The sequence below is a fragment of the Lissotriton vulgaris genome, unplaced genomic scaffold (genome assembly GCF_964263255.1).
Source record: "Lissotriton vulgaris unplaced genomic scaffold, aLisVul1.2 SCAFFOLD_719, whole genome shotgun sequence".
Classification (NCBI taxonomy): Eukaryota; Metazoa; Chordata; class Amphibia; order Caudata; family Salamandridae; genus Lissotriton; species Lissotriton vulgaris.
In genome coordinates this window covers 652,705-796,883 of record NW_028243457.1, presented here as the reverse complement: position 1 = coordinate 796,883, position 144,179 = coordinate 652,705, and positions in this window count along the sequence as shown.

The window sequence follows — 144,179 nt, the reverse complement described above, 5'->3', positions numbered from 1 at the left end:
AAGTAATCCTCCTCCCCTCCTAAGCGCCTTGAAACCCTCTGGGTATGTAGTGCGCTATACAAATTTCTTGACTTGACTTGACTTGACTTGACTTGACTATATAAGTCGACTGGTAAAAGGCACTTTGATTACCTATTGGAGGCATTCCGGGCAAAAATCCCCCCAACTTTGCTTTATGGTATAGAGTTTATTGAATTAGCTGAATGGGGCTTCTTAGATACAGTTGAGGGATCCCTCTTGAGAAGCTTAATATCAGCTAATAATAGCTGTAGCACTGCAGCTCTTCGTCTGGAACTCGGGCTAAGAAGCAGCTGGGCACAGGCTCTGGCAGGAGTCATTCGCTGGGTAATATGTTTGATCAAGGGAAAGCCGGCATCATTAAGATCCCTAATTAAAAAAGAGTTGATGGGCCCATTAAAAGAGTACTCTTTGCTTATAAGGAATTATAGGAAGGCCCTCAAACTCTTGAATCTGGAGGAAGTTTCCCTCCTTGCCCTTTCTACTCAACAACTAAAGCTCACATTAAAGCATGCCACCTGGAAGTTGAGCTATGAAAGGGACCGTACCCTGACCTTACAAAAAAGGGGGACAAACCAAGCTGTTGATTCTTGTATGGTAAAACAAATACAACCTTACGTCACTTGGAATATGCCCCATGGCTTGCGCCGCTTCTGGCTACTCCTTAGGCATGATATACTTCCATTGAATAAGCTGCTAGCTAAATGGTACGGCACTACCAATATATGTAATTTTTGTAACAGTTCAGTCCAAGACTCCCTACACGTCTTGATAGTTTGCCCAGCTCTAATGGCGCAGCGTCGGCAGTGGGTAAAGCCCGTATGTATCCAATTTGGTATTTTAACTGCTAAATCTTTGATTAATGCAATCATCTGTCCCCCAAATGAAATTTTCTGTAATAGAATTTTTTAACTTTTTTAAATGTTTCTTAGAATTGTATTAGACGAATGGCAAATCACTGTTAAATAGGTTGACAACATGAGGCGTTATTTTATTATGTTTAATTTGTATTATTGTAATATGTGGATCTCCACGGAGTTCCAAAACCATATTCAAATAAAATTGTTGTTGTTGATACACAATCTAGTAGGTGCAGGTAAGTACCTACAACTAGTAATAACACTACAATCAAAAATTGGGTCCAGTCAAGCTCTCTATAAATTAATCCTTGCTCAACCCTTGGTAGTTTGGCAGCGAGCAGACGGGCTACACTTAGGAGACAGGTGTGTAAAGCATTTAAAAACAACAATACATTAAAATAAGACACAACACACAATAAAAATCCAACACCAATTTATATAAATAGGAAATATTTGTATGATTAAAATTACACCAAAACAATAAAATCCAACTTGGGACATCTGATGGCGCATGACCAGGACAAAGTCAATGTTTTAGGCCGATCGCAATGGAGATGCAATGAGTGGAGTCAAGTTTTTACCATCTGACTTAGTCACTTTTTTTTTTAGCTTTTTCTCTCAACGTCGAGCAGGTCTCCTTGTCAGGCCAGCTTGCAGTTCCAGGACGGCGGCTTGGCTCAGAACGATGCCTCATCAACTTTTGAAAGTCTCTTTGATGCTGAAAAAAAGCTCTACAACTTCAGTGGGGCAAACCTGGATCTCAGGCCAAGTCACGGTTGGACATCGTTGACTTGACTCTCGACAATGGGTCGTCAGTTATGGAGCTTTTTTGACCAAAATTCTCCAAATAACTCCAAACTTTTGGATCTTTTTTCCAGAAGGTCTATTTGTGCTCTTGAAGTGTCCAAATCACTAATCCAAGATTCCAGAATTTCTGAGTTGCTCCTTGGGAAGTTGGGACTACAAGACCCACAATGCACTGGACCAAATCCTTAAAAAGCCGTTGAAAACTGTCTAGCTGCATTCTTTTTGGTGGAGATGATGCCTCCGGAGCTCTTTTAACATGTTTCTTTCAGGTAGTCCACTTCCTTAACTTTCTAAGCAAGGCAAAGTCCTTCTTTTGGTGGAGCCCAAAGTGTAAAGCAGATGCAGTCCTTAAGAGTGCAGTCCTCTTGGTGCAAGCCAGGGGTTCAGCTGGACAGTCCTTCTTCTTCATGTTTTATTTGCAGGCAGGGATGTGAGTTGCTGGGCAGTTCTACCATATTTATCCAGGTTTCTGGGCTGGCAAGCAGGGTTGCACCCCACAATGATGACCACTTCCCCTGAAGTGTAGTATATTCTTGTTACAGAAAGCACTGTTCTTTAAAATCCAAAATGGAGAAAATCTCATTTTTCTGAGATATAGATTAAATCTAGCCAACGTCCTCCTACCATTCCCAGGTTAGTATATTAGCTTCTTCAAGTCACCACAGTGGCACTTAAAAAAAGTACACACTTAATATTGTCAATCATACATTCACCATTTTATCTTTTTCAGGTAAGGTATTTAAAAAAATCATATTTCACTAAGTTTTGATTGAAATGTTTGTACTCTAAGGAAGCTATATGAAGAAGTTCCATAAAAAGCATGGCGTTGATGCGATAGATACTTTCTCGATAATATCACGTTGAATCTAGAAAGTATGAAAACAGTTCACTAAGATGGTGCCTCGTGCTGAATTCAGGAACACACAACACAAACATAATATAGTAGAGTATAGTTTGACTTACTAAGTGAGCTGCTGAAAATTAAATGAGCTCCACAAAAAAACAGAAAGCTGTCGAAAAGACAACAAAGTGACCACTTCAAGGCAAATTAATTGGGTTAAATGCTGAGATCTAAGAGAAAGGATTTCCATCCACACTGTAGAGGTCACTGTTGTCAACAATGCATTTCGAGTGCCGTATCACCAACATGTCAACTTTAGATGAGCACGCAATCCTTATTGAAAGATTTCTTTGGATACCTTAGGTTAGCATTCAGCCTGACTTAAAAGAACCATATATGTATCATGCCAGAAGGTTGAACCAAAAAACGAGTGGATGACCTCCTACCATAGCCATCATGGAAAGGCGAGTTAGGAAAATAAAAAATAAACTACCAGCACAACAAAGAGACCTGCAAAAGTGCAAGCATAAACATATTATCCATCATACTCTTGAACACAGCGTCCTATAACACAATAACCAAACCTCAGTGGTTATTATGCTGAACATGGTCACTTGCCACACAGGCTCAAAGCAAAGACAACTGATTTCCAACCACAAACCAACATGGTGTAGCTTGCTACCCGCATGGACATGTCCTTCTTTGTTCTACATAGGGGGGGCGTGGCTTGGACGCCGATCGGGATGGCGGCGTGAGCTCGCAGCTCCGCGCGGAATCCCGCTAATTCTCCTGATTTCTGCACCCTGGGCGACCCGTGCTCGACACTCCTGCCCTACGAAGTGTAGGGGGGCCGCTGGGTGTCGGTAGGAAGTTGCTGGGGGACTGCTAGCCCCGAGGAGACCCTGATGAGCGACGGCTGAGGTGTCGCAGAGAGTGCGAAGAAAATGGCGGCGGGGCAGACGGGCGGCTCCGGGCATCGACATTGAGCGGCCTTGGCCCTGACTGGCGGAGGACTCTGCAGCCGAGAGAGCGAAGCAGTAGGGACTGTGGTGACAGTCCTGAAGATCAGGGGACGGGGACACCGGCTCCGCTCGAATTTTGAGACTATTAGCTGGCCGCTATCCCCCTCTTTTCCCCTCCTCCTCCTGGCTCACGAGGAGGTAGGTCAGACGGTGTATCCCCACTTGGCCCTGGGAGCTGGGGGCGTCGGCGGTGGCACTTGATCCTGCCCAATATTGGGAAGCTTGCACTGTCCCGCGAGTGCCGGGACCAGACGGGTTTCCTGGCCTGTGACGCAGTACCCTAAGATGGCGGCTTCAGGAGGGCTGGTGGCCGTGGAGCGCGGACAGGGGGACATGGCGGCGATGTCCCAGATGGGCGAGACCCCCCCGCCGGAGTTGGACCAGGAGCAGCGACTGAATAGACGCCTGGATGCCATACTGGACGCAATTACCTCGACTAAGGAGGCGTTGCAGCAGGACATTGCGCAAGTAGCCACAGGGCTGGGGCTATTGCGAGCGGACCATGCGAAGCTGGCGGATAAGGTCAAGGACCATGATCAGCTGCTGTTGGACCTGAAACCGTCGGTGGTGACAGCGGAGCATAAGATCACGGACATACTGGCCAGGTTGGACTCGCTGGAGCGACGTGCGGAGGATGCTGAAGGCCGCAATAGGAGGAATAACGTGCGGGTCGTAGGCCTGCCGGAAAGAATTGAGGGGGAGGATGCGATGGCCTACATGGAGGACTGGTTTCGAACTGTGGTGGCGCCGGAGGGGCTTACTCCTTTCTTTACCCTGGAAAGAGCCCACAGGGTGCTGGCTCGCCCGCCAGGACTTGGCCGCCCCCCCCGCCCGATGGTGGTGCGGCTTCTCCATTATAAGGACCGGGACCTCCTCATCCAGAGGGCCCGGACGTTGGGCCCGTTTGAGGTGGAGAACAGCAGGGTCACAATCTTCCCGGACTACACCCAGGCAGTCCAAAGGAACCGAGCATCGTTCCTGGCGGTGAAGAAGGAGCTGCGAGAGGAGGGCATTCAGTACTCCTTGCTCTTCCCGGCCAAGCTGCGGGTTATTCTGGACGAGACCACGCACTTCTTTCAGACTCCGGACGAGGCATGGCAGTGGCTGGAGTCGTACAGGGCGGGGACGGACAGGTCGCACAAAAGTAGGCGAGATCGGCCTAAACCGCCTCAGATCAGACAATCGCAACGCATCCGGTCCCGCAATAGGCGCCAGCGGGAGAAACGGGAGGCCCAAATGGCTGCGGAAAAGAGGGATGCGCTTGCAGCGACGGCGGCCATCACGGGGTCGCAGCAGGAGAGTGAACTGGTGGAGTCGGACTCTGGCGGTGAGGGCAGCAGGACAGGAGAGGACCTTTCGGAAGCGGAAAGCTCGAAGGGGCCGGTGGTGACCCCCCAGACCTCTGATGGGATATTTCACGGTTGAGGCTGTGTTGAGACTTGGACATGATCTGATGGTAGGGCGGTATCCTGCTGGTTATGGGTGGGTTGCCGGGTAGGGTGCCTCGCGGGCAGGACGGGATGGGAGTGCGGGGCGTGGGCTCCGCTAGCTGGGATCGGCGATAAATCACCCCCCTAAGGCCCTTAAGGCCTTCTGTGGTGGAGACCACAGGTTCGGAGAATGTGTGGTTGGTTTGAGGTTTGGATTGGGGCTGACACTGGGTTTGTAGGCTCTGTCCTGGGGAGTGGGGTTTGGGGTGTTTTTCTTTCTAGAGTTTCTTTTGGGGGGGGCAACTGCTTTGGTGGGGATGTGAACTGGTGTTGTTTGACCTGGACTGCTTGCTGCTGGTATGGGGACGTTACCTAATTTAAAATGCCTAACGTGGAATGTCCGGGGGTTACGAACCATGGTCAAGCGCCACAAGGTGCACGCATATCTGGTACGAAGGGGGTCCAGATTGCTATGCTACAAGAGACCCATCTGACAAAAAAGGAATGTGCTGCGTTGCAAAAAAGGTGGCGGGGCCAGGTGTTCGGCACCACTTACTCAGCCTATGCCAGAGGGGTACTGATTTGGGTGAGAGCGGGGATACCGTTTCAGGTGCTGAACCAAGTGGTGGATCCTGAGGGTAGGTTTGTGGCGGTGGAGGGGCGGTTGTATGGTAGGGATGTGGTGCTCTGTTGTGTGTATGCGCCGAATGCTGATCAGGCCCGGTTCTTCGATGGCCTTTCTGGGTCCTTGGCTTCTTTCCTAGCGGGCCCGGTGGTACTTGGGGGGATTTCAACTCGATCACGGAGGTGGTATTGGATAGGTCCCACCCCTCCCTTGTTGATTCCCCGGTGCGTAGGTTGGCCATGCATAGGAAGGACTGGCAGGACAGGTGGGGGTTGCGGGATGTGTGGCGGGAACAGCACAGGGACACCAGGGACTATTCTTTTTACTCAGCTCTCCATGCACTACATGTGAGGATAGATTCAGTGCTCTGTGGCGGATCCCTGGCCCCATTGATATCACACACAGAATACCTAGCTAGAACCATTTCGGATCATAATCCCCTATTGGTACATATCCAGTGGCAGCGGGAGCGCTCAGCAATCCCAACATGGCGGCTCCGGCCAGACACGCTAGAGGACTCAGTGTTTAGTGACGCTGTCCAACAGGGCATCGATAATTACTTCGGCGAGAATGAGGGTACAGCCATGTGCAGGTCCACTGAATGGGATGCGATGAAAGTGGTGGTGAGAGGGGTATGTCTGGGTCGGTTTTCGAATGCTCGTACGACTGTGTTGAATGCACTTGCAAAGGCGGAGGAGAATCTGAGAGACTTGGAGCGGCGTAGACCGGCTAGGCCAGATTTACAGGCCCGGTTGTTGGAAGCGAAGGAGGTGGTCGCCACCGAAACGGAACGGCTGAGGTGTTACGACTACAGGCAATACGCGATCAGAGCGCATGCTGAGCGGGACAAGGTGGGCACGCTCTTGGCCAGACTCGCTAACCCTGAAATTAGGGGCTGCCCGGTCCTTAGCATTAACAACGCAATGGGGGAGACGGTATATTCTCAAGCAGCGGTGTTGGAGTGCTTTCGAGTATATTACGAGCAATTGTACCAGAGTCAGTTGGGAGCGGAGGCCCCGGAAATTGCGGAATACCTAGAGGCGAGGCAGCTTCCGGTCCTTGATGGGGAGGACGCGAAAGAGTTGGGCGGCCCGATCACGCTTACTGAAATACGGGTGGCCATTAAAAATATGGCTCGGAATAAAACACCCGGGGTGGACGGGTTACCAGTGGAATTCTACCAACAGTTTGTGGACAGCTTGGCGCCCAGGCTGCTGGTGGTGTATACGAAGGCTTTTGAGTCAGGAGGTTTGCCTGAGTCCATGAGGGAGGCTTTGATTGTGCCGCTTCTAAAACCCGGCAGGGATGCGACAGATGTGAGGTCCTATCGCCCGTTGTCCATGCTGACGGTGGACTACAAAATCCTGAGCCGGATTCTGGCCACCCGGCTGGCCCCACACATGACGAGCTTGGTACACAGGGATCAGGCGGGGTTTATACCCACGAGGAGCACGGCGATGAATGTCCGCCGCCTGGTGGGGATAATGGACGCCATTTTGGACGAGGATGGGACCCAAGCGGTATTATCTGTGGACATAGAGAAGGCGTTCGATAGTTTGGAATGGGTCTTTCTGGATGGAGTGCTGGAGAGGTTTGGCATAGGTGATGGGTTCCGCCGGTGGACGAAGGTCCTGTACTCCTCAGCGAAGGCGCGGGTACGTCTGGGTGGTTTGGTGTCTGCGGCGTACCCGGTGGGTAGGGGCACGAGACAGGGGTGCTCCCTTTCCCCCCTCCTGTTCACTCTGGCGATGGAACCCTTGGCGGTCCATGCCAGGACAGGTGACAGATACGCAGGGATAGATAGCGGCGGGCGGCTACATCACATCTCGCTATATGCGGACGACCTGTTGCTGTACTTAGACGACACGGAGCAGGCCCTGGAAGGAGCGATGGACCTGTTGTCGGAATTTGGCCGGTTGTCGGGCCTTAAAGTCAACTGGGCGAAGACCTGTGTATTCCCGCTGAGAGCGGGGACGCCCGGCCCTGCTCGTGACCTAGGGGTAGTCTGGGAGCCATCTTGCTTTACTTATCTGGGAGTCCGTATCTACCATGCGACCACGGACCTATTAGACGGCAACATTGGTCGGTGCGTTCGGGCGCTGAGGGGCAGCATGTCCTTTTGGTCGACCCTTCCGCTGACGGTACTGGGTAGGATTGCTCTCTTGAAAATGGTGGCGCTCCCCCACCTCCTGTATTACTTCAGGACGTTGCCCATTTGGATTCCCCAGAGGATCTTTAGGGATCTGAGGACGATGATTATTGGTTTCCTGTGGGGACATGGCCGCCGAAGAGTGGCTCTGAGCACGTTGCTACGCCCCAAGATTGAGGGGGGGATGGCTGTTCCTGATTTTGAACTATATTACTTGGCGGCGCAGCTCCAGGTTCTCACGCAACATGTGGCCCGGGTGTTTAGGGGACCGGAGGGTGACCGAGAGCTGGGGATACAACGCCATGTGCTGTCTTATATCGTTATGCAGCAGAGGCTGGAGCTGCGGGGCCTCACAATGGAGGAACAGACGCTCAGGCAGTGCTGGCAGAGGAGTCTTAGGAGAGCGAGGGCGACTCGGCCTTATGCGCCAGAAATCCCGATTGGCATGTTGACGGCCCTACCACACGGGGGCGATTGGTCCTCATTGCTGGAATGGGAGGAAGCGGGTCTTCAGGTGGTGGGAGACCTGTATGTCGACGGGACCTTGGTGCCCTTTGGGGTGCTTCAGGAGCAGTTCGGGCTGTCTGACGGGGGGTTCCTCTTGCATGCGGCGGTGGTAGCGGCTATACAGAAGCACTGGAAAGGTGGGCTCATAGAACCAGACACGACTATGGCGTGCCAGTATGTGGTGATGGCGGCGGGCACCTTTAAGGCTGTGACCTGCCTCCATAATAGGATGTTACACGAGGGACTGGAACCGCTCCAGGGGCTCAAAGCTAAATGGGAGGAGAGTGTGGGCAGGCCCATCCCAGACACGGTGTGGAGCCACATTCTGCGGCACACATGGAAAGGCACGAGGAATGAGCGTTTCCAACAAGTTCATTTCTTTGTGCTACATAGGGCCTATCTGACCCCGGAAAAAATACGGCGGTACTTTCAGGTGCAGGACGCACGGTGTCCGAGGTGTTCGTCTCCGGAGGCGGACATGGACCATTTGTTTTGGGGTTGCCCGCATTTGGAGGCCTACTGGGCAGAGGTGGGGGACCTACTAAACGATGTGACCAACAGGGAGGTGGACTTCGACATGGCGGCGTGCCTGTTACTCTGGTTCCCGCACACCAAACATACTAAGGTGATGAGCAAATTTATTGACTTGGGCCTGATACTGGCACAAAGAGAGATCTCGTGGCATTGGAAGTCTAGGAGCGGGCCGTCAGTGAGGAGGTGGAAGAATGAATTGTTGCGGTGGTCTGAGTGTGAGAGCGTGCTTCGAATGAAACAGGCTGTCAAGCTTGGTAATGAGAAAGCTTTGGATGCAGCGCGTGCGTGGGAATTGGTGGTGCAAGCCTTGCGTGACTCTTTAGTGGAAGATGAGGACTGAGTGAATGGGACCTGTGGACACTGCGAGGCGTACTGACTCAGAGTTGTCATTGACACTGTAGCGGGATCCATACTACACTTCAGGATGGGACACACTCCATCAGCAGTTGCCGGGGTGGGGACACTGGGGGGTTGTTCAGTGGGAGTTCGGGGTGGGCCGGAAGCCAGGAGGTTGGGTGACCGCGATGGCGACACTGTGCTGGGAAGGGCCTGCGGGGCGTGGGTGATGCGCGGGAGGAGGCAAGGGGCGCGGGCCAGGTATGGAGGGCCCAACAGTGCGCGGGGCGGGTCAGGAAGCGGATGGTAGCAACGACCTGCATATGTGGGATGGCTGACGATGATATTTGTTGTGGGTGGGGGGGTAAAATGCGGATACGTAAAATGATCTTTCGACCATTGTCCCAATGGGACATTCACCGTGATGCCTTCCTACTATTTAAGGTACTACGCCGCCCGGCCTCCGGGATGCGGGCTGAATGGCTGTGTATGGTTTACGATTTAATGCTTGAACGGGGGGACATTACGAGTGGACTGGTTGAGCCATTGTATTCTGTGGTTTCTAATTCTGCAATAAAAACAAATTAAAAAAAAAATAAAAATAAAAAAAATAAAAAAAATAGGAGTCATAGGCACCAGGGGCGTAACACAGGTCCCCGCCTCCCCCGCTGTGCGGAGGGACCCAAGCTCCAGGGGGCCCCTTCAGCACAGCACTCTGGCTGCAGAGCTCCTGATTGAGCCCCGAGGTCCCACTGCACGTGCTTTGCAGGGAGGCCCCCTCAAGTTTCGCTACGCCAGTGGTAGGCACTATTCAAATACAATAATACAACACAATACAAAAGATAGTCCTTGTTGAGGGTCAATAAAGCTTTAAATAGAGCTGCGCTTGGCCTTTTACAAGTGAGTGCATCGGACCACGAGCTGTAGTGCAGCCCTATCTTGACTAGTCCAAAGATAGATAGTATTCAGCCCGGCACTTCAACTTTTCCATTGTCACTTTATGAAAATACAAGATCTCATCTGATGACTATAACGTGTACAGCTGTAACTGAAAACATATTACAATGGAAGGAGATCTTCACATCCCTCCATCCATACGTGAACTGCATCTTCACCTCTGCCATGTTAAGACATAGCCCATCAAAGCCGAATTAAAATAATACATCATCCTCTACTGGAGGGAGCACCTATACCTTCAAAAACATCAGGCCACCACTTGTCAGGTAACAGTGACCATTTTACTGCAAGATACAGAGAAGGAATGACATCTTGCCCCAGATCTGAAGGAGCTGATCCTGTAACCCTGATAGGTACCAATCCCTGATGAAGATGCCATCTTATGCAAGTGATGTCATGTTCTAAATGCTAAACTGGCAATGCATGAATTTACCAACTTCAGCTCGCTTTACCACCTCCAGAGACCCATATCTTCATTGACAATTATATCAATGAATTGCACATTCCCTGGCTGTAAATCATGTATCATATTCTGTAATGAGTATTGCCATATACCTGGTAGACATATTCTACCTTTTCCTAGATCTAAATATAAAACAAACCATTGTGAAATTCTTTTTCATCAGCGATCAAAGCCAGTGCGATATTTTAACAATAAAAATCAATGCATGTCACTACATTTCAAACAAACGCCAAGCAACGAAAACAAACTATTTCCCCTCCTGCACAAAAGCATTGGCAACTGCCTGCAACAGCTGTCATGGATATTCAGTGCTCTGCCAGAAGACTGCCGGCCTGTTTTGTTCACTTGGCAGGCGGAGCGGCACATTGCTGCAAAGAAGTCCTTGGAGAGACATCAATTTGTAAACACAACTTCACTTTGAACGCGCTGCGTGTCAGCTGGTCATAGAAAATGCATGTTTGAAGGGATAGAGCCTGCGGAAACTAGGCAAACTGAGGGTGGGTGCAGCAAGAGAGCAGAGGCAATATTGGAAAGGAAAGGAAAGTGCTTAGAAGTTGTCAGCACATTTAGGTGGCCAATTCCAAAGGCTAAATAGACTTCAAAGGATCAACGCTTCATTCATTACTTAGATCTACTTTAGGCGATGTAAGGAGCTGTAACTTTGGGCCAGATGTATGAAGCTCAAATGGGTTCGCAAACTCCGAAATTTGCATGTATGTAGCAAATTTCAGTGCAAAATAAGGAATCGCAAATTTGCGATTCCATATTTTGCGATTGCATGTAAGGAATCGCAAAATTTGAGATTCCTTAAATGCAATGCATGATGCAAAAAAAATTGCAAATTTCTTTACAAATGCCCATTTTTGCATTTTTCAAAGTGCCATGTGATGCACATAGATGCCCTTAGGGCATCTATGTGCACCACATGTGCACCCATGCTTATTTCAGGGGTGCAACAGGGTGTCCTTTGGACACCCTTGCACCCTTGAAATTGTTCTCAATTTGCGATTCGCAAATTGCGAATCGCAAATTGAGAATAATTTCACATTCCTTCCACTGGGCCTCCTGGCCCATAGAAATGAATGGGAAATTATTCCTTAATTGCAATTAGCAATTTGCTAATCCCAATTAAGGAAATTTAAGAAATCGCTACAAAATTGCGAATTTCTACATACATACCATTTTGCAAATCTCAAATAGCGATTCCTTAAAAATCGCTATTTGAGAATCGCAAAATTTTATCTTGATACATCTGGCCCTTAGTTACTTATGACTAGGACAATATGGTTATATATTCTAAAGGCAATACCTGAAAGCGCGCATAACATTTTAAACATTTTCTTAGTGGTGTGGGAGTATGGATGGTCTGACCCTACTTGACACTTACTAAAATACATGTTTTTCGGCAAAAGGAGGTGTGGCTGTACAGTTAACAGTTTTGCAGCACAGTTAGAATGTAAACATTTCCTCGTTGTTATATTCAACACACATATTGTGCTGGAAATATTCAAGTAGGCAGGCGCAACAATGGATACAATTTTTAGGCAAATAAGTATAACCAGCTGGCTTGGCCGGGGTGCCGTGGGCCCTAGTACAAATAAGGAAAATGGGCTCTCCAGTCACCAGGTTTATTAAGTAAAACCCTACCACCCATTACTGAGGTACAGTGGGCCCCTGATGCCCATAGAGTTCTGTGCCACTATGCGTGCTTCACTAGTGATAGATACGCCCAAGGTAACTGAAAAGACAGCACTCAACAATAGCATATACTTCTTTTGATATTACAAAGACTGTACAAAAGAAATAAATGTGGTATGCACAGATCAATCTACACATCAAATAAGCATTATTGGTTTATAGGTAAATTCATCTAGTGTCAGTAATTTATTGTCTTGTTTCCGGTAATTAGAAGCATAGGCTGATAAATATCATCCATGTCCATGTAGCCACAAAAGAGACTATTTTCCTAGCGAGTCCAGCCATCCCATAATTAAACCCCAAATGTAAGTATGGTGGTTCTGATCCTGGCTCTCTGTCAAAAAGGTAATTTAGGTCTGCAATAACCATTCCCTCATTGCCTAAAGTTAAAGGGTCTATTTCAAGCAACTTTTACTGTGAATATTCTGGCAATTAAGATAAAGAAAAACACTTTCTTGCTCCAGTTGTACCACAGAACAATTTATTTTCTAGATGGTATAGGACGTGCCACCAAAAACCATTAATTTCATGTGGAATTTGATTCCAGTAATTCTGAACCTTGCAGTATATGGAAAAGAAATAGACCAGGTCCTCATCTCCACTCCAACACCTAAAACAATTGGAGTGCAATCTGCAACCCCATCGATGGAGTTTATTTTGGTGTATAGTATAAGTCGGGTATTGATTTGCAGTGTGGAGGTTTGAGAATAGATGTATTATTAATACTAGGTCCTTGTTTAATAATATCTTTTATTCCATTAATGGTAATACTTTCTGACAATGTCTTGCTGTCTACCTTGGTCATACACTGTTTATAAAAAATACTGCATATTCTGTTGCTATTGATCCCACCAATAAATCAAAAAGGGGGGAGTGATCTGCATCTCAAAGAGACCCAGATGTGCAGCCATATATAAAATTCTGTATTGTTCCTTTAGTTCCTCAAACGAAGCATATTCTACCTACATAGTTGTCTAAATCATTGTGATGCTTCTGTTGTAGGACCTATGCCCCTGTGTCCCTGAAAACAGCAGAAAGAGAGGCATTATGCACTGGGAAGTATAACTGGTGATGTGAGGATGGACTAGCTCCTTTAAAAATAAGCAAAGTCTCTTTAGTCTTAAACCTGGGTATCCTGAAATAAAAGGCTACAAAGCAGGCTCTGAGTGCTGGGTCACCCTAAAATTCTAGAAGCTGACACCATAACTCGTTGAAGCCCATAAACAGAGAGATCCTACCACCCATTGAGGCTCACTAGTAATGATTTCCCCCACCCCGATTTGAGGGAATCTGTAAAAAATCGAAAAGCCTATCTGAGTTTCCATATTGCCAGATAATGAGATGGCAATACTTGGCAGGGAAGACTCACGGATTGCAGAGTCCAGGTGCAGATACAAGGTTGAGGGGTTGAAGAGTTGCAGGTCCAGTCCTTCTCACCCAGGCAAGAGGACAGCAGGTCAGCACAGCAGAGCATCAATTCCTTCAAAACCACAGTCCAGCAGAGTGGCAGTCCTTGTGGCAGCACAGCAGTCCTTCTACCTGGCACAATATCCAAATGTCCAGAAGTGTGCTGAAGTGGTGGTGTCTGAGGTCCTTCTTTTATACACAGTTGTGCCTTTGAAGTAGTGAGACGCTTCTAGAGGCATGCCTTTGAAGTGCACAGATGCCTTGCCTTCTCTGTCCTACAAGGGGTATTCAGCTCTTTGTGTGGAGACAGGACACAGCCTATTCAAGTGTAAGAGGAGCTGTGCCCAGGTCCTCCCTCCCACCCTGCCAGTGATGGCTCATTCAGTCATACCTAACCTCCCATTGTGTGTCGCTATCTAGGGGAAATGCCCAAATCCGAACTGCCAACTACATCCAGTCATGTGACCAGAGATCAGGTATATAAATCTTGACCAACTCAAGTGTTAGCAGCAATCAGTAGAAAACTGAGAGTGAGGATGTTGGCTAAATCAGGTAGATAGCTATTTGAAGGAGAACTCTAGTAAAACATTTTTAATAAGAGAAGGAGTAGGGCAGAATCCATTGAATGTACCACTAATATCCCACACAAGAGAGTGAGGACCTAATATTGTAAATGCACCTGAACAAAAAAAGCATTGGCAAAACCAAAGGGTCAGGCATGGTCTCCAGCCTATTGGCTTTGTCGATGTTTATTTTGCTTTGCCACACTTTTTGCAAAAACATTACTGGAGAAGGCCCTAGTCAATCTGAAATAAAAATTTGCTGAAACTACAAATAATTTTGATCTTAAAAAGAACATATTCCCTTAGTAGCCCCTAGCACTTAAGAGAATCAGGGCTATATTTATGAAATAGTAACTCAACGGAGCATAGTCACCTTGCTGCACTGTACTGCATTACAAGGATAGGGCAGGAATGTGCCATATTTATAACAATATGGCACATTCCTGCCCTCTCCCCAGCGCTGGCGCAGAATGGTCTGCCTAGCGCCAATGCAGGCATCATTGCACCATGGTGCAAGAGTGCCTGCATTGCATGCAGGATTGTTTTTGTGCAGGAAGGGGAACCTTCCCGCACAAAAACAATCCTGAGAGGCACATTCACCTTTCTACATGTGCCGCAGAATACAGAACACATAGAAAGAGGATGTAACGAGGAGAAAAAAAGATATTTCTCCCTACCCTGAGAAGGGGTATTTTGTTTGCGCATTCTCAGGTCTACCACTGTTGGTAAATCTGGAAGCTGAGTGGGAACACCCATGCAAAGCCCATTGAACACCTTCCCAGAGCAGAGTAACGCAATACAGCGATTTGTGCTTCATTGCGTTACTCCAGATCTATGAAGCCTCTCAGGGCCACCCACGGTGGACTTGCAAGAACACATGAATCACATGTTGGACTTGCGTCGCTCTTGCACCGTGTGGTGCAAGAGCAATGTAACTTCCCTCATAAATCTGCCCCCTCCTTTGTGTGTGGATGAGCTCCTTAATGCCATCACTCACTGTAAAGTCAGGCAATAGTTGAAGAGGGCTGACCCATTGCTCCATGCTGTCTGCCTTAGTGGACATAAGAAAAATGTGAATGACACAATAACAAACTACTTGTTGGGGGGGCGTGGCCTGGAGCTGCTGATGGTGGACGTGTAGTTTGCCAGCTCCGTCCTGTGCCCTGAACACTAGCTAATTTATCCTATGATCCCCTGCCTGAAATCCACCTGCTTCATGCCTAGATTGTCTCTGGTGTCGAGCGGCGTGTAACGGTGCCACGTTACCCGTCTGGAACCGCTCCTGAGGGAAGTCCGGCCGGCGGACCCTGCTACGGCCTGCTGCGCAAAGTGAAGCCCCGGACTTGCGTGCTCGAACTGGCCGGCCTACCCCCATACCCCTTCGTGGTCCAATCGGGACCCAGGATCGGGCTGCGGCCGCTTTGCCGACCAGGGACGCGGGGTGAGGCAAGGTGCCCACACCCCCTACTAAGGCTCTGTTGCCCCCCCTCCCTCGGCTTAGGATACACGGGCTGCCCGCGCTGCTGCGCAGCCCCACCGGAACGCAGGAGCGTCTTCGTGCAGTCCCCCGTAACCCGCCAAAGTGATCGGCGGGGCCCCGGCGCTGCCACCACTGGGTCCGAGAACTCGGGACGGGCGCAACACACGACATAGCCTGCGCCGCAAACCAGCATTGGCACGCACCGGATCCCGGGGTCGAGGAGAGGACCTGGCTGGCAACAACAACGCTCTGGCGCCATCTTGTCACCACGTTGGGGTAAGTGGTGCCTCATGAACCCCTAATCACTCAGGCCACGTGCAAACAGGGTGGCGGACACTGGAAACCGGCAGCACACGGAGGAGGGGGTCTGTGGAGAGGTGGTGTGCCTCGCGCTTTGGCGCCTTCATGCAGCGCTGCAGCCCAGACATCATTGCGCTCTCAGACACGATACATACACTTTGAAGCGCACTGGTTCCCATCACCCTTGCCATCTACGCGAACCTCACCAGGGCACAGGCGACGCACCGACTCCTCCTTGGTTGACGCCTCATCTGGGTATCATACATCACCCTTGCCAACACTGCATCTACCTCTTTGCAGCACGGGGTGGACAGGCCATAACAACTGCTGTACATTTAAAGGGGAAAAAGGCGGGCTGCTGCCTCTACTACAACGCCACCCTGCTGACAAGGTCTATGGGCAGGACGAAGAGCAAACGTCAGGACCAGAGCACCCGAACGGACATGCAGTCCACCGGTTCGGAAGACCCACTGGCCTCCTCCAGTATGGACATCATCCCGCCGACCGGTAAAGGAACTCAAGACGCCAAGCTAGATCTGATCCTAAATGAAATACGCGCGACACGCGAAGCACTCGAACTGCGCATGGACAATATGGCGACCGGCCTATCCTTACTTAAAGCGGACCACAACAAACTGGCGGATCGAGTGGCGGAGCAGAAAATAGCGCTAGACGACATTATCCCGCAGCAAACGGAACACTCCGCGAAACTGGAGAACGTGGAGAAGCAATTGAAGCAGCTGTGGGGAAGAGTGGATGAGGCGGAAGGACGGGCCCGCCGCAACAACGTCCGCATCCTGGGCATTCCGGAGAGAAGCGAGGGGAGAGACCCCACGCAGTTTGTGGAGGATTGGCTTAGAAAGCTGGTGGGCCAGAGAGAACTCACCGCTCTCTACAGTGTAGAGAGGGCGCATAGGATGCCATCACGGCCCCCACTATCTGGGGCACCCCCGCGCCCACTGATCGCTCGTCTCCTCCATTTCAAAGATCGTGACACTGTCCTTCGGGCGGCCAGGGAGGAAGCGCCGATACGCTTCGAGGACAAGACCATCTCGGTCTACCCTGATTTCACGCCCACTGTACAGCGAGCCAGGTCCACCTTCCTGGGGGTGAAGCGCAGACTGCGTGACAGGAACATGAAATATGCCCTTTTGTTCCCTGCCCGGCTAAAAATCCTGCATAACAACAAGTCCCTCTTCTTTGACTCGCCTGAGGAAGCGTCTGAATGGATGGAGATCGCCCTGACTCCGCCGACGTCGCAGGACCAGTTCACAGACCACCGCAGCAACGCCGATAGGGGCTCGCCGGACCGACGGAACGACGCTCACAGCCCTGGACATCACTCATCTCATGGAACATCGGGGGCGGCGCATACTCTCGGACAACAGGTTCCAGACCACACGTCATCATCCACACATCAGCGTCTCACTGAGGCGGCCCTGGCTGCCCACGACGCGGGAGCAACCGGAGACAGACTCACCGTTACCACTGACTCTCGTACTGAGGTGTCTGGTTCAGTTGACAGCCTGCAACTTTTCCCGAAGATCACGGCACAGATGGCAGCGGAGTTCTGAACCACGACACGATTACTCCTCTCCAAGTGGTAACGTATGTCACATCCCCTCCCTCACATATGGTGGGTTGAGTGTGCAGGGATCCATCATATTGTGGGCTCTCACGCCCACGCAGACAGTTCAGTGCCAACCGTCGGAGGTCCACCACCCCCCGGTATGCACACGTACTTGACTGTGTTGTGCCCACGTTGGACACCATGGTTTGGCTCCTGGGTACGTTGGCTCAGGGACCTTTTTGTTTGGGGGTTTGTTGTTTGCGAGACACTCTTCTATTTTAGCAAAGCAGAACATGTGGGGTCGTCCAGTTGTTACACCTTGCCACACCGCACAGATGGGAATGGGGCCTCTTAACAATTATCACTTGTGCACCTGGAATGTTCGTGGCCTGGGAGCAGTGCATAAACGTCATAGAATCCTTGCACAACTCAACCGGAGAGGGACACAAATTGCCTGTTTACAGGAGACACATTTGAACGCTGCTGAGGCGGTGAAATTGCGAAAGAAGTGGAGAGGTCAGCTCTATGCCACCTCATATTCCGCATTCTCAAGGGGGGCGGCAATTTGGATGCGTGGGTCTCTTCCTTTCCAGTTGTTGGAGCAACGGGTTGATAAGGAGGGTCGCTATGTGTTTGTGAGGGGTCTGTTGGATGGGGAGGAAGTTGTGGTGGGGTGCATGTACTCGCCTAATACGAACCAGTTGGAATTTCTGTCCAGTGTCAACGGGGTGCTTGCAGACTGGGCTGATCTTCGCTGGGTAATAGGGGGAGATTTTAATGCTGTACTTGATGTTCTACTGGATAGGTCACACCCCCCCTTACTGGCTACTGAGAGCAGGAAACAGGCTGCTGCGCTTGCGAGTTGGGCTGAGGGTTGGGACCTGGCAGATGTGTGGCGTAGCATTCACCCCATGGACAGGGAATACACCTTTTTCTCCCCTCCCCACCAGCTTCACACCAGAATAGATCATATTTTCTGCTCAAGGTCCCTTACTGCATTGATTGTCCAAACACAGCACATGGGGAAAACGTTCTCAGACCATAGCCCCGTGGAACTTACATGGCAGTGGGGTAGGAGGCTAGCCCCCATACCGACCTGGCGATTAAACCCTGACCTACTTGAGGACTCGGTTTTCCGGTCCTCCCTCTCCGACACTATCGATACCTACTTCTCCACGAATGCGGGCACGGCTAGCTCCCGGCAGATAGAATGGGACGCTTTCAAAATATGTCTGAGGGGGGCTGCTATGACTACTAGGGTGGGAAGGAAACGGGAGGTACTTGGCCAGCTTAAAGAGGTGGAGGGCTCACTTGCATCCTTAGAGAACGAGGCAGCGGGTACCAACGCTCCCTTTCCTCCACTGCAGGAGGCACGTATTAGACATGCAGAGCTGCTGGAGGAGCTGCGAGTTATTGACTATAGGGAGTACACGAATAGGCAGCACACACAGGCCGACCGGGCCGGCCCCCTACTTGCCCGCATCCTGCGGGACTCCCCGATCAGCCAACCCATTCTGCGGATCTTGGACCGCTCTGGCCAGCTGGCTACTACCCAAGTAGGGATTAATACAGCATTTAAGGACTACTATACTGCGCTATATGGCCCTCCACTACCCCTGTCCGAACCCGCATTAGTGACCTTCATGGCGGATCTGGTTCTCCCGCAGCTTACTGCAGATCAGAATAAAGACTTGAAGCGTGCCATAACATTGGCAGAAATCAAACAAGCAATCAAATCCCTCCCTAAGGGTAAGGCCCCTGGAACGGATGGCCTGCCAACCGACTTCTACGCCACTTACGCGGACCTCCTGGCCCCGCGACTACACATTGTCTATCAGGAAGCTCTACGCACAGCCTCTCTACCACAATCAACCATGCAAGCTCTGATTACGTCCCTCTTGAAACCGGCCAAAGAAGGTCTGCAGCTGGCCGATTACAGACCCCTGTCCCTTCTTAATACGGACTCAAAAATTCTGAGCAAGATACTGGCATCAAGGCTCGTACAATATGTGCCGCATTTGGTCCACCAGGATCAATGCGGCTTTGTCACAGGCCGTAATACGGCCATGAACCTTCGACGATTGGCCCAGCTCATGCTTGGGAACGATGCGGGCGTGGGCTCCGAGGGGTGCATCTCTCTGGATTTAAAACAGGCTTTTGATTCCCTGAGATGGGACTATATGTTTGCCACGTTATCAAAATATGGGATCCCGCCGGAATTCATCGCTTGGGTTAGATTATTATACACAATCCCCACGGCGAGGGTGCGCACTTCCAACCAAATCTCGGGCCCCGTGGCCATTGCCAGAGGCACCAGGCAGGGCTGCCCACTTTCCCCTCTCCTCTTCGTTCTTGCCCTTGAGCCATTGCTCTGCAGACTTAGGCTGTTAGCCCCCCATTACGGTATACGGCGGCATGGTACGGACCACATTGTCTCTGCATACGCGGACGATATCATATTATATCTCCGAGATTTGAGGGGTGAGCTGGGCCCAGTCTCCCAGGTTTTTGAGGATTTTCGGGAAATATCTCGCCTCACCATCAGCGAGTCTAAGTCCTACGGTTTCGCCTTCGTGGCTGCGGGTGATTCGACCCCCCTGTCTTTTGCCCCACATGAATTCCAGATGGCGGAAACCACCTTCCGTTACCTGGGAATACAGATATATAGAGAGGCGAGCATGATGATAGACGGCAACCTGGGGAGGGCCATTAGAGCACTGAAGTCTCAAGTTCAATTTTGGCTTACATTGCCGCTCTCCATACCCGGCAGAGTGGCAATTTCCAAGATGGTGATGTTGCCCCGGCTTATCTACTACTTTACCAACTTGCCGTTCCAGATCCCAGCAGTAACATTCAAGACCCTCGACTCCCTGCTCACAGAACTTGTGTGGGGACATGGCCGCAGGCGAATAGGACTGGCTAAGTTACAGCTTCCCTCCAACTCCGGAGGCATGGGCCTACCGGACTTTAGGGCTTATCATTATGCATGCCAGCTACAATGGTTGGCTTACTGGGTGGCGGGCCGCAATCTTCATGAGATTAGTCTGACCCAAGAGGACCATGCTAAGGGGAAGTTACATATCTTGCTCCTGCCTGGATCGGATCTGCCTAGAAACACTACGCCATTACTCAAACTGGCGATCACACTCTGGCGAAGGGCATTGAAATATACGTCCACAGGGACACCTTATGCCCCCACAATACCACTCTTGGGCATACCACTGGGCCCGGGCACACTCACAACGACTCTACTAGAGCCCTGGCATGACGCGGGTGTGACACATGTGGGTGACCTGTTTGCGGAGGGGCACTTGTTGTCCTTCGCAGACTTCAGAACCACGCAGGGCGTACCCGGCGGCTCCTTTCTCCTGCATGCTGGTCTCCGACACTATATCGTGCGCAGCTGGTCACCCGACGGACAGGAGCCTACTGCAAATCCCCTAGTCACAATGCTTTACCTCATGGGGGCGGGCGGCCATCTAACTAAGTGGCTCACTGTGAGCATTAAAGCGGGGAGGGCGCTTACACTAGCACCACTAAGGGCAACTTGGGAGGCGGATATTGGGAGGCCATTAAGGGATAAGGAGTGGGAGCGCATACTGCAATTCCCCAGAAAGGTAGCTAGGAATCCCAAATACAAGTTCATACAACTGATGTTGCTGCATAGAGCTTACCTAACACCACACCGCCTACATACGATGTTCCCTGCATCTAAGAGCAACTGCCCCCGATGTGATGCAGACAACGCATCTCTGATACATATGATGTGGCAATGCCCCAAATTGGGGTATTTCTGGACTACTGTCCATGGCTCGCTTGAGAAGGCTGGTACATTGACCCACTCACCTACGCTTGAACACATGCTCCTAGGGCTAGGTCCATCGACCCGCACCAGGACCGTGGCGGCGCGCTTTTCGGATCTGGCCCTGTTGCTGGCTAAGCGTGCCATCACGATACGGTGGAAGTCATCGAAACCGCCTAACCCTGACCTGTGGAGGGCGGAAGTTGTACGTTGGGGTAAGGCTGAGGGCGAGGCACTACAAAGGGAAGAGAGTAGGGGCCTCCGCAAGACACCTATCTCACTGGAATGGTTTGACACTCTGGGGGTGTTTGAGGCTGGCAATGACAGTGATGAAGAGGATATTAGTGAATAGCCAGTTGGGGTGCGGATTCGCCCATACTCATTCTCATATGCACTACCTCGAACAATACCTGTGGTGCACTATGAGGTAATACGGGTAGATCGAACCCGTCTGTCGCATTCCGCTAACTAACCAGACTCTATATTGACCTTAACTATGTGTAATGACTGGAGTATGACCCACATAGCGATATTTAGATCATATACCTGTTAAGAGAGTGAAGGGTGGGAACTCGCAGGGTGGAGGGTGGGATCGAGAATGAATGGGGTTTGTTGGCTGTAAAGTTTCATCGACAAAATGAAAAAATCGAATTTACCGAGCTTGTATATTTGCTATGAGCAACTGCATACATGTGCGATGGCGCTTAACATTAGCATTGTATAAACATCTCTATATTCTGTTGTTGCTCTACAACTTTGCTAATAAAAAGATTTTCAAAAAAAAACAAACTACTTGTTGGAAGATGGCTAACTGAAAGCCCCTATAATTTAGTATACTGGAGTGAGTTGGATTGGAATGGAGTGGGGTAGGGTAAATTGTAGTGGATTGGGGTGGAGTGGGTTCGATTGGATGGTGTAGAGGGGGGTTGATTTGAGTGGAGTGTGGTAGACTGAAGTAGGGTATATTGGAGAGAAGTGGAGTGGCATAGATTTGTGTAGAGTGGAGTGGAGTGTGATAGAGTAGAGTGGGGTAGTTTAGATTGTAGTGGAGTGGAGTAGATTGTACTGGGGTACATTATGGTAGATTGGAGTGGGGTAGCTTGAAGAGGAGAGGAGTTGGATAGATTCCAGTGGAGATTGGAGTGAAGTGGGGTACATTGGAAAAGAGTGGAGTAAATTGAACTGGGGTACATTGGAGTGGATTGGAGTGAAGTAGAATGGAGTGAGCTAGATTGGAGTGGAGTCAGGTAGATTGAAGAAGAGTGGGTTGGACTGGGGTACGATTGTGTGGGTGGATTGGGGTAGATTGGAGTGTGGTAGATATGAGTGGAGTGGGTTGGAAAGGGGTAGATTGAGGTGAAGTGGGGTGAGGTATATTGTAGTGGATTAGGGTGGAGTGGGTTTGATTGGAGTGGAATGGAGTGGAGTGGAGTATATTTGAGTGGGGTGTGGGAGAATCTAGTGGGTATATTGGAGTGAAGTGGAGGGGGATATATTTGGCTAGATTTGAGTGGAGTTTGGTAGAATGGAGTGGAGTAGATTGTAGAAGAGTGAGTGGGGTAGATTGGGGTAGATTGGAGTTCTGTAAATTGTGGTGAAGTGGAGTAGATTGGAATGGCAAAGGGTAGTTTGGAGTGAAGAGGAGTTGGATAGATTGCAGTGGAGTTTGAAGTGGAGTGGGGTAAACTAAAATGGAGTGGAGTAAATTGAACTGGGGTAGATTGGAGTGGAGTGACGTAGAGTGGAATAGGCTAGATTGGAGTGGAGTCCTGTATATTGGAGTGGGTTGGACTGCAGTACATTGGAGTGGGGTTGATTGGGGTAGTTTGTAGTGGGGTAGATTGGAGCAGAGTGGGCTAGATTTGAGTGGGGTGCGGTAGATTGAAGTGGAGTGGGGTTGATTAGATTAGATTGAGTGGAGTTCAGTAGATTGGAGTGGAGTGAGGTAGATTGAAGTGTGGTAGATTAGATCATAGTGGAGTGGATTGGGGTAAATTGGAGTGGAATGTCATAGATTGGCTTAGAGTGGGTTTGATTGAAGTAGGGTAGATTGGAGTTGGGTGGGGAAGATTAGGGTGGGGAAATTGGGATGGAGTAGATAGGTGTGGGACAGATTGGAGTGAAGTGGGGTAGAATGGGTGTATTGGGGTAGACTGGAGTAGAGTACCTTGTATCAAAGTGGGGTGTGGTGGATTGGAGTACATTGGAGTGGAGTTCAGTGGGGTAGATTGGAGTGGAGTGGGGTAGAGTGGAGTGCGGTAAGTAGTGTGGAGAGGCATAGAGTGGATTGACGTGTTTTGTCGGGGGAGCGAGTGGCGTAGATTACAGTGGCGTGGAGACATGTGGCATGTTGTAAAGTGTCTTAGATTGGAGTGGCATGTTGTAGAGGGGAGTGTCGTTGAATGGAGTATTGGGCACAGAGTGGAAGGCATAGAGTGGAGTGGCATAGTGTGACATATGCATGGTGTGGTAGCATACTGCCACTGCAGACAATACATTTTCCATTGAAATGACCATTACATTTGTACTGAAAAAAGATTTTACTGCACAAAAACAATAATGTGTAAAAATCTCATCACCTACGGTTTCGATGTGCTTTGATCAAATCAAATATTTGTTTCCACCACACTTCAGAATTACAAAAAAAATTGCTTCATTTGTACTAATTCTGATATATTCTGAAACATCAGCACAGTTCATTTTTAGGTTGTGTTCTAAAAAATAAAAGAAACTACACTTTCTCCTCTTACATGGATGCTCAGCATGATTGTCACATACATTCTCTCACTTTGAAGTCAGAGAAAGAAAAGTAAACACCAAGCTACCTAGGAAGAGAGAGCTTGATATTTGACCTCTGTCTTTGAATGCACACCAAATGTGATTAGATAACAACACGATTTAAAGGCCTGTTTACAGTAAGCAAGTTCATGGAAGAATAGTACTGTAAACAAGAATTGGGCAATGGGAGGGACAAACTCAAGCAGGACAGCCAAAAGCAAATAAAGCTAACAAAAAGAAAGCCAGAAATTATGAGTTACAATCCACAAAGTTAATGGTAAGCAACGGGCGGAATGCATTTCGAGGTCCGCTTTCTGAATGTCCCCAAGATGTCTTTAGCAAACCAGACAGCTGTGCTGTCTGGTAGGCTACATCCTATAAAAACAGCTTTGCTCAAAATGAAGGGCAGTTTTAATGAATAAAGGTGTTAAGTGTTGTGTTTCAAAGAGGTTTATAAGTAATGTCTTCTTCCTTTGAAGTATTAATTATCTCCTTTTCATCTTTCTTGCATGAAAAAAGCTGGAACTCAGGATATAAATGTGTGCACAGCGGCTTGGCAAGCACACGCTTAATGCTGTTAAGTCCTCCGTTGTTGGCGAGGGCCACTGAATCACGGTCCCATCGTTGCTCAGTGGGTGGCACACGTATTCAATATTAAAACAGGCTGGGGTATTGTCTTTAAATGAAGGGTATTAAAAAGTTCCTGCTGACCAATAAACAATAGGTGTGCCGGCTGGAGAAATCTGTAACCAGGGCAACTCCATCAAACTCTGTCTGAGGCACAGCATCACACTACAGTCGGTCCCAAGTAAAGATTTTGAACGTCTGAACAGCCTTAGCCCCAGACAAAACAGTAGATATACAATAGTTTTATATATCAAATTTTGGAGCGGCGTGCACTTGAGAAGAGGGCAATCTAGAATAAATCTGATTGATGTGCACCAATAACGTGGAAATGGCATCTGTACCAGACTTTATCCCTGGAGAGCTAACAGCCTGCTGTACTTCATGCTAAGGTGTTTTTCATCCCACTACTTGTCTGCCCTCCATGTCACTGTCTTCATTAGCTGAAAGCCATCAAAAGCTGTAAGAATCAATCTCTTTATCCACAAACATATCTTGACTTGGTCCAGCCTACCATAACTGTTGTACCCTTCATTCAAAGCGCTTAATGTGTCTTCTTCATAGGAGTCAACTTTTAAACATCATGCAAGGCTCCCACCTTACCGGCCCATGATTTCTGCAGCATAAAGGCATTTTACAGAGTTGTCTTGCCTCACTCTCCTGTAACTGGCGTCATCTCTTGCTGTTCCTACTCCATCTTCAACTTAAACCCTGTAAATTAGGAATGATTGCAAAAGTAGGGTACAGACAAGTAAAGCTGAACCCAAGTAGGGCTGCGGCATTGTGGGAAATGAGGGAGTACAAAGTACACTGGCCTGATGTTGTTTGTGTGCATTTATAGTTCACCCCTAGAGTAGCTGCCTTAATCCGCCATACGTCCCTCAGAATGAGATTATTAGCCTTACACAGAAAGACGAGTTCTAGGCTAATGAAAGCTTGATTGCTAATTTTAATAATTTAAGCACGACTTTCCTAACTGTATCCTTGGCAGTACATGAGGCCTAGCTTTAAGGCCAGACATTTAATTACATATTAGCAAAGTCCCTTTAATGTATGGGATCAATGCACTGTACCATACACAGCTATCAGGCTAATCCTAGCAGTCCATCCTAGCAACCTAGAATGTGAGCGTGTCTAATAAAGATATGCTGGGCCTTAAGTGGGGTGGGTCTTGCCAGTGTTGAACACTGGCAGTAATTACAAACTGGCATTGAAATGTTTTGGTTCATGTTGAATCGTATGTGTATGTGTCCCTCTAAAATATGAGTATTTTTCCCCCCAGGTCTGTTACAGTTGTTTTGATTTTCCTGCAACATATAATTATTACATAGCACATGCAAGTACTGAGTTGCCTCTTGGTGTCTGAGAGTTCAAGATTTGGATGGGTGTTCATGACGTGGCATGAATGAGAGCTTTGGAGTTGAGGCTGCAGTTAGTGTGAGTTTTTCATAGTGACTCGCACTTGGTCGTGAAAGTGTCCTCCAAACGACATGCGCGTCCAATCCTTGGCCTCCCTGCACAGCGCATAGCGCACACAGAGCAGTGGTCCCATATGTACTAATTGTAATTACAGTTGTAAGATGTAGGTGTTTCACAGCTTTCGAAATATTAAAAGCACCAAAAGAAAAGTAAATACAGCTGTGTGTGTGTGTGTATATATGAAAAAGAGAGTGGGTGAAGAAGTCTGTGAGATAACAGGAACAATGGGTCATATGTCCTGAAAATGTAACTGCAAATAGCATTCACAATTTGCTTACTAAATTTTGCGGCTATGAACAAACATTTGCAAACCAACCTATATACTAATAGGCCAGACTGAAAAATAGAGATTAGTCATGGTCAAAGGATGACCTGCCTAATTTTCACTAGGCGTGGTGCAAATTGCGACTCTCAACTGTCTACGCTGTATGGGATGGTGGCCTGCAAGGATCTGTAGATCACTATGCCTGTCTTTGCATTCCAAAATGGAAAACTTTTTTGTTAAAGCAGCCTACTTTCCTTAAAGTAAAACGAGGTTGCATTAACAACAACTAAATTGTTTATTTAAAAACTTCAGTGAGAGTTGGCTGTTGTCACCTGGAACACTGTCTACTCCCATGGAAGCTACCGCCGCAATTCGCAAAAGGGGTGGAATCCCAAAGGTATACCTTTCCTTTTGCGAATGAGTTACTAACCCAACTTGAGAGTTGGTAATTTATGAATAGTTTTTTTACCAAAATTGTGGTCGAGGATGATTGATACACAGTGTTCTGATACCAAATTGAAATTTTGGAAAGAAAGCCGACAGCAACACCTTCCAAATTGCAATTCAGTATCCATTTCTAAACCCAATTTTAGGAGACGGGAAAACTTTACTAACTCCTAAAATCTATTTACTACATATAAAATATTGTTTTAGCAGTCACTGACCATCTGATTTTGCAAATTGGCTGGTTTGCAACTTGTAAATAGTTTAATACATCTAGCCCTCGATGCTGAAGGAGTGAATCAAATGGTACTGATGGAGATAAGTATAAGAAATGCAGATGGACGGACTTCAGAAGGATATGGGATGAAAACGGGTGTGACAGAATGAGAGATTACAGAAGAAAGTGATGCGATGGAAAGAATAGGAGTTGCCACTCATTTATCAGATGCTGAGTAAAAATCAATGCTAAAGTGCATTGGTAAAGCCACAGAGCCTTGCTTCTCTCAGGTGCATGTGTTCATTGTTGTGTAATGTATTTGGATGACTAACAGAGGGCAACTATGGAGGCATCCTAATATTGTTCAGGTGGCATACCTAGGGCTTGATTCTTGCTGTACTTGTGGTGGTGGCCCGACCACTGCCACACTGCGGGTCCGCCCGCAGTATTTTGAGTGTGGCAGTCAGTCTGCCATGAGACCGCTAGCTCTGCCGGGACCATGGGTCCCATGCAGCAGAGGCAGTGCTGATAGGAGCAGCAATATGAAGGCAGTGGCACTGCACCACTGCGGAGCATATTACAAGTTGCCTGTCCACCCCCATTTCATGGCGGTGAGCCCACTATGAAAAGGGTAGCGGAAAGGCAACTGAGGGGGCCCTAGCAGGTCTCCTTGCAGTTCTCTGGCCTGGTGGGGCATGTAGAGGGGCACATGTAGTGCCCCCCTGGATTTACACCCCCAGTTTCTGCACAGTGTGGCATGCATGCTACGCTGTGCATTAAGGTGCAATCGGCACTCGCAGCAGTCTGACCGCCGCAGAACCATTTGCCAGACCGCCGACCAGACCAGGATTTAACTCCTAATCTGGTGCATGGTTGTACCACTTCTTTGGCGGTCCTACAGTGGAAGCTGTCTTGCCGACCCCACTGTAGGACCGCCAAAGTCGTAATCACGGCCTTGGTCAACCACAGGATTCTAGTTCACATGAGTTAGACAGGCCTTAATTACACAAGCCATGTCTCTTTTCAAGGATTTGCTTGCTTGTCCACTTTTAGGGAACGCTTCGTCCCCCACCTTTCTCTTCCCACTGCAATCACTGATAACCTGTTTACAAAATCACATGTTTTGCTTTTGTTCTATTTGGAAACATTCACCCAACTAACAGAGTATTTGTTCCTCAACTTTAAGTTATGAAATTGAAATTCGTTTTATTTATTTATTTGTTTACTTACCTCTGGTCAGCCGTATGCCGTAGTTTACTACCCTCCACCCTGCTCCTCTCCCGCCCCACCCGACCGTCCCACAGCACTCACACCACCGCCCGCTACTGACTGTAAACATACATTTATGACAGAATTTACCTCAGGTGCACCTGTCAGGAATTCACAAAAGTATTTGTGGCAGTCTTTAGACCTATTACTGTTGTGGCGATCTCCGCCACAAGCGTGGACATCTCCACACCCATAAATGCCACTCAAGAGATGGGATTGAGGGTGCTCCAGGACTTCCATGGAGTAGTTAGTCTTCGAAGTGTGTGAAGTATGTGGGCATTCACTAACTAACAACAAAGTAAGGTACGCAGTTCCCAGGGGGAGGAGTGCTCTGAGATAACGAACTAAATTAAAAGAACGCAGGTAACATACTAAGAAAGAACGATTGAAAGGGGGATGGGGATCCTCCCTTTCGGGACTTAAAACCCTCACAAACCCAGCAAGCTAGGTGTCATGCTTCATCATATGGGTTTTTGCTCCTCGTCAAGCTGGCGGTGCAATGCCTGACGGGCACCCAGATGGGGCTCTTTGTCGGAGATCTTTTGTCCCTGCCAATTGAGGGCCTTGTGCGAAAGGGTGTAGATGTGTGTGAGTGATAGTGGTGCAGAATTAAAAAAGGTTAGGCAATCCACCATGTAGTTTATTAGCGTGGTTCTCGCCCTTAGTAAAAGCAATATGGTGAGGTATACTTCCTGTTTCAATGATCCAGGGCAGTTTACTCTACCAAGTGGTCAATTAGTGGTTGGTCGACATGTTTCATGCAGTAGTTCTTAAGGATACAGTGCAATTCATCAGGACCTATAATGTTTCTAAAATGTACTATCTACACAGAGTGGACGGCGTTACATTTACCTACTCCACACGGGGTCAGTAGGCTGTGGGTCCTACCACTTCTTAGTGAAACCTGGGAAAGAAAATATAAAAATATACAGTTTGAGCATAAAGCTGTGAGTATAACAACCCATAATTTAGCAGTACACTCAGAGGAACATACCTAAGGGAGGGGGTGGTGATTAGTTCACTCTATTAAAATTGACGTGAAAAGATTGCTAGTCAGCATTGTTAGAGGGTGGCACAAAGGAGTATGCAACAGAATAAACAAGCTTAATCGCACAACATGCTGTGAGACATTCTGAGCAAGGAGCAACAAGGATAAGCGTTCTTACCCTAATGTTGGTTGTATGTAGCTTCAACAATCTCCTCCAGTCGTAACTTGCTAATACAGTAGTTATAGCCTGGTGGAGGAAATAATAACAACAACAGCGGAGACCTGTAAAGGCTGCGTTAACGTCCAAAGAAGTATGGGTGCGGTGAAGCGACAAAGACAAAGGTGTCTCCACATGCTAAAACCACCTGAGCCAATTGCCCACTCAGATGCGCTGTTCCTCACCAATAGTCGCATTACTGCGGCGCCACAAGGCTCGCTGGTTGCAGAGTTAGACTGGGAGCAGTGGGCCACCTGGGGGACACAGTGGGAGCCAGCCGCGGGTCCGCAAAAACGTAGTGACAACGGTGACCAGCCACGTATGCTCCAGTGATGTGGTTGCTACGGCAAATTCAGGGGGATGGCGGTATGTTGGACCCACTGTCGGGTCAACGATGGCTTCCCACCACTGTCCCATGAGATGGATTCAGACTACCCGGCCTCTACCATTGCAGAAGCGTAGCCCATGTTAGCCCAGATAAGTGCCCCACAAGGCTGGGAATTCACATAGGGGAGTAACCGGGTTGGCGGGCCGGCAAGGAGGAGCCTTGGCAATTGCCAAAGTGTTTCCATGACGGCGACTCAACTTACCTCGTCTCATCGTGGGTGCAACTGTCAACCTACCCGGACGTGTGGCGGACAGGAGGAGCTGGAGGATCTGTACCGCTCTCATAACCTCTTATATACTATGATTGTATAGAGGCTGCTGCTCGAGCCGCCGCTTCCGCGTTCGGGACGGAGTAACAGCGCATGCGTCGACCAGATGAAAAGGAGGCGCTCACGGGTCACGTGAGATGCTAATGTGTCTGGGGAGAGATGGCGGGGGCCATCTTGAAAAGGCTCACGCTATGTGGAAATGTCACTAATGAGAGGCTTGATAGAGTACTCAAGGTAGTGGCCAGTAAGACAAACTTTCAATAGGGGAATTATTTGATTTGTGTCTCAAGACAGATGCAAAGTAGTCGGGAATCAGATTACTAATTCGTGACCAGGAGATGTCCTGAAATTACGGGGGTGCCGTACAGGTCGGAATACTGTATTCAAGCTACTAGGTAGTGGTCTGTGGGGTGTCGGAGAGGCGGTAGCCCACATTAGTTATGCCTATGTCAAAGGTGGGTATACAGGAGGATATCAATGGCTAAGGATCTAGTGATATAGCCCTCGTTGTCATTACTGAGTGATTGGGGGGCCTATATTGCTGAAGCCCACAGGTAACAAATGTGAAAGTCACGGAGACCACGGGGAGGAACCAAATCAGTTGGATAGTGATACCCATGGGATGGCATCATTCAATCCTGTGACATCAGTTCCCAAACGGTGAACCCATCTCTGCTCAATCCTAAAGAGGGCCTGTTGTGTAATGTTGGGATGTGACTCTAAGACAAGCCAGGTGAGGCTTTCAGCTGAGTGTTGCATCTCTTTGTAATGACCACATAGTCTAGTGTGGGGCTTGGAGAACCTAGTGTTGCTCTTATTCTCCGTGATTCGTTGTTTAACCTGTCTCATGGTCATACCCACGTATCGTTTCCCACAGGGACACATGAGTAGGTAGATGCATCTTTGCGTATTGCAGTTAAGAGTGTCTTTTGATCTGCCAAGTGAAGGAGTCAAGCAATTTTATTTCTTTGTGTACCTTAGTCTGGTTACAGACTGCGCAACCACCACAAGGGTAGTGTCCGGTGACTTTTGGGATGTCCCACAGTGTTCTCTGGGTATTACTTTCTTTCTTTTTAGGTCTAGTGTGTACTAGTTTATCCTTAAGGTTTGCTGTGCGTTTGAATGTGAACCTTGGATGTGGGAGGGAAAGGTCACCTGAGTTGACTATACTCCAGTGTTTCATTATCGCTTGCTTAATCTGAGCTGAGTTTTTTGTGAATGTGGTAACACAGGTCAGTGTATTGGTAGATTCTTTGGTCTTGGGTTCTAGTAAGACGTCTCTGGGATTATTCATAGCCCTCTTATAGGAATTCCGGACATGTTTAGAGGGATAACGTCTGTCCAGAAGTTTATGTTGTAATCGCTGTCCATCTCTTTTGTAGTCCGAGAGGTCAGAACAGTTCCTTCGAATCCTAAGGAACTGTCCGAATGGCAGGTTGGCTCTGAGGGATTGTGGGTGGTGACTTCCATGGAGGAGAAGACTGTTCCTATCAGTTGTTTTTGTATGTAGGTTGGTACTAAGGCCAGTCTCGTCTAGCCTTATCAACGTTTTTGCGGAACCGCGGCTGGCTCCCACTGTGTCCCCCAGGTGGCCCACTGCTCCCAGTCTAACTCTGCAACCAACGAGCCTTGTGTCGCCGCAGTAATGCGACCATTGGTGAGGAACAGCGCATCTGAGTGGGCAATTGGCTCAGGTGGTTTTAGCTTGTGGAGACACCTTTGTCTTTGTCGCTCCACCGCACCCATACTTCTTTGGACGCTAACGCAGCCTTTACAGGTCACCGCTGTTGTTGTTATTATTTCCTCGACCAGGCTATAACTACTGTATTAGCAAGTTACGACTGGAGGAGACTGTTGAAGCTACATACAACCTACATTAGGGTAAGGACGCTTATCCTTGTTGCTCCTTGCTCAGAATGTCTCACAGCATGTTGTGCGATTAAGCCTGTTTATTCTGTTGCATATTCCTTTGTGCCACCCTCTAACAATGCTGACGAGCAATCTTTTAACGTCAATTTTAATAGAGTGAACTAATCACCACCCCCTCCCTTAGGTATGTTCCTCTAGGTGTACTGCTAAATTTTGGGTTGTTATACTCACAGCTTTATGCTCAAACTGTATATTTTTATATTTTCTTTCCCAGCTTTCACTACGAAGTGGTAGGACCCACAGCCTACCGACCCCGTGTGGAATAGGTGAATGTAACGCCGTCCACTCTGTGTAGATAGTACATTTTAGAAACATTATAGGTTCTGATGAATTGCACTGTATCCTTAAGAACTACTGCATGAAACATGTCGACCTACCACTAATTGACCACTTGGTAGAGCACACTGCCCTGGATCATTGAACCAGGAAGTATACCTCACCATATTGCTTTTACTAAGGTAGACAACTACGCTAATAAACTACATGGTGGATTGCCTAACCTTTTTTAATTCTGCACCACTATCACTCACAAACATCTACACCCTTTCGCACTAGGCCCTCATACCCACATGCACCAATTGGCAGGGACAAAAGATCTCCGACAAAGAGCCCCATCTGGGTGCCCGTCAGGCATTGCACCGCCAGCTTGACGAGGAGCAAAAACCCATATGATGAAGCATGATACCTAGCTTGCTGGGTGTGTGAGGGTTTTAAGTCCCGAAAGGGAGGATCCCCATCCCCCTTTCAACGTTCTTTCTTAGTATGTTACCTGGGTTCTTTTAATTTAGTTTGTTATCTCAGAGCACTCCTCCCCCTGGGATCTGCGTACCTTACTTTGTTGTGGCGTTCACTAACTACCATCATTCCTTTCCCTTACCAACCTGGAAAAGGTTGCATGTTTACTTCAACCAAGAGCTGGTGTTTGCACCCGGGAAATTGATCACTCCCAATGTTGACGATACTGTGGGGAGGAAAGTGTTTCTCCACAGGGAAAAATACTTTTCTCATTTAGAAAAAAATATTAAGAAATGTTCATTTGCACAGGCATTTGCTCAGTAAGAAGTTATTCTCCAGGTAGAACTCCATACAGAGGAAGTGCATTCCTGAAAAGTAAATCACACGATTTTTTAAGGAATCCCAAATGGAAATCTGCACCAGGTGCAGCTTTCCCTTTGGATTCCCCGAGGAATTTTTGAATTTCAAAAAGTAGCAAAATTGCACTCAGATGTACATCAAAACAAGAATTGGTAATGCATCGGTTTTGCCTATGTAATAAATAAGGAGCTATTTTCATCAATCATCGTCTGGGAGAACGAAAGAGCTCCCTGACAGATAACAAGGGAGTGCAGAGGATGTGGTGCAGCGGCCAAAGCTGTTGACTCAAGAGTTGGGGATCCCAGACCCATTCTAGGCGCGGCACATAACATCCTCTGATTCTATGCAAATCACTTCATCTCTCTGGTGATAAAATATTATATAGATATACTGCAATAGTAAAAGACAAAACTTCATGAAAATATAGTTCCACCCAAGCAGATGTTAACAGAATTTCGGCAGAGGAAAATAATAAGGGAAGCGGACAAGGAACACGTATTGGTAAATGCAGGAGAAAATGCTACAGCTAATAGAAATGGAGGAAAAGTAAGTGGCATGCACAGGAACCAATGAGAAACCAGGACAGAGAGAGGAGTCCCTTTTAAGTTTGTATTAAAAACAATAGATTTCTCAAGCACAGGGCAAGCACTGTGCAGGCGAAACCTAAAAATCCTACTGCAGTTCTACTACTTTTCTTGAGAAACGCGGCAAGATGTTTGTGCAGCACCTCTTCACTTAGGTTACAAATGGCGCTAAGGATAGCTGATCCCTTCCATCTAGGTCTTCAAGGGTCATCAAAGTCACTGTTTCCAGCCCTGGATTTCGTGTCCTAGCCCAATGCATTCTATCTATTGAAGTTATGTTTGCTTCACTCAACTAATTAAACTAACTCACTTGAAAACAGTGATTTATAGGTGAAAAGGTAAGGTCTGGAGACAGTGTCAGTAATGACCTTTAGCGAGATAGTCACCCTATCATAGATATATTTTCATTGCAGGTAATACATTGCATTGAAACTGATTATCCGAATGAATTAAACTTCAACAAATCACACATTTCCTGAACTTTCCTCTCCTCGTTTACATCTTTTAGTGGTGGCAAGCTAAAATAAAGTCTCCCTGCCCACTGGCGTTATGTTTGTTTGTCGTCTTGTATTTTTTACCTCCTGTGTAAATAGCGTGTGCTGTTTGTGGGCATCTTTCAGCCGCATCAACCATCTCTCTCTGTGCTCTTAAACTCTTGCAGCCTAGAAGTGTGCATCTCGGATCGACATGTCAGTGGCAGACACTAAAAGGAGTCTCATGGCGACAGACAGACTCCTGATTCAGACATCCTCAGCCGCTGGTTATTGATCGGCGCAGAATGTGTCCGCCTCTGGGGACAGACGGACTCAGAGAGTGAGATTCAAGCGCTTGTCTTGGCGTGTGCCGCTAAATTAGCTCAGGGCGCTGACTGACTGCCACCTGCAGCGGATCGAACTCGCATTTTGATTTTATTAATCTTTTGCTGCTGAGCTGCTAGTGGTCAAACTGTTTCACGTGGTAAAATGACAAAATATCGGTAGCAGCAGAACTTTCTCTTCCAAGTTCATTTTTATCTACAGCCTGCGCATGCTGTAAGTAAAAGATAAACATTTTATTTAAATTAAATATGACCGTGAAGCTATTTTGTCCAGTCAGGGCACTTTCACATAGTTTTTTGGTGCCTACACTGAGATTTTTATTTTATTTTGTGACACAACTGCATTTAAGAAAAATCTGCATCTCCTTGAGATAATATAAGCCTGTCACAAACAGAGCAGGACTTGAAGCCAAGAATAGATCAGCCCAGAGCAAATGTTCAGATCAGCACTGCACTGCAGGTGGTTTAGACCATGGGGGATGTCTGGGTAATAATTGCACGCTCAAAGCAGCCCCCTGGTACTGCAGCCCACCTGGAAAATACCAGAGGGGTAGAAAGGACAGTCCAGCCCCGGCCAGGATAGTTCATTAATGAATTTCCAGGACATTTTTAGGTGCAAGTCATATGTCAACATAAAACAAACAAACACACAACATACAGAAGCGGGCATGAAGTGCCTCTGTTCAGACCATGACTTGTTAGAGTGAACCCCACCCGGAGTTGGCTCGAGGGTCTGCGGTCACGTTTGAATGAATGAATGAATGAATGAATGAATGAATGAATGAATGAAAATTGCACTTGTATAGCGCTATCTACCCGGAGGCCTCGTAGCGCTTATGACTGAAAGCTTACTTAGCGCGGGCTCGGGGTGGATCAGCAGAATTTAGCATACAAATGGGTTTTCAGGGCTTTCCTGAAGGAAAGATGATTAGTAGTTCCTCGCAGGGGTAGAGGAAGGGTGTTCCAAAGCTTAGCCGCAGTGTGTGAAAAAGAGCGGCCTCCCCAGCGGGCTTTCCTGATTCTGATAGAGGTAGCCAGTTGGAGGGTACTGGATCGTAGGGCGCGGGATGGGGCATAGGGAGTGACCAAGGGCTGTAAGATTGCAGGGCCCAGGCGATAGAAAGCTTTGTGTAGAATACACATGGCCTTGAATTGAACTCTAGCCGCTATGGGGAGCCAGTGAAGCTCCCTTAGGGCATTCCTTGCTGACTGCCAGCGAGGAAGATTGTAGAGTAGACGGGGCGCACTGTTTTGGGTGACTTGGAGCTTCTGAGTGACAAAGGATGGGGCTCCCATATAGAGAGCGTTCCCGTAGTCCAGGCGAGATAGTATAAGGGCCTGGACCAGGATCCTCCTTGCCTGAAATGGAAGCAGAGGGAGCACCTTCCGCAGCATCCTCATCAATCCAAAACAGGTAGCTGCGGTTTTTGTGGCTTGGGCCGAGAAGTTCAAGGCTGTATCGAACCAGATCCCCAGCTTTTTATTTGGGGCTTGGGGACAGGGGGCGGGCCCAGACATGGTGGCCAGATGGATGCAAAGACAGAGGGAGAAGGATTACCCAATAAAATGACATCTGTCTTCTCCCCGTTAAGTTTTAAACAGGAAGATTGCATCCATCTGGCAACAGCCTCCAGACAGGGGCCTAAGGTGTTTGACGATCCCTCCGAGTGGTCTAAGGAGACCACCAGTTGGGTATCGTCTGCGTAGGTGACAATACGCACACCGAAGGGATGGACTATCCTGTCTAGGGGTTCCAGGTAAAGGGTATCAAGAAGTGATCCGTCCAAGGTAATGGAATAGGGGGCTCAACTATGAGAACATCAATATTGCTGTAAATATGGTCAAGCAAGTGGCCTCTGTTGTGGGTTACATGAAACCCCTTTTGATGTAAATCCAGCGCTTGAAGGTTGGAACAAAGAGTATTGGCTGCAGTATCGTGAGGATCATCTAGATGCAAGTTGAGATCCCCCAGCAAGGTGAAATTGGGTGAGGATAACACGATACTTGCAGTAAGATCCGTAATTTTCGTAATGAAATTGTTAAGAGCGCCAGGAGGGCGGTAAGCTAGGATGCCAGAGAAGGTGGTAGTGGGGGAGAATTCTAGCGAAAAGTGTAAACTTTCGCAGGTTGCTGAAGTGGTGGGGGTGATTCGGCATTTGTAGCTGTCACGATAAACAATGGCCACTCCGCCACCTCTCCCAGTCTGGCGATCCAGTCTCTTTAACGTAAATCCTTGTGGAATCGCCCAGACAATAGCTGGGTCATTGTCTGTATGAAGCCAGGTTTCCATTAGGAAAAGAGCGTGGGGGTTAAGCTCTTCAATCAATGAGTGTAGTTCGGTGTGATGTTTACAGACGGACCTACAATTTAGAAGAAACAATCTCCATTCAATCTCCATTCATGAATAGGAGGTAAAGGGCAGGAATGAAAGGGAGATGGGCTCCAGTTACAAGTTTTACAGACGTAATCAGTGTGGGATGGTAGGAACGTGTGATCACATGTCCGACTAATGGAGGGACGAAGAGCGAGAAGCGATGAAAAATCATAAGACAATGGAGGGCCTACCATGGTAAAACGAAACCTAAACACCAGTCAGCAGGAAGCGTCTGGACGCGGACTGGCGCAGACTGGCTTCTCTTTGACGCCTCTTCGGCGCGTCTACGGCGCTACCGCTGCGTGTCACCGCTGCGCGGGCAAGTGTGGGGCTAAATAGGTTAGGCGGAGTGGGAGACTAGCGCGTCAACCCACCGAAGATGGCCGCCTCCGATGGAGCAACCAGGAAGTGGTGCCGCTTGCCTCCCTCCACAACAAACAGCACTGGTTGCTGCGGTGGACCGGGGAGTGAGCGAGACCAATATAAGTCCTTAATACAATGTGTGCAGTTTTAAAATAATCTAAAAACAAGAGCTAAGCAGGAATACAAGAAAATGCTTGTAGCAGTCCTACTTGCTACCAAGCGCCAGCGCTACGAAATTCTCACAATCAATCTCGAGCGCTCTTCTGACCAGCCCTTAAGTAATCAGGGCGGAGTGGGAGACTAGTGCGTCAACCCACTGAAGATGGACGCCTCCGATGGAGCAACCAGGAAGTGGTGCTGCTTGCCTCCCTCCACAACAAACAGCACTGGTTGCTGCGGTGGACCGGGGAGTGAGCGAGCCCAATACAAGTCCTTAATACAATTTGTGCAGTTTTAAAATAATCTAAAAACAAGAGCTAAGCAGGAATACAAGAAAACGCTTGTAGCAGTCCTACTTGCTACCAAGCGCCAGCGCTACGAAATTCTCACAATCAAGCCCAATTCTCACAAGCAGCCCAAAGTATTTCATGGATGACTGCATTTCTGCTGCTCTCTTTCTAGCTTAAATTGGTGATGGGATCAAATTAATCCTTGTTTTTTGTTTTGTTATAGTTGCCATCTGCATTGGGGAATTGCTGAGATTACAGCAACATAGCACTCCTATTTTCCATACAGGAATGTTTGCATGTGGCATAGAAAGGTAGCAATCATTTCTATTTTTGAGACATTTTCTTCTGAAAGATGTTATTTTTATATATTTTTCATCGTGAGTAACATAAAAGGAATGATTTTCACTTGTGAGCTGCAAATTGGCAACCGAAGCGAGCCAGGTTTGGCCGGAGCCTCATATGCTTAATGAAATCTAGGCACGCTCGGCAGGTTCATGAGACGTCACCACGCACCATCTGCACGCGGTGGGCATTGCCAGACCTCCTTGCTTTTGTGTCCAGGGTGGCGGCCCCTTAAACGCAACAGCACTGCGCCCGCTGCCAGTTTCATGAGACGTCACCAGGTACCATCTGCACACACTGTGCGAGTCCACAGGTTACAGGCCTAACATTGGACAGTGCCAGAAGCCCCTGAGCCGTGACCAGGGTGGTAGCCCCCTTAAACTTCCACAGCACTGAGCCCGCTGCCAGTTTCAGGAGACGTCACCACGTACCATCTGCACACACTGTGCCAGTCCACAGGTTACAGGCCTAACATTGGACAGTGCCAGAAGCCCCTGAGCCGTGACCAGGGTGGTAGCCCCCTTAAACTTCCACAGCACTGAGCCCGCTGCCAGTTTCAGGAGACGTCACCACGTACCATCTGCACACACTGTGCCAGTCCACAGGTTACAGGCCTACCATTGGACAGTGCCAGAAGCCCCTGAGCCGTGACCAGGGTGGTAGCCCCCTTAAACTTCCACAGCACTGAGCCCGCTGCCAGTTTCAGGAGACGTCACCACGTACCATCTGCACACACTGTGCCAGTCCACAGGTTACAGGCCTAACATTGGACAGTGCCAGAAGCCCCTGAGCCGTGACCAGGGTGGTAGCCCCCTCAAACTTCCACAGCACTGAGCCCGCTGCCAGTTTCAGGAGACGTCACCACGTACCATCTGCACACACTGTGCCAGTCCACAGGTTACAGGCCTACCATTGGACAGTGCCAGAAGCCCCTGAGCCGTGACCAGGGTGGTAGCCCCCTTAAACTTCCACAGCACTGAGCCCGCTGCCAGTTTCAGGAGACGTCACCACGTACCATCTGCACACACTGTGCCAGTCCACAGGTTACAGGCCTACCATTGGACAGTGCCAGAAGCCCCTGAGCCGTGACCAGGGTGGTAGCCCCCTTAAACTTCCACAGCACTGAGCCCGCTGCCAGTTTCAGGAGACGTCACCACGTACCATCTGCACACACTGTGCCAGTCCACAGGTTACAGGCCTAACATTGGACAGTGCCAGAAGCCCCTGAGCCGTGACCAGGGTGGTAGCCCCCTCAAACTTCCACAGCACTGAGCCCGCTGCCAGTTTCAGGAGACGTCACCACGTACCATCTGCACACACTGTGCCAGTCCACAGGTTACAGGCCTACCATTGGACAGTGCCAGAAGCCCCTGAGCCGTGACCAGGGTGGTAGCCCCCTTAAACTTCCACAGCACTGAGCCCGCTGCCAGTTTCAGGAGACGTCACCACGTACCATCTGCACACACTGTGCCAGTCCACAGGTTACAGGCCTACCATTGGACAGTGCCAGAAGACCCTGAGCCGTGACCAGGGTGGTAGCCCCCTTAAACTTCCACAGCACTGAGCCCGCTGCCAGTTTCAGGAGACGTCACCACGTACCATCTGCACACACTGTGCCAGTCCACAGGTTACAGGCCTACCATTGGACAGTGCCAGAAGCCCCTGAGCCGTGACCAGGGTGGTAGCCATCTTAAACTTCCACAGCACTGAGCCCGCTGCCAGTTTCAGGAGACGTCACCACGTACCATCTGCACACACTGTGCCAGTCCACAGGTTACAGGCCTAACATTGGACAGTGCCAGAAGCCCCTGAGCCGTGTCCAGGGTGGTAGCCCCCTTAAACTCCCACAGCACTGAGTCCCCTGCCAGTTCCATGAGACGTCACCACGTACCATCTGCACACACTGTGCCAGTCCACAGGTTACAGGCCTAACATTGGACAGTGCCAGAAGCCCCTGAGCCGTGTCCAGGGTGGTAGCCCCCTTAAACTCCCACAGCACTGAGTCCCCTGCCAGTTCCATGAGACGTCACCACCTAGCACCTACCATCTGCACACAGAGTGTCAGAGCACAGATTGAAGGCCTAACATCGGACAGCGCCAGACGCCCCTGAGCGCGTGTCCAGGGTGCAGGGCCCCTTAAACCCCACCGCACGTTTAATAATGCCCCCTGCCCACCTACAGCCAGGGGTCAAGCACCGGGTGTCAAGAGATCAGAACCCGGGTTTAGTCCGAGCCTCATTACTGGTGCGCGCGCTGTGAGGCTTTGCCCCGCACCTCGTGCAGAGGCCTGGCACACCTGCGCCCCCTCAGCTGCTGACGTGACAGAGACTCCCCCAAAGCTCATCTTCGAGGAGATCAAGGTTCACGAGGTAAGAGTGCAGCCACTGGGCGGCGCCCCAAACTCTGCTCCCAGGAAGCAATAGACGTCATGGGCCCTGTAACAGGGTCGAGGGCTGCCCCTCCCCAGAGTCCCTGCACCGGTGATCCCTAGGTACCTCCAAAGCTGCTGGAATGAGGGCTCGTGCTGGGGGGCACTGCAAGAAAAACCCGTGCTCCTAACAGCCACCTGCACCCCCACCCAAAGCTTCAGCAGGGGACAGCTCCCTCACTGTGTCATGTGAAGATTAAAGTCCCTATCAGTTCATAGAGTCCCACAGTTCTCATGGGAGCTACAGGGAAGTATGCAGTCCATTTAATTAAAAAAGTACTGTTTAAGATCTGCCTTATCTTAGCAGTAAAGAGTCCACAAACAGCTATAATCAGCAAACTTCTGAAATCTAAGTGTTATTTCACCCTGTGCTGTTTTCATCCTTACCTCCAAATTAATTTTGATGCTAAATTATGCCCGTTAAAAGTAAAGATTTTGTAAATAAAAGTGGCATATTGTGAAAGAAAATTACAGAGTCTGCTTGCTTGAATTTCTTCATAAGAGGCTATATTGTTAAATCGGAGTGATTGAGTGAGACTGTATTAAGGTCGTTCCCATTTTTCAGACAAAGGCAGGTCAAGTAAAAAATTGATTTTATTTTTAAAAAAGTTCTCGTTTGCCTTATTTGCAGCACATCAATGGAAATTTGACATGGATTTGCGCCTTTAAGGCATTGGTCCTCGTTGACTAGCCTCAGGCACTGATTCCTGTCAGGAATACATTTTCACATTTAATATTGATGAGATATATTTATGTTTCAGCTTTTACAAAGTGTGAAGCAGGCCTCAGAGGACACCGGAATGCATTGCAGAGATGTGCGTACAGAACTCAACACAGTATGAACGTTTCCGTCTGGGCTTCTGTTAACCCCTTGTACATCTATTTACATAAAATGGAGTTAAATGGTAGATTATTTGAATATTCATTGGGTAAAATGAACGTCAACCTGTACGCATGGAGTAATGTACTAACTGCTTTGCCAGAAAGTCTCAGACACGTTTACTTATTTTGAGCTGCTATTTTGACCATGCATAGTCATTTAGTAAATTCGTTTTAAATATAAACTGCAATAACAACGAAGTAAAAAGAAAAAATAAAGGATATCTATAAACCCTGTCCTAACACAAGAATTCTCACCAGGCCTTTATGCTGCCTGTGTGTGTAATTGAAGCCCACCCTTAACATAGGGCCAGTTGTTCAAGCCACCGGCCAGCAAAATCCAGTCGGGTTATTAGGACCAAGAAAATGCAATTAGTCCTCATACAAATTAACTATATATTTGAATTTTCCTTATGAATTTTCTTTCTAGGTGTCTTACGAAGCTGACAAGATTGTACTATTTACTTGATTGACGAGCTCAGCCCTCGATGAAAATCCAAAGATTCATTAGGCCCTCTTCATCAAATGTATTTATAAGTATGTGTAGTTGCATTCCTGTAGTAATACTTCATGCAAAAACCACAGGTGTTGGACAGAATGCAGAACAATGTCATACATTCACCCCAGTACAGAGATCTGGGCCCAAATCCATCGTTTTTTGCACTCCACACCACCCCAGTTCAGACATGGCCATATGCAAATCAGTCTGACCATGTGCCTCATGGGAACAGTCCAGCCCGAACTGCCAAGCCATGCCTTCCCTGGACCGGAAACAAGCTTCCGAGAACCGGTTTCTGGCATTCCAGCCGTCTTCAGCCCGGCTTGCTTGAATCCAGTGGTGTGGAGTGCATGGGACTCACGTCTGAGCATACCCATCCCACTCGGGGTGACAAATGCAAAAAGCACAGGTGATGGACAGAATGCAGAACAATGTCATACATTCACCCCAGTACAGAGATCTGGGCCCAAATCCATCGTTTTTTTGCACTCCACACCACCCCAGTTCAGACATGGCCATATGCAAATCAGTCTGACCATGTGCCTCATGGGAACAGTTCCGCCCGAACTGCCAAGCCATGCCTTCCCTGGACCGGAAACAAGCTTCCGAGAACCGGTTTCTGGCATTCCAGCCGTCTTCAGCCCGGCTTGCTTGAATCCAGTGGTGTGGAGTGCATAGGACTCACGTCTGAGCATACCCATCCCACTCGGGGTGACAAATGCAAAAAGCACAGGTGATGGACAGAATGCAGAACAATGTCATACATTCACCCCAGTACAGAGATCTGGGCCCAAATCCATCGTTTTTTTGCACTCCACACCACTCCAGTTCAGACATGGCCATATGCAAATCAGTCTGACCCTGTGCCTCATGGGAACAGTCCAGCCCGAACTGGCAAGCCATGCCTTCCCTGGACCGGAAACAAGCTTCCGAGGACCGGTTTCTGGCATTCCAGCCGCCTTCAGCCCGGCTTGCTTGAATCCAGTGGTGTGGAGTGCATGGGACTCACGTCTGAGCATACCCATCCCACTCGGGGTGACAAGTCACGCCTTAATCCTGGAGGCAGAGTGCTTGGAATTATGTGAGATAGTGCTCTGGCATGAGCTGAGCCTGTCTGCAGCTTTCGGAACCAAGTCCTTTAGCTGTTTCCATGATAACGCTAATGCAACTCACATATGTACGGGTAAGTCCAGTCCTATCTCTTAGGCACAGAGTTTCCCACTGTGAGGGCTTTATTTAAAATACAGTTGCGTCGCTTTTGCACCACGCAAAGGAGTTCAAAAGCAACGCAACCCTTGCAATGCAATTTATCAAGTCATGCAAGGCCGCCTTGTGTGGCCCTGAGTGGCTTGATAAATCACTAGTAAAACAACGCCGCGCAAATCCCTGTGTTGCGTTTCTCTGACCCATTTAAGCGTAGCATGGGTGGTGTGTGGGTGTTCCCACGTAAAAAATCATTGATTTTGATGCATTCCCAGATTTACTATAAGTGGTAGACATGAGAATATGCCAAATGTGCTATGCCTCCCCAGGGAAGGCGTAACATGGAGAAATATGTTTATTTCTCCTCGTTCTTTCCTCTTTCTAAATGTGCTGCATTCTGCAGCACAAAAAGAAAAAGGCACATGCCTTAAACGATTGTTTTGTGCAGGAAGGTTCTCCTTCCTGCACAAAAACAGTCCTGCTAACAACGCAGGCACCCTTGCACCATGGTGCAAGGGTGCCTGAAATGTCTAATATCGACAGACAGAATATCTCCATACAAAAATATCGACACAAAAATATCGAAATAAAAAATATCGAAGTTATATCTACATAATGGTAAGTACAAAAATATCGAAAAAATAATATCGTAGTACAAAAATATCGAAATTAAAAATATCTTTTTTTAAATGTATTAATAATAATTTAAAATTAATTTAAAAATACATATAAGTGTACAAATATTAAATAAAAACATTAAAACATATGTAAAAAATTATAACTAATACATATACATTTAAAATAAATTAAAAATTCTACATATACATTTATAAATATACTTACTCCACATATTACAACAGTAGAAAAAGCGTTGGATAGCCTAGGGGTTTAAATTACTATTCCCACTCCAGAGAGTGCAACAGTAGGGAAAGCGTTGGATAGCGTAGGGCATTAAATTACTATTCCCACTCCAGACAGTGCAACAGTAGGGAAAACGTTGGATAGCGTAGAGGTTTAAATTACTATTCCCACTCCAGAGGGTGCAACAGTAGGGAAAGCGTTGGATAGAGTAGGGGTAAAAATTACTATTCCCACTCCAGAGGGTGCAACAGTAGGGAAAGCGTTGGATAGAGTAGGGGTAAAAATTACTATTCCCACTCCAGAGGGTGCAACAGTAGGGAAAGCGTTGGATAGCGTAGGGGTAAAAATTACTATTCCCACTCCAGAGGGTGCAACAGTAGGGAAAGCATTGGATAGCGTAGGGGTAAAAATTACTATTCCCACTCCAGAGAGTGCAACAGTAGGGAAAGTGTTGGATAGCGTAGGGGTTAAAATTACTATTCCCACTCCAAAGGGTGCAACAGTAGAGAAAGCGTTGGATAGCGTAGGGGTAAAAATTACTATTCCCACTCCAGAGGGTGCAACAGTAGGGAAAGCGTTGGATAGCGTAGGGGTAAAATTTACTATTCCCACTCCAGAGGGTGCAACAGTAGGGAAAGCGTTGGATAGCGTAGGGGTAAAAATTACTATTCCCCCTCCAGAGGATGCAACAGTAGGGAAAGCGTTGGATTGCATAGGGTTTCAATTACTTCCCACACTACTCCCCCGTAACACACAACACACTAAACATTAAAAAAAACACAATTAATAAAAGTTTCAATGAATCAATTAATAACAATAAATAATATTAAATTGATGTAAGTATAAATGAACTCATTAACACTTATTAATTACCAATTAATTAACAATAAATACCAATAAATAAATACAATCTCTTTAATTAATTACATATAATTATATAACACCCTATTCCCCTATAAACACACAACCCACTACACATAAATAAATCACATCATTTAATCACTTAATAATTATTAATTACCAATTAATTATTAATTAACAATAACAAAACATTATAAATTAAAAATATTAATACTTTAACTCTAATTAAGGTAATTTACTACTTAATATTATTTAATTACAAATTAATTATTAATTAACAATAACACTAAATTAAATATATTAGCACAATAAATCTAATTAATTTAATTAACTAATTAACATTAAATAATTACCAATTAATTATTATTTAACAATACCAATAAATTAAATATCTTAGCACATTAAATCTAATTAATTTAATTAACTAATTAATATTAATTAATTACCAATTAATTATTAATTAACAATAACAATAAATTAAATATCTTAGCACATTAAATCTAATTAATTTAATTAACTAATTAATCTTAATTAATTACCAATTAATTATTAATTAAATATATTGACAAATATATATTAATTAATTAATTATTATTAAATTACTTCCCACCCTATTCCCCTATAAACCCACAACCCGCTCTAATACTAAAACGCAAAATGTAAACAAAATTACTAATTTTCAAACATACATTTCTAAACATATTTAGCAAACATATAAACAACATAATAAAATACATAACACTAAACAACAAAATTTCGATATTACTAACATACATACCTTAATATCGATATTCTGTCTATCGATATTATGTCACATCGATATACTATACCATCGATATTAAAACATCGATATTATTGTATATCGATATTTTAATTTCGATATTTTGTCTCATTACCCCTGAAATGACGCCAGGCAGCCCATTGTGCCCAATGTTGGGGAAAGGACAGGAATGCACCGTATTATGCAAAATGCTGCACATTTATGGCCTTTCCTTCTCACGCAACTCAGCAAGGTGACTTGCTGTGCAGCATGACATATTGGTAAATATGTCCCTGAGTATTTATGGCTCTTCGTGTTTTAAGTGTAAGTGTGAGACTGGCAAGGGAGAGTAGTGTTTTTTAAAATGGGAGGGAAAAAGGAAAATTAAGGCGTGAAACAGGGAGAGCCATTGAATACAAAAAGACACTTACAAAAGGGGAAGCCAGATGCAATTCACTAAAGTTCAACGCTTTTCTACTCCAGGATTATTACAGTGCAGATAGGCTCAAATCTCATCCCGCCAAATCTTGAAGAAAGTAACACACCACCCATGACCAGTCACTGGTACTACAAGCCCATCACATATAGATCAACAGATACAGAGTATAGCGCTTCCAGTACAAAGCCCAAAATAGAAAAAAAGAATAACACATCATTAAAGAAAAAAAATGGTTAAATATATCTACTCTTGGCAGACACTCATTGTTGAAATGTTAAACATATTAAACAACCGAGCAGTACTAAACAATACAATTTATGTAAGAATGGTTATATACATTTAGAAATTGTGTAGACTCAAACATCACATTGTTGAAATGTTAAAAATATTACCTAACAAAAATAATACAATGAAAATATTGCAACAATGGTCATATACATTGCAGAAACCAATACAAAAATATCATAAATAGTGTAAACATAGATGAGCATTCATAGAAAAGTACAAATATTTGGATTATTAAAGATTTATATAAAATTACATCCCACATCCACGCTCTATTCTACACATGCCTAAGACAAATTATAAAACATTACATGTCCCAAATAAACAAACACAACTAACATTCATACATTCATTAACAACTGTTGCTGATGTTTCTCTCCACAGCATCCCACAGCACAAGAGAAAGAAAGCCAAGCTCAGAGTGTGGGCTCCAGATGTGCGCTCCTAGTAGTAATATTTGTCAGTTGTGCATGATTTTACTTAGATTATTCCTGTTTCATTATTCAATTTGTAGTTCTTAAAGACACAGGGAAACTCTCTGCCTATGCTTGCAGTACAATGATTCACAAATGTACATCTACATTTACTGATACTAACTTTGCAGGCTTAAGTTGGGTTGTATGTGGCCCTACCCTTTTATATAAGGGGGTAGGGACATCTACTTGTACAACTCAACGCACATCTCCACCTGGAGTTAGTGAACTGCATTTAGGTAGAGATTTTTGCCCAGGCATAGATGTAAATCTGTGTGTGTGGAGATTTAGCTTTGTGAATTGGGCTCCTTGTGTATATTTATGATGTGACATTTATTACTTGCTGGAGTCTGGTATTGTTACCAGGTCGCTCATTTTTCTAGTTTGCAAAGCACGAAGAGAAGGCTGTACCACTGCTGTATGTTGAATAACAACTCCCCAGGTGTCAATGACCTTCTAGTCTAATATTGTGAAAACAAGCAATAGGACATACATGCACTTTGCAAAAATCTGAAGGGGAAAAAAGATAAATGTGCCATGCCTACTGGAAGATTGAAAGAGAGAAAAAGTACCATTTGAGTACCCATAGGTCTGTTATGCATTGACTCCCAACAGCCACATGGGGATGAGGGATGCTCATGTGGCCCCCACATGCACATGGGGAAGGGGAATGCTGATACCAGGAAGCTCCCATCCTAGTATAAATGTCACCCATGAGAGCGCACTGACATGGGCAGCTTGTTGTGTGGCGTTTTAGGCTCAGATTGAATTTTAGAAGCACCAGTGAGTATTTTAGTCTATGTCATTTATGTATGTATTTTATAGCTTAGAGACCATACCATGCTGTTACAGTATTATTTCATAATACTATTCTCGATGTACGCATTATACTTTGCATTCTGTCTAACGATTGTAGCAGATCACCTCTCTTGCATGAGAAAGAAGACTGTTCAATAAACCTTTTATTGAAAACACCCGTCTCACTATTTCTCTGCAACTCTGTAGAAACGAAGCATGCAAGATTGACTGAGTGAAATACTTATCTATTGTTTCCGCGACTCTGAGAGATATATTCTTATTCTTGGGAAACAAAGTTGTCATGTTTATGCGGTTGTCAGAAACGAATCCCTTTTTGTAAATTCGAGAAAGTTTCTAGATACCTCTGAGCTAGCTAGCACTCACTATCAAGTTTAGTGGATTCGATAGAGACCTATTGAAATCTATAGGATATATTATTCCAATGCACAGAGCCTATTGGGAATATAGGAACTACACTACATGGCGCCCAACGTTTGGTAAGGCACTAATTTAACGCTAGATACTAAAGTAACTCAGTCAGGCTTTTCCCAGAGACCATTTTTTTCTGCCGTAATACTCCAATAGACGTCTGGAGTGGGTAAAAGGATAAAATATCTGCCATAGCTGAGTAGGACGAAAATCCTATGTATTCGTTTTTGGTTTCTTCAACATTGAAGGATACATTGTTCCAAAATATTGGGCACCTTATCTTTGTTTCCTTGAAACTTGCTCTGCAAACTTTCAGTCAACAAAATGTCCCTTGATAATAATCCCGGGCGAATGGAGCTACAGGCGATGACGCCGTACAAGCTTTAAACTTTACAGGTTCTCAAAAAACCGACTAAGATGCTATATGCATTCCTGTGAATTTAAGAAAAATCATCACTATAAAACTTATAAAAAATGGCCTAAAATTGAGAGGTGGTAGGGTAGTTTTTGTGATAGAGGCACATGAATATCACCAGACAGGTAATCTATTCTTGGATAATCTTCCCTGAAGCAGATCCAAGAACACATGTGTTTCACTTCTACAAAGAAGATGAACCACCAACGGAATACATTCCCTTCGAGGACATAGAGATTCCACTAACTTACCAGGAGCATACGCGTTGGTTTAATGGTGCCCTAAAAAATATAAATCACATTACCAGGCTCAGTCCACTAGGTAGACCAGGAGCAACATGGCCGGTTTTAGCCAGCTATACTCCACATCCTGAAATTAATGAAATGACAGATGTGTAACTACGAGCTCAACTCAAAGAGCTAATCAAAATCAATAGACAATTGGTTCATTATGTCATGCGGACTCTTAAAGTCCAACTAGCAATAATGATTCCACAGCATCCCCCCACCAGGGGAACACAAACAAAATTACACCACAGACCTACACTCAGTCGTTGGTAAACTACCCGCAAAACGGGAACAAATTCCATTCTGGATAGCTCAAAAATTACTCAAATTGAGGCAGTATTTCCTAATACTACCCCCCATGAGAAACACAGAATTCTAACAATCTGTTTACCAATGAGGATCGCACCACATCTGGAGGACTGCGACACTTGGGGTACAGTCTTTGCTGCAATCTACACTAAAACTGAAACAGATTCAAAATGAATACGGGGCAGAACCTGCTTTGAATCTGGGTATGAAATTACTGAAAGATTTCAAAAAGGTCTCAACAGTAATATTAGCCAATATTCAAGGTGAAGCAGCATCCGTGGCGATCCACCAGAAATTAAGGGAATTTGATGTAACTGAGCAACCACAAGAACTGGCCAGAATAATTGAAAAATCCTATGAAGAATTAGGCAGAGACAGCTTGGGTGGGAAACTGGTTAAGCCCAACTGTCTGAAGGCCCTGAAAAGGTCTTTACTAAAAACACTCCTACTCTTCCTAAAAAGAAGTGGGAGAACACTAAACAAACTTCTAAAGAGAAGCGTTCTCAATCCAGAGGTAGGTCTCCTCATAAAGAGCCCTCCGTAAGGAGGTATAACCTCAGGAATAGGGATAATTTAAGAAAACCTGATAGATAGCAAGATACTGATACACATTCCTCTCGTACCCTTCAGACTTCGTCACAGAAATCCGAAAGAAGAGGACGGTCAGAAAACAAGGAAGAACGCATGAAGTCCAAAGACGATCAACACGTTCAGAAAAACAAAAAACCTCAATTCACCAAAAAGAAGGTAGCAGGTCTAAAAATCAGACATGCCGGGGATCTTGAGGACACAATTCAAGAACGGGAGTGGGCTCAGACAATGTTGGACAGCACAGCAGAAGTCACCATAGCTCGCAAGAACTTGAAGGATCATCTGGAGACAGTGGACTTGAATGAATTCATCCAAGTTGAAACTGCAGATACCAGGGTTAGTTCCCCACATAAGTTATATGAAGTAACACTCCGGATGGAGGGAGATATAACTAGAAAAATAACAGCACTGTTTTGGGAGCGTCTCTCTCAGGGTTATGACATTCTTCTAGCTGAACAAGACTGGCCACCGCAATTTGTCAGGGAATACCCACATGACGAAGACATCATTATGCCAGCCTTCTCCAATCACATTCCAATTCATTTAAAATATACCTATGCCAGGAAATGGGGAGCTGCCCAGGCTCCTGCATTATATCCAAATCATATAGGATGGGATGAGGACTCTCCTCACCATAAAATCCAACTAAAACATCACCCAACTGCGCAACAGCAGTACCCAGTTAAGCAAGAAGCTAAAAAACAGGTCAGGGAGATATCAGATCAAGTTCAATACCAAGAGGTGATTGAAACATGCACTGCATCAATGAACAATCCTTTGTTTCCTGTCTCCAACCAAGACAATACATCTCGTCTAGTATTGGATTACAGACATTTAGATTCTTGTCGCAAAACTTTTGCAGTACAAAATGCACACAATGCAGCACTAATGAATAACATTGTGCGTAAAAAATATAAAACCACATTAGATATTTCTAACGGTTTCTTCTGTCAAAACATTGCAACAGAAAGTAGGTATTTGCCCGCTTTCTCAATCATGGGGACACAGCGTCACTTCTGTCATCTCCCTCAGGGATTCAAGTATATTCCTGGGTTATTCTCAGCGAGAGTAACAGCGTTACTACAAACGTATGATGATGAAGCTCTATCAAATGTAAATGACATCTATCTAACAGATGACTTGGATACAGACTCGAACATGGTGAACACCAGTATACTAGGCTTCGCCTCTGAAGGGTATAAATTCAATTTGAGAAATCGAGAATTGCCCACCTCAACGTCCTTTTTCTAGGATACAAACTTTCAACTGAAGGCAAAAGCCTGGCAGCCAACCTTTTTAGAAAAATGTGCTCTGCTCCAACCTCCAAAAACGTTTAAAAACTTACAGTCAATTCTAGGATTCTTAAATTTTGGAAGAACTTCCATTCTAAATTACGCAGAAAGGGTTAAACCTCTCTACAAATTAATCAAACCTGATTTCAAAACAGTTAATTGGACACAAAAACACAGACATTTTGCATTCATTGCAAACAGACATGTTAGCAACAAAACATTTGCAAATACGCGTAAACGTACGCAACTTAGTGATCCGAATCATTCCAGGACAATGCGGATTCATGTACTTAACCTTTAACGAAGGAGAAAAAGCACCAATAGCGTACAAATCACATTTGTACACACAAGCGGAAATGAAATTCACTTCACAGAAAAATTCTGACAGTGGTTCAAACTGCAGTAGCAAAAGAGAGAGTCCTCGCACAGGGGAAGAACATAATGGTCGTTACACCTGTACCTGCCTTAGAAGCAGTGACAAAAGCAAGCATACCGAATGCTAAAGCTTTACATCAAAGATGGATACAATGGGTTAATTCTCTTGCTGCAACAGATGTCGAATACGTTTTTGACCCTTATTTGAAAACACAAGCATTTCTACAATACGAACAAGAATGTCCTCTACCTACTGAAATTCTGCCTCTAGAACAGTATGAATTTATACTGCTGGATCAGCTCAACCCGCTATAGAGGGTAAACAAGCTTATAGTGCGGCGTGCGCGATCGTTAAAGGTCGTTGATGCGATGGCAAATTCAGACCTCTGGCCACTAAAACTCAATCTCTAGGACATTGTACAGCTCAGCGAGCTGAACAACAAGCATTCAAGATGGCGCCTAAAAATACAGATTGCAAATTCCCCACACTCATAGTGTGTGATTCGTATTATTGTGTTCAATCTTACAATGAATACTTGCAAAACTGGATTCAAAACGGTTACAAAGATGCAAAAGGTGGCATAATCAAGCATAAGTTACTTTGGGAACAAGTAGTTCAGTTAAAACAAGGACTACAAAACACTCACATGATACATACTCTGAGTCATCAATGTGATGGCATTCATGTTGCAGGGAATTCATTGGCTGATGAAGCCGCGAAGGTAGCTATGCAAACGGCTTCTGTAGTTGCGATCACTCGGTCAAAAACAAAAATAGACGGCAAAATAATGCTAGCTGTCAATGCTTCAAGCAAAGACAGTGGTAAAACATTACCAAAAGGCTTTCCACTCAAATACTCATACATAACTGATGTGAATAATGTTCTGTTTGCTCCAATCCCTGGAGTGGGGGATAGAGTAATTCCAAACATGGAACATAGATTAGGACTAATTTTAGCAGCACATTAAGGGCTTGCCTCTGCACATGCAGGTGTTTCTGCCACAAGGTTGTTATTAAAACAGAGATACTGGTGGCCACGCATGAGGAAACAGACCTGAAACTATGTTTTGGAATGTGAAATCTGCCAAAAGATGAAAGTCTCTACTGTGAAACGTCCTGAGCAGACACCCCTATAAATTTCAGATAAACCATTAGCTTGCGTTTACCTGGATTACTGCGGTCCCCTACAAAGGGATGGTAACTATAAATATATCATTGTCGCAGTTGATTCGTGCTCAAGATTCATTTGGATGTGGCCTCAGCGCTCGGCTGACGCTCAAACTGTTATAAAAGATTTGCGAGTCTTTATCGGCACATACGCAGTCGGCATGCTACATTCTGACCAGGGTCCTGCGTTTACCTCTCGAGCTTACAAGGAGGTCATGGCCAATCTGGGCGTTGCATTGCAGTACTCTAGTTCATTCCATCCTGAGGAAAATTCAGTAGTGGGGAGAAAAAAACGGGACATAAAGCAATCTATAACAGCTAAGGTATTAGGCTCGGGTGACGGGTGGGTCAAACATCTAATAAGTGTCCAACGTAGTCTTAATAATCTGCCAAGAAGTTCTCTAGGGGATATTACTCCATATGAAGTCCTTCTTGGGACCAGAATGATAATATTGGATCTTGATTGTCAGACTTCAGTGGTAGAATAAAAACCCTTTGATATTAAAGACCGTTTGGTTGTTTTGCAGGACTTAAATGAAATAAGAACGAAACAAAGTAACGTGTTCCTGAAGCCAACAACCACTGAAGAGAAGCCGACCGTCCCAGCAAGGCATGTCTGGATTCCTAAGCTTGGGGATCTAGTCAGAGAAAAGATCGCGTAAAAGAAGGAATTTGGGTCTTCACACAGACAACCAGTACCTGTCCTAGCAATCCACGGATCAAGAAGTATTACTGCCGCCCCTTGTTGGAAAGAAGGAGAACAGGTTTGTGTCAATCGACCTGGTCAAACCACATCATGTGGCCGATCATAAGCAGTATGCCAAGTGGACTCCAAAGATGTAGCAGACACCCGAATCTGGCTACTATCCAAGAGGTTCAAACTGAGAGACTCATCACCTTTGAAGAATCTGCAGTGCGAAAAGAAGGACTATGCAACAAAGCAATGGAACTTGTACCTCTTGAGAACCAAATAACAGTTCATCAAGAAACACCTATCTACAATGAAATAGCATCTGATTATACAAATGTAACAAGTGATCAGGTGGTTCCAGTGATTTTAACGAATCCTGATGCAATCCCTATAATTGACAGAACTGCCTCTGGCTATTTTATTAACTTTGATACGTTTTCTGAGGATCCCAGCGAACGCGAAACGACCCCTGCAAAAAGAACTTTCAAAGAACAAGCAACAGAACTTTTACATCACCTGGAAAAGACTTATCTGGTTTCACCATGGATTGAACTTTGGATTGTGTTGGGGTGCTTTTTCTTCTACCTTAGTTGACTCTGGTAATAACTTTGGGAATACTGATAAATGGAAGATATGTTAAAAAGGACACAGCAAATAAGAACATCAACTTACTCCTCAAGCCACACAAATCATCTCATTGTGAACAAAGAGACTTGTCATCAGTGAACATCACAGCCGGTCCTATACCAGTGGGAATAGCTTGGGACCGAACTGATTATGACATTTTTGGCCCTGCGGAGCTGTTGAAAATTCTACACCAGTTCAAGATTTCCTTGAATGACTTTGTTTCATCTAGTACCTTTTCTGATGATTGGGACTTCGAGACTGTTAATAATATGACGTCAGACTTAGAAATGTCTGCAAAGTTTACAAATCATGAATATTTAGAAGGTTTATCAGATTATGAACAAATGTATTGTTATAATCACTATGGTCATCATTTGTTGCACAAATATGCAAAGCCTAGAAATGTATTACTGTATAATCAATAAGAACATTGTCCTACGCCACCAAAGGGTAGCTCAAAAACATTTTATGGCAAATTTCCGTATTTTTCAGGTTTTAATACTTCCAATCCAGAATCATATTACTTTAAAAAATGTTATAAAACAGGAATGAAAAGTATGTTTACGAATACCGAGCAAGTTTATTCCGCTACCTTTTATGCTCATGCTCAACTGTCTGCATTAGGTTTTGACTTTTGGAAAGACAACATTGAGACGAAAACTGTCTGGGGCACAAAAGACTGGCAAGTGCAGGGGATAGAAGCCTTATTTCGAGCCTGCATCATCCCAGAGCAAATTATGTTTTTGAATGACACTGTCCAACAGACGTCTTGTCTTGGGTTAGCCAAGACAAAAGACTTAAACAATCCGTCTATACCTACACTGACACCTGTTAGTGAAGATACTTCAGAGGGGGAGGTCGACGTACATACTATTTTGCATCACAAGTGAACAGATCCAGATTGGGAAAAATGGTTAATCTGGACCACAGACACAAACACCTGTCAAAATAGATTCCTGAATAAAACACGGGGGTTCACACTCACTAGGCCAGACCCAAGATATGTTCAAAGACAGCATCCAGGAATAGTAACAACATACAGTGTAGGGAAATTGTGCCTTGAATGGTTACAAAGACCTACACTTAGAGATGTTAAACAACACTTATCTTTACCTAAAGATGGTGCTGATCTTAGGGAATTCTTGCTGGGACCAAGAACACAGCGTCATAAACATTTTATATACGCCGGTATCTATGCTGCTCATAATGAAGCATGGAAGATTACGCAAGCAGAGACTTCAGAAAGAATGCGAGAAATTGATTGTATTAACTGAGAGAAAACTCTCTCTGTAGTTGACAATGGGTTAACAACTCTGTCGTCCAGGATATATTCTTTGGACAGCATAGTATCCTCTGACATAGACATCATGGAGCAGGACTTGGTCATGTTGCAACATCGTCAGTCGCAATTACGTTCTATCATGCTATTAGGCTGGACGTTACAAAACATGTGTTCGGGATTTGTGCCTTGGCGTTTAATCAATACTACATCACTGTTTTCAGAATTCAATCTCACTGATAAACAGATCAAACTGGCACAGAGGGGAGCAGACTATTTGGTGCTGAGCATTGAAAAACTGGAAAGATTGCCATTTACTGTCGCTGAAAAGCCAGCCACGGAATGGATTATACAATCACTCTGCCTGTTACAATTTTCCATTTTCAATATTGCCTAAAACACATACCAGCAGGCATATATGAAAGGTTGGGTAAAGAATACATGAAGACATCCTGGGAATTACCATACACACACAAAAGTTGGAGTGGGGGAATGGAAGTATTTCTTAGTGGTACAAATTGTGAAAGCACACTAAGCGGTTCTCTCCTTTGTCAGAGTATTCATTTAAACGGGCCTGCGATGGTTCCTCTAACAACTTATCCTGCCACCTGCAAGGTTCATGAGCTGCGGTGATTGATCCAATTTTTGGACAACTTTCAAATGGAAGTTACCTCATGTTGAACGATCACAGCTGCTGGGGCATGTTGCCAGGTTTACCCTATCTCCTAACTGTGTCATCCAGGGTAACTTGCTATATGCAAGTATTGCTTCCGAAAACCAAGACAGACCGGTAGTCGCCGTTATGGCCTTCACTGAACATCTCTTCTATACGAATTGATACTTTAAACAGAATGAAAGCCATTCTTTTACAGAAAACTGTGCCACTGACTTCGGCCAAAGAGACCTATGATCTGCAAGTCGCAAGGACTTCTGCAGAGATACATGACCTTTTAACCACAAATTACCCTATACATTTCTCAGAAATATTAGGTCGTATCTTGAACATGTTATGTTATGTTATGTTATGTTAATAACTTTTATTAGGCGCACAGCTGCCTCAGCAAAGGGGCGTCCTGGCGCCTGATCAAATGCCACAACACAACAGATCGATGCTGGAAAGAAAGGGGATCAGTCAGCAGTGACGAACAGATGAGTTTTTATGGCGCGTCTGAAGTGAGTCAGGCTGTTCAGGGCACGAATATGGACAGGAAGAGAGTTCCACAATCCTGCCGCCAGAACTCGAAAGGAACGACCTCCCATCCTACTCAATCTGAACCTGGGCTTAATCGCCAAATGAAGAGATTCCGACCTGAGAGACCGCGTGGGAACATAGGGGGAAACAAGACCCGCAAGGGCTGGAGGAGAGGAGAGTTTCAGGATCTTAAATGTTAGACAGAGGGCCTTGAATTTAATTCTCTGTCTGACCGGCAGCCAGTGGAGAGAGGTTAAGACTGCAGAGACAGAGCAACGCCTTGGAAGGCCAACAATGGCCCGTGCCGCGGCATTCTGCAACCTCTGCAGCCTAGTAGCCTCTGCCTGATTTACACCAAGCAGCAGTGCACTCCCATAGTCCAGCCGAGAAAGGATGGAGGCTTGGACCACCAGTTGCCGAGTAGGGGGGTCGAAGAATTTGAGGACTGGTCTCAGCCCTCGCAGAATACCATAGCAGGTAGCTGCAATCTTCTTTGTGTGGCTGGTAAAGGAGAGTGAAGGATCCAGCCAAACCCCCAAGTTCTTAACTTCGGCAGCTGGGATGGGAGTCACCCCCAATTCAGGAGGCCACCACTGATCTCCCCAGAGTTCCGCCTGCTTCCCTAGAATCAGGACCTCGTTTTTTTGGCATTTAACTGTAGACAGTTAATGCGCATCCAGTTGGCCACGGCTATGAGTCCTGCACGGAATCTGGGAGCAGTCACCTCAGGGTCCCCACTGAGTGTCACCGCCAGCTGCGTGTCGTCGGCATACGATGTCATGGTTAAGCCACACTGTCTCACGACTGCAGCCAGCGGTTTCACATATAAGTTGAACAAAGTGGGGCTCAGCGCAGAGCCCTGAGGGACTCCCAGTCCCAATGGATGGAAGGAGGACTGACCAGGTGGAATGGCCACTTTAAAAAACCGGTCCGAAAGGAAAGAGCGAAACCATTGGAGAGCCGTCCCCTCAATTCCCACTTCCTCCAGACGCCGCATCAAAATGTCATGAGACACCGTGTCAAACGCGGCGCTCAGGTCTAACAAAAGGAGCGCCGCTGTCTGCCCCGCATCCAACACCGAACGCAAATGCTCAGTCATAAAGAGCAGAGCAGTTTCAGTGCTGTGTTGTGCTGGAAAACCATTCTGGCTCTCGTCTAGAATATTATTTCGAGAGAGGTGGGCAGACAAGATGGAGTTCACGTGTGCCTCAGTGACCTTGGCGGTCCAAGGCAGGAGGGAGATGGGACGATAGTTCTCAGGTAGTAGGGGATCAAGATTAGGCTTCTTCAAAATGGGGCTGACCACTGCTTGCTTCCAGGAGGAAGGAACCACGCCCTCAGTGAGTGAAAGATTGATCAACTCCAATATAGGCTCACGACAAAGGGGCGGGAGAAGTGTAAGTAGCTCTGGCTTCAGTGGATCTAAGGGAGAGCCAGATTTAATTTTGAGGCTCAGAGTGTCAAAAGCCTCGACAGACATAGCAGGCAGGGAGGACAGAGTTTCGTGGGCCGTAGCCATCACACCACTAGGGACAACACCGGGCACAGATGGCATAAATCCTCAGTAGATTGCCTGCACCTTCTCCACGAAAAAGGATGCCAAACTTTCACAGTGAGAGTCCGTGCAGATTTCTAGCGAGGTGGCCCGTTTACCCATCAGGTCTTTGAGAACCTTAAAAATTAATTTAGATGGGTTAGGGCTGCTCAGAAACTCAGAGGCATAGTATGCGGCCCGGGTTTGGCAGATTGCCCTGTGGTAGATCTTAAGCTGGGCAAAATACAGCGATTTTAACGTGGGTACAAAGGATTTCCTCCAAGCCCGTTCAGCTTGCCGGCATGTTCTCTTGAGCTCGGCAAGAGTATCATTATACCATGGGCTGCGCGTTTTGGCATGACATTTCGACCAGCGCATTGGTATAAGAGAGTCAAGGGCAGTTAGGACCCAGTTACAGAACTGCTCGTATCCCTGTTCCACATTCGGCAGATTGCCCAAGGGCTGCGCTTCCAAGATCTTAACAAACTCCTCCAGTTTGAGCTTACGCCAGTTTCTTTTAAGGATCAGTCTGTCCACAGGTGTAAATTGTGGGTCATCTAGAGGGCATGACACTTTAACCAACAGATGATCAGTCCAACCTACCACCATCGGGTCAGATGCCCTAGCCCGAACCAGGGTGGTAAAGAAGGGATCAAGGATGTGACCTCCTATATGGGTGGGGGAGGTAACTAGTTGGTTCAGTTGCATGGCTTCAAGGTCCGCTAGCAAAGAGCTGATGGGTGAGGATGACGTCTGGTCCAGATGTATATTAAGGTCACCTACTATATTAAAGTTAGCACATCTAGGAGCTAACGAACTAACCACATCAGCAAGGGCGGCCTTGAAGACAGTGTCGTTCCCTGGTGGGCGGTAAATAAGCAGGCCGCTGAGAGTGAACTGATGACTAAAAGTGACCTTAAAAGAGGCGCTCTCGCACATCGGTAGATCAAGAGCTTTCCAATCAACCGGGAAGCAAGATTTTGTCGCCATGGCTATGCCACCTCCCCTAGACGTGCGGTTCAGGGTAAACACCGTATAGGTGGAAGGAAATGCCAGATTTATTATAGCAGTGTCAGCGTCCTGAAGCCAAGTCTCAGTGAGAAAGATGAGGTCAGGAGAATCCTTATCGATCATGTCCCGTAGGGACAGATGGTGCTTGACCAAAGATCTCACGTTCAGGCTCCATATGCTGAGTACTCGCTCAGTGCAGTCAGTACGAGTACTTAGGGCGATCCTTTCAACAGAGCGCACCCCAGTGGGGGTATCCAGAGAGAAACTGCCACAGACACAGTCATAAGGACCCAAGAGTGGGGGCAGCGAATCATGCCCACACGCCGGAAGGCCGTCTCTAATGGAAAGGAGATCGGCGCGATTGTACCTGATCGTCGCGGTATTATGCATGGTGGTATGATGGCTGGAGGCCAGAGTCCAAGGCCCGCACCCGCTACCTCGACGCGGACGAGCGCAGACGGGCAGGACTCTGGCACGACTCCGGCTAAGCGACGGCGTCCCTCTGCGCGTTCCCGCTGCGCGGGAGAGGACGACTTTAAATAGGCGTCTCAATGAGCAGCTCGAGCGTCGGGACGCTCCAAGATGGCGCCCACGAAAAATCTCACTCACCCAATCAAAGATGGCGCCCACCGGAATCCAACCCCGAGACCCGGACCCGCCAAATGGCGGTGCGTGTTCCAGAAATTATATGCGAGTCTGATACGAGTGGTATTGTACATGTATTTAAGACAATTTTTTCGGGACTGTTAACACCTTTTGAAGCAGTCCTAGGAATATTTACAAACTTTGTGCACTCTGTGTTTGTCGGACTGCCTCTCATTTTGGGACTCGCTGCAGAGATACTATTTTTGCTCCTACTGCTTCGATATGGCAAGCCTATCCACAAGCGACACCCAGATCACCGTGGAGACAACTCTACTGGCGATGAAGTGTCATGAGCGTATTGTCCAAATTTGGGATTAACTTGTTTAAGAGAATTAAATACCACATGGTTTCTATCATTCAGTCCAATTTGGCAAGATTGCATCTTGCCTGATCTGTGCTGCTTGCTATGCGGAGAAGAATGTGTGCTAGACATCTGACTGACACTCCCATCAGTCATGCCAATGGATATGGATACTTTGCTTGGACCAGTAAAGGCTCATGCACTGTGTTGTCCCCAGCGGCTACCAATTCTGATGACGGCATTCATTGAGATCTCACAGACGCAAAATGCTGACGGTGAGGTACGAGAAGCGACAGGCGCACAGGTACCATCTGATTCGAACATTACTAATGCGACCAATGCTGAAGGCGATGCTTCACATTTATGTGCTATTGATCTTCTTAACGAGGTAATCCAACTTTCCCCTACAATGGTAGACAAATTCTTTACAGACTAGAAGATTTGATGTTTTCTCCAACCAATAACACTGACTTTTGAAATTGGCACATAGTGTTTTGAGAGACTTTGAATTCGACCTGCATTTTTTCAAAACAAAGATCTAACTCTATTTTTTCTATGATTTAAAATTTTTCAAAATTTTTATTTTTCATTTTTTGGCACAAAGTAATCTGCTTAAAGTAGAACTATTCATAGACAACTAGAATTCTTTGAAAAACTTCTAGAGACAATATTTGACCTTGTCCACATACATACAGTTATATTTATTATGTAATGAAATGGTTTCGGCACCTTTTCTTCTGTATTTATGAGCCATTTCATGATTCATTCGCATAGCATTTTCAAATGTCAAACTTTATGCTTTGAATGAAACATTGCCTTTAAATGCGTACAGCACAAATGCTCTTTTCATGTACAACCAGTACCAATGCATTTTTATGTATTTTGGGTGGGTTTTAAACACTTGTTGTATAGATAGTTTTTATACATGTTTAGAACTTAGTATTTAGTAGAAGTCGTACATAAGAAAGTGGAGTGGGTGTTGTGTGGCGTTTTAGGCCCCGATTTAATTTTCCCGATTCATGTCCTTATATAGGTACAATTCACATTGCCCTTATATAGGCATAGAAATCAAGCCCTTATTTAGGCATAGCCCATGCTACCCAAATACAGGCATGGCTACTTCATCCATTCACCAAACGTCACAACGATTTCTTGGAAAACCAGCTTAAGCGTCAGGGACTTTCCCTTGCTTGAATATTGATTTCTCCAAGAACTCAGTTAGTTTTACAATGAACATCTATTCCCCAGGGGTTCATTCATGACATTCATATGCCAGACTTCAAGTCAAGCATGGCATTCCTAAACACCTTCCAGGTATAAATATACCTTCACTTGCTATGGCAAAGCACGGTGGTTCGGAGCAGATCGACGACCTACTTGCCCGACGCAGCTCGCTACAGCAAGTGCCGTCTCCATTTGACGCACTGATCAGGAAGCTGCCCTCCTCTGCTGAGAAATCCAGCTCCAGTGTTTCTGACTCCCCTTGCAGGGTGTTGGGAAATCGAGTCCCAAGAAAGAGATACCAGACCTCCTTCATTCTAAGGTATGGAGCTGATTAGAACCTAGAGAAACCTTTGGTAGATTCTTGGCAAAGAAGTAAAACCTATGCTAAACAATTCTTACTCCTTCCCTCGTACTAGACCTAGGTTAGGTACACTTGGGTAGGCGTATTTTAGAAGCACCAGTTGAGTATTTTAGTCTATGTTATTTATGTATGTATTTTATGGCTTAGAAACCATACCATGCTGTTACAGAATTATTTCATAATACTATTCTCGCTGTACGCATGGAAAGAGGCGACCACTCGGTCCCCCCGAACCTATGGTGGAGTACCCCGATCTCCCCGGGAAACCATTTTTGGCGGGAGGCGTGTCACGGCTGGTATGCCCGAAGTGGCGTAGCCGGGGCGCGCCTTTTCCCGCCCAAGAAGGGGTTGTCCTAGACACCAACACCGCCAGCCACGCCCGTGGGGCGGATTGGAGGAGGGTCTACGCCCGCCCGACGAGGAATAAAAGGAGCGACAAGCCAAGGAAGCATCCTCTTGTTCCTGTGCTCTGAAGCTGCACCCACGCGTTACACGTGAGCTCGAGACGGAACGAAGAGCCAATTTTGAAATTTGTAATTTCTCTTTTTTCTCTTCTAGCGCTGCAAGTCTTGTCCAGGACCTTCCATCTACGTGAGGAAAATGCCGGGCAAAAGGGTCGCAAAGAAGGTTAGCACCGACCAAATGCTCCGGATGCTGGTGAAAGACATGGCGGAGATGAAGAAGAAAATGGCGGCCAGGGATGGTACAGGACGGCCAAAAAGAACCATCCCAGTGGAAGTCCCTGCCGGGAAACGGAAGAGGGCCAGGAACGGGGCAAAGGAGGACGAGGTCCCAGTTCCGGAGGCTCCCCCGGCGAGCCCTCCCAGACCAGTGGAGGCTCCGGCGCCGGCTCCCGTCGAGGGGCAACCGATCCCTGTGGTGGTTACCCCGGTGAACGAGGGGGACATGCCCCCGGAGTTGGCCGCCCAGCTGGCGGCATGGTTGGGTAGTAACAGCGTGGGTTCCACTGCTCCAAGGGACACGGCCGAGGAGGCCAAGCAATTAATGAGGCAGATGCGGCAAGCACGGGAGGCCGCAAAACCACCTTGTCCTTTTGTTTCCCCGCAGGCGCCCGTGGGGCACCCAGGATCAGGCGTTGGTACGGCAGGGTCGGCAATTGCAGCGGCAGCTTCAGGTAAGCCATTGCCGATGGTTGGGGAGGGATCGGTACCTTCAAGGAGGGAAAAAATTGTACAACATATCCCGAAGGAGGTGAAGGAGAGGATATGGGCTGATAAATATGTAAACATATTCTCCTTGTTGTCCGATCACTACGAAATTGAGCATGTGAAAAACCAGAAAGAGTTCTTGCATCCAAGTGTATGGCGAGCCAAGATGGCCGGTTTTAGAGTTGATGAATCGATAGGCAATTGGGGCAGAGCGTTCGGAATGTTCATTGCAATTATGGGGGAACGTAGGCCCGATTTGTTGGGAGAATTGGCTGTGTATCAGACACGTATCATGGGTTTTTATGAAACGTATGGAGGAAATCAATGGTTTGCCTATGATAATATATTTAGTAAATCTAAGGAACATGATGCATCCTTGACATGGGATTGTTTTGACTCCATTTCATGGCAAAATATGGAAGTGGGGAAGTCACCAGTGGTGGGGAGTGAGATGGCCGGGTATTCCCGCCATTCGTCAGGGACGCCCTTTCGAGCAGGTTCCAGCAATGACCGGAACTCAAAGACTAGCGGCAGCACAGGGAAGAAAGGGGTCTGCTGGAGCTTTAACAGGGGCAAATGTACTAGGCCTCAGGGTTCTTGTAAATTCAGGCACGAATGTTCAGGGTGTGGTCAGTCCTCCCATCCGGAGACCACGTGCAGAGCCAAGACTAGTGATACGGGGAGTAGGGGTAGCGCCAAACAGGTTTGAAATGGTCCAGGGGGCACCGCTACCGACCCCGGTTGATATCATGGCAATGATCCCTTGGCTAAACGAATACCCAGATCATATCTCCGCTGGGGTGTTGCGAGATGGTTTCTCATATGGTTTCCGCATCCCGGCGGGGGATTTTCGGGGTGAAGCACAATGTAAGAATCAGTTATCGGTGCGAGAGAATGCGGCGGTGGTACAAGCAAAGATTGGTAAGGAGGTGGCCCGAGGTCGGGTCGCCGGACCATATGATAACCCGCCAGTTGCTAATTTTGTTTGTTCACCCCTCGGTGTAGTCCCCAAAAAAGAGCCGGGGGAATTCAGGTTGATACATAATTTGTCAGCTCCAAGGGGTCTTTCGGTGAACGATGCGATTGACCCGGATGTCTGTTCAGTACGGTACGCATCATTCGATGAGGCCGTCGCCATTTTGAATCGCCTAGGGCCCGGAGCGCTGATGGCTAAATCAGATATCGAGTCAGCGTTCCGGTTGCTCCCGGTACACCCAGACGATCAGCGTCTCCTTGGTTTCAGGTTTCAGGGTCGCTATTACATGGATAAATGTATGCCAATGGGTTGCTCCATCTCTTGTGCTTATTTTGAAGGTTTTAGTTGTTTTTTGCAATGGGCCTTCACAAGAATAACAGGGTTTACTCATGTGATGCATTATCTTGATGATTTTCTGTTCCTGGGGGCAGCTGGGGACATAGAGTGTACGCAAGCTTTGAATGCATTTTGTGATCTCATGAGGCGCTTTGGCGTGCCATTGGCACCCGGTAAGACAGTGGGGCCGTCTACTTCACTCGAGTTTCTTGGAATAGAGCTCGATTCCGAAGAGGGGTGCTTCCGCTTGCCCAGGGAAAAGGTGGCGAAATTCGAGGCATCGCTCAAAGCATGTATTAGCGCGACCAAAGTGAGATTACATCAGTTACAGCAGGTCGTGGGTCAACTGAATTTTGCCCTGAGGGTGATCCCAATGGCGTGCCCATTTTCCCGCTCAATTGCGCAGGCCATGGTTGGCCTTAAGGAAGGCCACCACCGCACAAGGCTCTCGGCTGAGGTCCGGCAGGACATGCTCATATGGTTGGCATTTCTGGCGGATTCCAACGGTCGGGTCGTGAGGAGCAAACCCGGGGTCTCCTCGGAGGAGTTAGGGTTGTGGACAGACTCGGCAGGGAGTGTGGGATTTGGCGCCATTTTTGGCAATCACTGGTCAGCACAAACCTGGCCGGCGTGGTGGCACGAGAATGGGCTCACAGGTAACATAGGTTTTCTGGAGCTTTTTCCTATTCTGGTGGCCTTAAAAACATGGCCCGAGGGTTTTCGTGACCGCACTGTGGTGTTCTGGTCTGATAATATGACCGTTGTTGAGTGTATCAATAGTCAGGCTGCCCGCTGCAGATGGATCTTGAGATTGCTGAAGGAAATTGTTTTGCTCTGTATGAGACTAAACGTCCACTTTAGGGCACGACATGTGCCAGGGGTGTTAAATCAGGCTGCTGATGCGCTTTCTCGTTCCCGTATGCAGGGCTTCTGGGGTTTCCTACCCTCAGCGGACCCGGTGGCGGCACCTTTTCCCGAAGCTCTCTGGTCTCTCGGTGCCCCGGACTACAAGACCTCGTGGGAGAGAGTCTAGCTCCCAGAACAAGGAAGGCATACGAAGGGGCGTTCCGTTCCTATTGGTCCTTTTTGGGTTCTGCTGGGGGGGAGCTATGGGGCCTAGAGGAGTATGTCCTGAAGTTTCTGTTATCATTACGTCAGGCAGGCAAATCAGTAGCCACAGCGCAAAGGCACCGGGCCGCTATTTCTTTCATGGCTCGAGCTCATGGTCTCCAGGACCCCACAGCGTCTTTTGTGGTTCAGAAGGCGCTACGTGGGTGGCAACGCCTTGAGGGTCGCAAAGTGGATGATAGGCACCCGATAGGTCTGGAAAGGTTGGCCCTGTTGATGTCAGTCCTCCCTGCAACATGTTCATCACAATATGAGTCAGTACTGTTTAAAGCCGCTTTTTCATTAGCATTTCATGGGGCTATGAGGGTAAGCGAGCTTGTAGCAAGGAATAAGCAGGATACAGGGGGGGGACTGTGCCGAGAGCACATCCACATTGCTGGGGAATCAATGGTAGTCTCCTTTGCCAGGTCCAAGACCGATCAAGGAGCAAACGGCGAGTGTGTAATAGTCCGCCGTATTCCCGGATCGCCCATATGCCCGGTAGCCTGCGTGGAGGAATACTTGGCGCTGAGGGTGGCAGCATGGGGGGGAAGCTTACTGAGGCACGCCGATGCCACACCGCTGACGAGGTTTCAGTTTCAACGGGTGCTTGCGATGGCAATTACAGCCGCAGGGCTTAACCCGTGTGAGTTCGGGACCCATTCCTTCAGGATAGGGGCTGCAACAGAGGCCACAGCCAGGGGTCTGAGTGTTGATAAAGTGAAACAGTTGGGGCGTTGGTCCTCGAATTGTTATAAACGGTACGTGCGGTTGCACATGTTATGAAGCTAATATCATGAACTCACGCTTCTTGTTTTTGTTTGGTTTTACAGTTTCGCATGCTTACGAGGCGGGGCAGACTGTGCAGTCGACCCGTCACCTGGGAACCAGCGGTCAAAGGACACCGGCTGTGGACAGAGTGGTGTGGGTCGTGGGCCACTCATACGTGAGGCATGCCGCGGACGTATTCAAAGCAGGTGACATGATTCACATGGCTGGGGAATACGGGTACAGGGTGACCTTCCACGGAAGGGGCGGGCTCTGTATTGACCAGTTTCAAAGTTTCATTGAGGGACTGTTAGGGCGGACGAGGTCACCGCCATCTGTAATCATAGTGCATCTTGGGGGCAATGATTTGGTGACCATTGGTCGACGAGTGCTTCTCGAGGTCATACTATCCATTGTAAGTTGGTTGGCAAAGAGGGTCCCTGGGTGCACAATTGCATGGTCCCACATGATCCCACGGAAGGTGTGGCGGGGGGCTAATTCTGTGTCTGCTTTAAATCACTCCGTGAAGAAAGTAAATAACAAACTGGGTAGATTGTTTCGTACGAATACATTGCATTCTATTCCACATGGGTGTATCAGGGGGGATCAGATGTATTTGGAGGACGGGGTTCATTTGTCCCGGGTGGGGAATGATTTACTCATAGGAGACTTCATAGCTTGGTTGAAGAATTTGTAGCCATGACCTTTAAGTAGGAGTTTTGTGGGGGGTCCGGATAGCCGGTCAACTATCCGGGCCTGTGGCGGTAAGGTCATGATCGGTGAGCAGTAATTGGAAGATCCCTAGTGGTTTGGGCGTCACCCATTACGGATGGGAGCGCCCGGGGGGAGGCGGCCAATGGCCCCTCAAACGGGAGGCGGTCCCATCTAAGGATGGGACGCCAAAAGGGAAGGCGGCCATAGGCCCCTTCACTGGGTAGGAGGGGATACGGACCCCTCCTTGGAATTTCCCGGGGCCCGGACATCTGCGACGGCAGGTGTGGTAAGTTGTGTGGGGTGGGAGGGGGGTCTACGCTACCTTCTAGACACCTCACACGAGTCCTCGGATGACCACTAAGATGGCGTCGAGTTAACAGGGGGCCCCCGCTAAGGCAAGGGAAATTGGAAGTTGGCACAGGGGTACAGTCCTCTGTGCGCCCGCCCCTCACAAGTGAGGGGGGAATTGGTAGTGGGGATCTGACACCGGTTACGACCTTGCCGTTGGCCCGTAACGTTAGGATGTACAATTTCAATGTTCAGAAATGCATTTGCAGGATGTTTAGTATCGGCTAGGAGAACCTTTGTATTAGAGATGTGTTAAGGTCAGCCAAGAACATCGTACTGTATAACTGAAATTGTACATGATATGAAACTGTTATTTTAATGTTTTAATTTTGTTTCATATTTTAATAAATACGGCCGGGAAGGGTAACTCCCTCCCGCCTTCCAAAAGCTCAGAACCGTTTCCGCCTTCCCATCCTTTGGGGATTTGTGTTGAGAGGGGGTGGCGGGTATCTCAGCCATATTATACTTTGCATTCTGTCTAACGATTGTAGCAGTTCACCTCTCTTGTATGAGAAAGAAGACTGTTAAATAAACCCTTTATTGAAAACGCCTGTCTCCCTATTTCTCTGCAACTGCAGAAATAAGCATGCATGATTGACTGAGTGAAATACGTATCTATTGTTTCTGTGACTCTGAGAGATATATTCTTAATCTTAGGAAACAAAGTTGTCATGTTTATGTGGTTGTCAGAAACGAATCCCTTCTTGTGCATTTGAGAAAGTTTCAAGTGACTTCTGAGCTAGCTGGCACTCACTATTAAGTTTAGTATATTCGATAGAAACCTATTGACTTAAGTCCTACGTAAAATCTATAGGACATATTATTCCAATGCGCAGAGCCTATTGGGAATATATGAACTACACTACAAGCTTGGCCAGTACAGGTCAGTGTTTACAATTACATTCTATCCTTAAAATAGGAAAGTGAAGATAAACCTGTAATCCACCGTTCATGTGTTACATGTGGAGCACAGAATCTGCAGTGCCGACAAAGGACATGTTGGCATTGTGATATCACCTGCCACACCCCTGCGTCTGTACAGGGCTGTCAGCGGGTAACAGAATATGACATATGAAGCAGAGGCACATTACGTCCTTGTCCTTCTTACTCTCCATTCATGCAGAACCTAATCACCAAACTTGACTTTTCCTTCCCAATCTAAGATGACCTCCATACCATGGGGTATAAATACATCACTTGCTGGGAAGAGCTTCCTTGTATTTTTTCTGCAGCCAACTACCATCTTGGCTACAGGTTTTTTTTTTTTTCTTCGTTCTGTCAGACTTGCTATGGAGGTTTGTTTATTTGTTTTTTGGGTGGTCACGCTCGTGTGCAGGACATGTGATACAACTGGGGCTTGCTGGGTAGCCTGTTACAGCTTGAGGTTTGTGGTCTGACGCTTGTGTGGCAAACCCTCTTGGTGCAGGGTGTTCATTGGCTGTTGTGGCCCTGGTCCAGCACGTACAGCAGCTGTCTGCCTTTGCGGTTTATGGCCATCGTTTGGCAGACGTTTTCCATCTGGTCTCCTGATTGGGTTTGTCGTCTTCTTCTTGTAATTCCATGGCAGTCTTGGAGTTTCAGATGGCTTACTGCTGGACTTGGCTATGTCTGTCCCTCCGCAGCAGGTGGTCAGCTGTTCGGGCTTGTCGGGGGCAGTTGTTATGACTGTGTTTCGGCCATGCTCTTTCAGGTGTATGGTTGTTCATTCCCCAGTGCCTTGTTGGGATGGCCTCTGACTTAGTTTGGTTTGCTGCTTGCTCTGTTGGTCCCTTTGGGGTTGCCTGGTTTCTAGTTTTCCTTCTTCTGCTATTGTGTTTCTGGTACCTGTTATTTGGGGTGTCAGGTGTGGGTGCTCGGGGCTTTGACCGCACCTCAGTTCCTTCAGTTGGTTTCCGGAGAAGGTGTTTACTCTTTTCCTTTGGATTCTGAGGTTGTCTTGCCTGCCTTTTGTCCTCTTCCTGTGTCTAGCACTGAGGGGCGTTTTCTGTTTCTGGGTGTCCCTAGTGTACTCTTGATATCTTTGCTATGCCCTGCTATGTTTCACAGGTTGGATGATTTGTTTTATCTCTCATTGTCTTGCCTTTGGGGGTCACACCCTCTATCTCTCTCTCCTTGATCCAGATGGATTGGGTTGGTTTTTCCCTTTCCTTTTCCATCGCTCACATCCTGGTTCCGGCATCTTTCTGGGGGGTTAGGCAGGCGTGTTTCTGCCTTTTGGGTGGCTTTTCCAGATGCTTCATTTCAGGATGTTTGCTTTGCTGCAGTTTGGGCTTTACCTCGCCCTTCCATGTCCTGTAGCTGTTTGCCATCAGGGGGCGTTGGGTTTCAGCTTTTGGGTCTGCTGTTTTGGGTTCAGTGGGTCCTTTAGCAGTGTCATGTATTTGGGTCATTGTTTTTGCTTCTCTTGAGCTGTGTTTGTCAAAATCAGTTTTTGGCTTGAGTATGTACTCATATGTAAGGACTGTGAGAGGAAGACGGAGGAGGAGGTAATTCCCAGTTACTTACCAGTAATATTCCTTACTCTGAGTCCATGTCTTCCTTGTCACAGTCCTGAGTTCCCTCTTCTCCTTGTTGTTCAACTGATTTCTTTCTCAGCTTTGTTATTTCAGGAAGTCCTTCCCGAGAAGTGATGTTTTTGCATGAATGGAGATAAACTAGTCAGGACTGTGAAGAGGAAGACATGCACTCAGATGAATGAATATTACCGGTAAGTAACCAAGCATTTCAGTACATCCCTCTGTGAATGATGGATGTATTCCTGGCATCATGCCAGGTGCATTCGTTGCACTGCATGAAGCTAAACGCACACAATAAAAATAGCACGCATAAAGTCAATTCTATGTGTATACAAATTTCTGCACTTGCACTAATTAGTACAACTTTTTCTTATCCTATTTTAGAGGGTAGATGAGCAATGCCCTTAGCCTCAAACGTGTGGAGTAGTTTTCACATGAAAGATATTCAAAAAGTACTACTGCCGGCACTCACAATAAAGTATCACACGAGAAAATCAATGCAATCTATCCGTAAGCCATCAAGCCTCATAAAGCAGAGCAGGCACTTACACACAAAATGCACTTACTGCATCAACATTCACAGATGACCCCCTATTCACAAGTCAAACTTACTCACATTCTCTGCTCCCAACCTTGGGGAAAAACACATTCAGATTCAGTCTGCATTCTCCTGACGAGCCCCTGTGAAGTAGTCTGGATATTTACATGTAATTCGCAGCACGAGTGGCATCTTTCATAAGAAATAGGTTCCTAACCGATGAGCTGTATTGTCCACTTTACATGCGGTGCACATGATTGCAGACATGTATTATGTTGAAAATATAATTTAACACTTTAAAATAAAATACACTGACTAATACATTATAATTAAGTGTTCTTATTTTTCAGTGCTATGGTATTTAAAGCCAGAGTCCATTTCAGGATGGATGAGATAGTACATAACCCTCTAGTATGGCAACCATTTGGGTACCACCCACCAAGTAGATGATTCTGTCAGCTGGTGACAACAAACGCTCAAATTATTCTTCATGAAAGCACTTTCCTTGGAACAGTTAATGTAAACTGAGGGGCCTATTCTAAAACTGAAATTTTTTGTACAGTTTGGGGCTCATTACAATGTCGGGCGGAAAGCCTCTGCCGGACACCGACTCGGAATCAGGACTGACCGACTTGCGATCGGCCGTTCCGACCACCGGATAACGATGCGAGTGAACACTGTTCGGTCGGAGTCCCATTGTTTCCTATGGGAGCTTGTGTTCCGCCGGACAACCAGCCGTAACACAGGCTCCTATGGGGAAATGGGGTGTTTGTGGAAAACTCTGTACCCTGTTGCAGGCATCCCACGGTGCCTGCCACACAATGCAGGGTCTTACAGGGGTGTACCTAAGGTACCCCTTCGGCCATCAACTGTAGGTCGCAGGGCCCCAGGAGCACCAAAGTCACTTTCCAACAGCCTTTTTGTGACGGACTGGCTGTTGAAAATCAACATAGTAATTCTGAGGGCGGAAACACTGTCCATATGGATGTACGATACGGCTCCAACCGGCACGGATACTCTGCGAGTTTCTCGGAACCGATTTCGAATGGCCGCACGGTTTACATTCCGGCTGCGAACATCCTAATCGGGCGTTCGGAATGTAACCCAACCAAGTCGGTCAAAAGGGCTCCAACGCAGTTGAGAAGATTCCGACTGTCAGAAGGAGGCTTTCTGCCCGACATCGTAATGAGCCCCTTGGTAGTGCTACAATAGTACTGCTAAAGTACTACAAAATGCTAGGCTCAAACCTACGAGTGTAAATCTCCACCTTCCCATCTCCTACCTTTTCTATGTGGTGATCCTAACACATAAGTTTACTACTTAGGTTTTGTTTACGAAAATAGATGGTATTTATTGCACTTGATAAGTAACAATACCATGGACTACGTTATTTATTGAGTGCGATAAATAACACCTATTATGAGTTATTGAGGAAATTCATGCAGATTTTGGTGTTTAACACACCAAAATCCGCATGACATGGTAAATACCTTATATTATTTCCCCATCAAATTTCTTCAGGTTTAGCATTTAACTCATCCAATATGTATCGGATGTGTTCAATACGGTCAAACTCATAATTCCCACATATGCGTAACAGGCCTTTACACACAGTCGGAATTAACTGACTCACTTGTAATCAGTCCTTTGGTTGTAAATGTTGGAGGGACTAGTAGAGGGGCTGGAAAAAGGGTCATATACATTACTAAATGGGAGGGGTTTAGGAAAGGTTACGGAGGGGTTTAGGGAGGATCAGTCAGGTGATATATAGAGGGACTACCCACATAAACGTAAGCCCATTGCTATTCACAAATTATACTGTTAAAGTTACCACATACAAAAGCGACCCAAAATAGTAGCAAAGTACTCCGGCTCAGTGCTTGAGTAACTCCAGCACCACACATGGCCAATCACTGACACTGTAACACTCTCTCATTGAAAATAATGGAGGAATAATGGAGGCAGGGACTTAAAATAGAGCTGAATGGGAAATAATGTTAAATTAAATTAAATTATTTAAAATATAAAAAATAATAAATATAACATTATGCTAAAAATAGTCTAAAAATAAAGCATACATATTATTTAATTATAAAATATTGAAACTATCAAATAATGCATGACTCTAGTCGCTGGAGAATTTAAGGTGCTATGAATTTATAAATACATATCATTTGATTAAAAAACAAGTTATAATAATGATCTGGGTTGATAAAGTGCCATAGTGCCACTAAAACCTCCCTATTTTATGCTATTCCTGGAGAGACCTAGTATTAATGAGCTTGCATGCAAAGTCAGAAATCTCAGCAATTTATAATAGAATGGGGTCCGACTTCAAGGCTATGATGTCTTCCTTCTGAGCACCACATAGTCTGCATGTATTAGAGTCTTTGTGTTTCCATGCTGGTTGGTCAGCCAAGGATGGCAAGGCCCTAACCGAAAGGCCAACAGCTTTTTCTTTAAATAGGCTGGATATGTCATACTGATGTATGCTGCTGGCTTTAAAGTGTCATAAGATTCCAGTACCATCCAGGCGTGTGACCGAACATTTAGTTTATATTACGTCAATAAGAGAATGCAGTTTAGCAACCTTGTTATTAGCAAGGCTGAAAGCAGAATGTGGTAGCTTTAAGTGCCATAAATTGTTTATATCATTGCTAGTAATGAAGACCTCAAGTATTTATTGTAGATAAAATGGGGGTCGATTTCCAAAGATGGCCATAAGGCACTGACCAGCGGGCTGCTGTGATTTGACCGTATTAATGGTAAGATATCTTCTCCAGATGATTTGCTGCATAAGCTCAAATTCGAGGCAAACTTGTGTGGGAGATGCATAATGGGGAAGCCCAAAAGCTCACTGGTAAGTATTAGTTTGCAATTAGTCCAGAGTTAAGGCATCTTTTCCATGGATGAGAGGACTGGCATAAGCCACTGTTGGAAGAACATTTGCATCAATAACAACCAGTAGTGGCTTGAAAGAGGGGCCATCCAACTTCTTAGCAAAACTGCAAAAGGCATAGGTCAGGGCCTTACCTTTCTTCACCATATACTGTTTATGCACCTGGAAGTTCAATTTGCTGTTGGTCTAAAGAACCAGGTATTTGTAGTTGCTAACCTCTTCTAAACATGTATCTCCTGACTTGATCTTAAGGAGAGGGCCAGGTCTTTTCCAGATAGACATTGTTTTCGTCTTGGTCGAATTAATTTCCAATTTATTGGCCACCGCGTATTCTGCTAGGTCTGCCATTGATCTTTGCAATCCCACCCTCTTGTGGCTTAATAGTACAATGAAGTACACGTATGAGAGGTAGGTCAAAGTTAGTGGTCCTAGATTCGGAGGGTGCAAATTTACCTGATCGAGCCTGGGGAATAAGTCAGCCCTAAAGATGTTAAACATGTGGGGGGGGGGGCAAGAACATACCCTTGTTTAAGACGGATGGCTGTTTGTATTTTCCTGCACAGCCTTGTCCCACCTGCCACCTTGATTTGAATCCAAGTTTGTGTATAGAGTTGCTCAATGTCTCGCAGGCTTTTGTCGTGCAGGCCCCACCGCTGTAGCTTTCCCCACAAGAGAACTTTGTCCACCCGATCAAATGCAGCTTTAAATTTAAAATCTCTGAAACACAGATGCAATATTTACTTTAGGCGCTTGCATTTGTCTACAATTGTTTCGGCTAATGTATTGATGGTGGTTCCGTAGCGTTTCTGAAACCCGGTCTGGTTGAAAGGGACCAGATTATTGGAGTTGGACCGCTTCACTATATCTTCCAGGATTGGTATGTATTTGACTTCTGAGTCGGCGAGTGCAATTAACCTCGCTGTGTTGGATTGGTCCCCTTCCTTAAAGATCAGGTTGATTATCAACCTTCTCGAGCTACCAGGCGTTTGACCAGTTGACTACACCTCATTGTATAGTGAGGTTAGTGGGTTGGCCCAATATTCAGGGTCTAGCTTATGAATGGCTTGCAGGATGCCATTCGGTCCTGGCTCCCTATCACTTTGTCTTGCAATGATCACTTTTGCCACTGTTGCCGCTGCACATTATTGGCTCCTTGGGGGTGCTGTAAATGCGGCCAGGTCTTTTGCATTGTTAGTCCCAGGGTCATTGCTTTGCTTTTGCACTAAGAGACGTTTTGGCATAGCAAAGGTCTTAGTCAGATTGGCTGCCCAGTCTTCTGTGGGGGAATCTTGAGCAGTTTATTATTCTTGCTTCTCTCCTAATGAACCTTCAGGTTAATCGTTTGTAGGCACCCGGCTTCCACTGGGGCCAGAAGGTGTCTTTCAGAATTTAATCTCAATGCCGGATGTTGATATGAATGATTGATTTGTGTGGAGCTTTTGATTTTGTATTTCTTTAACTGCTAAAGTAGTGCAAGGATAAAATGGTGTAGTTGATTAATGATCCTGAGGTTGCTCCATAGTGTGTGAACCTGGGAGGGTATCATCTGCAGTTCTGCCGTTAATTACGCTTAAACCTAGGTGTTCGGGGCAGTGACCAGTCCTTTCCCAATACAATCAGACCTTTTTTGAGGATGGCTGGCCTTCGGGTGAACTGCCAAAATTATGTTTTTGGCTGCCAGGTGCTCATCTACATCTGGTGTGTATATTAGGTTGGTGTTGAAATCACTTGTCACCAAAATTTTCCATGTAGGATTCGGGAATCTTGTTTCTGTTATCTTGTGAGTTAGTTTCCTAAATAATTCAGTGTTTTTTGTGTATTGTGATGTGCGTAGATATTAAATAGTATTTACCGGGGTTACCAGACGGTCCTTGCAGGAGTGCAGCTTAATTACTAGTAAATCTGGAGTTGAGGTAAATAATTTCTGCAATGTGACGCTTAATGCCGTTGATATGTAGATCGCAAGTCCCCGTCTGGGTTTCCCAGTTCTATGTAGTTTGTTTGCACCAACATGATGGAGGACATAACCAGTCAATTTGCTCTAGATTGGTCAGCCATGTCTCTTGCAGGACTATGATTTCGTAATTCCCCCAATTTGCTAATAATGCACCATTAGTACATTTGTGCTTTGCTCCAGCGATGTTCCATGACAGAATACTTAGAGAAGTCTCCACTAAATTGTTTGCCAGTTGGTTTGGAAGTCACTCCTTTCCCGGTGCATTTATGTCTGAGGCCAGCCAGTGTCATTACTTTTGAGACTCATCTGTTGTTCGTCTGTTCATATGAGTGCCTGTTCTGGTTGAGTCACGTGCATTTTGTAAGACGGAATAAAGAGGAAGGGGACCCGAGACTGAGCTTGTCCTCTGGACCGAAGTGCGCAAGGGTGATGGATAACGCTGCTTAGTGGGTTTTGAGAGAACGATATCCCAGGATTCAAACTGTTGATTTGCACTGTTGACTAGGAGGGCAATTTCCTCTGATCTCCATGTTGTCAGAGTTTGGTCCATATGGCTGTGGTCTTCTTTGGGCAGAAATCGAACCAAAATCAGATCCGTTGATTTAATGTGCCACGGTATCGGTATCACTGCGAGCAGCCTCAAGATGTTTCCACTATTCAAAATGTCCTGCTGGCCGTCTGACTTGTACTGAGGTGCTAGAAAAATGTGCTGACTGGCACTGTCTATATCCTGAGAGGAGGTTCTTGAAACTGAAGTGCTCAGTGACAGATCCAAGTTGTTGTTATGTTCCCGCATTATTTTCTTTGCTCCCCGCACTTCAGGTATTACCTTCTATCATAATCTTTCCACTTGCAGGGGGGTTCTCTGTGTGGTCCTCCTACTGTATCATCTCAGTGGGATTACCTTCTGGTTAAGTGTGAGTGAATGCGATAATGCGATCTGGCTGCGTGTTGCTTTTGGAGCGTTCGCTTCCATTGGTTTTGCACTTGCATGAAGGGTGACCATGTTCTGTTCCATCCTCAGACCAGGCCCATAATTCCTTTTCAGAAGCATGATTCTGTCTGATCGTTACCTTTCATGTGGTGACAAGCGAGATTGCTCAGTTTATTAATTTGCACACACTGACCATGGTGATTAGAAATTACAGGCTGCGTCTCTTGCTTAGCGTCTGGCCTGCCCGGGGTAGTTTGCGATTTATCAAATGGAACCCGGGATGTCACCTTCATGTCTGGTTCATCAAGTGTTTCAAGTACAGTGTCTCTTAGTTGGATCATTGCTCTCAATAAATACCTACAGATAAATATCCCTTTTTAGCAGTAAAGATGGGGTATAGATTCCAACTAAGTGTACCATTCTTCTCTGTGCGATGAGGATTCTTTCTTGCACTTCTAGCACACTTCTTTTGTCTTTTGGTTTGTACTGGGGTCTTCATTTTACATGATTCAGTGGCTTTGGAGAAGGAGTGTTCAGGCAGGGAAGGGGCCTGCTCGGTTATCTTCGAGATTGTAGGCGTTGAGCAGGGAATGTACTTTTATTATAAGTTCTATTTTTTGCTGGTTATCTGATGTTGGTGTTTCGTGAGAGGTACCCAGCCGGAGCGCGTCTGATAGGTGTTATGGGCTTTTCATGAATTTTCAACTCATTTAAAATGTTGGTTAGGATAACTGGTAAGGAGCTTAGCTTATCAATGATAGGGCTGCAGCTGCAAGCTACCTGTTGGACCGAGTGAATTTTTGAACTGGTAATCCATTGTGTTAACTTTGCTAGTTTAGAGTTAATACAAGCGATATGTGACTACATGATGTTCATAAAATCGACCTAGAGGTCTAATTTGTCTGATTGCATGTTAAGTGCCAATACTGAGGTTTGCTGGATGCTTAATAGGGTAGAGTGTAGGAGCAAGATATTCCCCATCTTTATATGCTGGTGGTTTATGTTGGAACGAGGGCCCATGCAGGGTTCTCTATTATTACTACCTAGGTGCGTTCCGGGAGCATGTCAGTTGTTCTGGTCTGCCACACCAAACTGGTCCTGCTTTAGTTCTGGGGCAACATATTTTGTTGCCTTGGAGCTTCAGTTGGATCGACTTCCTATTGACTCACAATTTCTATTATTGAAGGGGCTAGAACATGTTTTGTCATTCCTGACAATTTGGTTGAGTCTGTTTGCGGCGGACGGACCGATTGACTCAGGTTCGCAGTTGGTAAAAGTGCACACACTTCATCATTGCGTTTCAGGTTGATAGTCTTAACCCCCATAGCTTGTATTAGTTCCGTGTTATTCGTTATTGATGAGGAAAGGAGCTAGGTGTACTCCAGGTCTTCTTTTAGATTACCTACACTGTTACTGGTAATACTTCCAAGTCTAAGGGAGTACTTTGCGTTTGGTCTTTAGTCCATTCTTGGTGTTGTGTGCTGGTAGTTCGGTGCATGTGGCTGAGCTTGTGTCGGGGCGATGTTCACCTTGACAGCTCGCTGTGTGCTAAAGCAGGTCTTTGTTAAGGTCCTGACATTAAATATTGGATGTTTGCAGCATGGACCTGAACCTGGATCATGACAGTGCAGCCCTCATGTCGACCACTTGGTGCTGGGCTTATAATGTTTGCGGCCACTTTTGCTATAGGGTTTTGGTGCAGTCCAGTATGAATTGTTAAAGAGTCCAATGAGTCAAATTTTGGAGGTGTCAGGGTGTTTGGCAAACCCTCAATATTTTCTGTTGTGGAGTAAATAGCTGCAGCTGGGTCCTTTAAGAATGTCAATTTGTCAGTACAACTTGATTTCCCCAAAAAAGGCTGACCGGGCCTGTGACGGCTTTTGACGTGTCAACCACCTAGCCTGTTGACTTCATCTTCCTTGCAAGCTTTTTTTTGGCGCCAGGTCTTCAGCGCGTCTTGTTGTTTTCTGACCCTGACTGACCCTCATGTTTTTGACCTGCTTAACATGATTTTAATCAAGTCTTTTTGGGGGGTTGTGCAATGGTAGGTATGCGCTGCGTTCAGCTTGAAAACTGCACCCCAAACTGCTTGGGGCTGTTTCTGCAAGACTGCAGCCAGTCCCTGGTTACGCTATACGTGTGGCCGGGTCTGGTGTGGGTTTTTAAAGCCCTATCCTGATCAGCTGATGGATCAGGTAGGCGGGGTCCACAAGTGGTGAGCCGCCACGCACCTCCTGTGTGAGCTACCAGGAGCTCTTCTTAGGTGCAGGGGGGCACGCACATACACACTGTCGGTCTACGCGACTCAACCACGCAGCCAGCAGTACACCTTCCTGGGTGTCAATACAAACTTGAAGAAAGAGGAGGGATTATCCCTGCGCGTCACACCCATTCTGTATGAAGGGGGCACAAACCCGCAATCATAATGTTTGTAGGCTCCGCATGGGTTCAACTGGCGAGATGCCTAGATATGGGTCGGGCAAAAATTGAAGTAGGTGCCAAGGTGAGTGCTGGTGTAGAGCGATAGCTATTGCTGCTATAGGTTTTAACTCCACCCACGGGCAGTGGGTGTTATTTGATGAAGCTAGTTTTCCGGTTAATTCTTCAGTTCAACTGTACAATGATTTTACAATGATTGCGGGACCCAATCTTGCTGATGGAGCAAGCCAAGCTGGCCTAATGCCAGTCACCTCTGCCCCCATGGTGGGAGCCATGGCTCTAGCCTTACTCTTGCGCCTCTCCTACTCCTCGCCTTCCTTGCCTTACCACTGATGGAGAAGAGAGGAGGGAGGAGAGAGGCCTACCCAGCTGGCGCTGACAGAGGGATGGCGTGGTCGCAGGACAAATGACTGCAGGGGTGGGGCGGCTGGGAGCTGAGGGCAGGCTGCACTGGAGTGTAGTGCTGGCTGGCCTGTAGATGCGGTCTGAGTCGACCCAGATTACAGGACTGCGCAACGGGACTGATACCACTCACCAGCACTGCTGCATTGTCTCACCTCTCCTTACTACCACTGAGAGGGCCACATGGTAGCACATGGAGCCGCTGCTCTCCTGTCTCTTTTGTCAGCTTCTTCAAGTGTGTGACATCACATGCATCATGGTATCGTCATGGTCTGTAGGGGCCTGTCATTAGTAAATGACAAAGCAAACACAAGGAGATGATGGACGGAGCGCTGAAACTTTTCAAACACTCACCCTCAGTCACAGATATAGGTTGAATGCATCATCAATCTTTAGCTCACTTCACCACTCCAGTTCAGACAAAGCTATATGCAAATCAGTCTTGACCCTGTGCCTCATGGAATCAGTCCAGCCCGAACTGCCAAGCCATGTTTTCCCTGGACCGGTAACAAGCATCCTGGGACCGGTTTCGGGGTAACACCCCTCATCAGCCAGGCTAGCTTGAATCCAGTGGCAAAGTGAGCAAGGGGCCGACGTCTGGGCATACCCTGCCAACTTAGGGTGAACAAAGCAAGCACAAGGAGAGGATGGACGGAGCGCTCACACCTTTCAGACACTCACCCCTGTTACAGATCTGAGTTGAATCCATCATCATTCTTTAGCTCACTTTGCCACCCCAGTTCAGATAAAGCTATATGCAAATCAGTCTTGACTCTTTGCCTCATGGTAACAGTCCAGCCCAAACTGCCAAGCCATGTCTTCCCTGGACCGGTAACAAGCATCCTTGGACCGGTTTCAGGGTAACACCCCTCATCAGCCAGGCTAGCTTGAATCCAGTGGCAAAGTGAACAAGAAACCCACGTCTGGGCATACCCTGCCAAATTAGCGCGAACAAGGCAAACACAAGGAGATGATGGACGGAGCGCTTCAAACTTTTCAGACATTCACCCCCAGTCACAGATCTGGGTTGAATCCATCATCATTCTTTAGCTCAGTTCGCCACCCCAGTTCAGACAAAGCTATATGCAAATCAGTCTTGACCCTGTGCCTCATGGGAACAATCCAGCCCGAACTGTAGTAAATGACACACAGTGACAATGTGGGTCGATGGAAAGAAGTATCAGGTAAGGGTGTTACCCCATTCCCCATTTCAAATGTAGTCTATGTAAAAGCAATTAGGGATACTACAGATTTTGAAAACTCAGTTTGTGAACATCCAAGGATCTGCAGGTCTACAGGGAGATTACTCTGTGCATCAGTTGTAGTGCCACAGTAACTCTGCCCTGTCGTGTGCCATGGCTCAGACTGAGCACAACTCATTGTCAGGGCTTGCTCTCTGCAGGCTGAGCATACTGATCCCACATGAACATCTCATTTTGACCACTTCAATACATAAATGTACATCTTTCGGCCATCCAATACATGACCTCAAGGTTGTGTGGCACTCTGAAGGGGACTGTGAGGTATAGCTAGCTCCCAGTTTGCGAGCCCAGATCTGGCTGAGTGACATTTGGGACTGTGGACATAGCTAACATCATCCTAAAATGCTACTCACAGTATACATATGCAGCTCATGCTGAAAAGCCTATACATTTCTGTACACATTTACCATGATCTGATTAGGAAATATATCATAGGTACCATTAAATGTATACATGCATAGATATGTGCATGCAACACAAGTCGAATATAGGGCTTACCACACATCACAATGGTGATGCTAAGTACACAGTGTACAGGCCTCCACAATTCATTACATGATTGTCCTATGTTCCACAAAATGTTACAACAGTAATCAGAATTTACTCTTGGAGTCAGAGGCACATTGTAGACTAAGGGAATGGAAAGGATGGAGGTAAACAGAGTAAAATATGTAAGTAAGATAGTTACCTGTTCTTCTGGAGAGCCAGAGAGCTGGCCATACAGGGGACTGACCTCTTCAACCAGTTGCACCTGCTCCTCTTGAGAGAAGGCAGGTGGTGTCTCACCTGTTTGGCCTAGCATAAATGTTCCCACATATGGCAAATAGCAGCTAAAGTGGAGAAGGTGTTGATAATTGCAGTGTCATGAGGCAAGCGAGTTATTTGTCATACCACGGCATATATGTACTTCACATAAGCAGTCATCAGCATAGACGGACACAGCATTTGGCCCGCTTCATCACAATCACCAACGTTAGCCTATGGCTGTGTCAACCGTAGATGAAAATACCCACTGCGGGGTCAACGTCTGCCGCGGTGGCAGTTTCTGCATGTCCAATATGCGAGGTCAGGCATCTGCCGTTTTAACGGTTGGAAATACTGTACTGTTGACTGTTAAGTGCATCACCACCACTCCAAATGAGGTATAACATGTTTACATATGTACTACTCCAGTGCCATGTAATTTCTATTACAAAAACATATGTGTAGTGTGTTAGTGTGCATAAACACTGCATTAAAGTGGTGCACTGTATTCCACCAGAGTTGGTATTTTGCAAGAACATTTTTAAATTTACAATATTAAGGTGCTTGTGATACATTTTTGGATGTATAATGTGCACATTTATATTACAGACACTTGAGAAGACCCCAGTGGGGAATATAGGTGGATGTTGGACAGTAGACAATTATTATGTGAATAATGTGTAATGCTTACTGAACAAGTTATGTTTTGTAATTTTAACTTTTGGCTTACTCTTCATATATATTACTCTGGACACCGTGACCAATGTTCAAATTTGTTCGCATTCCACACATAGGTACCCTAGGAAAAGGTAGGAGATGACAGCCTACAGTGTACCACTCATTTCCAGACCTTCAGACCATGGAAAAAAGGGATGTCATCAAAAAGTTTTGTTTGATTAGGCAAACACTACAGGATTTATGTCAGTAGTTGGATCCTGATCTCCTTCCTCAAAATACTCATCTCACATGTTTCCCACCAATTGTGAACTTATGGCAGTTTTGCATTTTCTGGCCACATGCTCCTGTGGCTATAAAACAGCAATGCTCTCGCAACCACAAATAAAGTATAGCTCCAATATACTGTGTGACAAGACAAAGTATTGTGACAATAAATAAGCAGATGCAGATCCTTGTGTATAGTCTTTGTAGGTAGGTTGTTTAATGAGTCCACAACCGTAGCAACGGTCCACAATCAGCCGACACGTGTTTCGTCGTGTTATGTTGAGTCAACACGACTCTTCAGGGCTGACAAAATAGAAAATAACGTGTGTATAGGTTTTTGTCATAAGTATCACATAATTCTTTACATCGGATATGTGACATGAGTGATCTCGTGTGTGCATTATTAAGGTGTTGTTATATTTAAAACCATTCGTGTTCGTGACTCGTGTAAGTATTAGTGCTTATGAGCATGCTTCTTCAGATAGTTAATGTGTGCATTTTGATCACATGGTGTGTTGGTGAAGAACATAAGGTTGTGACTCCAAATTCTGTGCTGTGACAGGTGCCATGCTCACAACGATCCTGCATTAGAAGAGCTCAAAGTGAACAAAGTGAAGCTAATAGTTTTTACGCAAAACGTGTATAGGTCTGTGAGAAATCCATTTGTTAAAAGGTGCATTCATTTGTAGCTTAGTCTCTGAGTGTGTCTACCACCTTATCTAAAGAAACGGAAATGCATACCTTGTGGTAGGACCCACGTATTGGTAGGTCGAAATGAAAAGTAAGGGATTGTTTATCAGGTAGGAAATTCTGTTCAATAAAAAAAAGGTAATCATAAGAAAGGGGCAAAGCGTTTCAAGTGACCATTTGTTTTGGGTGAAAGTTTTTATGAGAAATTAGCTTACCGGTATTCTTAACTTGTCGATATCTAGTTCAATTATTGATCATTAGCTCTGAGTCTAGAGCGAAGGAAAAAATTGTCTCCGTGTATAATCACGCCGCCGGGTAAATTAGCCGGTGAGCAAGTTAGCACTGTGTGATAAGAGACAAATGTTCAAATTACATTGGTAAGCTAATATGAATGAGTGATGTTGCTCTTAAAACGCGAGTTACTCATGGCCAGTTGCAAAATAAAAATTAATAGAAAACGTACCTTAATACGTGTGCGTATTAATCGGTACCGGGAGAGGATCCAAAACTTGATACAGCTCTGTGGTCAGTTTCGACGTTCACAGTGTTTAGGCTATAGTAAAGAAAATGAATATGCAGACGATGAGGATGGAAACGAAAGTAGGACCAGCTGGTTACGTGCTGGTTCCGAAAACATTTATGATTTGATGTTCCAAAACATTGTATGGCCCATATTCGTGGTGTGGAGACTCACCGAAAGAAAAGTATCCCTCCTCTTGTGTTTCCCGGTCGCCGTGTTCCAAAGACGGACACGTGACCAGGAAGCGGAAGTGCCTTTATACAGAAACATGTAAACAACTAGAGCGAGACGTTGTTGTTTAGGTCATCCATGTTGGGAGGTGCAAAACGACTTCCTGTGGTGTTTGACTGTTCTAATTTTTAATGTGAAAAGACAAAATCAATATATTGTTTCTCAAAACGATGCATTAATAAGAAAATTAAAGATTAAAAATATTTTAGAAATCGCCTAGATACTATGTGCATGATTACCGGCGAAAGGATGTCTGATTAATAGTCGATGATGCGCATTGTGAGTAGTAACCACAAAAGAAAAGGTAAAAAATGAACAAGAGGGTATCTATTTGATAGTCGATAATGCGCATTGTGAGTGGTAGCCACGAGAGAAAAGGGTTCAAATTAAAAGTAATTAAAAGACGTGACGTGAGTGAGCCAGTGAGCCGACGTGTATTGAAATTCGTACAGAGGTGTGGTGAGAGGATAGAGGTGCCCTCTACATGATTAGTGCCGTGACTCAACTTCTCATCAATATGTAGTATTTTTGTATCATTATAATCTTGTTAAATTTGATAGTTAGCTAAACAAAATACATCACATACGTAGGTAATATCATACATTCATCAATTAATAGTTATGATGATACATTACTTTATACATATTATGCAGAAAAGTTTAAATAAAACTATTGGGATTCTATGTATAGCTGTATCAAACAATCTAAACAGTAATAGGAGTATCCCCCTGAAGAGGTGAAATGGGCGCTTCAGTCACCCAAGAAGAATTGAAGTTCCGGATCGTAGTTAAGCCCGTGTTCCACGCATTGCAAACGCATGATCCACGTGGCTTCCCTAAGTCTCAATACAAGTTCTCGATTTCCCCCTCTGATGTTGAGAGGAATTAGATCTATACCAATGAAACGTACTTTGACGTCATCCTCCAACGGTTGACATTCTGCAATATGTAAAGCCACTGGGTATTTAGGATCCCTCCTTTGGATTGCTCTCATGTGTTCAGCCAGTCTCTCTGGCAAACATCTGTGCCCGGTTCCCAGGGTCAGCCCATGAGTCCCTTAAACTGTACTGTGGAACAACACCTTACCCTAGCTCATGTCACAACTACTACTAGAGAGGGCTTGGCTTGTTGGTAAGTATGATCTGTCCTAACTTTGTGTGGGTGATGTCAGGTAGTGTAATCAGAAATTGTGTAACTTATTGTTGAACTTCTGTCTGTCTTCTATCCAGGAGACACAGCGTATCTCAACTGTCCATGGTTGTTGGCACTGCTAAGGAATCCAACTACTCCAGGGGAAGACTGATTTAATAAGGCCCATGGAAGGACACAGCAGCCAGTGGAGCATGCGTTTGGGCTCCTGAAGGCCAGATTCCGATGTCTGGACAAGACTGGGAGAGCCCTCCTCTACTCACCCGAGAAGGTGTGTCAAATCGCCGTGGCCTGCTGTATGCTCCACAACATCACCCTGCAACGAAACATCCTTTATATCGCAGAGGATGGAGACCATGAAGTGCCACAGAGTGATGATCCTGAAATGCCAAATCATAATGATATTGGTGAAGAGGAAGGAGCTGACTTGTGTCAAGATCACATCAACAACTTCTTTTCATGAATGTAAGTATATTGTGAAATGTCATAACTTTGACTGTTACAGCAACTCTTGTTGTGATGATGTGAGGAGTATGTTAAGGGAAAATATTAGGAAGGAAAAGTGCTGGAAAAATCCTGGTGAAATGTGTTTGTGGAGGAAGGTTTTGACACATGGTCCTTTTGTTAGTGTTGATATTTTTACCTTTGATTTTGTAATGGACTGTGTTCTCCAGACGTTGACTATGTGCATTGTGTTATGTGTATGGTTTCATAGCTAATCTCTTTGTTTTGGTCTGTTTTAGGTACCATCACCATGACATATTCATTTGGACATTTCAAAATTGTGACATTAGCAGGTAAATTATGTTGTTTGTAAATAAAAAGGGGACATGAGTTGTTCCTGGGAATGTCTGGAGAAGACTTTGAATGCACAAAACCTGTACCAAGACAGCTTGCACAGCAATGGGATGGGAGTAATAAGGAATCCATTGGACTTGTTCCTTGTCATGTGGTGGTCCTAATGCAATATGTGTGTCATCATGTGCTCTAACAAAATGTTTTTGTGGGGCAAAATCATGCTAGTCTCCCTTCACATTGGATTAATCCTTATTGTGTATTAACTGTATTTAGCTGTTGATGTATCTCCTCATTGTAGGCCAAAGTGCTTGTGGCACACCACTGACATTTATTTGTGACCTTCCTTCAGATGTGGCATCACTGGATTGGAATGATCCTGTGATCAGAAAATATGGTACTTCCATGTGTCTGTACATTGGTGTTAGTGATGTGGATTCCATTTTTAAGTTAGGAGATATGGCCCCAGCTGATGACATAGACCAATTTTATTTTACCTATTCCATAGGAAATTGTCTGGTGTATCCCCTCCATCTATGTTGTTAAGTCTGCACCAGAAAATGTGATCACTGACACAGAATATTTGAGTCATAAATTAATTGCTATGTTTCTGACATAATGCCAGATTATGGTGGACCAATGGAATAAAGATGTTATAAGACAAGACACTTGCATGTAAATGTTGGTGTGACATGTTATGATCCTGAGCTAAATATTGTGTACATGCAACATATCCATGCTTACCCAAGTACATTATTTTCCCATTGTAAAGTTCAGATGGCAGTACACATACATTGCTAGATGTGAGATATACTACATCAGACAATGAGTGTCTGCATTGGGTATTATTTGAAATGGTAAAGATGAAGAGATACACTGTGCAAAACCAAACAGAAAAAAGGTGAAGTAGTCAGTCATGTTGAATGAAACTATAGTTGTAGATGCCAAATTGTTTGAAGTCCAAAGTCCAAAATACAACTCCCATCAGAAAGGTAAGTGTGTCCAGAAATAGTTCACAGAGTGAATGTTTTACACACACTGGACAAAATTAGGGCCGAGGTTTCTTTCTGGTGGTGGTAGGTGTCTTGCCATTTGAACCTCCTGGATTTTTGCGTGAACGTCCCCGCTTGCTAATGCGGGGGAGATCTACTGCTGCAGGGACAGGGGTGTCTGCGGGCGTCTCTTCCTACGGCAGGGCATCTTTTCCTCTGGCTGCCGCAAATAGATGTAGATGGTCCGGATGTAGTTGGACTACAAGAAGAGGTAGATGGTGATGAAAAGGTCCTGCATAATGTTGTGTTAATGTCCTGCAGAATCCTAATTATGGAGGCCATGTAAATGCTGAAGGTGGCCAGCTCCTGGTGTATGTCCCTCTGCAGTTGGTCAATACTTGGTCCATCATGCCTTGGGATGCATGCTAGACTCCCAAGGCTTGGTTGAGTGGCCCCAGTGGCCTCACTCAGTGGGCCACAGTACCCCCCCACAAACACTACCCCCACAAGCCTTTGCCCTTGGCCCATGGTACCCTCTCCCACTGGGTCCTGAATCCTGTCTACCTGGGCTGGTGATCATAACCTCAGGATTCAGGACTGGGGGCGCACAATGGTAGTAGCTGCGCTAGCTACACAGGTTGGGGGGACAGAGGTTGGCTGGAGTACTGCAGCTGGGGTGGGAGGTGTTAGTGTTGGCACAGTGAGACTCACTGTTTTCGTCTGACCAGCCAGACCATCAGCCTCATCCTCGTCCACATCTCCAGGATTGTTGTCATCATTGAGGGCTTGATCCAGGGGTGGAGTGGGAGTCTCTTCGCTGGCCAAGCTCTGCCCAGGTGCTGTGCCCGATTGCCCTGTTGTGAAATAGAGAACATTGTTATTAGTGGAAGTATGATATTTACATCCAAATGTTTCATGACAGTAAGTAGAGTCCTAGGAAAAACAAAAAAAGTGGATATTAGTATTGTGGTATATTTCTGTGGTATTGAACGTTAACAAGACATTTGTAGACATTCAATACAAACAAGTACTTGAATTTCAATCTCTACTTCACAACACTTGTAAAATGGATATTCCTACATACCTGTTGCCAAAATGTAGTTGGGATGGACCATACATTTACGTATTGACTCATTTCATCAGTCCTGGGGTGATATATTTTTTTAAAACTCTGACAGACACCATTCCAACATGTGACATGTAATGGAGATTGATATATGAGATCTTTTACGCAACCATAGTCTTTGACACAGACAGACCAACATCTCTCATACTTTAAGGATTGCATGTTAGGAAACTAACTAGGTACATAACACAATGGCAAAAGCTGTTTTTTGAGCCAACAGGGCATTGAGGTATTGTGACAGTTAGCGAGGTGTAACTTACCAGATTCCAGTCCCCCAGATATTCGGGTCACACCCTCAGGATATAGGATGGCCAAGACCTTCTCCTCTCATGGAAACAGATGCATTGGGGTGATGGGAGGAGTACCGCCAACCTTCTGAGCTTCCAGGTGCTTCTTGGAGGTCAGGGAACGCACCTTCCCCTTCAGGTCATTCCACCTCTTCATAATTTCCTCCTGTGTGCACAGGGTGGTACCTACAGCATTCACTTTGCTGACTATTCTGGACCACATTTCCCTTTTCCTACTGAGAGAAGTATATTGGACTTGGGTTCCAAACAATTGCGGCTCTACTCTTAGGATTTCATCCACCATGACTGACAACTGAGCCCCTGAAAAACGTGGATATTTGAGACCTAACATAACTCTAAATTAAAGTGAGTGACAATGCAAAAAACCACCAAGGTGTGTGAGAAAAATGTGCCAGAAAAGTGATTGGAGAGTGTAACAAGAGTTGGGGAAAATACTTCTATGGAGCTTAAAAAGCTACATCTACAGTCCTGCACTAGTTAAAGGTTTACTCTCTGCCTAAATGACCATCAGAGATATCTAAACTGTTTTCTTCCAAATAAATTATTGTTTACATAGTCACACATATTTCCTCACACTTAGTATTTTTAGTCCGAAATCCAAAGACTCTTCATTGATGTAAGAGCAGCAACTTAAAGAATACAGTGAACAAGCACATAAAAGTAAATATTTACTGTCACAGGTCCAATTGATACCTGGGAACTCACTACAAGCCTATATCTTTGTGCTGAGCTGCCTAGTTGTAGTAAGTCAGGAAAATAGAAGGTAGTTTAGGAGGTAAAGTCCAGGAAGAAATTTAAAAGGCCATCTCAATAAAGGGAGCAGGCGGATCAGCTAAATGTAGGGAAACAACATAACTGTTGTTGTACATATAGCTTTGGGATATGTTATATCATTTTGATGAAATATTCATTGTGACGCAAGCTACAGACAGAAGGAGTCTCATTTATAAATTTGTGGTGTAGGAGAGCGCTGGAAGCCTTCATGGTGCGCTGCCCTGGGTCAAAAGAAAAGGGTAGGAATGCACCGTATCTATAAGGGACGGTGCATTCCTGTACTTTCTCCCTGCGCTGGCACGAATATATGATGTTAAAACGCAAACAATTACAATGCAGGCCTTAACAACGCTGGTTTTACATCGCAACTACCTTTACAATGCATGATTTTACAACTCATGCCATTACAACGCATTTTTAGAAGCTACCTTCACAACGCATTCCATTACAACGCATACCATTACAACGCATACCATTACACCACATAATACTTTCAGGGTAACAGTGGGGTAAATTTTGGATAGTGTAGGGGTAAAATTACTATTCCAACTCCAGTGAGTGAAACAGTAGGGTAAGTGTTGGACAGTCTAGGGGTAAAAAATACTATTCCCACTCCAGTGAGTGCAATAGTAGGGTAAGTGTTGGATAGTAGGGGATAGTGTAGGGGTAAAACTTACAAGTCCCATGTACCCCCAAACCCATACCCACCCTAAAACAAAAAAAACCTCCATTACTTACCTTACAATGTGTTGTAATGGCATACTTTTTAATGGTATGCATTGTAATGGCATGCGTTGTACTGCCTGCGTTGTAATGGCATGCGATGTAAATGTAGTCGCGTTGTAACACCCACGTTGTGAAGGTAGTGCGTTGTAAAGACTGCGTTGTAATGGTTGTTTCCAAGCTGGCGCTCAAAGAGCTGCCTTGTGCCAAAGGCACATTTGCACCATGGTGCAAGGGTGCCTGCGTTGTTAGGATGGTTGTTTTTGTGCAAGAAGAGGCACCTTCCTGCACAAAAACAATCAGTGGAGGAGATTTCTTCTTTTTATGTGTGCTGCTGAATGCAACACACATAAAAAGAGGAAAAAACGGGGAGAAATAATGTTATTTCTCCTCGTTGTGCCTCCCCTACGTCTCCCCTGGCGAGGTGTAGACTTTTGATGCATTCCCAGGTTTACAGCTTGTTGTAAATCTGGGTATGTGTCAAAATGCCATGGGTGTTACGTGGGAACAGCCACCGTAATGCCCATAGCAACCCTCCCAATAGCAGTGTGAGGCAACACAGTGATTTGTGCTGAATTACTTCACTCCACATCTATAAGGCCTTGAAAAGCCATACAGGGTGGCTTTAGTGGGCCTTGTAGATATGGCTTAGCCCTGTGCGCCACTGGAAAGTCAGAAAAAGTAACTGTCCGCCAGGGCACAGGGTTTGTAAATGAGCCCCAAGAGGTGTTAATCGCCAAGCAGCAGAAGGACCACTCCCTTGTTGTCACGAGCTACCAGATCCAACAGTGCATGTGCTGCAATGGCATTCCAACAGATGTCACTAAGTTCCATCCACTGAATGCCACATCATAACACATTTCCTGTTTCCCCACAAAATAAACTATTTTGTTACAATTAAATCTAAAACCAAATACAGTTTGCATATATAACAAGAGAACACAGAAACAAAAAAAAACAGTGCTGTAATAATGAACACTAATCTAACCCTTCACTAGAAAAACACTTAGAATAAAACTTGAACATAGGAAATGTAAAATCCGAATTCAAAAGCAAATAACAAGAACTATATAATGCCTGGTTACTCACCGGTAATATCCATTACTCCGAGTCCTGGTCTCCCCGTCCCATTCCTTACAAGTGAGCAGCAGTCTGCTCCACAGAACCCCTAGCCTAGCTGAGCTGTTTGCACTTCCCCCAATATGGCGCCACCAATCCGGTGAAGATAAAGGGGGAAGTGCGTCATAGAACATCCTGAGAATACCAAAGAAAACCAGAACGAAACAGACAATCACCAATCACCCAAAGAAAACCCAAACCAGGGAGGGAGGGAAGGGCTCAGGAATGGGACGGGGAGACCAGGACTCGGAGTAATGGATATTACCGGTGAGTAACCAGGCATTACCTCCTCGTCCTGTCTCCCCGTCCCATTCCTTACAAGTGAGCCCATACCCAAGCACACGGTGATTGTAAGAAAAAAATAGACCAAAAAATGCGAGGAAAACCGGTCCATTTGAATCAAACAGAAAACAGTACATATCACAAAACATGTACCGCAGACAGGACACAAGCCCCAAAGGCAGCAGAGGCCGCCATCCCCAACTGAAGACGGTAATGGGCAACAAAAGAATGGGGAGAAGCCCAAGTGGCAGCAATGCATATGTCCCTCAACGAGGCCCCCTTGAACATGGCCCAGGAGGACAACACGCTCCGAGTCGACCGACCCCGAACAGAAGAAGGCAGAGGACAGTGGGCAGAGTTGTAAGCAGAAACCACAGCACCCCTGACCCACCGAGACAAAGTGGACAAGGAAGGACGACGCCCAAGCCCCGAGAGGCCATAGGTGACGAACAGGGAATCAACCATCCTGAAGCCAGCCTTACGCTCCAAGTAGATGTGGAGAGCCCTCAGCACATCCAATGAATGGAGGAGCACCCCCTTGGGAGAGGCAGGAGCCGGAAAAAAACACCGGGAGAACAATATCCTCCTGACAGTGAAAAGAAGGCACCACCTTAGGAAGAAAGAACCGACTCGGACGGAGAACGACCCCACCAACGCAAAAGTGCAAGAAGGGGGGGGGGGGGGGGGGGAAGCCATCAGCGCCCCAAGCACGCCAACCCTCCGCCCATAAGTAAAGGCCACCAGGAAAACAACCTCAGCAGAAAGGAAATCCAGGGCCACAGAGTCAAAAGGCTCGAAAGGAGGACCCGTCAAAGCTCGGAGAACCAAGGGAAGACCCCAAGGAGGCACAGGAGAACGAGACAGGACGCTGAAGCAAGAGACACCGCAGAAGGCGAGCCACCAACGGGGAGACAGAGGAAACAGAGGAACCCCAAAAAGCAAGAATGGCAGCCCAATGGGCCCGCAGGGAAGAAACCGCAAGCCCCAAGACGAAACCATCCTGCAAGAAGTCCAACACCTGCACGGCCACACAGGAGGCAGAAGAGAGACCCCGCACAAGACACCAGGAGGAGAAATACACCCAGTGACGGTCATACGACATCAAGGCGGAGGACGCCGAGAAAGTGGGAGACAACGGGCAACCTCAACCGAGCAACCCAGGCCCAGCAAACTCAACCTCCCAAGCGCCAAACCCCCAGTTGGAGGCGACGCAGGGAGGCAACCCCGAGAAGAGGAGCCCGCAGCGGGGAGGGAGACAGGGGAAACCTCCAATGAGGGCAAACAGAAAAGGCCAGCAGAAGGGGGAACCAAGACTGCCCAGACCTTTCCGGAACCACCAGGAGAACCTCCGCCCGAACCCATCGAATCTTCCGGAGGACCCTCCAAAATAAGGCAAACGGAGGGAAGGCAAACAGCAGACCCCTCGACCAAGGAATCGAGAAAGCCTCGGTAGCCCACGCTAACGGAGAGGGAACCATGCTGCAAAAACTGAGGAAGAAGGGCGGACATCACCGAGGCAAAAAGATCCAGCCAACGAAGGCGGAACCGGAGGACAATTAGAACGAACAGATCCGGGGACAGACAGAGGGACACCGAGTAGGGGAACACCCTGCTCAAAGAATCCGCAGGCCCCTGCTCAAAGAATCCGCATGCCCATACTCCTACCCCGGAAGATAGACTGCCGTCAGAGACAAGAGAGCCGACTCGGCTCGGCCCAAAGGCCGATCTCCCGGGAAAGGAGAAACAAAGCACGACACATGCCCCCCCCCGGTGAATCACATAAGAACGAACCACCTGATTGACCGTCTGCACAGAGACCGATCGACTCCGAAGGAGAGGAGCGAACCAAAGAGGAGCCAACCAAACCGCCCCAACACCTTCCAGTCCGAGTACCGGAGGGACTCGAAACAGGACCACCGACCCTGAGCCTCGGAGGCACCCAGAACGGCACCCTACCCCAAAGCACAGGCATCCGTGGACAACATGACCACAGACTGAGGAGGAAGGAGATCGAACCCCCGGGAAAGAGAGGGAGGGGACAACCACCACCGGAGATCCACCCAAATACCCGGAGTGACAGGGATCAGAGTCTCGTAGTCCAAGGAGGCAGGATCCCAATGCAACAGGACATGATGCTACAGGGGGTACAGATGTAGCCAGGCCCAATGAAGGAGACGCAAAGTGGACGCCAACTCCCCTGACTCCGTAACCAGAGACGGGCAGACACCTGGGACTGGGACAGAAGCCAGGAAAGGTGACGAAACAAAGACAACTAGCGCGCCTGTGAGAGAAAAACCATGGCCAAGTCCACGCGGAAGAGAGCCCCCAGGAACTTCAGGGACTGGGAGGGCACCAGGGAGGACATCCTGCGGTAGAGAAGGAACCCAAAGGAACCCAGCAGAAGACACACCTGATCCACAACCGACAGAGCCAGAGAAAAAGAAGGAGAGACAAACAACCAGTCTTCCAGGTATGGAAATACCAGAAAACCCCTGGAATGAAGGAAACCCACCAGAGGGGCCAAGAGCCCGGTGAACACCCGGGTGTCGAAGAAAGGCCGAAAAGGAGCACCCAGAACTGACAGAGCAGGGCCCCCACAGCAAATCGGAGAAAACGCCGGACTTCCGGGTGGACAGGAACACGCAAACACGCATCCATCAGAACCAGGGATGCCAGGAAGCCCCCCGGCAGGACCAGAGGCAGGATGGACTGGAGCTTCACCATCCCGAACGGACGGTGGACAACGAAGCGATTGACCCGCTTCAGATCCAAAACAGGACGAAGATCCAAAGTGTCTTACACGGAGACTAGAAAGAGAATTGAACAGCAACCCCTGCCCCACTCCAGAGGAGGAACCACCACAATAGCCCTCTTCTCCAACAGGAGCCGCACACCTGACAATAAAGCATCTCTTCGCAGAGGAAGACAGGGCAGGGGAGTCTGAACAAAACCCAGAGGTCTGAAACAACCTGAACCACCCAGCATCCGGAATCGACAACCACTGGGCGCGGAAGGACTGGAGGCGACCACCAACCCGCAAAGGCAGACAGCCACTGGGAAGAGGAGGAAGTGGGGGCGGCAACACTGGCAGAGGCCCGGGGCTTGACACTTTCAGGGGCCCCTGCTTGACCATACCCCCAGCAGAGGACCGAACACCATGGAACCATCAAAGGGCAACTTAAGGAGGCCCGATTCCTGGGAAGAGTCTGCCATCCAAGAACGCATCCAAATACAACGACGGGCAGCAAAGGAAGCACCAGAAGCAGCCACCGCCGCCCCCAAAAGCAACCCTATCAGAGACAAAGAGGCGAGGCATCCTCACCGTCGTACAGCAGAACCGATAGGGACTGGAAAACCTCAAGGAGCGACTGAACCATAAAGACAGAAAATGCAGTCGCCCAGACAGAAAAATTAGAAGCAGCATAAGAACGCCACTCCGCCCCCTCAACACGCTAATCCACATTGTCCGCAGGAAGGGCGTCCTCAGAAACGACCAAACCGATAGCACATTGCGCACCGCCCCATGCAAAGGAAAGGAGCCAGTAGGAGGAGAGAAGTCCAAATTGGACTGCACATGGGCGAACAGTCCACCGAGCTCAGCACCCTGAACAAATCGACCACGCACACTCTCATCACCATCAGGACCATCGTCAGAAGCAAGGAACCTCTCAACTGCGTCGAAACACAGGATTGAACCAGGGACCTTCAGATCTTCAGACTAACGCTCTCCCAACTGACATCTCCAAAGAGACACGAGGCGCCATGGGAGGAGGTCCAGCCGCGTCCCCAGCCAGGAAAGCAGCAGCCACAGCCTCATCAAAAATGAGGCGCAGGGCAACAAGAGGGGCAGCAGAGGAAGAAGCCTCGGAAACCATGCCAGCAACCAGCTGAGTCCAAAACACCAATAACAGGCAGAAGCAAGGACAAAAACCAGCCAGGAAGGACCCCAAATAAAGGACAGGAAGTCCCGAGGACACGAAGTCCCACGAGAGCTGTTAAATCGGGCTGGTACAAAAGGCACAGGCAGCAACCAAATTCGCCCCCAAAAGCATTGTGTAAACACAAGCGCTGCGCCTCCACACACCGAAAACCCCAGCCCGCTAAAGCAGGGCACATGAGGAATCCAGAAAACCACCCAGAAACGGCCGCTGAAGCTAGCCGAGCAACCAGGTAAGAGCGGACAAAGTAAAACGGCCGCTAACGTGAACCGCGTGAGAAAAGGCAGACCGCTGGCAGAGGCAGTGCGGGGGGAACAAACAGCAAGAAACAAGGGGCGGCCGCTAAAGCAGGCCGCCCAACAAGAAGTAAAAACAAAAAGGAACTCACCAGAAGACGAGGCAAACTCATAACAGCACAGCACAGCCAGGCAACAGGATGTTCTATGACGCACTTCCCCCTTTATCCTCACCGGATTGGTGGCGCCATATTGGGGGAAGTGCAAACAGCTCAGCTAGGCTAGGGGTTCTGTGGAGCAGACTAGCTGCTCACTTGTAAGGAATGGGACGGGGAGACAGGACGAGGAGGTAATGTGCAAACTCCCATACATATGCCGTGCTTTTTCACGCATGTGCGGTAGGACAAAGGTATTGTTGTTGCCGTTTCTGGGGCCGTGTGACTCACTACAGCGCCGCGCTTCTCGCATTTGCGCGTTAGTAACCAGGAAGTAGTAAGGCGGTCGGGCGCATCTACATCACACGCCGTGACCGCCGCGTGTACTGGTACAGCGTGTGTAACTACCATCATGTGACTACGTCTGGCCCAATGATCACCATGCAGTAAGTGTATTTAACTGGACTATTCCTGTCCGTTCGGTTACCTCCCCTTAGGCTCAGGCAAGCCCGGGGTACCGACGGACAGGTAAGGACGAGGGGCTGTCTTTCATCTAGGCTCTTTAATCTCCTTTTTATTGTTCCCGTTTATTTCAACAATACAGCACTTTTTAATAACAAAACAATGACCCAATTGATCTATTGTGTATTATGGGTTTCTGGAATAGAGTGTTGAAACAACACACATTTAGTAATGTAGTAGTCACGACTTAGTGGTTAACTGTGATTATATTGCACAATACAGAATGACAAGATGATGGTTAGGACATTAGAACTAGTCCTCTAAAGACATCTCTTTCCACGTTTATCTATTTTTGAGAGATCTTGGTGGGAGGCCATGGTCAATAACGCTGATCTAGCAACAAGGTTTTAATGTTTAAGATGGGAAACTGGCATACAGAGATATTTACTCTGTTTGTGACTCATATGTTTACCCACAATACAGAGCGGGCCTCATTCACTGAGCAGATGCTCAGTGAGGTGAGGAGTACTGCCACATAGAGATGAGTGAGTAAAAGATTTCCAAAATCCATTTATTTTTAACCATTTAAGCTACAAATAGAGCAATAATTTGGACATTGTTGCCAATATTAAAAGATGAGACATTGAGTAGCAGTGTTGCGATATACTCTGGATCGTTTCTTGTAATTATTCACTATTATGAATTGTATTTCAGGAATGAACTTGAAGTTCCTGTGACATCCGACAACCAAATTGGAACTCACAGGGGCTAGTAGGGTGTATCGCACCAATTATTATTATTGTTTTTCTTTCACTATTTGTAGTCACATTTGCAGTAGCGTAGTATCATATTGGTCCTGACGAAAGCCTGGTTTAATGAGACCTCTGTGGCTAAAACATGAAAACCTGCCAATTTCTCGCTAATGATAGTTATTTTTTCAAACTATCAGCACTTTGTTTTCAAACTTGACACTAGGATAGCGTCTATTAAAGTTATTTGAAGTGTCCTAGTAGTCATATTTAATTTCTGCACATTGTTCACATTTTCTTTTTCCAATGCAATTTTTCAGCACCACTGTTTGCAACTTCATTGTGGCTGTATCGATCACCGGGTTATGAATTACAGTACAGCTTTTCCATCATTTGATGTGGGCTGCACAGTTCATACAACCCACAGTAAATCCCAGATGATGATGCTCTGCCATTGGGATGGGCTGATGAAATTCTCTTTCATTTTGTGAAAGTTCGATCCAGACTCTGCAGCCTTCTTCTCATTTCTTGTCTCACTGCTTGTAGACCGGTAGTCTTTTTGTGGTTTCTTCAGTTGTACTGTGGGGATATGACACTGCCTGGTCTTTAAATATTGATTCCATAGGACCCCCTTTTTAGGTTTTGCCTAGCCAATGCGTACGAAGTATGCATGCGCTAGAAAAAACCTAATGAGTATAGTATAGGGGTTGGAATCCGCCCCCGTCTTCCATTGGCTAGCTCCATAAATGGAGGCTAGCCATTGGAAGACACGTTTGTCCGTCAATGCAGGACCAGATTCGGGGGCGTTCCCGAGAATTTTTGGCTTTTGGCTACGTCAGTCTTGGGAACGCCCCCGAATTTGGTCCGGCATTGAAGTTACCCGCCTTCCTGCCTCGGTACAGTTCCTTTAAATTGTTTTCATTAGTTTTTCATTTTTTGCTCTTATTTAGTCTTGTTATTGCATATTAACATTGTTCTGGGACCAATTTAACTCTGTACTCATCAACCTACTACGGACGGAGACGAGGGTAGCTCCACCCATCTCCAGGAACGCGAGGGCTCGAATCCGGAAGTCAGACGAAAGTTTAGCCTGGATGCAGTCGGGGCCAAGGAGGTTTCACTTCGGGCCCGACTGATCATTCAGTTTGCGGCAGCCGTGGTGTAAGAAGCCAGGGAGGAAGACCCTTGATCTGCCCTATTGGGCATTCCTGGCATTTTTAGCAGCTGCGCCGCATGGTTGCAGGCAGCAGCATGCTGATCTGCTCGGGGGAGGCAGAGACCGGGGATGTGTACGCCCCACACTCACATTTGGTTTGTGGATGGTACACTACTGTTTGGGGGCATCTTCCGTGGCTGGCATCACAAGGGAAAAGAAACCCTCGCCAGAGGTCCCGGCCCTGCTGAGGAGCAGCACCTTAGTTACGGTGCGGACGCCTGATACCAGGGGTGGTTCCCGTGCCGGGAGCTCGACCTAGCTTCGCCACATGTTGGGGGCCCGAAGGTAGTAGGTGTTCACTTTAGTGTCATACGCGCTTGAGTTAACCTGGCCCGACCGCTGGAGTTGTTCCTCAGCTGCAGCGGTTCCTCAGCCTGTCCAGAGCACATCAGCAGCCCGTAGTTTAAATCATGCATTGCAGCAACGGTGTTGCCGTGGGCGGGGCTACCCTGGAGAGTCCGAGTTGTGGGCACTGGCTACCAGCAGGCGTGTTCCCGCTGCGCTCCCAAGAAGTAAGTGCCTGCAGTGTATGTGCCTAACACTCCAATGCCTATGTAACTTTAAGTTATATAGAAAGTAGCGGAACGTAGGTTAAATAATTTTCGAGGCTTGCAAATGTCTTCTCTACCTTCGTTTTGCAGGATTTTTTAAGCAGAACCCGCTGTTGCACTGCTCTCCCTGAAGGGTTCTGTTTCTGTAAATCTTATATATTTTTTTCTTGTTGGAATAGAATCCATCAGTTAAAGTTGATGCGGGATAGGGGGGGCAAAGCTCGGAACGAACGTTCATTCACTCTAGCATACAGTTCCACAGCAACCTCCTTGACTCTGGAGTTTAGCCGGTTGACTTCAAATTAAAAGTATTTAGAAAGTGCATGTGTGCCCTCCAGACTCCCTTATGCTGCAGCCGCATCCTGCCAGGCCGCCTTCTCCGCCCTCCCTCTCACACAAGTGCCTGCCCTGGACTTTTCTTTTACAAATCAGCACTGTCTCTGGGTTCAGTTGGACCAGTGTATCCGGATCTGTGAACACTACACACAGCTCCTGGAATACATTACCTAGTTAAGGAAAGTGAGTCGTACAGTGCTGGTTGCACGGTGTTACGTGGCAGGAAATATTCAAATATTTCTTTTTAAGGCCTAAATATAGTGCTTCGGTTTATTCGGGCTCAATGCACTTGCCATCTAAGTGTGTTTGTTAATTACCAAATTCCTTTTTGGCACAGCGCGAGGCAGTCAGTGGGTGCTGGTACAGTGTGTCAGATTATAACACATGTAGTTACTTACTGTGCTAAGGTGACACAGGTCAGACCTCCGTTGCACCGTGAGGATGAATGCAAGTCAAGATCTACTGTTGCACTGACTTGTTATGCTATGAAAATGTTGCTTTTACTTGTGCAGTCACGTTGCTCAAATGGGTGTAATTTCAGTTATTTGTTTCCCTCATCTTCTTTGTTTGATTTTGCTCGTGAGAAAAGTGTCACTCATAGTCGGCTAAATGTCACTCATAATTACTCTAAAATTATGAAAATGTCACACCTAGCAATCTGAAACCTTGGCAGCTATGCACTTCCTACATTTTAATGAACTTATTTCAGGAAGTTTAGGCGTTAATCAGTTTTGTTTTTCACTTTTTGAAAGATCACTGATTCGGCGTGCGTGGGTTATATTTGGCAATTCCGTTTGATGAAGTGGGATGGACGAACTATTTGAATGAGGTTAAGTCAAGTAGCTCCCTGTTGCGCCCTATGAATATTTGGCGCCCTTGGCCTGGGTCCAACTGGCCCATGCCCAAAGCTGGTCGTGGGCGTTACCTTCTAGTGCACATTAATTTCCATATGGTTAAAACCTAAACGTCGAGGAGGTATGTAACGACAATAAAGCCCAGGTTAACGTCCAATATGCAATAAGAAGCCTGGCTAGATAGCACAGTTAACAGCCTTGCTAGTTTGCGAGTATTGACGTTAGGTAAACCTGCTCCTGACCACTGACACATCTGCCAACTGTACCATCTGCTTCATTTTCCTGCTACAGACACTTACATGAAATAAACATCAAAAATTAATCCTTGTAATTGATTGAATCAATCACAACGTCACATAATGAAGAAAGTAAATAACACACATTGACAAAACAAGTAGGCATCGCCTGTGAAACCAGTTGGAAATGGCAATGCTTTTCCCTGCCCACCCCAGCGCCCCAAAAGTCTGCTTGCTGTGTACGTTTGGATGGATGTTTTTACGGTTTAAGGAAATCTATTAAAAAACACCAACATGGGTGTGCATGCATCTGTGGAGTCCATTCTTGAATGGATTTCCTTAAAGCATAAACTAGTGTGCTTACGTCCACAGAGAATGTCTTGAAATACTTAAATATTTTAAAATGTTTACTTGTTGTTGCATGACAGTGCATTAACCAGCCACAATTCAATGTATTCCTTTCACAGCTGTTGTTGTGAACAAAGGCCTCATGGAGCGGGGTGGGGGGATCATCATTTTGTAAAGGATGTTTTTTTTATTTGATTAAAGTGAGGATTTAAACTTTACAAGAAGAGGTGTCGACTACTGCGCTACATGTATCAATCGACCGCAGCTATTCCTGCTCCCATACCCGCCCCCCTTGGCAATCACGAGGCCCCTCTCAATGGGAATAAAGAATTGGTGCACTCCTTCACACTGTGTATCTCTCTCCGTTTTAGAAGCTATCCCCCTGGCACCATTTACGCGCCGATGCCCCTACCTTGCCACCTCCCGCATTTTAGGAGACGTTGCCTCATCCCCATGCTCTCCTTTCCTCCCCTGGATTACTGACCCACCACGATCAATGACCCTTTGAGCTTCCCTACAGGGATCGCTTTCTTTTCCTCTCGGGAATATCTGTCGCTCCTGTCCACTTTGAATCCGTCCCTCCTTTGCAAAATATAAGTGGCAAGATACACGCAAAGGACATGGGACATGTGGATTAATGAGTGATCACATGACCTGCCACAGAATGTGTTGCTGTAGAATATGCAATTCGCTGATTTCCATGCTTTAACAGCTGTTTTTTGCTTTGCATGTTTATGGCCCGGAGTTGTGCTGTCCCGGAGCTATGTTTTCTCACAGTGTGTGGGGGGGCTCGCAGTGTGTGGGGGGGGGGCTCTGTGTGGGTGTGTGTTGGGGGGGCTCTCTGTAGGTGTTTGTGGGTGTCATTTGCGAAAGATAAAGCTAGTGGCATTGCAAATGACAATGCCATTTATTTATGTTAAAAAAACATAAATAAAAATAATGTCAAGAGCATTGCCAATAGCTCAAACTTTAACAAAGGCAAAACCATTGCATTGTAAATGCTTGTTGTAATATTTTGTTAAGTACTCCCATACATAGTCATCACGTCTGGTAGGTGCTCTCCTGGACCTGATGGGCATAATCCTGCTCACTGTCTTCACATCAGTTTTAGTCCTCGTGTCACACCCTCAAGTTATTGTTAGCACTTCACCCCATTTCCCCCCAGCCCCCACTTTTGGAAATGTCGGTGTCCTTTAAATATTCTTCACCTGGCATCAACATGGGGCCACTGCTATTGTCCACATCATCATCCCTGTAACTCACCAAAGTCCCTTCAGCTCTCTTCTGAAAAACAGCCATTCAGCGTCTGTTCGACTTTTGCCCATTATCTAACACAACACAATTCCCTTTTACAGATACCACTTTGTAGTGACCTTTGGGTTCGGATAAACCTGTATTCAGACTCCCGGACAGAAGCCACAGACAGAAGAGGTGTTAATCGCCAGGCAGCAGAAGGATCAGTCCCCTGTTGTCATGAGCTACGAAGTTCAACAGTGCATGTGATGTAATAGCATTCCATCAGATGTCACTCGGTTCCATCCACTGAATGCCACATCATAAAAGCTGTCAAGAGCAACCTGGATCTGACATTGTTGCCTTCATTTTTTTCTTTTTTGGAAGAGCAGTACCATATCTCATGCCAGATAAGAGAAACTGTGTCCTCTTCCTCCCATTCTCTGACTGCTGCATTTGCCCAAATTAGCAAGCAAGCCTTATTTTAAAAATAAGCCTTGGCAAAGCCAATAGGTCTCGCCTATGCGATTGGCTTTGGTAATGTGTTTAGCCATGTTGTACACCAGTGTGGCTGCTCTTCAGCATGGCTAAATGTTAGCGGTGTTGTGTGGGGTGGGGTACATTGAAGTGGGGTAGTAGAGGGGAATGGAGTAGATGGAAGTAGTGTGGCATGGGGTAGACTGCGGTAGCGTGGAGTGGGGTAGGGTGGTTTAGAGCAGCATGGAGAGGGGCAGATTGGGGTTGCATTGAGTGGGTAGATTGGGGTAGATTGCAGTGGGATATATTAGGGTAGAGTGAGGTAGACTGGAGTGGGGTAGGTTGGGATAGATTGTAGTGGTGTGGAGTGGGGTAGATTGAGTCGAGAAGAGTGGGTTAGATTGGAGTGGAGCGAGGTAGATTGGAGTGGAGTGAAGTGGGGTAGATTGGAGTGTGTTAGATTGGAGTGGGGTGGAATAGATTATAGTGGAATAGGGTAGTGGGGTAGATTGGAGTGGAATGGGGTGGGGTAGATTGTAGTGGGGTAGATGTGGGTGGACTGGGGTAGCAAGAAGTAGATGTGGGTGGATTGTGATAGATAGGAGTTCAGTAGATCGGGGTAGATTGGGGTAGAGTGGAGTGAGGTACATTGGGGTAGAATAGGAAAGAATGGAGCGGGGTGGATTGAGGTAGAGTGGGGTGGGGTGGAGTGGGGCAGATTGGGTAGATTGGAATGGAATTCAATTGGGTATGTTGGACTGGACTGGGGTAGATTGGAGTGGAGCTGCGTACTTGGAGTGAGGCAGATTAGGTGGATTAGAGTAGGGTAGATTGGAATAAAGTGGAGTAGATTGGGGTAGAGTGGGGTAGATTGGAGGGGTTAGTTTGAAGTGGGGTACATTGGAGTGGAGTAGGGTAAATAAGAGTGGAGTGGAGTGGGGTGAAGTGTAGATTAAAGTAAAGTAGATTGAAGTGGAGTAGATTGGGCTAGACTGGAGTGGGGTAGATTGGACTAGAGTGGGTTAGATTGGAGTGGAGTGTGGTAGATTGGAGTGGGATAAATTAGAGTAAAGTAGAGTGGTGTAGATTGGAGTGGGATAAATTAGAGTAAAGTAGAGTGGTGTGGTCGATGTAGTGGATAGGAGTAGGGCAGAGTGGAGTAGAGGAAAGTGGGGTAGAGTAGAGTAGGGTCGGTTGGAATGGAATGGAGTTTAGTGGGGTAGATTGTAGTGGAGTAGAGTGGGGTAGATTGTAGTGGAGTAGATTACAGTATGGTAGATTGGAAAGGTAGATTAAAGTGGAGTGGGGTAGATTGTAGTGGGGTATATTGGAGTGGAGTGGGGTATAATGGATTGGAGGGGTAGAGAGTGGAGTGTGGGGAGTGGACTGGCAAGTTGTGTCATACAGTAATGCTATGGGAAGCATACAAGTATAGCAGCAAAGGAAGGACTTGGACTATCAGCTTCTTTTTTCCCACTTCCCTTTCTGTCATGAGCCTGATCTTCCAAATCCTTCCTTTGCTACCGCTACTTGATCAAGATGCAAATCAACCCCGCTGTCACCAGAATCAAAGGTAAGCTTCTTTTTTTACTTTGTTTTCTTTTGAATTGTCCGTTTACATTTGCTTTGAACTCATGCATTTTTAAATTTCTCTTACAAGCAATTGTGTCTAATGTATAATACCTATGTATGTAATGTTGCCATTTAAGAAACTTAAAGAAACACATATTTATTAACTTTTGTTTTTGTTTTTTAAAATTTGGTGCAAGTGTCCACCATGATAATGGACACACACAAAATTTGACATTAATCAAAATTCATAATGTGTTCATGCAGGTGTGTTTAATTATTTTTGGTAAACTATCAAATTATAAACATATGCATTAGACATTTTTTGAATAATTTAAATTGAACATAATTCAGCAATTGCACTAGACAAGGTAACATTTTAAAACAAATATAAAATCAATGTTCTAAACTTAAATTATATTTTTGATTCATTTATATAACATTTACCCTTGTGAAGTGCATTTTCTGTATTTTATTACATTTTATTTCTTTAAGATGTAATGCATATGTGTTTATTTTTTCACTTATTAAGTTAAAATAAACACACCTGTATTAACACTTAAAAAGAAATTTTTTAATTTTTTGGTTGGGTGTACGTGTCCATTATCATGATGAATGCCTACAACAAAATTTTAATGTCCATTAGATTTGTTTTTCTAATGTTTGGACTTTACAAATAAGTAATTTAAAAAAGTTGTGTATTTTCTGTTATAAATGTAAGTAAGAATACAACTTTCACATTATCACCATTACAAGTTTTAATAATCAATGAATCGTAAATGAATAATAATGTTAGGGCAAACTTTGTAAAAAAAAAAAGAAAACATGAACAAGAAACAGGGAAAGCAAAAAACCTGACTTCACTGAAAAAGTTCTCATGAACAATGTTTTGCTGCTGTGGAATGTCAAAGGGTCATAGTCTGAAATGGAGTGTGTTTTCTAGTGTGGTATGCAGGTGAAAACAATTAGCTAAAAAAATCAGGGGTGTGAAGCTAGTATCCATCCAAAAGCCACAGGAATAGTATAATGTTGAACGTGTCCCAAGCCGGAATCTCTCTGCCAGGAATCCGCTGCTAGGACAACACTAGCACAACTGAAAAATCTAAATAGGTTTGGCGCACTCCCACCACCCTGACAGCAATGGAGTAATGTTAGCCAGCAGAGGAGTCTGCCGCGTCGATGGAGGTGAGCTGCTTACGGGACGGAAAACACTCTGTCAAAGCAGATGGAGAATCAGCGAGTCCACATTGAAATAGGACGGGCGGGAATCCTTCAGCTTTACGAAGTACTTGTAAACACTGCCACGAGGGATGATGTGAGTCCCGCCAAGATCTAAATCAGACCCTCTGTCTTCAATCCTCAGGTGTGAATATGTTGGTGATCTTCACGTGAAAGATCTTGTATGTGAAGGCCCAGCACCACACTACATCATGCATTCTGGGCAATTCGTACATTTTATGCAGGGGCATAAAAACATAAAATTCCAGTAAAATGACTATCCCATTAATTCAGTTGTGAATTAACAATTTCCCTCACTAAACTTGAACATAACTGGACTGGTATAAAGTGGACAACCATCTTCAAATGTGCCAAATGGTAAAAGATATTTTAACCATATCGTTAATTTAGAGTTCCACAGAAAGTTTTTCATCAAGTAAAAACCCAAGAATATAAATCTTTCCTACTGGCTCTATTGATTACCACAAGTGACAAAAGTCCTAACCAAGAGTGCTCTTTACAACTTTAGGTTATCACACTAAACATGCTAATGTTTTTTTCCATTTTCTTGCAGAAATATTTTTCTCTGCAGACTGTTCTGTAAGCATTATCACAGAACACAAAGGAACTTACTCTTGAGGGTGTTCACATAGTTCACTTTCCTTCACAGGATCTACATTCACTGGTACATGATCTGAAATGATTCCCACTCCAGTTTTAAATGAAGGCAATGGTACAGTCAAACTCTTGGTAAACAGAATTATGGAAAATGTATTGTGCCCTGGAGAAATAAATATTTGATCTCTTGCTATTATGTGAAACAACCTCTACATATTCTTTAGGGAATTTAAGCTATACAGCTTCAACTGTTTATCTATTTGTGCCTGTTGTGTTACATCTATTTAGTTGAAAGTTCAGTATCTAGAATGAAATATCTTCTAACAACACTGTTACAAACCTGATAACATTCCTGTATCCCAGTTTGACAGAATTCTCTTTATATCTCGAGGATCTTGGTGAAACTTCCAAGGGAAGATGCAGTGACATGAGACAATTTACATCTGGATTTAAGGTTGTGGGCAAAGGACAGTGATGGACACATGGAAAACATTGCAGGAAAGGGGAAATGTGCCACTGGCAAGGGGTGATGATTACAGGATTGAGTTGATTGCTGATTGAGAGGAGTGGGTATTAGTTGAGAAGCAGTGAGAAAGTGGCCAAGCTAGTAAAATGATAACAACTTGCATCAATTTTGAAATCACACCACACTAGGATTGGGCAGTGTGATTCGGAAGTTTATCAATAAATTAACCTGTTAGGGAAGGACGTCAGCAGAGGCAGACTATGTTTACAGTGGTAGGTGATTATGGATGCGACTGCAATTGAAGGAATTTAATTAGATCCATGGGAATTGGAATGTAACAAGAGCTTTACAATGGATGAGATGCACATCACCCAATTGGCAGACTTGTGTATGAGTGGTTTGCCTTTCATTAAAGAGTGAGTTTATACAAAAGTGTTACAGGCCAGAAGCAGGGCTCTGCCTCTGCCTTAAAGTACCAATAGGGAGACTGGCTGGTGATGAAAGTTGTTTTGTTGACGATTGACCTGTTTGACCTTGGATTTTATAGGCTAAATTAGATAACATGAGATGGGGCTTAGCACTTCAGTGGAGTTAGGGTTTGATGCCTGGATAACTGAGGAAGAGTGAGGTAACTGGGAGGAAAGATTGGGCAGGTCTGCATGAATAGCCAAGGAGACAAGCTCTAAGGTGCTCTATGAATTTGATTTTGAAAGGATAGGAGAAGTGTAGATACAAATCATGATAGTTCATGGAGGCTAGTCATGATAACACAGAGTAATAAGGAGCAGAAAGGGTTTGGTAGTTAGTGGAACTATGGCAAGAGAGTAGGAAGGTGGAAGTCAACACTCCAAACAGGTGGCTTTCAATGGTCGGAGTAAAATGCAGTTCAAAGTGCTCAGTGTAAGCTACACTAATGAGATGTATTGGTGAGGCTTGAAGTGGCTGGAGGATGCTGAACTTGACCATAGGCAAAACAATACACATATGTTATGCAGGGTTTAAGGGTTTGTGGGACAGAATCTTCCAGATGAAAAGAAAAGAAAAGAAAAAGAAAAGTGCCTTGTGCATAACTTTAGGCAACAGTAGGTGAGAACCTTGAGTCAGTGTCAGTGTCAGTTAGTCTTTTCTTCTAGTATTGTATCTTTCTCAGGTGTGCATGGGTCGCAATCACTGACTGACTGACAGGTCTTGCTAGAAGAAAGGAAGCAATGGGGAATTTGGCTCTAATGTTATAAACTTGAATCTAAATATTGCAGTTTGTGAGACCCACCAATGTTAAAACACAGAAAGATGAATATCTGCAATCCAACAATAACTAGAATGCTGCCTTGTATGAATAGAATAATAGGAGTTCCAAAGTTGTTTCCAAATGTGAAAAATGTTATGCTACTTGGATTCACCAGGAAAATGTTGCAATTACGTTTTACAGCACAGGTGCCAACCAGTCCTGAGCTGCTTGTGTGACCCAACATGGGTCCTGTGATCACTGTGACACAGAAACTTGACTGAAGGGGCCAAGATACGCAGAAATTGGTCTTGGGATTAGCAGATTGGGTGGGACTGTTCCCATTAGAGCAGAACCAAGGCTGGTCTGTATAAGTCTGGGTCTAATTTGAGGCCGCACAGGCAAAAATACAATAGACAGGGATGCGGCTCCCAGTGGCCGAGTTCAATATATATGTTCTCTTCACATGTAAGAAATTGGATTATTATATAGGGTGGGTGACTACCCACCTCAAGGAACAATCACAACCCATGTCGGAGTGAACCCCCAAAGTCACTAAATTAACCTGAGCTCAAGCCGTGGCTTAGGGCAATGTGTAAAGTACTCATGCAGTACCAAAACACTGAGAAAGTCAAAATGCAAGGCAATAAAATTCCCAAACCGAATTAAAAAGTTGGATTTAAATTTATTAAACAAAATGACACCAACATTGCAAAAAACAAACAAGGGAAACTGGAGATATACATTTTAAAAGTTTTAAATTCGGATAGTGCCAAGAAGGCTAAAATGCCAATGATAGTCAATGGTTGTGGTAGACTGGGATTTAGGCGCAATTTGAGGCTGACTGCTATACACCAACCAGCTTCATCCTGGTCAAAGATTTTGCCTTCTGATGTAGTCCATTAAGTCCCAATCCAACACATAAGTACAATTCTAAGCTCCCCAGGAGATATGGGGAGGCACTTAAAGACTCACAGAATGTCAGCAGAATCCAGTCCAGGTCCAGTTGCCACTGGTAACAGGGAAGTTGCAGGAAAAGGTCTCTCATTGCTTATTTTGTCCCTGTAGCTTTAACAGATCAGCATTATAACCCTTGAAGTCCACTTTCTTGTCCTGGGTAGAAGAGGAAGCAGGTCTAGTCTTCTATGACTCATCTCCGGTCACAGACAGCAGGTTCAGTCCTCTTCTGTTCTTCCTCAGGTCCAGTAGTGTTCTAACGTGGGAGATTGGAGGTGCCACATTTATGCCTGGTACAAGCTGATGGGTGGGAATGACTAGTGTGCATGCCCTAACAGATTTGGTAAAGGCTCCTAGGGTAAACCCTACCCACTTTTGGCATTTTCAAAATGGTAAAAGTCTTCAGCCACATTCAACCTCTGGGCTGGAGATGTGTGTGGGGAGTGTATTGTGGCAATCATACCACATCTAAAACTAAACTCCAGTTAAAGGCAACCACTGTACCCACAATAAACCCAGAGACAGAAGTCTGGTAGAACAAAAGTAGGGCTTCCAACAACCAGAGAGTTTATACACAAGAACTAGTTTGGCATCCTGTTTCCCATCTTTGCGCGTGAGCCCCCATGTTATATGTAAAATCCCAGCAGACCTGACAAGCAGAATTTGACACTCAAGTCGGATTTGACACTGTAATGTCAAAAAGGATGCTCACAGGCCCTACCTGCATATTTGGTGAGGTTCAAAAAAGTCATCTCTGCCCATTCCGGTCAGCCCATTGTTTGCTCTCTGGGAACATTTCACACTTTTTTCACACTCTTTCAAATGCTAATCCCTGGCTGGAAGATAATTAGTGAGCAAGTGCAAATTAACCTCCTGGAACTTTAGGCAGGGAAAAAGTAACTTTCTAAAAGTCACTTTTCCTTAATATTTCATACAATTCCTACGTCAATATTTATTTATTTATTTATTTTGAATTGGATTAATTATAAGTATCAAACAAGTTGTTTCATTATTTTTCTAGCTAGTCCCATTCCTGAGATCCTTTATGAGGATTTTAATCTGTACTCTGGTATTCTACATAGGACAAGTAGGCCTGTCACGGTGTAAAATAACTTTTGGGTGCTAGTCACTTAAGGACATGTTAACGGTAAGTGCCAAATTTATCAAAGTGTTGCGCTGCCTTTGTGTCACGCAAGGTAACGCAAGGGTAACTCTACTCTAAAGCCACAGTTACCAAGCCATGCAAGGCCATCTTGTGTGGCCCTGTGGTGCTTGGTAAATCTGGAGTAACTTAAGGCTGCGCAAGTTGCTGCTTTGAATTGCTTTGCCCCAGGGAGGTATTCCATGGGTGGAACATGGATGTTCTCAGGCATCCACCCATGGATTTGAGCACATTCCCAGATTTACCATGAGTGGTAGAGCTGCAAATGCATCAAACTGCTATGCCATCCCAGGGATGTGTAGTGAGAAGAAATATCCTTATTTCACTTAGTTTTCCCTCCTTCTATGTGTGCTGCATTCTGCAGCACAAGGAGAAAGAGGAAAAAGGAGAAAGAGGAAAAAACCTCAGAGGATTGTTTTTGTGCAGGAATGTGTCACGTCCTGCACAAAAACAATCTTACCTGCAGCTCTGGCATTCTTGCATTATGACGCTAGGGTGACTGCATTGGCGCAATTAACAGGTAAATGTGGCTACTAGGGATTTGTTTAGGCATACTTAGTTAGGCAATTCATATGGTAATGTGTCAAGTTTCCAGTCGGTAACCTACAGTTAAACAATCTACAATTCAATTGTTAATTTTTTCCTAAAAAGATCTGTAAAAGATACTAATGAAAAGAGTGTGAATTCCTCAAAAAACGAATTCATGGGATGTAAATAGAAAGGGTACAAAGAATTAGAGTAGCACAAAAATGACCGAGGTTTTCAAAAGAATTCTGTACTGTTAACACCTCAGAGTCATTAATTCGAACATCTATTCCAATCAAAAAGGAAATAGATGCAGTTGTCTATTTCCTTTTTAGGTTTCGCCTGTCGAAAGCTGTGCAAGCAGCGTTTCAAGCAGGTGAAATCTTTTGTTTACAAGTATGTGGGCTTTGTCCCGCCTCTGTCTTCCAGTGGCTAGCTCCATAAATGGAGGCTAGCCATTTTAAGAGAGAGGCGTCCGTCATTCTGCGAGGCGACTCGTGGGCGTTCCGGCGATTTTTTCTCATCCAGCCCCTTTTATCACGTCATTGCGGCGGTGGGCGGTGTTTTTGTTGTTGTTTTTTTTGGTTTGTTTTGGTCAGTTCTCTGAAGATGGCGGCCGGGCAGTAGCCTTCATGACGTGGTCCTCCTAGAGCCGTCCGCACCGAATCCGACACATCGCAAGAAAAGGTATTGTGCGCTTAAACCTAACTCTCAACGTATGCCTGGGTAGCGGAGGATGGTACGCCTCATTGTGCGCTTTAAGACTGACTTGCCGCTTACGCCGGTGTATTGGAGGCTGGTACGCCTCATAGTGTGCTTTCAACTGAGTGGCAACGTTCGTCTGTGCACCCGAGGCTGGTACGCCTCCCTGTGTCCTCCGAGCTAGTTCGCCATGTTCGCCTGTGCACCCGAGGCTGGTACGCCTCCCTGTGTCCTCCGAGCTAGTTCGCCACGTATGCCTGTTCACCCGAGGCTGGTACGCCTCCTTGTGTCCCCCGGAGGCTGGTACTCCTCGCGCTTCACTGGGCACCTGTTTGTAGCGTACGCTGGCTCTCCTGAGGCTGGTACGCCTCGTACTACTGAGTTCAGTGTTCGCATTGTATGCCGTCTCACGCGAGATGCGTGAGGTTTAGGAGGGCACCTACCGCGAAGCAGCACAAAGCGTACTAGAGCGCTACAAAGAGCATAGAGGGACTAAGGAGCCCCAAACCGTCAGGGTAGTGGGCAGACGGTTCATTTTCCCATCATGTATTATTTGTGCGTCTGCGAAGAGCTGAGTGAAAAGCCGCTAGTGGGGAAACGTTGGAGGCGTGTTTATGAGGACATCGCCGGTCTCTCTTAGCCACTGACCACTGTGTCGCCAGCCCCCTGGGGATCTGGTAAACTAATGAGGCACCAGCAGGGGCTCTCCAGCAGAGCCTTGCTGTGTGTTGAAGGGGTTAACTTGTGTGTGTGGTCCTGAGGTAGCCATACATTATAGGCGCGTGCTGGTGTGAAAACAGTGCCGATCACTATAAACCCACCTTACCTACCCCCAAACACGGATGTAGCAACACAGGCTCTCCATCCAAGCCTCCCTGTGTACTGAAGAGGTTATCTGCTACTCTCAGGGTCCCGGGATGTCATCCTTTGCAGCAATGCTCACTATTAAGCACGGACCATCTTATCACCAGAGCTCATGGGACTCTGATGAACTATTTCTGCACCAGCTGCAGTTTTCCCCGCCCATCCGCGACGTGCACTGTCATAAGGGCTGGGGTATGTCCGTGGACACATTGGAGGCGCGTTTGTGTGGGGCTAGCGTCTACCTCCATAAAGCACTAATCAGCCTTGTAGCCAGCTGCCTCCAGAGTGTGGGGTGAACTATTGATGGTGGAGTGATGCTGTGCTGCTGTCAGATAGGGATAGGGAGACGGTAGTGCATGGCACACTTGTGTAGAAATAGATGGGGTGTTTGTGTGGATACTGGTGCCCTAGCCTTGCGCTGCACTTGCCTCGCCCTGCTGTGCAGAGTTTAGCTGCTATTCAGAGAGCTGCTGTGCAGGTTTTACCTACTGTGCTAAAGTGATCAGGGCGCCAGTCGTGCCCACAGACTTGTGTGGAAACAGAGGTGGTGAAAACAAGGGCTCCGCTCTTGCGTTGCACCCGCCTCGCTCTAATGTGCAGGGGGTGGCTGCTGCGGAGGGTTTAGCTGCTGCGCAGGATTTAGCTGCTACGCTAACGCCAGATGGGCGCTAGTTGTGCTCTGTGGACTTGTGTGGAAGCACAGGTGGGGGAACTAGTGCTCGGTCTAGCGTTGCACCTGTCTCGCTCTTCTCTACAGGGGTGAGCTGATGTGTTAATGGCACCAGGGCGCTACTAGTACTGTGCAGACTAGTGTGTAGTGTGGAAACAGATGTGGAAACTAGTTCTCCGGCTGTGCGCAGCACCTGCTGCTTCGCTCTGCTGTGCAGTGCATGGGTTAGCTTCTGTGCAGGTTGTAGTTGCTGGCTGAAGGGGCCAGTGCTCCAGTGGCGCCCTGCAGACTTATGTGGAAACAGAGGTAGTGAAATTGAATGCTCGGCCTTGTGCTCCTCCTGCTTAGCTCTGCTGTGCAGGGGTCAGGTGCTGTGCTCAGGGGGCCAGGTCGTGCTCCCGCAGACGTGCTTGGAAAACCGGAGGAGGGTTTGTGTGCCGAAGGACTGACGTCCATTACCAGCCACTGACCACTTACCGCCACCCTTGCAGTATTCTAGTGATCTAGTGTTGCACCTACCTGTTGTGCCACCGAAGGGGTTAACTATTATCAAAGAGGAGGGGACCGGGGGAAGGGCGCGAGCTGTTCACTGCAGCACTCAACATAAAATCCTCCCCGCAGGGGACCCCAGCTCCGGGGATCACCCCAGGTGCACCTCAAACGACAGGAGCGAGCTTAGGCAGGGTGACTTATCAGTGTTTGCAACATGAGCCCGGCACGCTTCTGGTGTCTGCAGACGGGGGCAGGGTGGAGTTCCTCTGAGGTTTATACACGCAGCTTTTCCAGCCCTCGTCACCCCAACCGCCCTACCTCCTTATTGAAACACACCTTACCAGGATAGGGCTTGATTGCAGGAAAGCCCTGCTCCATAACATGACCTCCCATCATCTACCCCGTCACAGTAACTCCGTTTAAGCCAGGGAGTGCATTGGTAGTAGTGTTGTACACACCACTACTGAAGCGTGCATTCCTTCTTAAGGTGCATGCTATATTTCCAGTTAATTGCAGCGCATTTTAAGGTCACATTCCTCAATTTATTTTTGCAGTTGTATATAGCGCGAGCTCCGTCCCAAGGTATGGGAGCGCTATACATGAGCGCCAGTTACGTTACACGAGGATCCAATCATTTTTTGATAGGCACTAGGAGATTAAGTGATTTGCCCAGAATCACAGGATGTTGAGCCATTTGCCGTCAGTGTCGCCCTTCCCTACATACCATCTCCCTCAGCGGGTCGAACGCAACTCCGCAAGGGGACTCTGCAGGACCTGTGCTCACTCATCTGAACGTGAGAGGCAGGCAGCACAGACTGTATAAGTGAAACTCTGTCTCAAGGCATCCATCTGGAAACCCGTCATCCCAGGCCACTCCAACCTCAGATCCTGCCGTTCCTCCACTCTTGTGCCAGGTCTTCCCAGCTCCTTTGCCCACACCCAGAAGTTCTGTCACAAATACGACTCCTCTCCTCCCTCGTACACACAGACCCAGCAGTTTCACCACAGTTCTGCCTCCTCTCTCAAGGCCACCGAGTACAATCAACTATAGACAAACAGGCGGTTTTTCGTTTTAATGTATGTCCAGATTTGTGTCGCAATGTATGGTGGTGCAGTGTATGACTGGGCGTTCGAGACCAAGTGGGTTGGGAAGGGAGCATGTATTGTATTGCACAGTCTTGAATACACTACCTCCTATAGGGACGCCTGCTGACTCTCCTCTTGATACTCTTCTGCAGGAGTAAATGCACAAGCCAGTTTTCATCGTAGTGCAAAATGATAACTGAAATAGTTGCAATGCAAATCGCATTTGCGAGAGATTAAGCTATTGCCATTGTAAATGACAATGCCATTTATTTTTTATTGGTTTCTTTAGAAAGTGTTTCTGTTTTGTTCAGATTCACTGTTCTATTTATGTATTTATGTTTGGAATAGATGTTTGCATTAATGACTCTGAGGTGCTAACAGTACAGAATTATTTTGTAAACCTCAGTCATTTTTGTGCTCATTGCTTATTTTGTCCTTGTAGCTTTAATAGATCAGCATTATAACCCTTGAAGTCCACTTTCTTGTCCTGGGTAGAAGAGGAAGCAGGTCTAGTCTTCTACGACTCTTCTCCGGTCACAGACAGCAGGTCCAGTCCTCTTCTGCCCTTCCTCAGGTCCAGTAGTGTTCTAATGCAGGAGATTGGAGGTGCCACATTTATGCCTGGTACAAGCTAGTGGGTGGGAATGACTAGTGTGCATGCCCTAACAGATTTGGTAAAGGCTCCTAGGGTAAACCCTACCCACTTTTGGCATTTTCAAGATGGTAAAAGTCTTCAGCCACATTCAACCTCGGCTCTGAGGGCTGGAGCTGTGTGTGAGGGATGTATGAAGGTACAACGCATACTTTTACAACGCATACCTTTACAACGCATTTTTTACAACGCAACATCCATTACAACGCATTCCATTACAACGCATGCAATTACAACAAATTTTTAAAAACTACCTTTACAACGCATTCCATTACAACGCATACTACCTTTAAAACGCATACCATTACAATGCATACCATTACATTGCATGTAGGGTAAGTATTGGATAGTGTAGAGGTAAAAATTACTATTCTAACTCCAGGGGGGTGCAACAGTAGGGTAAGTGTTGGATAGTGTAGAGGTAAAAATTACTATTCTAACTCCATGGGGTGCAACAGTAGGGTACGTGTTGGATAGTGTAAGGGTACTATGCGTTGTGATGGTATGCGTTGTAATGGTATGCATTGTAATGACTACGTTGTATTGACATGCGTTGTAGTGGTATGTGTTGTAGTGTCATGCGTTGTAATGGTTCCGTTGTAATGGCATGCGATGTAATGGATGTTGCGTTGTAAAAGTTTTGTTGTAATGGTAGTGCGTTGAAAAAGTTGCGTCGTAAAGGTTGTTTCCCGTGTGGGGAGTGTATTGTGGCAATCATAGTGTCCTACCACATCTAAAACTAAACTCCAGTTAAAGGCAACCACTGTACCCACAATAAACCCAGAGACAGAAGTCTGGTAGAACAAAAGTAGGGCTTCCAACAACCAGAGAGTTTATACACAAGAACTAGTTTGGCATCCTGTTTCCCATCTTTTCGAGTGAGCCCCCATGTTGTATGTAAAATCCGAGCAGACTTGTCAAGCAGAATTTGCCACTCAAGCAGGATTTGACTCTCTCTAATGTCAAAAAGGATGCTCACAGGCCCTACCTGCATATTTGGTGAGGCTCTAATTCTTTGTATCCTTTCTATGTACATCACATACATTTGTTTTTGGAAGAATTCACTCCTGTTTCATTAGTATCTTTTACAGATCTTTTTAGGAAGTAATTAACAATAGAATTGTAGATTTTTAAACTGTAGGTTACCTGCTTGAACCTTGACACATTACCCTTTGAATTGTCTAACTAAGTACGCGTAAAGAAATCCCTTGTAGGCACATTTACCTCTTAATAGTTTACTTTCCCAAGCCTCCAAGGGTCAATTGGGTTCCCCACTTTCCTTTGCATTGATTTGGCGCAAGGCAGCCAAAAGTGTGGCAGCGCAAGGAGAGTACAGGAATGCGCCACATAATGTTGAATATGGTGCATTCCTGCCCTCTCCCTTTTACGCAGCACAGCAAGGTGTCTTGCAGTGTTGCTATTCCATGAAATATTGATAAATCTGCCTCTAAATGTCTACATGTCCTACTTTTAAACACCATGCACTCTGCCTTATGGACTACAAGGCCTACACGGGGTGACTTATTGATATTTGAAAGGGAGGTTTTGACCTGTCAAAAATATTTAGTTTTTTTGATTTGCAGTTTTTACACTGCTCAGACAGACTATACACGGTACTCCAGAAGTCATGTTTCCACTACCACCGTAGAGGATGGCACACTAGGCACTTCAGTCCACTAGTTTCATTTAACTTTCGGAACTTCAGTTCACTTTGTACCATATACTAGGGGAAACATCCTTTACAACGTAACTTTTACCACGCAGTGCCTTTACAACACGGTTTTTACAACGCAAACCATTACAACGCATTGCGCTGGGGGGCGCTCTAGGATAGGGAATAGGTGTAATTTACTATCCAACACCTTCCCTACTATCCACCGGGACTGGAGTTGGAATAGTAAATTAAACTATTCACTATCCAGCGCTCCAAAGCACTATGCGTTGTAAAGGCATGCGTTGTAAAAACCGCGTTGTAAAGGCATGCATGGTAAAAGCATGCGTTGTAATGTCATACATCCTATACTAGGGACTTGTACCAATTAGGAATATGTTAATCCAACCATGTTTATGGGGTAGCATGGACACTTTATCACTGGTCAGAAGGTTAAAGTACAGTGTTCTAATGCCAGCAAAAAATAGGGTCCAGCAAAAGGCCAAAAATACAGGTGACCGCCTCATTCGGGAAGTCAAAACATCAAGGTTCTCAAGGAGAGGTAGAGAACTGCAGTTAGGAATGGTTGCTTATGTTTTATTCTAAGAGGAGGCTTGTCTATGATTAAATAAATACATAGAGAGTATTCCACCGTAGTCTCTGCAAAAGCCCAAGTGGCAGGGCTAAAGGCTTAATGGAAGACAAGCAAAACAGTCCAAATACCATCAGCACTCTCACACCTCTCACGGACTAAGTCACATGCTATCTGAGCACTCTCACCCCCAATTAGTAATATTCACATGGTGCACAAGCATTCTTACATCCCTCTTATGCCTCAAATTATTTACAGCACACCCACGCCCATCAGGGAAGCAGTCACACATGATCAGAAGAACTCTCACACACCTCACAGGCTAGTAGTCACATGCTACTAACACCCCCACAGAGCAGCCGATCCCTTACAGATTATCAGTCTGAAACTACTGACAGCACTTTCATACTCCTGTCACACTAATAGTCTTACATTACTGAAACATTCTCAAACCACTCACAGACTAGCAGTCTCATACCACCAACAGCACTCTCACACCCCATACAGGCTGGCAATCACGCATTACTGGAAACACTCTCGTCTCCCTTTCAAACTAGCAACAAAGACGACTGGTCTGACCGATAACTAAAAGAGCTTCCTAGCTGATTAGTGATTTTGTGTATGGTATTGTGAAAGGTTGAGTGGGTGAATTCAAGAATGAGTCTATGGGTCGATTAACAGATGCATAAGTACAAGGATAAGTGAAAGTGCACTAATGATGCCTGATTGAATACATAGATGGATGAGTGAGTGCATGGATGCAAAGGGCAACTAAATTCAGTTATATACCAGTTCTGTTGGCTTTACTAATGTTTGTTTAAATTGTACATCTACTTTATGCTGTATTTCATGCTCTGACTTGCGGACAGGCAAGATATACACATAAGAACTTGTGTAAGGAATTGTGAGGGACAAACAATGAGGTGAACAAAACCTAGCATAATAAAATAAGTTTGATTATTGTCAGGCTTTTTCCCTTATCCTTAGGGTTTCAGCGACAAACATAAACTATCAAAGGTGAGAGAGCTAGTGTTCCCTACATATCAGGTCACTGGGTGCACATTCTTTGGCAGAAGTGTGTATGCAAACCACCTGTGTTACCCAAGTAGACGTCAATATGCAGTCAAGTCTTAGTTCAAAAGTGGGGGCTGAGTCTAGGTGCAGTGCAACACAATTTACACAGTTGCACTAAAGATGTGAATGTCTAGCAAGGGTGGTGAGTTTCTCTAAGAATGAAGGACGAATGCTGAAATGTATATAATGGAAATACACAATAAAATGCTAATGCAACAAAATATTTGAATAAGCCCTCATGGAGAGGACCATCTTTTGCATGGTATTCCCCCAGAGTTTTGCCTTCCTATGCTGAAGTGGGCTGACGCCCTTACTGTGCCAACCACTAAGGTGGCCCTGTAAAAGCAAGACTCCAAGCCTGCCCTTGCTACCCGTGTGTGCGGTCTTAAACTGCCATTTATGACTAGCACAATAAATCTTTCTTTAATACCCGTAAGTCACCCCTAAGGTAAATCCTAAATGTCCATAGAACAACGTATAATGCTTAATTTCAGTTTAGAACCCATTAGAAAAAACAATTCAAGGTCCCATTTAAATAGTAATATAAAATCCCACCGAATGTTAAATTCACACTTCACATCGCTATTTTAAAAATGACTCTCTTTTAGAAAGTTGACATTTTCCTGCCTAAGCCAAATGTGCCTTTCTGCCAGTGTCCAGTGTGCCCTGGCTCATGAATGCCTCCTTGTGGTAAGATGTGGAATGCTCCTAGACAGTGGGCAAAAGTCTTAGGAGTGGAGAGGTGTTTTTCATCCTTGAGCAGGATGTCAAGTCAAGTCAAGTCAATAGATTTATATAGCGCGCTACACACCCAGAGGGTCTCAAGGCGCTTGAAGAGATGTGGGGAATTACTTCTCGAATATCCAAGTTTTAAGTTGCTTTCTGAATGCTAGGTGGTTTTGAGTGAGACGAAGGTGCATGGGAAGTGAGTTCCAGGTTTTGGCCGCAAGGTAGGAGAATGATCTTCCTCCCATTGTGGTTTTGTTGACGCGGGGAATAGCAGCGAGGGCTTGGTTGGAGGAGCGCAGCTGGCGGGAGGGGGTGTAAAAGGAAAGACGTGTATTGAGGCATTCGGGTCCAAGTTCGTAAAGGGCTTTGTGTGCGTGGGTGAGTAGGCGGAAAGTAATCCTCTCATTGACGGGAAGCCAGTGGAGGTTTTTCAGGTGACCAGAAATGTGTTCTTTGCGCGGGATGTCTAATATGAGTCTGGCTGATGCGTTCTGGATGCGTTGGAGTTTTTTCTGAAGTTTTGCGGTGGTACCGGCGTAAAGGGTGTTTCCGTAGTCCAGGCGGCTTGTAACCAGTGCGTGGGTGACCGTTTTTCTAGTTTCGGTGGGGATCCAGCTAAATGTTTTTTTGAGCATGCGAAGGATGTTGAAGCAAGATGAAGAGACGGCGTTGACTTGTCTGGTCATCGAGAGTGAGGAGTCCAGGATGACGCCCAGGTTCCGTGCGTGATCCGTCGGGATGGGTGCTTTTCCGAGGGCTTCTGGCCACCAAGAGTCGTCCCAGGCGGAGGGGGAGGTACCTAAGATAAGGACTTCTGTTTTGTCTGAATTCAGTTTCAGACGGCTATGCTTCATCCATTCGGCTACTTCTTTCATTCCTTCATGTAGGTTCGTTTTGGCGGTGTCAGGGTCTTTGGTGAGTGAGAGGATCAGTTGAGTGTCATCAGCATAGGAGATGATGTTGAGGTTGTGTTGGCGTGCGATGGACGCGAGGGGGCTCATGTATACGTTGAAGAGGGTGGGGCTGAGTGAAGATCCTTGTGGCACGCCGCAAATGACTTCAGTGGCCTCTGACTTGAATGGTGGAAGGCGTACTCTCTGAGTTCTTCCGGCAAGGAATGAGGTGATCCATTCCAATGCTTTTCCTTGGATTCCGATGTTTCTGAGTCGTTGTAGCAGGGTTTCATGACAGACTGTGTCGAAGGCTGCGGAGAGGTCGAGGAGGATGAGGGCGACTGTGTCTCCATTGTCCAGTAGAGTTCGGATGTCGTCTGTTGCTGCGATGAGTGCGGTCTCAGTACTGTGTTTGGCTCGGAAGCCGGACTGTGAGGAGTCGAGGGGTTTGTTGGCTTCGAGGAAGGCGGCGAGCTGGTTGTTGACAGCTTTCTCGATGACTTTGGCCGGGAATGGAAGGAGCGAGATGGGGCGGTAGTTTTTGAGTTCGGTGGGGTCGGCTGTGGGTTTTTTCAGAAGGGCGCTGAGTTCGGCGTGTTTCCAGCTTTCTGGGAAGGTGCCGGAGTTGAGGGAGCAGTTGATGACGTCTCGGAGGTGTGGTGCTATGATGGAGTCAGCCGTGTTGAAGATGCGGTGAGGGCATGGGTCTGTGGGGGATCCTGAGTGGATGGAGTTCATCAGGCGGATGGTGTCCTCAGTGGAGATTGGGTTCCAGTCCTAGGCCTGCCCCCCTCTGTGTTCCTAGTCAGCTTGTCTCCAAACCCAGTGGGATGGAGGAGCTGTCCCAGAACTGGTTTGGAGTGACAACAAGGGAGGGTTTGCTCACTTCCATTGATCATCTCCGGGTGGGCAGAAGGAATTCTGACCACGGGAAGAAGGGTTCTGCCAAGTTGGATTTAGGTAGAGAGGGGCACTGTGGGATAGTTTTTATTAAAATCCACAGGATGTGCTGCAAAAGTGGACAGAGTCATGCATGGGAACCTTTCCCCCATTGGTTAAGGAGTGTCCAGCAGTTTCTCTTGGTCAAAGGCTGGCACTGGGTATGAAAGTTGACTCCACAGACCTCTCCTCAGATCACTTCTGGACTTGTGGTAGAACATTAAAGAACTGGACCTGCTGTCTGTGACCTTAGAAGAGCCTTGAAGACTGGACCTGCTCTCCTGCTTGTGCCCAGGTCAAACAAGTGGACTCCAAGGGTCTTAAGGTTAACCTCTTGTTTGGGCTACAAGGACACCAGAAGCTCCAAGAGGCCTTTTTTCTGCGTTCCCAGATTAACAGTTTCAACTGGACCTGCCCAGGACGCTGCTATTAGCCTATGCTGGAGTGAGTGAGTCTTTTCCCCCAAAATTCTGTCCCCAAGGTCCTGGAATCTTGGCTGGTGTCACAGTGTACTCCTCCTTCAATTTCCAGACACCTGGAGCTTTGAAACATTTTAACGTTTTGCTCTGAGAACTGATAAGGGACAGAAACAAGCCTGCCAAGCCAATTTGACAAATGGTGCATCACCGCCGGGCCAAATATTCAGGTTTCTTTCACAACGTTCTTGTCTCCAGCAAAAAGTCTGATCCTGCAGGATCTCGCGGAGAAGGTATCCAGCCTCGTGGAGCCCTCTAGAGCTTGCAGCCTTGCCCCACTGGAAGAATCAGAGTTCCACAAAAGTGACTAAGTCGGAAGGTATAAATCTTCCCTTTCTGAAGGTGCAAATCGTATCCAGCTGGTAAAGCACCTTCTCTGGGCATGAAATTCAGATTTCTGTTGACCAGAGAATTTCTGCCAAAAGTCAACGGCTTCACCGAGACCTCATCAGATGACATGGAACCCTCTTCAGCCACAGCGTGCTGCCTTGTCCTGCTGATGATTTTTTACTTCTAGTTCAGAGACTAGGAACTTTGTTTCTTTACAAGCCCCTTACACCACTGGCACATCACTTTTTCCCATATTAAAAATGATGCACAGGCAGTGCATGGGGTTTGTAAATAGGTCCCTAAGTTTGAAGGTAAAACTTTTCACAGGACGAACCTGGTTCCTGTGTCCAACCAGCACTCCATCCCAATTAGCATTAAAACTTACACCTGTCCTGGTCAAGTGCAACCAGATGACTGCTGTTGGAGCTTAATGCTTTTTAGTGCTATTTTGAACCTTAAACATTTAAAATTCATAACTGTTATTTTGTTGCTTTGATGTAATTTTATTTATTATAATTTACTCTATTTTTAAAAGATTGGTTTGGGATTTTTCATCTGTTGTGTTGTGACTTGATTACTGTTTGAGTACCTCATATATCCTTTACACAATGCCTCTAAATTAAGCCTGACTGCTTTGTGCCAATGCATCAGAGAGTAAGCACAGGCTAATTTAATGACTTTTGTGGTTCACCTTAAAAGGACTGTATATATTATTTCAGATGGGTTCTTTTCCCCTCAACTAATACTCCAATCTCTTAAAATACTAGACCCCTAGATATAAATGTTGTTTACCATTACTTAAACCTTGAAGAATCCTGAAATCACTAATACAAAGCAACACAATGCAGTCATAGTAAAACAATGGAGCAGTTTATAAATTATTAGTAAACAATTTTTTTTTGATTGCTGCTCAATTGTAAGCACAATTTTGTAAAATAGAAGATCATAATCCACTCACCAAAAACTGATTACTTTGTTTACTGGTTCACAAATCATTCAGTTGCCAATGCTACTGATCAAAAGCATAGCAAACTGGTTGAGAGAAGGGTAGCACAATGGCAATCAAAAAACAGTAACTCACCTACGGTGGGAGATTGGGAGAATTACTTGGATTGGGCAATGTTTCGAGAAAAAACGGTGTATGTAGCCCGTAGTTGTCCTAAAAAGTGGACCCGTATATGGGGCATGTAGAATTCCAATGGAGGGATATATGTCAACTGCCCCTCGCCTTCGACGACGAAGGTCCCCCCTCACCCTAGACCTTCCAAGGGATATTCTGTAATGTCTATAATGCCTATTGTTCCCATGAAGCCTGATTTAATATTTCCTCTGCAATGTGATTGAAATACTGATGTTTGTTAACAAATAATAAAAAAAGTTTTCCAAAAAAACCAAACAGTAACTCAGAAATTCATCTATTGAGGGGCCGATTCCGATCTGGGTCGGTCCGGGGTATTTTCCGACCGATCCAGACTCCTGCAGTCCAACAAAGCGAGTACGATGCTGCCGTATGCTGACTCAGTTCGGTCGGACTCCCATAGAAGTCAATGGGAGCCGGTCGTACGACGCGTACATAGGCTACCATTGACTGAAAGGATACGGACAAGTGTGCCCCCTGCAGTGGGTACGCGTCGGTGCCATCCGCACCGTACATGCCTGTGTTGGGGAGACCCATGGGTCTCACCCTGTGTCTGAGTCGTAAGGCTGCGGGTAACAGGGGGTTCGACACGGACCCCTGAAGTCCAACTCCAGGAGCTATTGCGAGCCGGACGCTCCGACTCGATCCGGCTGTCCGAATCGAGCTTCGTACCAGCTCGGTCGTGAAACGTCTCCATTGCGCGCCGCGGTTTGCTTGTGACCGAGTCGTACTGAGCGGTTCGGAACCCGGAAACAATTCGGACGGAGATTTTGCCCTTGTTCGCATTGTACTTCGACATCCGGACCTGTGTACGACTCAGACGGAAATTCAGCCTCCGATTCGGACCCGCTAATGCCGAACCTGATTCAGTGCCCTTCCGACCAAGATCGGAATCGGCCCCAAAGTGTTTAAGAATCTGGAATCTGAAATAAAGTGTCTGGTAAAATAAGCCATTTAAGATAAAAACCAGCTCCCTTTTTAGGGTTAGATGGTCGGTGCTAAATTACTAAAATTAAAATATCTCAAATTCTTGGCATGCTGGAAAATCTAGAGCCAAAGCGCCACTCAGCAGAGACAGACAAGCTATCAATGGGAAGTAGGTCACTCATGTCCTTCTCAAGCCAGCCAGCACGCAGGTCAGAGAGGTGTGGTATTTCTACACATAAGTGTCAGGTTCTGAAGTTGTAGACCCCTTGAAAGCCCATGCAACTCCTTAATAGTTAGAGAGGAAACCTAGACTTGGTTCCACAGTCTTTCAGGTTTGTCTGTTCCAAGGGACAGCACCATTCTGTTATGTAATCCAGCTTTACCAGCATGAAGACAGAGCAGAGATGGTGAATAAGGAATCCAGCAGCTAATAATATAGCACAGATGGAATTAGAGCTGTTATGAGTTTGAATCTGACCACGATACAAGTAGAAGGCCTCTGGATGCTGCAGTAACACACTAATAAGAGTATACCGAAAAAAGGGGTGAGACAGCACAACACAAGGAAAGGTAAACCAGGACCAAAGCAGGGTATCTGGAGGAACAGAAAAGCAGAGTAAAAGTATAAACATAGGGGGAAAGCAATAACAGGTGTGGAATAGTATGTAAGTGAAAAGCCAGTCCAACTAGGAGCACGTTGCCAGACAGACCTAAGTGGGTCTAAATAGTGCTATACCTCGCTTCACTCGAAAGGGGAAACATCCTTTACAACGCAACTTTTCCACCGCACTACCATTACGACGCAGCTATTACAACGCAAGTTGTTACAACGACTTGCGCTGGAGGGCGCTGTAGGATAGGGAATAGTTTAATTTTCTATCCAACACCTTCCCTACTATCCACGGGGACTGGAGTTGGAATAGAAAATTAAACTATTCCACTACCCAGCGCCCACCAACGCAAGTTGTTGTAATGACTTGCGTTGTAAAAACTGCGTTGTAATGGCATGCGGAGTAAAAGCATGCGTTGTGATGACATACATCCCCCGAAAGCAACCCAAAAATAGAAAGTGAGCTGCTGCTGTACTGATGTTAGTGGTCTGGTGCCCTGGCTTTGATAGCTTTCACTGGCCCATTCTCTAGCAACTCCAGCCTTGTGCTACCTTCTGTTTTGCTTGAATCCTCACAAAAAGGTTAAATTAAAGGACAGCAAAGTCAATATAAGGTGGTACAGGGAGAGTGTGTGCTTGCCATGCAGAGTCACCACTCAAGTCACTTGTAGCAGTTGCTTCTTTAGACTACCATCCATGGCTCTCTGCTGAGCAGAAGAGAGGGCTGCTAGCCTTAACATTCCCATCCCAGAATGCCAATGGTTGGCCAGGATCTTCACAAAAGGTAAAGTCACCACAGAAGGCTAAGCCAGCAGAGCTCAGTAGGGTCTTTTGGATTATGCCCAAGAAATAGACACCGAGCACATTCAGCTCCATTCTGAAGACCCAAGCAGTATCCCTTCAAGCCTTTGTTGTTGAAGGTATTGAACTTACAGAAAGTTATCACCTACTTATATTTCCAAATACTGACAGCCATGCTTCGGCTCACCTTAAGTCACTGTCAGTGCATCCTTTGCAGTTAGAAAATCGAACCGACCATGTTAGGGAAGTGTTACCTTCATCAAAAGGGCTTCTGGAAGGGCACCCATTGTCCTTGTCCTAGAATGAATTGGGGTGGCCACTGTCTAAATGACACAAAGAGGTAATGGGTAACCCAATTGACCCCTGTAGGCTTGGGCAATGAACAATTGAGGGGAAGGAAAAGCTACAAGGGATTTTGTTTGTCTGCTTATTTAGATTGATTTGCTAGCATGAGTCTGTGGAGTTAGTTTTCACAAATCTAACCAAAATGTATCCATAGGATAACAACACAATTTCTTCAATCAGTAAAACATTGAATAAAAGGAATACGAAAAGTGAAAAGAAGCACACAGAAAGGTAATTATATTTGAAAAGGTATTGTATTGAGTCAATCACAAAATTGGTTCACGGGGATATGATAAACAAATCAATGTAAGCAAAAGGTATTATGAACAGAGGTATACATAAATCAACAAATCAGTTCATAATAACTCATCAACTCCTTTGTTAGGTGAAGTGTAACCAACTCCATTCATGTACAAAGGTATACTCTTAGAAAGATGAATTGCGTTGGAGATTATGAAATGGTCACGCTTCGGCCTTTGTTGCAGGTGTCTATAAGACCATCATCAGGACTAAAATATTTGCAAAGGTTGCCCCTTAGAAATGAGGCCAGAGATGATCAGGCCAAAGAGACACTGAGGGTAGTTAATCACCACAGCAATATAATCTGTTAAAGATTTCTTGTATTCAGGATTCTAAACTGTTAATAGTAGATCCAGCGAGTGTGGAGAAAAATTCATAAAGACACAATTTAGTTTTCCTTATGAAAGTATTATATATATTTGACTGAATGGTGGAGAGCATGACTAAAAAGGGCCATCTATGATCTATATTTTGCATTGCATTAAGGTTAGTAAAGCATCATTGGTAGCAGTTTTCCTTATGGGTATTGTGGTTGTCTATAGTAGGAAGTTATTTTTTATGTGTGATTAGTACGTTTTGGGCTATGTCTACAACCCCATATTCTTTAGGTGTAACTGGTATTTCCTTAGCTGTTCTATGAGTTCTGGCAATTATTAATTTTAGTGTTGATATTCCAGAAAGTCATTCTATTGCTTGTTAAGACAATTTGGTATAATATTTCTAATTATCATTTCTGTTAGCTATTGTGAACTGATGCTGGTCTCTTTTAGGTCTTGTAAAATATTTCTGACTTTTATTTCAGTAAAAATAGGGGAATGGTAATGTTCCCTAACACTTTCAACTATTACATTTTAAAGTGGTAGCCCCCCCATAGTATCTGTTTGAATAATATTTTGTGCATTTCCAGGATAATTTGTTTTCTCCTTACTATAAGCATATCTTCTACAACTTTAATAACAACTTCCTTCTTTGGGATTTGATTTAGTTTGCTGTTTTCAACTTTTTATTTGTGGGTTTCAGAGTACAGAAAATGTATATTAATTTCATTAAAAAACAGGTGATGTTTTATTCATTTTAACATTTTTACATTTGTTGTGTCTGTTTATTCTTCTTAAGTTTAGCTAGGGAATTGTTTATTTTATAATTGAAATAAGTGAACGCGTTATTTTTAATTTAATGTTCGTTTTGTGCTTTGGTTACTATACTTACTTTTGAGGAGTTCTTTTTTTAAAGTAATTTGGTGTCTGTGTCTTTATTTTATTTTCCCTTTATCATATTTTTCTTCTTGTAGAGGATGTACCAGTAATTTGGAGAAATAAATATGCAGCATAGTCTTAAATATTTGTTATCTTAACAGATTAAGTTCTTTACTAATTTTGTTAGCTGTAACTGATTGTCAAACTTTCTTTGATTGTTTGGTTGGAAACTAGTTTGAATTTTATTTTGCCCCCATTAATTTTAAACACTAATTAGTATTATCATTACTGAATTGATATATATTATTTTATTTTGACATATTTGACATGTGTGTATGAAGTTAACATCATATTGTGTGTTTATTCTAAATTATGGTGATTTTTTGATGTTTGATATGTTGGTTTTTGTGATAGATGTTATGTTTCCTTACCTTTAAGCAATATTTATTATTTCTTTATTTTTGTTCACAATGCTGCATTTTAGATATTTATTCTATGGTGTTTTGTCACCAATATGTTTGTGTTTACTGTTTACGTATAGAGCCGCAATATATTTCTGTTTTTGATATTTTGTGGCAATATTTGTGTATATCTATACTGTTTGTCTTGATCTTGTGTCATACAGTCTTACGTATGTATGATGGACACATTTTGCTTACTTGTACTAATGGTTCAAATGGCATTTTACTTTGTAGAGAATTGATCTTTTTAAAGGCACATTTTTAAATTCTATTTTTGTATAAAATGTGTTACAGCCCTGAAGATGTCCTTATGTAAAGAGATTAAACATGTTGGCCGACATGTCATTTTGGATACTGTGAGAAGGTAGATCAATATTTGGGGTGGGTAGGTGCCCACTACATGTAGTAAACAATGATCACAAAAATGTTAACAAACTAAACACTGACAGTAATTACCTTTTTAAATTCTGTTTTCCTAATATAGGCCAAAAACCAAAAAAACTGGAAAACTGAAAATTACTAAAAAACATAAACTTAAAAATTACCAGACAAGAAAAGCAATTGAAAAGATACACAAATAAAGTAAGTATTAAAAGTTAAATGTAAAAACAATTGTTTTAAGTCCTGAATGATAAAACTAGCCACTTCCCTCCAGGTCACTACAAATATTGTATCCAGTGTTGGAATATTTGACAATAGCTTAATGCAGTCTAGGTGTTGTAGTGATATTGTATTAAATAAATAAAAAGAACCCTTCTAAAATGACTGATTTTAGAAAAAAAGCTCAGGACTACAGACGCTGTCCATAATAACCTGGTGCTTGGTAATGTGAAATGTGTAGAAAGATTTATAAAGCACCAGCTAATCACCCATGAGGGTCGCTAGGTGCGGAGTAGGTGCAGAGTGTCAAAAGCATCAGCCAGAGAGCCAGATCTTCAGTTTTTTGTGGAATACTGTGAGTGTGGTGGCTGTTCTGATGTCCTGGGGGAGAATATTCCAGGTCTTTGCTGCCAGGTAGGAGAATGAGACGCCTCTTGACCTGCTTCTGCAGGTGGGGAAGTGTGAGAGTGACACCGATGCTGACCAGATTTTGCATGTTGGCTGGTGGAAGTGCATACGGTGGTTGTTGTAGGCAGGTCTATTTTAGTGTAGAGCTTTTTAGGCGAGGGTGAGTAAATTGAAGTGGCAGCTTTTCTGAATGGGGAGGCAGTGGAGTTCCCTTAGGTGAGGGGTAATGTAGGTTCAGCGGAGTAGATTGATAACAAGTCTTGCAGGCGGCGTTTTGGATGTTTGGAACTTGTGCATGAGGAGGGCGGGTATTCTGTAGTAGAGGGCATTGCCGTAGTCTAACCTGCTTAAGATCAGGGCCTGGGTGACAGTCTTTCTGATGTGCAGGGGGAAATATTTGAAGATTCTTCTGAGCATGCAGAGGATGTTGAAGCAGGCGGATGTGGCGGTGTTTATTTGGAGTCTCATGGAGAGTTCAGTGTCTAGGATAATGCCCAGGTTGGGAGCTTGTGTATAAATACAATGGGGGAACCCTACGTCCCCCAGAACCTGGGTAAGTATAAGTAGAGCTACAATGGTTCTGTCGGGGAGACAACAATTACATTGCTGATAAAGACAAATCTTGTTACGATTACTTTATAAACCTCTCTGCGTAACCAATATACCAGAGAGTACAAGTGAGCTAAATCACAGCGCGCAACAACATGAATATTGGAATACAACAAGAAACTCCAAATTGCTTGCAAAAAATTATTATTATTTGTGTTTTTCGAGTTTTCACAACTATTTCTAACACATTTTTCAAGGGCTGTCAAAGTGAGGCGCAATTGTGAAGTGACCAGTGTTTTAAAATGACACGGGTGCTCAGTGCTGGTAGTGCAGTGCATATATACAGGAGTGAAGCTATATACAAGTATATACAAGATGATGAATGTGGCAGTGCCGCTCAATACTATACACCAAGAGATTTGTTAATGCTGAACCAGGTTTTATCGTCGAGGTTTCGACCCTCATCATGTGTTAGTATGATGTAATAGCAGGTTTTTTTCAGGACAAAATAGGACAACCCAGCAAGTGGGAGGTATCCCAAGGCGTCCCTCAATGAGTGGAGGCTGCCAGAGAGATCTGCACTTGTCAGGAATGCTCAGGTAAGGCGAACCTCTTGAGATGAGGTTAAGAGAATAAATTATCTTAAAGTCACACAGCAATGTTGTGCCCTCTAGAGATGAGGTTAAAAGAATAATTCATCTTAAAGTGATACAGCAATGGTGCGCCCTATGTCGAGTTTGTTGGGAATCAATGAAACTGGAAATAATGCAAAGGTTGGGAGCTTGGTCGGTAGGGGACGGGTGGGTCCCAGTTCGGTGGTCACTTGGGTCAAACCTGAACTTCAATCTGACATCATTCCCACTCCCAATTATTTCAAACAACCACTGGAATAGACTTCCAAAGCCCTCAGAACCTCAGACAGAACATCTATAGACTGTCTGGGTGTTAGTTGGAGGGCAATCAGCTTTTGTATGTTCCTGGAGATACCCAGAGGATCACCCTTATCAAATGGAGAGGAGTTGGCCTAACAGCTAGGGCGGTCGACCTCGAATCTGGGAAGCCGGGTTCAAGTCTCGGCAATGACGCTGAACATCCTGTGATTCTGGGAAAATCACTTAATCCCCCCATGGCTATCAAAAATGAATATGTCCTTGTGTACGCAACTGGTGCTATGTAAAGCGCTCTGATACCCGATACTGGGTCAAGTTAGTGCTATATAAAACGCCGTAAAAACAAATACAATGGAAAGGGGTCCAACAGGTCACAGATTCCAAGTGCAGCAGTCTGCCTGGTATCCTTTTGTAATCCCAACAGTGGGCCTTATTACAATGTTGGGCGGACTTATGTCCGAGCCACATCATAGTGGTCTGGAACTGCTCGACCTTGGGTTGACAGTTCCGACCTCATTTTTAGGATGCAACCGACCATAGGGCAATCGGAAACATCCATTTTATAGTGGAAGCTTGTGTGGCAGGCGGAAAAGGCCCACAGCACAACCTTCCATTGAAAAATGGATATTTGCAAACATCCCTGCACCATGTGCAGGCACCATGCCGTGCCTGCACACAGCGCAGGGAAGTTTAGGGGTCATCATAGGTGCCCCCAGGCCCTACGGAGGGCCAGGGGTAAGGGGGTCCTGCTATGAGCCTCCAAAGACACTTTCCGACAGCCTGTGCATGTTAGAAAAGCCAACATGAAAAGGCTGTTGGAAAGTGCCATCATAACCCCAACGGCGGAGCTGAGCCTGGCTACGTAGTCATTAGGGGATTATGGTGTTTTCTGATGTGCCGACGGGCTACATTAGCCTGTTGGAAGCCCCGGGGATGGTTTCTCCGCCTGCTGCATCGTAATGTGGCGGGTGGACAGAAGACATATATGTCAGTGGGAGGTGTCGGTCCCACCGGCATCGTAATGAGGACCAGAATTCTGATTAAGAATGGGCGAAGCTCCTGCTTAGTAGAGTTCACCAACCTGCGGGTGGGAGACACTCTAGGACACTCCTAGTTCCTATCTGACCAATGGAGTAAAGGTTCTCAGGCCCTACCTACTTGTGGAGTAGTTCTTGCTTGTTCTACTGCAAGCAGGCCTAAAATAGAATGTGCCAGGGCAACTACAAGATGGAGAAGGTCTTCGACTATACTAAACTTGGGCTGTTAGGCTGAGGATATGAGTGGGGCAAAGTATGTCAATGTGTTACATGTGGTGCAACAAATCTGCCAGACAGAATTTGACAATGTGGTGTCAACAGAAGGCCCAGACCCCCCCACTCTGCATGTTCTATTGAGCTCTAAGGAGTCATCTCTGCCCATTCTGGCCAGCCTATTGTCTGCTTATGGGAGGAATCTTACATGTCTTTCACACCTCTTCCCTAGCTTAGCACAGGCTGGGAGTTGGCAGAATCCAAAGCTCATTAGCCTTCTGATAGTTCATGCAGATAAACGATGATTTTCTAAAAGTTCCTTTTCCTTAATATTTTTTACAAGTCCGACTTCACCATTGAATTGGATTTGTCATAACTGTAAAAATAGTGGTTTAATTATGATTCTAGCTGGTCACATTCAGTAATACATACAGTATTAGTATTTTAATAGGACAGCTAGGCTTGCTACCATGAAAACAGCATTTTGGACCGTGTCACAGTAGGGATATAGTAACATTAGTTTTCTACATTAAATACCATGCGCACTACCTTGGTTAGCTACAAGGCTTACATAAGGGTAACTTACTAATATTTAGAAGGGAAAGTTTTAATGTGTTAAAAAGTTGCATTCTAACAGTTCACACTGCACGTTTTGCACTGCAGCAGTCAGCTTACAATGGTAGGCCTGATACCATGTTTTGTTTGTCACACCAGTAGATGGCACAATAAGTGCTGCAGTTCACAGGTGACATTTAACTTTCCGGTCACAGGTGCAGTTTCTACACCATGTACTAAGCCCATTTAGAAAAGGTATTTTTTTAACTTTAGTTTCGATTTTTTTTATCCAAACTTGAAAACAAACATTGGCAGTGCATAAATCAATGTCACAACTGTTAGGTGCACATGCAGGTTTGGTGGTGCTTTCAGGACCACAGGAAGCTTATATGTCATATAACATACAACACAGCAAGGTAAAGACAAAACCACGCTCCTGCTACAGGAGTAACGGAGATAATATTATATGGATTTGTAATGGAATTTGCTCTAAGATCCCAGTTTGGGCAACTTTATATACAAGTGAAGGCATTCATATAAGGGTGGCTCCACAGGAACCCACCATATGCTCTTCCACCGAAGATTCTGCCATCTCCAGAACAGAAAGTGGAATAATAATTCCCCCCACCATGCTATATAGTCTGCTGCCTTCCTATCTGTTCTTAGATCTTTCCATCTTCGTTCCATTCAGTCATGCAACCGCCGTAGGTAGTGTAGGTAACCGCCAGAGCATTTCTATTCTACGCTTCCTCAGCATCAGTTCCAGGGTGAAAAAAACATATGCGGCAACCTGCCCCTCGTGAGTGTATTAGGCAGAATGTTGCCTAGTGGTTAATTTGTAAAACAAATAAGTACCGGGGCTCTCGTCAGGAGTCAGCTTGCACCAGCCCATTTCTCCTGTTAGGCCGTCTAAAACTGAGACAACTACTAGCCATGAAAGTGGGGAGAGGGTGTGGCATAATGACCAGAGCTGCCAACTTCGGAGTTGGGGAACCAGGTTCGAGTCTTAGCGTGGGCACAATATCCTGTGATTCTGGGCAAATCACTCAATCCCCCGTGCCTACCATAATGAATGTGTCCTTAATTGGTGCTCATGAAAAACACTGGGGTTGATGTATAAGTGCCGGTGCTGAGCACTGGAAGCCACCAGCTCAAATTAAGCACTGAATTATTGCCCAATACACAATATTTTAATGTAACAGCAATACTCTCTTCAATATCGCAACCTCCGCTTCCCAGTAGTTAAACATGGGTTTATGCTCCCACATCACATGCAAAAATGCGGCATCAATCTTTTAGCATCTGGGGCAAGTAGGGGATCTATTTTTAAATATCTTATGGAATCGCACTGGGGTATGATAAGTACGATGCAAGCTGAGAAAGCTTAAGTCAAGCAATACTGGCTATCAGTTGGATCTGAGCACATGATGTCTCCTATTCTTTGTCTGAGAGGCGCAAGCTTAACTGCCTCTTGCTGACCTGGGAGGGAATCACTTCAGTAAGATAACACGCATAACAATATTAGTCACTTTTACACTGCAAGGGAACTCTGAGGTGAGTTAGTTAATCCACACTCCACTCAACCAACCAGGCTTTCCCACCATTTAGTAACAAGCCATATTTCATGAGGTGGAATGTAAGCTGAATGGCCCTGATGTGGAATGGCTGCACCCTTGACAACAGTATTCCTGGACTACTAAAGTACATCACTTCCCAATACTGGCCTTCCCATTACAGCAATAAACACTTCTTAGTTAAGTACGCAGTTAGGGGTGATTAACACTCAACACAACCTTTTCCTAAAGGTCAAAGGTTACAACTACTTACTGTCTTCCCCTGTGAAGGAGTTGGTGCCCAACTTCAATAGTTAGTCAAATTAAAAGTTTGAACAATTGAGAGTGGAGGTAATGCGGTATATTCCATTTTAGCAACTTTGCTTTCCCATCAAGTACATATAACCCTCATTGGCATAATCAATGGATGCTGTTTTCATTGCAGCGCAATAATCAAGAGTCCATGTAAGTTGTTGCAAATGTTGTACTTTATTTCAGAATGTAACTTAGCCCTGAAAAGTTGCAGCAACTTTTATAAGAGTGGTAAATTACCCTGTGCTTTGCGCTGGTCTTCGTCACAGGCTTTGCAGCTGCTTACTGAGGTGCTTACTGAGGTGACCTACTCGTAGGACACCCCCACGCCGCACGGCCACCAGCTGTCGCGTGTGCCCCCGCCTGCCGCTACTCTCAGCCTCGCTGAGCCTTCCCGCCCTCGGGCCACGCCCCCCGCTCGTTGTTTGGCCGCATTCTGCCATCCTGTTGCTTTGTTCGTTATTGTACTGCATTTTTTGATATTCTTTTGTTTCCTGTGCTAAGTTTTGCTGTCCCCCCCTGTGCTGTTGTCCCCCTGCACCCACCCGCCCCGCTCCCCGCTTCTGCTTCCCGCCGCCGGGAGTGTGGAAACGCCCCCTTCCTCCCCGCTCCCGCCTCCCAGCTGCTCCTCCCTCCCTGCACTTGGCCATAAATGGCGACCGTGCGGCACAGGTGAGTGTGACCTACTCGTAGGACACCCCTGCACCGCACGGCCACCAGCTGTCGCATGTGCCCCTGCCTGCCGCTACTCTCAGCCTCGCTGAGCCTTCCCGCCCTCGGGCCACGCCCCCGCTCGTTGTTTGGCCGCATTCTGCCATCCTGTTGCTTTGTTCGTTATTGTACTGCATTTTGTGATATTCTTTTGTTTCCTGTGCTAAGTTTTGCTGTCCCCCCCTGTGCTGTTGTCCCCCTGCACCCACCCGCCCCGCTCCCCGCTTCTGCTTCCCGCCGCCGGGAGTGTGGACACGCCCCCTTTCTCCCCGCTCCCGCCTCCCAGCTGCTCCTCCCTCCCTGCACTTGGCCATAAATGGCGACCGTGCGGCACAGGTGAGTGTGACCTACTCGTAGGACACCCCTGCACCGCACGGCCACCAGCTGTCGCATGTGCCCCCGCCTGCCGCTACTCTCAGCCTCGCTGAGCCTTCCCGCCCTCGGGCCATGCCCCCCGCTCGTTGTTTGGCCGCATTCTGCCATCCTGTTGCTTCGTTCGTTATTGTACTGCATTTTGTGATATTCTTTTGTTTCCTGTGCTAAGTTTTGCTGTCCCCCCTGTGCTGTTGTCCCCCTTGCACCCACCCGCCCCGCTCTCCGCTTCCACTTCCCGCCGCCGGGAGCGTGGACACGCCCCCTTCCTCCCCGCCTCCCAGCTGCTCCTCCCTCCCTGCATTTGGCCATAAATGGCGACCATGCGGCACAGGTGAGAGTGATCTACTCGTAGGACACCCCCGCGCCGCACGGCCACCAGCTGTCGCGTGTGCCCCCACCTGCCGCTACTCTCAGCCTCGCTGAGCCTTCCCGCCCTCAGGCCACACCCCCCGCTCGTTGTTTGGCCGCATTCTGCCATCCTGTTGCTTCGTTCGTTATTGTACTGCATTTTGTGATATTCTTTTGTTTCCTGTGCTAAGTTTTGCTGTCCCCCCCTGTGCTGTTGTCCCCCTGCACCCACCCGCCCCGCTCCCCGCTTCCGCTTTCCGCCGCCGGGAGTGTGGACATGCCCCCTTCCTCTCCGCTCCCGCCTCCCAGCTGCTCCTCCCTCCCTGCACTTCGCCATAAATGGCGACCGTGCGCCCACGCAGCGGGCGCGCCGACTGAGCGCCGAAGGTGCACCAAAGGTAAGCCCGTCTGCGCCGTCCGCGCCGGGACCGCGCCTAGTGCCAGGACCCCTGGCTCCCGCCGGCACCAGCCCACCTGCCGGACCTACCTCGCCACCGAACTCAACGCACTCAACGCCGGCCGAACCCCGGGCTGCTACCGAGCCACCCCTAGACGCACCCACGGACCCTTCTGCTGCCACTCCTGCAAGTTCACCTGCCTCCGAACCTGCACTACACCAGCACCGACCAAGGCGAACAACAGCAGCAGCTACCTGAAGTGCATCCTGCTCAACACCCGCTCCGTCCACAGACACGCCGTCGAGCTCTGGAACCTGCTCAACACCACAGCCCCAGATGTCGCCTTCCTCACGGAAACCTGGATGAACGCCTCCTCAGCGCCCGACATCGCCATCGCCATCCCAGACGGCTACAAGATCATCCGGAGGGACCGCATCAACCAGACTGGAGGAGGCATCGCCATCATCCACAGGAACACCATCCGCATCACGACCAACACCGACGACACCCTCGCACCCGCCGAACACCTGCACTTCCAGATCCACATCAACCCCAAGACGACCCTCAGAGGCACCCTCATCTACAGACCCCCAGGACCACGCTCACAATTCAGCGAAGACATCGCCGACTTCATCAGCCCGCACGCCCTCCCCTCCGCTGACTACATTCTCCCCGGGGACCTCAACTTCACCTGGAGAACAACAACGACCGCAACACCGCCACCCTGCTGGACAACCTCGCTAACCTCGGACTCAAGCAACTGGTGACCACCCCCACCCACTACGCCGGACACACTCTCTACCCCGTCTTCTCACCCAGCATGGACATCGCCTTCAGCCACGCCACCGGACTCCACTGGATGGACCACAGCTGCGTCAACTTCAGCCTCAGAAGGACCACGATCCACCACCACCAGCAACAGGTTGCACGCAGAAGCTGGAACAAGATCACAGCCGACCAACTCGCGACTTCCCTGAGCAAGAACCCACCCACCAGCGCGACGAACCCCAGCCAAGCGGCCACCAACCTCACGAAGTGGATCAGCGACTGCGCAGACGACCTCGCCCCTCTGAAGACCCCGCCCAGCAGACCCGGCAGCAAGAAAGCCCCATGGTTTACCGACGAACTCAAGAGCTCCAAGAAGAACTGCAGAGCCCTCGAGAAATCCTGGCGCAGAGACCCAACACCGGACAACATGACTGCCCTCAAGCTCGCCACCCGGAAACACCACCAACTGATCCACGCCACCAAGAAAACTGCATTCAAGGGTCGACTGGACAACAACGCACACAACAGCAAGGAACTCTTCAACATCATTAATGAGCTCTCCAACCCCAACGCCGGAAACAACAACATCACCCCTTTGCAAGACCACTGCAACTCCCTCGCCTCCTACTTCCACAACAAGATCGCGGAAATACACAACAGCTTCAGCACTCAACCGACGCACACCACGACCGAACCACCGCCCCCCACCACCACCCTCCACGCCTGGACCCCGATCAGCACCGAAGACACCGTCCGCACGATGAACTCCATCCACTCCGGATCTCCGACCGACCCCTGCCCTCACCACGTCTTCAACAAGGCCGACGCTGTCATCGCACCCCACCTGCGGGACATCATCAACACCTCCTTCGACACCGCCACCTTCCCGGAGAGCTGGAAGCACGCCGAACTCAGCGCTCTACTAAAGAAGCCATCAGCCGACCCCACCGACCTCAAGAACTACCGCCCCATCTCGCTGCTCCCATTTCCTGCAAAAGTTATCGAGAAGACCGTCAACAAACAGCTGGCCGCCTTCCTTGAGACGAACGGATCCCTCGACCTCTCGCAGTCTGGCTTCCGGGCCAACCACAGCACCGAGACCGCCCTGATCGCAGCAACCGATGACATCCGAGCCATGCTCGACAACGGAGAAACAGCGGTCCTCATCCTCCTGGACCTCTCCGCGGCCTTCGACACTGTCTGCCACCGTACCCTAGTGCAGCGCCTCAGCGACATCGGAATCCAGGAGAAGGCACTGGATTGGATCATCTCCTTCCTCGCCGGAAGGACACAGAGAGTCCGCCTCCCCCGTTCAGATCAGAAGCCACCGAAGTCATCTGCGGCGTTCCTCAAGGTTCCTCGCTCAGCCCAACCCTCTTCAACGTCTACATGAGCCCCCTCGCAGCCATCACACGCCAGCACAACCTCAACATCATCTCCTACGCCGACGACACCCAGCTGATCCTGTCCCTCACCAACGACCCCGCCACCGCCAGAGCCAACCTACACGAAGGGATGAAAGAGGTAGCCGAATGGATGAAGAAGAGCCGCCTGAAACTGAAATCAGACAAGACAGAAGTCCTCATCCTGGGCTCCTCGCCCTCCGCCTGGGATGACTCCTGGTAGCCCCCCGCCCTGGGCACCGCACCCAAACCGACAGACCACGCACGCAACCTGGGCTTCATCCTGGACTCCTCCCTCTCCATGACCCGACAAGTCAACGCCGTCTCCTCGTCGTGCTTCAACATCCTGCGCATGCTACGGAAGATCTTCCGGTGGATCCCCATCGAGACCAGGAAGACGGTCACCCATGCCCTCGTCACCAGCCGTCTGGACTACGGCAACTCCCTCTACGCCGGAACCACCGCCAAAATCCAGAAGAGACTCCAGCGGATCCAGAACGCCTCAGCACGACTCATCCTGGACATCCCCCGCCGCAACCACATCTCCGGACACCTGAGAGACCTGCACTGGCTCCCGGTCAACAAGAGAATCACCTTCCGTCTCCTCACCCACGCACACAAAGCCCTACACAACCAAGGCCCAGGATACCTCAACAGCCGCCTCAACTTCTACGCTCCCAAACGCCAGCTTCGATCGACCGGCCACTCCCTCGCCGCCGTCCCCCGCATCCGAAGAGCCACCACAGGGGGAAGGTCCTTCTCCTATCTCGCCGCCAAGACTTGGAACTCCCTCCCGACCCACCTCCGCCTCACCCAGGACCACCTCGCCTTCAGGAAGCAGCTCAAGACCTGGCTGTTCGAGCAGTAGCGGACACCCCCCCTCCCCTAGCGCCTTGAGACCCTCCGGGTGAGTAGTGCGCTATATAAATGCTTTGATTGATTGATTGATTGATTGATTGATCAATAACCAAATAAAACTGACCTTACGAGAATATACAATGAACAGGATGCATCTATTCTGTATTATTGTATTCTTTTTCTTTCCTCTTCATAGGATATGTTTTGGACTTTACTATATAACAGGTGACTAATTTTAAGGTGGCTCCTACAGCCCTACGTTTACTCTAACAAAGTGTTTGCCATACATCTCTATCAATCAATCAATCAAAGACATTTATAGAGCGCACTACTTACCCGGAGGGTCTCAAGGCGCTTGGGGGATGGGGGGGGTGCTGCTACTGCTCGAACAGCCAGGTCTTGAGCTTCTTCCTGAAGGAGAGGTGGTCTTGGGTCAGGCGCAGGTCGGGAGGGAGGGAGTTCCGGGTCTTGGCGGCCAGGTAGGAAAAGGACCTTCCTCCTGTTGTCGTTCTTCGGATGCGGGGGACGGCGGCGAGGGCGTGACTGGCTGATCGGAGGTGGCGTTTGGGAGCGTAGAAGTTGATGCGGTTGTTGAGGTAGCTCGGGCCTTGATCGTGTAGGGCTTTGTGTGCGTGGGTGAGGAGACGGAAGGTGATTCTTTTGTTGACGGGGAGCCAATGCAGGTCTCTCAGATGTCAGGAGATGTGGCTGTGTCGTGGGATGTCGAGGATGAGTCTGGCTGAGGTGTTCTGGATCGGCTGGAGTCTCTTCTGGAGCTTGGCGGTGGTTCCGGCGTAGAGGGCGTTGCCGTAGTCCAGTCGGCTGGTGACGAGGGCCTGGGTGACCGTCTTCCTGGTCTCGGTGGGGATCCACCGGAAGATCTTCCGTAGCATGCGCAGGATGTTGAAGCACGACGAGGAGACGGCGTTGACTTGTCTGGTCATGGAGAGGGAGGAGTCCAGGATGAAGACCAGGTTGCGTGCGTGGTCTGTCGGTTTGGGTGCGGTGCCCAGGGCGGGGGGCCACCAGGAGTCGTCCCAGGCGGAGGGCGAGGAGCCCAGGATGAGGACTTCCGTCTTGTCTGAGTTCAGTTTCAGGCGGCTGGTCGTCATCCACTCGGCTACATCTTTCATCCCTTCGTGAAGGTTGGCTCTGGCGGCGGCGGGGTCGTTGGTCAGGGAGAGGATCAGCTGGGTGTCGTCGGCGTAGGAGATGATGTTGAGGTTGTGTTGGCGTGCGATGGCCGCGAGGGGGCTCATGTAGACGTTGAAGAGGGTGGGGCTCAGCGAGGATCCTTGAGGGACGCCGCAGATGACTTCGGTGGCCTCTGACTTGTACGGTGGTAGACGGACTCTCTGTGTTCTTCCGTCGAGGAAGGAGATGATCCATTCCAGTGCCTTCTCCTGGATTCCGACATTGCTGAGGCGCTGCACTAGGGTGCGGTGGCAGACAGAGTCGAATGCCGCGGAGAGGTCTAGGAGGATGAGGGCCGCTGTTTCTCCGTTGTCCATCATGGCTCGGATGTCATCGGTGGCAGCGATGAGGGCGGTCTCGGTGCTGTGGTTGGCTCGGAAGCCAGACTGTGAGGGGTCGAGGGATCCATTCGTCTCTAGGAAGGCGGCCAGCTATTTGTTGACGGTCTTCTCGATGACTTTGGCTGGAAACGGGAGGAGCGAGATGGGGCGGTAATTCTTGAGTTCGGTGGGGTCCGCTGTTAGTTTCTTTAGTAGAGCGCTGAGTTCGGCGTGCTTCCAGCTCTCCGGCAATGTAATACCTAGAACGTCATATTACCACCTTAAACTCAACCATCAATGTATTAAGTCTTTTATTGATTTAATGTAGGTAATATGCGTATGACTTTATTGTCTGTGCTTTATTATGTGTTTTGCTTTTTATGAAAACAACCAATAAAAACTCTTAAAATGAAAACTGACCTTACGAGCTGCAATGATTCTGTGTGTGTTCCCTCTTTAGCTGCAAGTACAGTACATTTTTATTGGCTTAACATTCGGTGACATTTAGCATTAAGCTTTGGGGTTTTCATTTAAAATCTATTTTCGGATTTTCTGATCACATCTCACTCCACAGTGTGCTCTGGTGCAGTCGCCTCAATTAAAAAGTTGTACAGCTACTGACAAAATGCTTGGCTGAGGATAGTCATTTTGTATCATTGGCCTTTTCACCGTCCATCGGACATGGTAAGTACTGTAGCTTTCGTATACGTGGAGAGTCTGTCTTAATTATATTGTGGCCAAAGAAAGCATTTTTGTGTGGACAAAGTCAGCCATTTGCAAAATCACAGATTGAGGCCACAAAAATGGAGGTTGCATTATACAGGAGGCACACTCATTCATAAATGCCTTTCCAAATCTTAAAATGTACTTTGCAAATCATGAAAAAAAAATGAAAGGGGGCTGAAATTGGTGTCCCCCTTTACTTTGCTATTTGCTATTCAGTGTATCAATGCTTTGGGACTGCAATTGCAGTTGCAAACTGTTGATAGGGTACTGGCTTCCAAAATGTGGTGGCAATCAATTGTCAAAATTAGAAATCGGGAGTCGTGGCAATGGCATTGGGAAGAGCAAACAGTAGCCCAGGGGTCCAGTGACTTCCCCGCCTATTGCCATTCACCGAATGCCATATTTTATTTTTTTAAAGCAGCCCTGTAATTCTATTACTGCAAATCCAGGGACTGGAGCCTGTTTTCCCTCACAGGCCTTCATCTATTCGCAGTGAGTTGCGAAGAAACACCTGACTCATGAAAATCGATGAATTTTTGCGACTTTATGTGAATCAGCATTTAATGGTGCAAACAATTAGTAGAACATTCGCAGTGCAAAATAAAAGTAGGCGCATATCAATTGTGTTAAAAAAACACACTTTCGTTTAGTACATCGTACCCTTTCGGGCACATGCATCATTGTCAATTGCATTCGCAAACGGTGCGAATCGCAATTTTCGGCCGTTTGCGAATGCAATTGACAAAATTGGGATGCATCATGTTTTTCGCAATTTTAGAAATCGCAATCACGTTGCGATTTGTAAAATTGCGATTGCATTTAAGAAATCGCAATTTGAGATTTCTTAAATGCAATGCATGAACTTTTTAAATTTGCGAATTCGCAAATAGGGAGAGGTAAATTACCATGACGTTGACCTTCATGGTAATTTGCGAAAACTTTCAAAAATGCACAAAAGTGCATTTTTGAAAGTTTCATTTTACACACACACATACATGCCCTTGGGGCATGTGTGTGTGAAAAATGCACTTAAAGTTATATTTCAGGGGTGCAGGGGGGGGTCTCTTGGTGGATTTCTTGGTGCATAGCCGTTTGCGATTTCTTAATTGCCATTCCTTAATTTTCGCAATTAAGAAATCGCAAACGGCAACAATGATGCATGTGGCCGTTAATTTCGGCACTCTGCACCTGAAGTTTTTCAGTACTTCACAATACCTTGGAAGGCTACCATCTCTGTTGAAATAACACTTAGTTGTTTCTAACTGGAAATAGAATCAAAGCAAAGTTATCCACTGCTCATCTTTGCAGATACAATTAAGCTGTCATTCTGGACTTGAAAAGGCTAAACTTAACCGACTACACACAGGGTGAGGTCACACTGACATAATTTCCCAACTCATTATTTTAGCACAGAGATCTTATTTACCAGCGACGATGAGGAGTGGCTCTCAGGGCCCACAGGAATGGGTCACATTGACATTTTCTTTCACTTGTTACTTAAGCCTGGGGAGCAAGTATTTCCCAGTGAATGTGGCGTATTCTCTGCTGCCAGCAGAAGCCCTGAAAGAAATACAAAGAAACAGTCAAGGCTCCTACACACAAACCACAAGCACTTATTTCAGGGTTTAACACCTGTACTGAGAGTGTTGACACTCTGCCAATGGGTGCTATAAATAGTTGCTCTCTTAAGCTCATATTATCCAATTAGAAATTTCTCTCTCTCGCTTTCTCTCTCTCTCTCTCTATATATATATATATATATATATATATATATATACACGCACACATACATATATGTACGTATATATGTTAGACTTGTCAGCGTGGGTGCTCTTCCCCCAAAATTTTTGCCTTCACTCCTCCAGTTTTGCTGAATTGTATTTGTTGGCCTTAGGAGTCTGCACCCTCTACAACTGCTAACCAGTGCTAAAGTGCTTGTGCTCTCTCTATAAAACATGGTCAATTGCCTTGCATGCGATTGGCACATTTAATTTACTTGTGCGTTACTAGTAAAAGGGTGGAACATGTACCCAGGGCTTGTAAATTAAATGCTACTAGTGGGGGCTGCAAAAGGGGGTGGTGATGAACAGAGTGTCTGAGTTAAGCAGACCACTCTTACCCAGTCCAAAGATCAGGGCTTGATCCATCACCGTTATTTATCTCACTGCCCCATCCCAGCTCAGAACCTGGCTATATGCAAATCAGTCTGTCCCTGGCCCAGTGCATCATGGGAACAGGGCAGACTAAACTACCAAGCCAATTCTTCACCAGAAAGGAGACAAGCTACCGGGGACCGGTTTCTGGCATTTCAGCCTTCTTCGGCCCGGCTTGCTTGAATCCTGATGGAGCAGTGAGAAAGGGACTCATGTCTGAGTATACCCTGCCACACCTATAGTGGCCAAAAACGATTTACAAAAGGGGGTGGTGATGAACAGAGTGTCTGAGTTAAGCAGACCACTCTTACCCAGTCCAAAGATCAGGGCTTGATCCATCACCGTTATTTATCTCACTGCCCCATCCCAGCTCAGAACCTGGCTATATGCAAATCAGTCTGTCCCTGGCCCAGTGCATCATGGGAACAGGGCAGACTAAACTACCAAGCCAATTCTTCACCAGAAAGGAGACAAGCTACCGGGGACCGGTTTCTGGCATTTCAGCCTTCTTCGGCCCGGCTTGCTTGAATCCTGATGGAGCAGTGAGAAAGGGACTCATGTCTGAGTATACCCTGCCACACCTATAGTGGCCAAAAACGATTTACAAAAGGGGGTGGTGATGAACAGAGTGTCTGAGTTAAGCAGACCACTCTTACCCAGTCCAAAGATCAGGGCTTGATCCATCACCGTTATTTATCTCACTGCCCCATCCCAGCTCAGAACCTGGCTATATGCAAATCAGTCTGTCCCTGGCCCAGTGCATCATGGGAACAGGGCAGACTAAACTACCAAGCCAATTCTTCACCAGAAAGGAGACAAGCTACCGGGGACCGGTTTCTGGCATTTCAGCCTTCTTCGGCCCGGCTTGCTTGAATCCTGATGGAGCAGTGAGAAAGGGACTCATGTCTGAGTATACCCTGCCACACCTATAGTGGCCAAAAACGATTTACAAAAGGGGGTGGTGATGAACAGAGTGTCTGAGTTAAGCAGACCACTCTTACCCAGTCCAAAGATCAGGGCTTGATCCATCACCGTTATTTATCTCACTGCCCCATCCCAGCTCAGAACCTGGCTATATGCAAATCAGTCTGTCCCTGGCCCAGTGCATCATGGGAACAGGGCAGACTAAACTACCAAGCCAATTCTTCACCAGAAAGGAGACAAGCTACCGGGGACCGGTTTCTGGCATTTCAGCCTTCTTCGGCCCGGCTTGCTTGAATCCTGATGGAGCAGTGAGAAAGGGACTCATGTCTGAGTATACCCTGCCACACCTATAGTGGCCAAAAACGATTTACAAAAGGGGGTGGTGATGAACAGAGTGTCTGAGTTAAGCAGACCACTCTTACCCAGTCCAAAGATCAGGGCTTGATCCATCACCGTTATTTATCTCACTGCCCCATCCCAGCTCAGAACCTGGCTATATGCAAATCAGTCTGTCCCTGGCCCAGTGCATCATGGGAACAGGGCAGACTAAACTACCAAGCCAATTCTTCACCAGAAAGGAGACAAGCTACCGGGGACCGGTTTCTGGCATTTCAGCCTTCTTCGGCCCGGCTTGCTTGAATCCTGATGGAGCAGTGAGAAAGGGACTCATGTCTGAGTATACCCTGCCACACCTATAGTGGCCAAAAACGATTTACAAAAGGGGGTGGTGATGAACAGAGTGTCTGAGTTAAGCAGACCACTCTTACCCAGTCCAAAGATCAGGGCTTGATCCATCACCGTTATTTATCTCACTGCCCCATCCCAGCTCAGAACCTGGCTATATGCAAATCAGTCTGTCCCTGGCCCAGTGCATCATGGGAACAGGGCAGACTAAACTACCAAGCCAATTCTTCACCAGAAAGGAGACAAGCTACCGGGGACCGGTTTCTGGCATTTCAGCCTTCTTCGGCCCGGCTTGCTTGAATCCTGATGGAGCAGTGAGAAAGGGACTCATGTCTGAGTATACCCTGCCACACCTTCCCAGTGTAAGAATTGGCTTTTGTAGTTTGGTTTGCCCTGTTCCCATCATGCACTGGGACAGGAACAGACTAATTTGCATACAGCCAGGTTCTGAAACTGGGATGGTGCAGTGAGCTAAAAAACGGTGTTGGATCTAGCCCTGATCTCTTGACTGGGTGAGAGCTTTCTGCTTAATTCAGAGACTCTGTTCCTCACCACCCCTTGTTGTAAATATTTTTGTCCACCCTAAGCGTGGAAGGGTATTCTCAGATGTGAGACCCTTGCTCATTGCACCATCAGGATTCAAGCAAACCGGGCCGAAGACGGCTGTAATGCCAGAAACCGGTCCCCGGGAGCTTGTTTCCTTCCCAGTGTAAGAATTGGCTTTTGTAGTTTGGTTTGCCCTGTTCCCATCATGCACTGGGACAGGAACAGACTAATTTGCATACAGCCAGGTTCTGAAACTGGGATGGTGCAGTGAGCTAAAAAACGGTGTTGGATCTAGCCCTGATCTCTTGACTGGGTGAGAGCTTTCTGCTTAATTCAGAGACTCTGTTCCTCACCACCCCTTGTTGTAAATATTTTTGTCCACCCTAAGCGTGGAAGGGTATTCTCAGATGTGAGACCCTTGCTCATTGCACCATCAGGATTCAAGCAAACCGGGCCGAAGACGGCTGTAATGCCAGAAACCGGTCCCCGGGAGCTTGTTTCCTTCCCAGTGTAAGAATTGGCTTTTGTAGTTTGGTTTGCCCTGTTCCCATCATGCACTGGGACAGGAACAGACTAATTTGCATACAGCCAGGTTCTGAAACTGGGATGGTGCAGTGAGCTAAAAAACGGTGTTGGATCTAGCCCTGATCTCTTGACTGGGTGAGAGCTTTCTGCTTAATTCAGAGACTCTGTTCCTCACCACCCCTTGTTGTAAATACTAGTGGGGGCTGCGGCACTATTTGGGCCACTCACTTAAGTAGACTGTGTCTGAAGTTTTAAACTGCCATTTCGGCCTGGCCTAATAAACCTCTAAGAAAACACACAAGATGATGGATGGAATGTTGCACAATGGCAAAACATTCACCCCCTGTCACAGATCTGGGTTTAATCCATTGTTATTTTGCTCACCAAGCCACCCCAGTTCAGACATGGCCATATGCAAATCAGTCTTGACCCTGTG